We start from the raw sequence: 144,179 nt of genomic DNA, 5'->3' as shown, positions 1-144,179 counted from the left end.
AGAGGAACTGGAATGAAGTTTTGGATTTTAAGAAAATAAAAGACTTTTATAGAAGCTTCATTATGCATCCGCAGAGAGAGGTAGGCAGTTGTTAGCTGGGATAAATGTGCTTATGACCCTGCAAAATTGTGGAATTCTGTTGGTATGAACAGTGGCAAACAGATTTAACGTTAAAGAATATGGACTCATTTTAAGCTAGTCTTAGATTACATATGAATTGAATAGGAACAATCATCTCATCAGGAAATCTTCAGCAGAGCTGGGAGCTGAGAAAGAGGTTAGGATTGTTTTGATTTTTGAGAGGAAAAACATCTGTTTTTGATTTTATGTACTGCCCTCTCTCCAAGTGCTTTTAGGGATCTTTAAAGATGCCTAGACACATGATGATTTGGTCTCTGTGAAATAAAGTATGGTTTAATGAATCTGGAATGTATCCATCTACTTGCGCGGCCATTGAAAAAAGTTGCCCCACAGCTTGACCATGTCTCAGACTTGAGTTTATTCAGGTTGCTATTTTTGGATAGACTATGCGATTTAAGAATATTATGAAGTAAACCAAACAATGGTTGATTTTCCATCTGCCTCTGATTATCTGAGGTAATGTTTCCCAAACAGTGTTCTGTGGAACATCAGAAACTGAAATTGCTGGTGAGTACACCATGAAAAAAAAACAAACAAACAAACAAACAAAAAAAACCAACTTCTGTCTTTTAAATTTTATTCCTTTACCATGTTTAAGTAAAATATTAGACATATTTATATAATTGCTTTTCTTATTCTATAATCTCCCTTTAAGAAATGTAGTGTCCTACACAAAAGATCAGCAAATAATATGAGATCACCTCATCTGGGAACGTATTTTCCAGTACAGCAATGATAATGTATTTATCAAAGTGCAGATTTACTATCTATGGGTATGTATCTTATATCTTAAAATTTCAAGAAGCATTTGTCATATTTAAATTTTTTTTCATTTTTTTAAGATTTCATTTATTTATTTGACATAGAACACAAGTAGGCAGAGAGGCAGGCAGAGAGAGAATGAGGGGGAAGGAAGCATGCTCCCTGCTGAGCACAGAGCCCAATGTGGGGCTCAATCCCAGGACCTGGGATCATGACCTGAGCCGAAGGCAGAGGCTTTAACCCACTGAGCCACCCAGGCGCACCCAAAAATTTTTCATCTTAATAAAACTTTTAAAATATTTAATCTTAATTGTTTTTATCAGTTTTGTTGCTGTTTGTGGGATTTGTAAGATGTTTTTTTAAGTTCAGAAGGCATAAAATCCTGCTGAAAAGAGAAAACACAGTTACTGTAACACAAAGAGATACATGATGAATGCTACAGCGAGTTTGAGAGGGGCAGTCACAAGAGTTCAGAGAAAGAAGTTAGTGTGGACTGATGACATTGGGGAATGCTTTGAGTAGGAAGTTGATTTGAAAGGGGACTTGAAAGACAGAAAGTACTGTTCGTGCTCTCACATGTCTCACTAGTATGCCAGGAATGCAAGGCTCTGACTGTTTTTTTACCCAGGCCATTTCTCAGGGTGTGTTTGCAGCAAGCAATATGGAGAGATGAAATAATATCCTTCTCAGACAAGGAGCATGCGTGATCACTACTTGCTATAAAATGATGTTGCCCCAGCGCCCAGGTGGCTCAGTTGGTTAAGGGTCCAACTCTTGATTCCAGCTCAGGTGGTGATCTCCAGGTCGTGGGATCAAGCCTCCCGATAGGCTCCACGATCACAGCGGAGTCGGCTTGAGATTCTCTCTTTCCCTTTTCCTAAGCCCCTCCCCAACACTCTCTTTCTTTCTCTAAAGTAAATAAATCTTTTTAAAAAATGGTGGTGTTCCAAGTTCTGTGTTCTCTCAAATAATACAATCCATTCGGTGTGATGGAATTTAGAGGCGATTAGGTCATAAGGACAGAGCCCTCATGAAAGGGGTTAGTGCCCTTATAAAAGAGACCCAGAGAGCTCCCTTGCTCTTTCTACCATGGGAGAAGACAGCTATCTATGAACCAGGAAAGGAACACCCACTGGACACTGAGCTTGATGGTGTCTTAATCTTGGACTTCTCAGCCTCCAGAACTGTCAGAGATGTTTCTGTTGGTCATAAGCCACCCAGTCTACACTACTTTGTCTCCAGTGACTGAGCTGTTAATCACAGTATTGTAAAGACTCCCACGTTTGGTAGGTATTCTCAATATATGTTTGGATGTTTCTCGAATGACTGAAAATGAATATACTAAGAAGTTGATGGTGAGCACAAGGACATTGGCTGAGTGGAGCCCAAAACTTGACAAGGAGAATCATTTAAAAATAACTCACAGAGTTTTATTTTTTAAATTTTTTTCCAAGGCTTTCAAAATCACACATATGTAATCATTTGGATTAGAAACAAAACTACACACACACACACACACACACACACATATAAGGGTAAATAGAAGTCATACCATAAAATCTATTGCAAAAAAAATCATTCCTGGAGTAAATAAATACAGTCTCTAAAATATGACAAATTCAAAACTTATTTAACCTAAATTGAAAATCAATGAAATCCAAAAATTATCACCACTATTGTGCTACTGGCTCTATTTTTTTTAATTTTTTAATTTTTTTAATGTAAATTCAAGTTGATTTACATACAGTGTAGTATTGGTTTCAGGAGCAGAATTTGGTGATACATCACTTACATATAACACCCAACGCTCATCCCAACAACTGGCCTCTTTAATGTTCATCACCCATTTAGCCCTCCCTCAACCCACCTCCCCTCCAACAACTCTCAGTTTGTTCTCTATGTTTAACAGTCTCTCATGGTTTGTTTCCCTCTCTGTTTTCATCTTATTTTATTTTTCCTTCCCTTCCTCTTTATTCATCTGTTTTGTTTCTTAAATTCCACATATGAATGAAATCATATCATATTTGTCTTTCTCTGACTGATTTCGCTTAGCATAATACACTCTAGTTCCATCCACATCACTGCAAATGGCAAGATTTCATTCATTTTGATGGCTAAGTTATATATATATGTACATATGTATGTACATATATCTTCTTTATATATATATAAAGAAGATGTAACCATATCCATTATGTGTGTGTGTGTGTGTGTGTGTGTGTGTGTGTGTGTAAAGAAGATGTGGTATACCATATGCATTCATCTGTCGGTGGACATCTGGACTCTTTCCATAATTTGACTTTTGCTGATAGTGTTGCTATAAACATCAAGGTGCGGCTGCCCCTTCATATCAGCATTTTTGTTTCCTTTGGATTAATACCTACTAGTGCAATTACTGGATCATAGGGTGGCTCTATTTTTAACTTCCTGAGGAACCTCCACACTGTTTTCCAGAGTGGCTACACAAGCTTGCATTCTCACCAACAGTATAAGAGGGTTCCCCATTCTCTGCATCCTCGCCAACACCTGTTGTTTCCTGAGTCAAGTTTTGCTATTCTGACTGGTGTGAGGTGATATCTCATCACGGTTTTGACTTATATTCCCCTGATAAATGAGTGATGTTGGGCATTTTTTCATGTGTCTGTTGGCCATTTGTATGTCTTCTTTGGAGAAATGTCTGCTCATGTCTTCTGCCCATTTTTTCACTGGATTATTTATTTTTGGGGTGTTGATTTTGATGAGTTCTTTATAGATTCTGGATACTAGGCATTTTTCAGGTATGTTGTTTGCAAATATCTTCTCCCATTCTGTAGGTTGCCTTTTAGTTCTGTTGATTGTTTCCTTCATTGTGCAGAAGACTTTTATCTTGTTTTTTATAATTTAAATTAGCCAACATAGAGTGCATCATTAGTTTCAGATGTAGAGTTCAGTAATTCATCAGGGGCATATAACACTAAGTGCTCATCACATCATGTGCCCTCCTTAATGCTTGTCAGAAACGGGCATTTCTGGATGATCCCCCAATAGTTCATTTTTGCTTTTGTTTCCCTTGCCTCCTGAGGTGTGTCTAGTAAGAAGTTGCTGCAGTTGAAGTCAAAGAGGTTGCTGTCTGTTTTCTCCTCTGGAATTTTAATGGTCTCCTGTCTCTCATTTAGGTCTTTCATCCATTTTGAATTTACTTTTGTGTATGGTATAAAAAAGTGGTGACCCACAGAGTTTTAAAAGCAATTTGTGATTATACAAGTTCTTTTGAATATACAAGCTCATTTATCTCCATTATCAATAATCTTACCAAACCAAGTTTTCTGAGGCTAATATTCTCCTAGCAAAAAGAAAAGAAAAAAGAGAAGAAAGAGAAAAAACTTTCAAAAATGTGCTTAAGTCACCATAAAAGAACTCATGTACACACACATGCACACACACACCCATGCACACATATACGTATACTTTTCATCTGACTTTAATTCCACAGTAACATATTCCATTAGGTCTTGGGCATCATTTCCCAAATGCCAGGACTGTGGCCATCTGTATCTAAAAGGGAGTATCACTTCCTCTTTTTTCAGTTGGCATGTTTTTGCCTTCGGTCGATTACCCCGTGTATCCACTGGTCTAACTCAGTTATCAGTTGATTCAGGCTTTATATGGAATGTGCTTCATTCCGAATGAAAACCAAAGTCCTCACACTGGCCCAAAGTGACCTTTTTGTGACCTGCCCCCACCCCCTCAACTCTCTGACCTCGTGGTCTTCTTCTGTCCCCTAGCTCAATACTTAGGCTGACTAACTCCTCACCCTTCAAGGCTCGGCTCAAAAGTGACCGCTCAGTGAGGACAGCAGCTCTCAGAACGCCAGCATTTCTAATGGCTCTTAGAGTATTCTTTTTCTGTGTTTTTTTTTTTCCCTACAGTCTTCTTTCTCTTCAGTACATTCAATTATTTGCTTATTTGTTATCCTTACTGTTCATTATCTCTCTCTTCCCTTAGAATGTAAGCTTCACAAAGTCAGAGTCTTTGCTCTTGGTCCACTGATATATCCCAAGTATCAAGAACATGCCCAGAACAAAGCAAGCTCTCAATAAATATTTGGTAGTCTAAGTGTATAAATAACAATGAAATTGCATAAATCAATGGGAAAAAGACAGACAAACCAAAAAAGGGAAAAAAAAATGGACAAAAGCCCTAAATAGGCATTTTGTGTAAGAGGATATCCAAATGACTGGGAAATCTAGGAAAAGATACCAAAAAGCTTTAATGGTTAGGAAGATGCCAATTAAAAACACAATGAGAGGGGTGCCTTGGTGGCTCAGTCAGTTAAGCATTCGACTCTCGGTTTCAGCTCAGGTCATGACCTCAGGGTCGTGGAATCAGACCCCTGCTTCGGGCTCTGAGCTCAGCGTAGAGTTTGCTTGAGATTCTTTGCCTCCCCACCCCCGCTCTACTCCTCCCCTGCTCGTGCTTACTCTCTTTCTCTCTAATAAATAAATTTTTAAAATCTTACAACACACACACACACACACAATGAGAAATACCATTATATACTCACTAGAGTGACAAAGAGTAAATAATTGGAAATACCAAGTGTTGCAGAGGCGAGAAATAGTGGGAACTCTCATCGTAGTGTAGATTTGTACACCTTAGGGCAAACATTTGATATTATCTAGCAAACTGGAGTATGTCTACACCACCTGAAGCAACACTTGCACATGTATACTGGAATTCAAAGACATGAAGCTTCACCCCAACATTGCTTGTAAGAGCCAGAAACTGGGAACAAATCGAATGTCCATCAGTAGTTAAATGGACAACTGGATTGGGGTATATTCATGTAGTAGAATACTATCCAGCAGTCAAAATAAATAAGTTGTTCTAAATGGACTATGGGTGAATCCATCAAATAAAAACAAAAAGGATGAAAAAATTCTCAGGGAAATGATTAGAGAATGTTTTCATTCATATAAAGTTTAAAAACAGATACGTTAATTTAGGTATGAACACATAGATGGTAAAACTATAAATAAAAGTAAGGAAATGATTGCCATTCCCCCCCCCCCCCCGACACACACACCACTTTTAGGCAGGGAGAATTAAGACCGTAGAGTGACACTTGGAGCAGGTGTTTTCTGGGGTGCTGGAGGTGTACCCTTTCTTTCCTCTCTGCAGTGGTTAGATAGAAGTTTCCTGTGTAATTATCCTGTGAAATGTACACAAATGTTTCATCTACTCTTCTCTATATTGGATATCCCGCAATTTTTTTAAATGACAATAAATTGCCGAATCTTACAGAAATTTCTTTCATTTAGAACTTTGAATGTTTTCTTCCTTGTGAAAAAGGATCTTGACAGACTGTATCCATTTTTTTGATTCGGTTCTCTTGCCTTAGATAAGAATGTCATATAATCAATTCCACTGTCTTTACATTACAATTCACAAGAGAGATTTCGTAAGGAGGCAATGAAGAGGAAGAGACAGAAGACGGTCAACTCAAGGCTGACCTTTCAGGGCAGACCCAGTGTCTGACACATGGCAGGAACTCAGTGGGAGTCTGCCCTGATGAAACAGGCAGTGGCAGCTGGGGCTGGGGCTGACTCAGGGAGCATTTCTCCATCTTTTGTCTCGGGAAGAGTTTTTTACAATAGACACCTGGTAGATACGGTGTTGTGAAACTTTGGGGTTTCGAGATGTTTTCCAGCCAGAGACGTTTGTGTAGGGGGCTAAGTCTATCTGGCTAAGTCTATCTATCCCTCAGGACTTGCTTCTTTAGTCAGTTTGTAGAGCACTGATGTATCTATACATGGCTTTGAACAGAGCAAAGAGACCAGGCCTCATCTTATGATGCTCTGTAAATTGTATCATCTTGCCGAATCCAGCACAGCACGGAATCATCCGTGCCGTGACTGAATCTTTTCTAAAGTTGATTCTTTAGGGCAGCAGGAAACCAAGGTGGTTTTAAAGAATCATTTGGCAAGCCAGCAAATAAATGCAGTTGGCCCTGGAACAGTATAGATGGGAACAGCACAAGTCCACTTATATGTGGAATTTTTTCGATACAGAGCAATACTGTAAATATACTTTCTCTTCCTTACAACTTTCAAAACATTTTCTTTTCTCTAGATTATTTTATTGTAAGAATACAGTAAATAATACATAGAACATATAAAATACATATTTACGTGATCATTAATGCTTCTAGTCAACAATAGGTGAGTAGTAAAGTTTGGGGGGAGTCAAAAGTTACACATGGACCTTTGACTGTGTGGGCATCAGCCCTTCTAAGCCCCAGTTGTTCAAGGATCAACTGAATGCACCACGTGTAGAAATGCTTGTGAGCCTGTGATGAGTCTATATGGGAACAGGCTCCCAGGAGTAGTGTGTCCTACCAAACAGTGGTGACCATGTTCCCACCATGAATTAACTGCTATGTCCTGATGTCACTGTTTATTCAAAATGGTCTCAGCTATCTACAGTTGCCAAGATCCTGAATGGGATGAAAAATATTAAGGGTCACTAAGGACATCTGCATCTTTCTGCACATGAGAGCATATGGGCTAAAAAAGGAAAAACCTGGCCCAGTAATAAAAACACCAAGTGACCACTTTGAACCACGTGATCTAGAGAGTTTCAGTTCCCTAGTTGTAGTTCTGCCTTCCACTGATGGTATGACCTTGGACTAGTACTATAACCACTCCAACCTTCAATTCCTCACTTGGAAGTGTCAGTCATGTGTTTCATGGGTATCCCACAAACTTGTGAAAATGAAATGAAGAGAGACATACAAAACTTCCTGTTGACTGCAAAGCCTTACATATTTGTAAGGCTTTAATCTTTTAATCTTTTTTGGATCTTAATCTTATAATCTTTTAATTTAATCTTTTTATATCTTAATCTTTTTAACCTTTTCTAATTATACAGTTAACATTTATCATTCATTACAAAAAAAAACATGAGGTTTAAAGAAAAAAATCTTCTTCCTCATTAGTAGTCTTGAGAACTGACCAAATTTGACAAATTTATATATACTTTATATATATACTTTATATGAATGTGTGTATATATTTGCATGCATATTTTTTAACAAAAAAGGGATCATATCCTACTAATCAGTACAATACCGTGCAGCAAATTTTAATGAGGGGAACTGTTCCATATGGACATAGAACAAGGATACTTTATGTAACAAAGTTGCAGAACAACATTTAGAGTACAACAATATTTGTGTAGACACAGAGTTCATGGCTTCCTCTGGTAAAAATATGTTGCAAAGGAGTGAAGTATTTTTTACTTCACACAGCTCTCTACCACTATCATTTTTTCTCTTAACCATATATACTTTAACAATAATTAATAAAGACTGTGCAGGAGAAAGTGCTGCATAAGTCAGCCAAATGGAGACTATGCCATTGAAGTTGGAAGGAAAATAGCAGACTCAGGGCCGGGGGGAACACTGAGAGAGAAGATTATATCAAAGAAATGGGAAAATGAAATAAAAGAAGCAAAATAAATGTAAGCATGTTGCAATTTTCAAAATTATTCATTGGGGGGCACCTGGGTGGCTCAGTGGGTTAAGCCGCTGCCTTCGGCTCAGGTCATGATCTCAGGGTCCTGGGATCGAGCCCCGCATGGGGCTCTCTGCTCAGCAGGGAGCCTGCTTCCCCCCTCTCTCTCTGCCTGCCTCTCTGCTTACTTGTGATCTCTCTCTCTCTCGTGTGTCAAATAAATAAATAAAATATATATAAAAAAATTATTCATTGGGGAATAGAAAGAAACTGATCGTGCAATTTCTGCCGTCAACTTTCTTGTAACATATGACACAGCAAGAAGATACTCAGTTCTGCTGACTAGTTCTTTTTAATGACCCTGCGCAACAAAGGGCAAGTAGAGGCCAACACAGATCTGCCGAGAGTAAGAAGGGCTAAGTAGGGCCAGTGCTCAACTCCTTTGCAATTTTCATGTCTTTTTTTCTTTTTAAGGTTTTTTTATTTATTTGACAGAGAGAGACAGCGAGAAAGGAAACAAGCAGGGGGAGTGGGAGAGGGAGAAACAGGCTCCCCACTGAGCAGAGAACCTGAGGTACGGCTTGATCCCAGGACCCTAGGATCATGATCTGAGTTGAAGGCAGATGCTTAACGACTGAGCCACCCAGGTGCCCTCATGCCTTATAAAAATATACAAAACAGCCATAAATTTGGGAGATGTGCATAAATGACAATCTATTGTCCCCTGGTATTTTCAAGCAACAGAATTTTGTCTATAGACACCATTGCTTTCAATAAATCTTTGTATCCTCTCCAACAACAAAGCCTGTATGTCTATGTTCAAAATCTACTTTGAACCTCTCTACGTCTGTTTTCATCACCATCAACCCAGTTCAAGTTCACTCCCACCTCTTTTCACTGCAGCGGCGCTCTGACTAGTCTCTTCATTTCCATGTTGGCTCTCCCTCTTCCCCACCATAACCTTCCCACAAGAATATCAAAACAATCTTCCTAAAATGCTCACGGCATGAAAACTAAACTCCTTTGCACGACTTCAAGAAGCTACATGACCTGTCCCTTGCTTTGCCTCTTCCAGTCACCTTTAAGGGTTCCAGCTGTGCTAAGATTTTTCTCACCTCAGTCCTTGCCATGCTATTCTACAAACAGAAATGCTCTGCTATTCTTCCGGTTTCAGTTTCTCACAGATTTCTTCAGTCTCCTCCCATCCTCTAAATCAGGTCATAACCTGTATTTCTACATTTATTTGTATGGTAAAGGTTTTATCGTTCTTCTGTACTATGTCAAAGATGCATAATGACTCTACAGGGGTTCATGACACTATCCTCTCTACTTTTGTCTATATTTGAAATTTCCCATAATAAAATCCTTTAAGAATAAATGAAACAAGATGGACTCGGGAGAGAGACAAACCATAAGAGACTCTTAATGTCACAAAACAAACTGAGGGTTGTGGGGGGGGGTGGGGGAGAGGGTGGTTGGGTTATGGACATTGGGGAGGGTATGTGCTATGGTGAGTGCTGTGAAGTGTGTAAACCTGGCAATTCACAGACCTGTACCCCTGGGGCTAATAATACATTATATGTTTATTAAAAAAAAACAAAACAAAAACAAAAACCACACTGGGTTTCACAGACACAATTTCACACACACACAAAAGGCAAAATAGCTCATTAATAATTCTCAAGATGGATGACATGTTGAAATGATAGTATTTTGGCTATCTTGGGTTAAATCAATAAATCACTAAATTAAATAAATAAATAAATAAATAAAATCCTTTAAAATTTTCCCTTGGATCCTGCAAGTGAAAACCAACAGTTTTGCTTGCAATTATCCTAGTTTTCCATGTTTTGTATTTTTTTTATTTTATTTTCCTTTTTGTGATGATTTTTTTGGTTTTTGTTTAGTAACTGCCACAAAATGCCAGTATTTTTTAAATAGATTTTATTTATTTATCTGACAGACAGAGATCACAGGTAGGCAGAGAGGCAGGTAGAGAGAGAGGAAGGGAAGCAGGCTCCCTGCTGAGCAGAAAGCCCAATGCAGGGCTCCATCGCAGGACCCTGGGATCATGACCTGAGCCGAAGGCAGAGGCTTTAACTCACTGAGCCACCCAGGTGCCCCAAATGCCAGTATTTTAATGTTCCAAACAAGGTGTAATCTACAAGACAGTGAATTTGAAATTAACATCAGATAACCTAAAAGAAAGGTCAGAAGTTCATTTGTTCTTTCAGTTTCTGCTACTGAAGTGTTTTATTTGACTTCATTATTATTCAGTGAAAGGGACACTAGACCAGGGATATAAAACTTCTGACCTAGTTCTAGTCTGTCACTTTGAGTGAGTCACCAGACTTTGCTTCCTTTTTTATAATTAATATAATAAATAGGTAGAGTACTAATTTTTTATTTGATTTGTTTCCACAATTTGAAAAATCTAAAAAAGAGCAGTCATACACGATACCAAAGCTTTTTATTTTTTAATGTAGTGAAAACTCAAAAGAACTTTCCCTGTATTCATTCATAAGGTCATAACTCAGCAGCAGTGTTAATACCAGGTGTATCTACAAAGCCGAGAATGGGAATCACTACATCTCCTTCGTTAGATCGGATACTATGACTCTTCTCTTTTCTGTTGACATATTTGTGCAACATGCTGTAGTACTGGTCCTTTGGATTGAAAGTATACAGTGAGGAAATTTGCTGCCAGTCTTTGACAGTGGGGGTATTGTACTGCTTTGGATGCGTGCATTCAAAGAAACATTTAATATTCTCTTTGGCCAGTTCTGTTGCATGCTCTGTGGCCTGACTTTTAAGGATCTGCTGCTCCTGTTCCAAATAGATTTTCCAGAATTTCAGCTGCAGGAAACTAACTGGAGATAGGCATCGGGAGACAGATGTAAAGATCAGAAGGAAGATGATGACAACTGCTATCAGGATCCAGCCCAGAACCTTAGGGAAAAAACACAGAAAAAAACAGCAATTTAGCAACATTTTTTTAAAGATTTTATTTATTTATTTATTTGACAGAGGGATCACAAGTAGGCAGAGAGGCACCCAGGCGCCCCTAGCCATATTTTTAATATATATATCTATATCTATCTATAGATAGATAGATAGATAGATGTGTTTAAAATCCTTTTTAAAAAGATTTTATTTATTTGAGAGAGAGAGAGAGAGTGTGTGTGTGTGTGTGTACGCACGCGAGAGAGAAAGAGAGAGCAAGCGAGCACGCTCAGGAGCAGGGGGTAGGGGCAGAGGCAGAAGGAGAGGGAGAAGCAGACTCCTGGCTGAGAAGGGAGCTCCACTCAGGGCTCCATCCTGGGACCCTGGGATCATGCCAAGAGCTGAAGGCAGACGCTTCACCGACTGAGTCACCCAGGCGCCCCCAAATTTAAAAATTCCTACCTAGAGTTTGAACTACTCACAGTGATTATGATGATCAAGCAACAGTTTTAGGTCTTAGTCTCGCTCTCTTTTTTAAAAATCTATTTATGAGAGAGAGAGACAGATTCTCTGTGGAGCAGAAGCCCGAGATGGGGCTCAATCCCTAGACCCTAGGATCCTGACCCGAGCAGAGGGCAAAAGATTAACCCACTGAGCCACTCAGGCGCCCCAGGTCTTGGTCTCTTTAGAAGTGGCAGTAACTCCCAAAACCCTCGGTAGAACTGCTTGACAAATAATTTTCCAAGTCATGTCCAAGGCCCAGAGAATTCACTACGCTAGAATTCAAAACGTGGAATTTTGACAAATCCAAAGAAACAAGCATTCCTGTTCAAGAACCTCTTAGCTTGGGGCGCCTCAGTGGGTTAAGCCTCTGCCTTCGGCTCAGGTCATGATCTCGGGGTCCTGGGATCCAGCCCCACATCGGGCTCTCTGCTCAGCGGGCAGCCTGCTTCCCTTTCTCTCTCTCTGCCTGCCTCTCTGCCTACTTGTGATCTGTCTGTCAAATAAATAAATAAATAAAATCCTTTAAAAAGAAGAAGAAGAGGAAGAAGAACCTCTGAGCTTTACATGCCCAGAAGCAGCGTGGGGGTGGTGGCTTTAGAGCCAGGTCAACCCATTTTATTGTAACAATTCTGCCTTCTTCTGGCTGCACAAACAACTGGACCTGGGCACGGCGTATCAAGAAGATAACGTAGGGTTGGAGGTCAAGGGCCTGGCGCGGTATCCGGCCCAGCGCAGGTGCCTGCAATGGTACGAGCGCCTTCCCTCCTTCTCAGTCGTGCTACGGAAACAGTCGCCCTTCTCCTCTGTCTTCCGGGGTCCTGGGTCTGGACGCGCCCCTCTCCCGTCCTCCCGACCGTGGCCAGCGGCCGGCGCCTGACCTGCGACTGGGCCTTGAGCTCCTTCAGCAGGTCCTGCGCGTCGGACGCCTGGGCCGGGCTGCAGGGCGCCAGCGGCAGCCGGGCCTCGCAGGTGGGGTCGCGGCCCTGGCACAGGCGCCGCGCCAGGGGGGCGCTCCCGGAGGCGGCGCACTCGTAGAAGGCGCCCCCGAGCAGCGCCACCGACACCCAGGTGAGCGGCGCGACCGCGGCGGTGGCGCTGAGCTGCGCGAACACCAGGACGCCCCGCCGCCCCGCGCCGCAGCCCCCGGAGCGGGCGCCGCGCGCGCAGCAGCCGGTCAGCAGGCGCCAGGTGCGCGCGTTGAGCACGTAGCCCAGCAGGAAGAGGGCGAGCGCGGGCACCAGCAGGAAGACAAGGCCGTAGGGCAGGTTCCAGGTGGCGCTGCAGGGACACTGGAATACCGCGGTGGAGAACACGCGCTCGCCGCCCGCCGTCAGGAGGGTCACCAGGCCGTAGCCCAGCGTGCTGTGATGCTTGAGGTGCAGGTCCAGCACCGTCCGGAACTTATCCATGGGCCGCCTACCCCCGCGCGCGCCGTGCACGGGCCTCTCAGCTTCTGCCTCTTCAGGGCGCTGCTCCTGCAACGGTTTGGGTGCGCTGAGGTCTAGGGCTTTCCACTCTGCTGGGCAGCAGCTTCCGATCTGGGGAGAAGGGCTTCTTGGGCCTCTGTGAGCTTTCGCTTTCTTATTTCAAGCCGGCCAAGTCTGGCTGATACACCCTTGACCTCTCAGGATCCCTGGTTTGGCTGATTCCATGGTTACCTTTGTTTCTACCCAACTGACAAGAAACCAGGGGACTTTCCTTACCCTTCCTGATTCGATGCAGCTACCCAAAGAAAAGAGAACAAAATTCTACTTGCATAAATGCAGAATGCCAGGTTTTCCCCTATTACAGCCCCCTTCCTTCTAAGCTCTCAGACCCAAACCATTACAAAAAAAACTAGTCAGTTACAGGAAACATTACTCAAGGACAAACTTCTGGTTCCTCTTTCATAAGCTAAATCACAACAAAGCCCAGCTCAATTTCTAGTACTTCCATGATCTTCTGGCCCCTCCTGTCCCCCTCCTGGACAGAATCACCGGCCTCATTCACACTGACTGTTGTCGCCTCTGATCTCCCACAGGGCGTTAGACTAAACCTATTGGACTGGCTTCTGCCTCTTTTATATCCCCCAGGTAGGTCCGAACACTGTCAATACCTGGAGGACAGAGCTACCTCCCACTACCCCTGCCTGGCCCCAAACCACCATTCTGTAGCATTTTGAGGAAAAGCAATTCTCTCTGTGTGAGTCCAAACGGTCATGCCGGACAGTTAGGCCCCCATCTCTGAGATGAAACCGGGTCCTGCCTGTAAACTTGCAGCAAAGTTCCGTATTTGAGGCACGTCATTTCTGCTTTATTCCTACATCTCAAAAAACATATTTTTTTCTTCCCTTGTCCCTCAGTTGACTCTGCCCCTCTTACTGCTAGATGCTTCTTTACTCCCACCACATACTCCCAAAGATGTTGCCTCCCTGCTCCACACTTTCTGCATACCACCATGATCGAATCCCACTCTATCCACAACCTTTATGCAGATGCCCTTATCCAAATCTCCCTTATCTGTAACCTAACTAAAATGTGCCCTTCCGTCCGCTTGAGTAACACATTTCACAAAACAAGAGGCTGGCCTCCTCCCATTACAATGTGCAAACCCAGGCTTTTCCGTTATCTTCTAATAGTTCATTCTACACTGAAGCTCAAGCTATCCCCCACAACCTCCTGCCTCACCTCACTCCTGCCATCTGTGTCCATTCCTTTCATTTATTAAGACTTCTGCGTCTGGCGACAGCTTTCCTCTTCCCCCCTGGCTCCTGTTATTTCGTCAAGGATTTGGTTTCAAATATTTTTAGTTCCAGAAACTTCCATCTTGTCAGGCTTCTATCCTAGCTAGAGTAATTCATTTGTTAACAGTTAACTAGTTCATTTGTTCATTCACTCATTCATTTAAATGTTTAATAAGCCCCCAGAATATGATAGGAACGTATGAAAGTGCCTGGTATTATTGGGTACAATAAAGAACAAGACAAACAGACACCTTCCTTTCATTGAGTTTGTATTAGAGGATATATAATGAGGAGGAAAGTCCTCAAGGTTATGAAAATAATTCAAATGGAATCATGTGGTAGAGAATGTCCCGAGAAAGCCTTTGTAAGGAGAGGACGTTTAAGGACAAATGTGAATGAGGAAGGCTGTGGGCTCCAAGGGAACTTAGCAGTCTGTGGTTGGAAAACAAGCCAGAGTGAAGGAACATTAAAGGTGAGGTCATGAGGTCGAGCTGCAGGGGGAAGGTCAGGTTTAGGGGCCTCTGTAGACCAGAGTATGTGGTTTGCAACCCTGCCCATGAAACTCATTACAGACTGAGCTCCCTCCTGCCCTATTATCCTGTCAGCTTGTGTCTCCAAACACTACCTCCTGAGGTTGCCACCACTGTGCTCCCCGCATCATGGATCTCCCAGATAGCAATGATCACTCTGTACTTATTACAGGTTACCGTAATTGCAAGAGTCTGGGTTCTGCCTGCCAGCCTGAATGTTCTCCTAGTACCAGCCGATAAGTCTAGTCCCTGACATCTACCCCTGCCCTCATGGAAGTAGTGGGCGGTTCTAGTTTGGAGTCTATTGGACATTGCTCAGCCCCTTATACCCAGCTCTGTCCGGAGAAGACATTGCTGAGTTCAGTACTTAGTGGAAATAGTAAAATACTAATGGTGTGGAGGGATTCAAGAATTTTTTCTTGAGAGTAGACTAAATAATACTTGAAAGACCTTCACGCTTCTGAGAATCTGTAACTTAACGCCAATTTACTTTAGCTTTAAAAAAATGAGTGTGAGATTCTCATGGTAAGCACACTGGAAAACCAGTAGTTATGGGTTTGGTTTGGTTTGGTTTGTCTTAACTGTAGGACTTTGTTTCTCAGCACTGTCATTATCACTGTCAGGAATGGGTTTCAGAAACCTCAAAAAAATCATGGAAAAGAAAGGAAGAGAAACTCTTGAAGGAATTTCACTCTGTGAATCTAAAAGGTCCTTGTAGTCATCTTCAAGTGAGTTAGATCTCAAATGTTATTCTCTGTAGTCTTCGTGAAAACTCAGACTAATGGTATGGCCTTGCTTGGAATATGACTTCTAGATTCTAGCGAGGTGTCAATCCTGGTCCCAAGACCCACCCATAAGAATCAAATCAAATCAAATCAAAATTCATCTGTATTTTAAGTATCTACCATGTGCAAGACTCAAATTTAGATGCCAAAAAATAAAAAGTAAATTTAGATCTGACACTCTTAATCTTAGAGAATACTTTACTGTGCATTATTATTTATGAATACATTGTTTATGTTATGTATTTAAAAAATCTGAGCCTGTTATTATCTTAAGATTTTTGAATGCTTGTAAAAGTTCTTCCAGTGCAAGTAAAAAGCAAGAGGAGAGAAAGATCAGACCTTTTCCCTGACACAGGAATGTCGTTTGTTAAATGGCAATCCCATGACATTTCAAGTAACCGTTTTATGGATTATTTTCCCCTTTTCTTAGCATGAATTGTCTAAACCTATCATAAAATTTTAAATATTCACTGATTCACACAGTGAATTTTAAATTTTAAATTATTTTAAATACTTAAAACGTATTTTCTTACAAAAGATGATTATTTTAACCCTGAGAACCTAGATGTGGTCAGTCTTTGCTGTCATCACTGTTGTCATCATCATCCTCATCTGACACCATAACTCTATAAAGGTTCTAGTTTTCCTTCCAAGGTTCTTTTTTCCTTTTTCCATTTTTTTTTTTTTTTAAGAGAGAGTGCAAGCAGAGGGTGTGGGGGGCAGAGGGAGAGAGAGAGAATCTTAAGCAGACTCAGTGCTGAGCATGGAGCCCAACACGGGGCTCAATCCCACGACCCTGTGATCATGATGCAAGCCGAAATCAAGAGTCAGTGCTCAACCAACTGAGCCACCCAGGTGCGCATCCTTCCATGGCTCTTAAAACCCATGTCTAGCTTCCTTTCCAACCAGGGCCCAGCAGGATGGCTCCTACCAAGAAGGGTGATAAGAAGAAGAAGGGTCATTCGTTCTGCCATCAACGAGGTAGTGACTAGAGAATACACCATCCACAGTCACAAGTGCATCTATGAGTGGGTATCAAGAAATGTGTCCCTTGGGCACTCAAAGAGACCTGGAAATTTGCCAGGAAGGACATGGGAACTCCAGATATGCACATTGACACCAGGCTCAACAAAGCTGTCTGGACCAAAGGAATAAGGAATGTTCCATACTGTACATCCATGTGCAGTTGTCCAGAAAACATAATGAGGAGGAAGATTCGACAAACAAGCTCTGTCCATTGGTTACCTATGTACCTGTCACCACTTCTAAAATCTACAGTTAATGTTGGATGAGAACTAATCGCTGATTGCCAAATAAAGGTATAAAACAAGAAAAAAAATGTCTATTAGGAATTTTGGTAAATTACATTATGTTTTTCCATTGACTCAAATTGTTTCACAGGTGATTTTAATGTATACTAGAGCTTCACTGTCAATGGCCACTTACTTATACTTCGCTTCATCACAAGTCCGATTACCCTCCTGTCAAATTTGGTTTACTAGTTTGTGAACTGTGATCAAAGATTTGGATTTCCAAAGATAATAATAATAAATAACAAATAAGATTAAAGTTTAAGAATAAAGAAAAAAGTAATTCAGGGCGCCTGGGTGGCTCAGTGGGCTAAGCCTCTGCCTTCAGCTCAGGTCCTGGGATCAAGCCCCGCATCGGGCTCTCTGCTCAGCAGGGAGCCTGCTACACCCCCCCCCCGCCGCCTGCCTCTCTGCCTACTTGTGACCTCTGTCTGTCAAATAAATAAGTTTAAAAATCTTAAAAAAAAAGAATAAAGAAAAAAATAATTTAATAGGAAGAAGTTTGGATTTTTTCAAATTATAAATGACATTATTGGGAAATATCAAAAATTTACATTAACTCAATGGAGGACATAAAATGTTGTGGAAGATCTTCCCTAAAAGAATGTATCACATAAGAGATGCCTGGTGGGCTCAGCTGGTAGAGCATGCAACTCTTGATCTCAGTGTTGTGAGTTCAAGCCCCACAGTGAGTATAGAGATTACTTAAAAATAAATAAATGAAACAAAATGAAAAAGAATACGTCACATGAAATATGCTGCAAATTTAAAACATTCACAACAATGGAATACAAAGTAGGTGCATATGATTGAGGTAGATCTGTATGTGCTGATATGAGTGAGAAGACAAGAGTTGACATGTTAATCGGAAGAGGTAAACAAAAACACAGCATGCCATACATTTGTGTAAGAACTCTGAGAAACAAACTGAGGGTTTTGGAGGGGCGGGTATTGGGGGGTTGGGTGAGCCTGGTGGTGGGTATTGTGGAGGGCAGTATTGCATGGAGCACTGGGTGTGGTGCATAAACAATGAATGCTGGAAGAGTGAAAAGAAATAAAATAAAATAAAATGGAAAAAAAAAAGAAAAAGAAAATGTATGTATGTCCCTTGCAGATTTGTATAATACTCTGCAAGATTAAAAAATACTGTCAAATTTTTACCTCTGAGTGTAAGGGAGAGGGTTGTGAATGAATGCAGGGAGAGAGACTCGTAGCACATCTTTCTTAGTAATTGTCCTTTTTTTAAACGTGCATATGTTCCTTCTACAATTAAAAAATACGTGAAGTGTTTTGATCTAATGAAGAATCCCTGAGGAGGAAGTCCAGGAAGAGGCAATTTCCCAGGCTCTTACTTGTCCTTCCTTCTCTGCACACAGAGCTTGTACAAAGGGTCACTCCCTGAACCTGGAAGGCTAACAATTCACCCCTTCTTGCCAAAAGGAACAAATCCTAGTGAGAAACTGTTTGAAGAATATAGAAGATAAAGAAACTGAGTGTTTGAGAACTGGAAGATGGCAAAAAGCTGTAGGAGGAGGAGAAGAGAAGATCAAATGGAAAGGTGGGATTGGGTGACATTTACCCAAGTCCTGAGGGAAACAAGATGGAAGACCCACTGTCTCCTTCAGAGATGGCTTCACCTGTGCTCTGTAGGGTCTTCTATGTACCCATTATTGCCACAGAAACAAGGCAGAGAGGAAAGGCAGGTGGAGAAGAATGGAGGTGGGTGAGTGGTTAGATTGTGGAGATTTTAAGTGCTATTATTTTCTTCCCATAGGAGGAGGGAGTTGGGTAGATATTAGAAAGCACTTTGGGAGTTCATTACTGAATTGAAGTGGCTTCTCATCCATACATACTGACACGTACTCTTCAGGGCAACCAGAAAACCAGGCCAGAGGAACACGGCTCTCTTCCAGTTGGAGTCTTGGTCTTCTCAGGAACCCCATACTCTCCTCGCTCCAGCTCTGAAGTCTTGACATTCTGCTCCTTTAAGAAGTAAGCCTCCCCTCTTTAGGGATTGCTTTTCGATGATGAACATATAGATCATCATCTCTGCGTCTTCATTCCTCTCCTAGGCAACATTTGCATCTTGGCAAGGTTTGGATAATTCTGTAACACCCTGTCTCTAGGGCACTTTCTGTTCCTTCTTCCTGCTCACTACAGACAGTGCTGTGGTCAGACTATGTCCCCCCCACCAAATTCATATGTTGAAGTTCTGACACCCCCCGCAAAGTGATGGTATTAGTAAATGAGACCATTCTGAGGTGCTTACATCTTGAAGGTGGAGTCCTCATAAGTAGGATTAGTGCTCTTATAAATGAGGCCCCCCAGTGAGATCCCTCGCTCCTCTGGGGGAGAAGGTATCCTCCCAGTAGCCATTAAATGCTTCAGCACAGTCTGGTGGTCCACCTTACTGCAAGGGGACAAGGATATATAATCTTCCCATTTGCCAGAAGGAAAGGAATGATCATTAGTTCTACTACTCTAGGCCACTCTTTTGTTTCACTCTTCTTCCCACTCCACAAGTCACTAGCCTTCTTTCCAAAAGAAACAAACCAGAAGTCCAAACATGGAACTCACAGTCCAGAGTCTGGGTAGTGCGCGGCAGTCTCTACATCGGGTTTCATGTGGTCCATCTTGAGCTACCGAACCGTGAACTAACAGTAATAGATTAATCTGTCCCCCACAGGCAATGTACACTGGAGGAACAGGGCCAGAACAACCACACAGAACACTCCATTCTGACAGGGAGAAATGGAAGCCAGCAGCAGGCACCGAGTGATGTGTTATGTTTCTGAAGTTATTCCTGGGCAAACACCAGAGGGGCCCCTTTCCTAGGCAAGGTGGGTGAAAAATGTCCGTTGAATCTCTTGACTCCCCCCTCTGGAGGGTTTTCTTCTGTTATCACCATTGGCCGTGTATTCAGTGGGTATATGCCCTTAGTTCATGTGCTACTTGTACAATGTTGGAAGGCCACAAGTCCAGGGGGGTTTATGATTCCTTTGACAGTAAATCTCTCCCAAAATTATTTAGTAAGTTTCTTGTCTCTTATTTCAGTAAACTGTAATTGCCAATACTGTTATAGTTCTTTTTAAAACATGGTTCTCAGGTCTACTATGTTCTTTTGCCTTCTTGCCCCATTCTCTTTCTCACTCCCCTCAAGATACATACAGTTGAATGTATCTTTCTCTCTTGCCAGTACAGTTACCCTGAGTAAACATGAGACTATACTTTTCTGTGGGAAAGCTACACTTTTATTTTCATCTTTCTGAGGCTCTTTACCATTGTATATCTTAATTGTATCTTTGCCCCAAAGTTTCTGAAGTGATTGAGAGGTATTACCAATGGGTGTAAAAGCCATACTTTTAATTTGGCCTTTCCATTGGTTTACTTTAATGGACTTTCATGTCTTCCCCAAACTCTCTCTCTTAAAATTTTGGAGCCTAAAACCTGTCAAGTTTTCCAATTTTGCAAACCCTCATTTTTCTGAAATATCTCTTTTCCTTTTCATTTCCGCTTACAGATCAACCAATTCCTTTTTAAGCTTATAAAGTCTTTCCAAAACATAGCCAGTAGCAACCAACACACACTAGAAACATTGTTTTCTAGTTTTTCCCCCTAGGGCCACATTTTCTTTAGCTGCATAATCTTTCCAAATTAATGCAGGAGTTCGTTTTATTAGCAGCCGAATGAGAACTGCGGTCACTCTAGACCTCCATTATCAGTTTCCACGCTGCTCACCACGAGACTGCCAAACTAATGTCACATATTTGGGGAAAGGAAGTGAGACTTCCATAAGAAACCTAGGAATAAATCAGAGAAAAAGTTATTCCCTCTTGGTTGTTGTCTATAGCTAAAGTAAAAAGAAAAATCGCTCCCTTAATTCATTCCCTTATGGGTGGGAATGGGGAGATAGTGGAGAAGTGGGGCAGACAACGGGGAAGATGCAAGATGATTTTTATGAAGGAAGAATCCTACATCAAGTACCAGTATTTGGTCTGAACTAGTCATCAGCCTCCAACAATTGGCAAGGGAAGGGGGCAGTATGGTCCTCTCCTATGCATTAAAGGCAGAGAGAACTGGACAAGCGTGAGCATATGAAGTCTACCATGTGTTGTGTGATCAGTTTTTCTAAATTCCCCCATCCACCCTTTAATCTTTTGTAGCCTCCTGTTTGTCTTCTTATTACATATGACAGCTTCGTAATCTTTTATTTGCTACTTACTATTTTTTCATCTCCCCAACTAGATTATATGTTTCATGAAGGCAAGGGTCATGCTTGGTTTAATCCCTTTTGGGTTACACGGGTCTTAGCCTCGTGCCCAGGACATTATAGGTGTTCAATAAATATCTGTGAGTGCAATGAGTGAATCGATCAATGAATGGATGAACGAATGAATGAGAATCAGACTTGGATTTTCTCTTCTCCTACTGCTGAGTCAGCATCATGTCTTTGTTCAGCTGAGAACTTGACCCCTTCTACAGAGATCCTGCCTGATTGCCAACCTTGTGACAGACAGAAGGGAGGAGCAGACCCAGGGAGGAGCAGGACAACACCATGGAGAAGACAGGGCCATGGGACAGGTTCCAGGTGCAGCTGAAGGGCCATCTGGACACCCACTCCCATTCACTTGCGTCAGAGTGACCAAGCCCCAGTAGGGGGCGGTGAGCTGCAGGTGCCGGCCCAGGAGGGACTCTCCCACAACTTCCTCCTTCCTGCCCAGCTCAGCTTGTTTACTCAGCAGAGCTGCCTGGTACAGAGAGGGCACTCACCTTCCCCACCACCAGCCCCATTCGTCCACCATCTTCCTCTGCCATGTTTAACTGAATTTCTCAAGGGAGGCATTTTTCTTTTTACTTTAGCTGTAGACAGCAACCAAAGGTAAATAACTATTTTTCTGTATTTAATTATTAGATTTCCTTAAAAAGGTTTCACTTCCTTTCTTGGAAGCCATGAGCTAAGCAGCAATAGGTTTTGTTGTCGCCTAATCGCCAGCTTGGCTAGTATGACTGCACTCTGGCACGCTGACCCCCTCCAGCCAGGCACCTGACGAACCTTACCCAGTTAACTTAAGCTCGGCTATTAATGACAGGCTCCTGGCTCTCCTCCTAACTTGGTGACTGTTCAGCTAAGTGTCCCTGCCAGGCTCCTCCTCACAACCACTGATATCGGTACTCACGAGAATTCAATCCTCTCCACCTGGAGCCACCACTAGCTAGATCTATGATCTTGGGCAAGCTTTCGACCTCTCTATGCCTCAGTTATTTCAACTGTAAAATGAAAAGAACAGTATTCTGTGACTCCTTGGGTTGTTGTGAAGATGAAATGAGTTGATACATTTAACATTCTTTTTTTTTATTTTATTAAGTTTTTTAAAATTCCAGTAGAGTTAACATACATTGATCTTTTAGTTTCGGACGTACGATATAGTGATTCGATAATTCTATGTACTGCTCAGTGCGCATCAGTGCACTCTTACTCCCCATCATCTATCCCCCATCCCACCACCCACCTGCCTCTGGTAAGCCTCGGTTTGTTCTCTATAGTTAAGAGTTTGTATTTTGGTTTCTCTATCTCTTTCTTTTTCCTTTGTTCATTTGTTTTGTTTCTTAAATTTCACGTATGAGTGAGATCATACAGGATTCATCTTTCTCTTATTGTGCTCAGCATTATGCTGTCTAACTCCATCCATGTCGCTGCAAATGGCAAGATTTCATTCTTTTTATGGCTGAATAATATTCCCCCGTGTGTATATACCATATTTTCTTCATCCATTCGTCCATCACTGGATACTTGGGCTGTTCCATAGTTCGGCTATCATAAATAATGCTTCAGTAAACATGGGGGTGCATGTGTCCTTTCAAATTAGTGACTACATATTCTTTGGGTCAATACTTTGTTGATAGTGCTGCCATAAACACTGGGGTGTATGTGCCCCTTCAAAGCAGCCTTTTTTTAATCCTTTGGATACATACCTAGTAGTGCAATTGCTGGGTCATAGGTAGGGTAGCTCTATTTTTAATTTCTGAGGAATTTCCACACTGTTTTCCACCGTGGCTGCACCAGTTTGCATTCCCACTGGCAGTGCACAAGGTTCCTTTTTCTCCACATCCTCCCCAACGCTTGTGTTTCTTGAGATATACGTAGCATTCTTAGACTAGTGCCTGTCAGAAAGTGCCATCAATGACTGTTTTTCTCTTTTCACATGTCTTTGACAACCTATTGTACATTATCATTTCCACACCTTTCCCTCCAGCCTGTCCCCTCCCAAGTTCTCAACAGGCCTTTCTGATTGCCTCGCAGACATTTCTGCTTATATGTCCAGAAGTCACCTCAAACCCAAAATAGAACTCGTTTTCCCCCCTAAAACTTACTTCTCCCCCAGAATTTTTCTGTCACTTAAGGATATCAGTGTTTTAAGCTGGAAAACTCAGAGTCACCTGTAGGTGCCACTCCATTTCCTACACAGCTCCATGCTGCCTCAGGACCATCCCTCCGATCGGACCTCTTCTCCCCCCTCACTGGAAGTGGACCAGGCCACTATTTCCTCGCTCCCCTCGGGTAGATGCCACGCAGTGCTATCAGAGTTCACGTCCTGAAAGAAATTGAAGTCGGCTGGAGAAACTGTTCTGCACATGTGAGTAGGACACAAAGTACAAAAAGCTCATGGCAGTAGTGTTCATGTTGGCCAAGAACTCGTTTAAAAAAGTCAGAGAACAAATATCCGACAGCATCATACAAGAGAAATTGCCAAGTATTCAGACAGGAGAAGGCTGGTCAGCATTTCACATAAAAAAACAGCCGTGACAGCAACAATCAACAAGGACTAATGTTACAGACATTATGCGGAGCAGTAAAAATCAAACAGAAGGAAAATTTTAAGTGCCATTCCATTTATAAAAACTTTGCAAGCAGTTAAAAGGAAATCTTATTTTCTAAGGAAGTATATACAAGTAATGAAACAGTGAAGGAAAGCCAAGTAGTGGATAAGGGTCACAAAGACGGTGGTTATTGTCTTTGGGGACTTGAATGGGATTATAACGCGGGTAGAAAGAAGGACTGAGTGTTCACAGTGTTGTATTTCTATACCAGAGTGCGGGGTACAGAACTGTTGGCTTTATAACTATGCTTTATACAGTATGTTTGTTTCAGTAGTTTTCTGACCGTGGGTTATATTTCTCAACTTCTAAGGCAGAAAAAAAAAGAAATCCAATTATATTATTTTCCAGTTGAAAATCCCCAATACTCCCGTTGTCAAGAAGATAAGTTCCATATTCGCTGTGTGGTCACAGAAGCTTTTCCCAGTGCTGCTCCGGACACTTCTGTCCCCTCCATCCCATGCACCCCGGTTTCCAACAGCACTGACCCCCTGCATTACTCACACTTAAACGTATCAGAGTGTTCTCCAGTTGTGTGTCCTTTCGCTTGCCCCTGTGGCTGCTCTGAACGATGTTTTTCTGTTCTTTACCCGTCAAACTACTCTCCTGTTTTAATTCTTTGTCCGGTGTCATCTCTTCCCTGCAGCTATCCTCACAACCCCCAGGCAGAGTTAGTGGTTCTGTTTCCTTGCTCCCACACTCTTAAAAAATATAATAACTTGCAATAGCTCTTAAGGTGCCTATTGCAAGGTTCCTTTCTGGAATTCTTTTTTTTTTTTTAAGATTTTATTTATTTATTTGACAGAGAGAGAGATCACAAGTAGGAAAGAGGCAGGCGGGGCGGCGGTGGGGGAAGCAGGTCCCTGCTGAGCAGAAAGCCCAATGCAGGGCTCAATCCCAGGACCCCGAGATCATGACCTGAGCCGAAGGCAGAGGCTTCACCCACTGAGCCACCCAGGTACCCCCCTTTCTGGAAATCTTTCTCTCCTACTAATCAGGGAGCCCCCAGAGGACCAGGACCTCTTCATATTCATCAGTGTCACTCAGTAAGGTCAGTCATTCCCCGTCCACAGCTCTTCTCACTCCTGAAGGACCCCTCACCACACTGCATATTGGCTTTCTCTCCTTGCACTGCTGTCTCAATGGATGTCATACAATTTTTGTGAGAATTAAATATGAGACAGTGTAAAGAACCCAGCGCAGTTTCAGTTACATTTTATACGACTTCTTGGCAGGAGTAACTCAGAAATGTGCTAGAGGGCGCTAATTCACTGCCGTAATAGGCTATTGTGCTTTATGGGGTGTTAACCCTTGACTGGGTCCTCTAACAGAGACCAAAGAAAGTTTAGTAAACAAATTATCAGCCATCTCTATTCTGTGAAATAAATGATATAGTTCAGGAATTTAAGTCTGCAACTCACTTGAGATTATTTGGGGGAAGAACAGTCCAACAGCTGGATTGATGACATCATAAACTTGTTTTCATCCCTGTTTGTTTATTCCCCAACCCAGGGTTGGTCCAGCTTGCAATGTAAATGTCAAAGCAATTAACACTGATTTTGGTGATGCCTTCATCTGCACTAAAGTGAAGAAATGCCAAACAAGGTGTTTCCTCAACTGTGAAACAAGACGATTTGACTAGACCGTCTTCGGGGTCCCTTTCAACTCTATCATTCTGTATTACACAATTCTAGTTCTAGAAGGAAACAGGTATGATCTCTAAAAATATAAACATTCAACCAAAAAGTGAAAAGTTTAATCAAAAGTGAAAAATCACTGTTTAAATTTTCCCAACGGGAAGACAAAACAAAACAACAGTTACATTGTTCCTTCCATAGAATGCTGGGGTTTAAAAAGCAGTGTGAGGGCGCCTGGGTGGCTCAGTGGGTTAAAGCCTCTGCCTTCGGCTCAGGTCATGATCCCAGGGTCCTGGGATCGAGCCCCACATCAGGGTCTCTGCTCAGCCAGGGAGCCTCCTTCTTCCTCTCTCTCTGCCTGCCTCTCTGCCTACTTGTGATCTTTGTCTGTCAAATAAATAAATAAAATCTTTAAAAATAAAAAATAAAAAGCAGTGTGAGTGACAAGTGATTGTCCGAGAGATGCTTTGATGCTGAAGTATTTTCTAGCCTTTTATATTCCACACCAGTAATAATAATTTCAGACGAATCTTTGTCTTCTTTAGAAGAGGGTGATAAAGTAGGCTTATTTTATGTCAAGTAACAGCCAGCCAATCGAAAGCATTATATGACATCACTCATTTCAACCACCTGAAAACCGCATTTATGAATAAGAGCAAAGTCCAGATAATAATACTAAGCTAAGAGATGACTATGAAGAAATTAGCAAATAATTTGATTTTATGTTTATGAAGCATTTCTATTTCATACGAATCAAAGTGACTCACAGTTTGGGTATAAGATGAGACCGGAAACAATGCAAAAGTCTGACTTTGCACTGATGGCATATCATGCTCTCTGTAAGCCGTGCTGCGGGATCTTAAAGTATGACAAGTACTTGTAATTTCCAAAATTATGGGGATGTCTTTTAGAGGAGGGGAGGCAGTGGGACCCAAGCAGGTACCACAGGAAAAATACGGCTTCAGTGGGTGATGCGGTACATGCTCAGAAGGGCCTTCGTTACAGTGGGTAAAGCAAGGGGAACAGGAGCTGTGGCAGAAGACGGGAAAGAGCCCAAGATTGAGCCAGACGCCAAGAAGGATAAGGAGGGAGCAAAGCAAAATGAAAAAGAGGCAGCAGGAGAGGCACCAGTTCTGTCTGAGGAACCCCTCACCCCCAGATCAGAAAACCTCACCCGGTGGCAAATCAGCCACACTCCAGAGCTGCTCCTGGAACGTGGATGGGCTTTGAGCCTGGATTAAGAAGGAGAGTTTAGACTGGTCTAGGAAGAAGCCCCAGATATCCCGTGCCTCAGAGAGACCGAATGTTCAGAGAGCAAACTATCGGCTGAACTTCACGAGCTGCCCGAACTATCCATCAGCCCTGGTGAGCACCGTCGGACGAGGAAGGGTACAGGATACAAGGTGCAGGGCTGTTCCCCCACCAGCACCCACTCAAAGTCTCCCACGGCACTGGGGACATGGAACATGATCAGGAAGGCTGAGTGACTGTGGCCAGATTTGACACATTTGTTCTGGAGCAGCTGCTGTACCCAAAGCAGGTAGAGGTCTAGAGTCCCAGCGGTGCTGGGAGGTAGCCATTTGCAAGTTCTGGAAGGCTTGGCTTTCTGCAAGTCCCCTGTACTACATGAAGACCTCAGCGTGGCTCATGAAGAAATCCACCTTCTCTACCCCAAGGGAAACAAAAAGGCGGCTGGCTTTACTCCACAAGAGCATCAAGGCTTTGGGGAATTGCTAAGGCTGTGCTACTGCAGATGATTTGGGGCACCCCTACCCCAACACGGCCTATGCCTATACCTTCTGGACCCACGTGATGAATGCTCAGTCCAAAAACGTTGGTTGGCCCCGAGATTACTCTCTTACCTTGCACTTTGTGACAGCAAGATCTGTTCCAAGGCCCAGGGCACTGACCACTGTCCCATCACCCTAAACCTAGCACCGTGACACCTCCCCTAAATTACCTTAAGCCTGGGAAATAAGCACTCCAAGCTAGCTTTAAAACATAGTCTCCCACCACCAACTTCTTTAAAAACTGCTATCTGGAGAAATCTGCATGGATTTCCTTTCTAAAAATGTGAATCCTTCAATCCGGCTCCTAGTGACACTTAGGTTTCCTTTAAACCCAATATTTTTTTCTCTCTCTCTCTCATATATACTTCCTTTGAACTGTCTGCAGGAAAATAGAGCCATTGTTTCAAAAACATGAATAAAATAAAATATAGGGATATCTTTTAGTCTATCTAATTTTTTAAAGTCTACTTTGACAAAAAAAAATTTTGCTTACTCTGTTCAGTGTCACAAGATTAAAGGTAAAAATTGCAGCGAGATTTTAAGCTTCAGCATGACTATGTTCATCACTCAATAGTTTAAATTATTATAATGTGGCATTTTGAAAATTTCAAATAATTAAAAGCAATATTAAAATGTATTTTGAGCTTCATCACACAGCCCATAATAATTGCTGGGTATCTCTGGTCCCATTTGTTGATCTCTCTGAGCCTCGCTTCCTAGTTTATGACAGGGCTGTAGCTTATATCTTCCTTACATCCTTACTGAATTGGTGTGCAAATGTGTGCAAAATTCTTGCTCTAGGGTTCTCAGTAAGACGGCTGTAGTTACCATCGCTAGCCAGTACGCTTTAACAACTTCATGGCGTAAGCACGGACAAGGCCGTGTTTTCATGAATTATTGCACATTTTATAAAATAAGTCTCGTATGTGGGCTCCTTATACCCCATTTTAAAAACACAACTCAGTTTGCAGAATTATTAAATACTCTTTCATTCCCTATTTCTTCCCCTGGCATCCAAATTATTTTTTTAAATCAAAAATGACCTCGCCTAAGCAGTGAATTCACAGGGGTCCTCTCATCACCTGTAAGACTTGTAAAACATCCCTGGAGCCACACAGAAACGCTATTTAGAAGTAGAGAAAACGTGTGTAACTTCTAGGAGCGACTCCTCTTGCCGGTTTCTCTGGGGAAGGCAGCTGTCCGCGCAGCTCGACTGGGCGCGGGCGCAGGTGTGGCTGCAAAGCCCGAGGACTGTCCAGCGTCCCCGCACCCGCGCCGCACTGTCCCCTGCTGGTCAGGACGTCAGCTGTGCGGGCGGCCCCCGGCTTGCTGGGATTGCACAATGCCCCAACTCCAAAGGCGTCCTCACGGGCAGCTCCCGGAGCTTAGCAACCGTCTGCTGATGACTGGTGGTTTACAACATCCCACACAAATGATGTGTTATTTTAAGTAGCGCTGTGGCATCTGGGCTTTCTAGCCCCCCGAGACCACCACGTGTGTAACAGCCATACAGCAGCTGCCTGTGGGCCGCGTTAGCATCTGTCTCTCTCACGCGCCCTGTCCTGGAAGTTGAATTTTCCAACCACCACGCAGCCCGGAGGAGGCAATGTTGGAACAGCTCTGGGATCTCGCTCGAGCCTCTCTCTGGGCCACAGTTCACGGCTATGTGGGAGGTTCCTGACGTTCTTGTGCTGGCTGCAGCTCTGTGCCTTAAGGTCTTCTGAGAGCACTGTGGTCTGGGCTCCATTCATGCATTTAGGCAGTTCCTCAAGTGTTTTGTGTGTGTGTTTTTTTTTTTTAAATAAGATTTTGTTTATTTGTCCACTAGAGAGAAGGAGAGAGCAGAAGCTGGGGGAACAACAGGCAAAGGGAGAAGCAGGCTCTCCGTGCAGCAAGGAGCCTGATGTGGGGCTCGATACCAGGACCCTGGGATCATGACCTGAGCCAAAGGCAGACGCTTAACTGACTGAGCCACCCCGGAGCCCCTCCTCAAGTGTTTTTTGAATACCATGTATGTGCCAGGCACTGTGCAAGTATCATGCACATACAATGAGCAGGGGACCCAACCCCGGCCCTCAAGGAGGGTAGCCTAGTGGGGAAGTCAGAGTAGTGATTTTTATGTTCTCTTTATGTCTTCTAAGTGTGAGCTACCCAAGGGCAGTATTCAATAACAGTAATGTTTTGAGTTGCTATTACAATTTATATTTCAACTTTGATGAAAAGTTCTACGAATTCATCTTTCAAAATAATCACGTTGTCCTTTCTTCAGTCTTTTTTGTATCAGGAACAGAGCTTTGAATATATACAGTGTTCTAAGGATTCTCCCCAGAACTCTAATAAATGGCATGTATCCATCCTTCTGTCATTAAAAGAAATTCCTTTGAGAGTGGGGGTGAAGGAGCTAAGAAGTCAAGATTGTCTGCATAGGAAGGCAATAAATTTATTTTACTGTCTGTCTCTTATCCTGGACAAAATTAAACAGTGGTAAACAACACGTGCTGAAAAGTGAAAAGTAGAGAAGACTGACAGGATGTTCCCTCCACAGAGAAAGTTAGGTCCTGTTCCTATACTTTCTTTGAAAGAAAATGAAGGTGCCTAAACCACTGGGAACATTTCTTGTTCAGAATATAATTCCTAAATACATACTAAAATCACTTCTCAGTGTTTAATTTGGAAAGTGTGAACTAACTGAAATGATTTTAGAAGCTCTTACCTTTTTTTAACATCTTAATTTTATTTTTTCAGTCTTCCCAGATTCATTGTTTATGCATCACACCCACAGTGCTCCATGGAATGCATGCCCTCCTTAATACCTTAAGAAAATCCACATAAAAACCAAAGCCTCAAAGGCCCATCCCAAATCATTAACCTTTCCGTTGGGACGCGCCTTTAAAATCATATGACCCTTCTATGGACCATATGATCCCTCTCTAAACTTGGAGTTTTAGAGCTGATTATCTCCTACCTATGGAAGGAGACAGACTATGGAAATAGCTTCCTATCTCTTCCCCATTGGGTCCATCCTCTTTGCCTTTCTAAAATGCAAATCCGGTTATTTAAAAAGAAAATCCTTCAGTGGCTATGCACGGCCTGCAGTGATCTCCCACCAGAGGGGAAACCTCCCTCTAGACTGAGTGTACGGGAAATGGGAGTATATCAGCGCCACCTCAAGGATTTTTTAAACCCCAACTCCCACCCCCCCACACACACATGTAAGACATCATCACCTTCCCTCTTTCAAGTCCTTTCAGCCACCACATCCACATATCCCATCTGGTGAAAAAGTCACTGCCATGTTGGCTCAGAGATGGGCATTCTTTGTCTCCCTCTGTTACGCTAAAGCATGAAAAAGCCTGAGGAGCCCTCACTGCAGAATAAAGTCCCAATTTCTCAACATGGCATACAAAGTTCCCTCCTGGCTTTCCATTCCGGTCTCATCTTCAACCACTCCCCATTTCATGCTCTATGGGCCAATCACACCAATCTGGGTAAATTCTTGAACAAGACCTGGTTTTTCAGACTTGTGTCTTGTATCATTTCAGACTTGTGTCCATTTACCCAGAATTCCTTTCTCCACTTACACAGTAATGATTTTCCATTTAACCTTTAAAAAGCCACCCATAACTCTATCTTCAGCCAGAGCCCATTCCTGGATTCGAGGACCAACCGGGTGTTCAGACAAAATATCCGAGCTCCTGGACTCACCTCCCCCTAGTTATTCCACCTAAAGCTGGCCACATCTCAGTCATCCGTAACGCTATTCTTCCGGCTGACTTCTCACCTCAAAATTCAAGTCTTTGTTACAAACTATGAGGGCACGTATGATCAGATCTCGCTTCCCACCATCCTCCCCTCTCCCGCTCCACCCCAGCCACGCTGGCCTCCTATTCCTGAAACACAACGAACACCTACTGAAAAAAGTTGGATGAATGGTAATGTAACTAAAGAGGAGGCTGAAATCCAAGCCAGCAAGAGAATAGGGTTGTCATCAACAGCAACAAGCCGGTTTGCTCTGCAGAGCTGCAACCAGGCCCAGGAATTGACAGCAGGTACCTCTGACGGGGAACTCAGCTGGACGTGGAAAGTGGGGCCGCGGCAGGCAGAGAGTACTCGGACTCCAGCCGAAGATGAGGTTTTGACTCCCTAGAGACACCGAGAGGAGGGATTCTGGGTTAAAGACACAGCACAGCTGACAGTGTACATGCTATACTTAATCAGAGGATAAGGGAGACCTCTAGCTCCCTTCCTCCGTGACTTTGAGAGCACGAGCAGTCAGGCCTTTTAAGTACCTCCTTCTGCAGCCTCCCTCCACTGAGGTCACCAGGGAAGACAATGAAGACTTTCTCTGGTTACCATTGCTCTGTGCAGGGGAAGACTCAGTAATATTGAGGAAGTCATGGAGCCATGCCTTCACAATTCTGAGGAAAAGTGATTTCCAACCTACACTTGTTGGTTAGATCAAGTGAAGGAGAGAACAAACAGTTTCTCAGCTATGCAAAGGAGCAAGATATTTACTGCTCATGCGTTCTTCTTCGGAAATCGCAGGGAAGATATGTTCCACTAAGACGAGATATTAATCAAGAAAAAGGAGGCACGGGGCTCAGGAAACAGAAGATCTGGCCAGCAAAATGCCTTGAGAATCCTCAGAATGATGGAGAAAGGAGATCTGAGGACAACCAACATAGGAGGAGGGCTGATCCCAAGAGCAAGAAGAACCACCTAATTACATAGAAGTGATTTGAACAGAGTGAAGAGATTCCCACACATATTGGAAAAGTTTAAGGATAAAATGAAATGGCTTGGCAACTAAGCAAATGAAAAGAAAAAAAAAGAAATAGTCCTCAACTTTGGGGAAACCAAAGTTCTACACAAAAGGAAGTAAGACGGTATTCTACGTGGCTAACTGGCAAGTCCTGTTGACTGTAATTATAGCATGTAAATACCGAATACTGATGTAACCGAAACTATGGTTGCTGTGTTGGAAAGTTAGGGGTAAATGAAACAGGTGTGAAGAGAGGGGAGTTGGACAAGAGAGCTAAATCCTCTTCTTCCCTGGTAGGAAGATTTAGACTTTACCGTAAACAAGGACATCATGGACACAACAGCTAAGGCAATCAGAAATTGGTTACTTTCGGAAAGCACAAGTGTAGAGTGAGGAAAGGAGTGGCAGGAAATGTTTAAAAATACAAGCCTTTTAGATTTTTTCAATCATGTATGTTTATAACTTAGGGAAAGAAATCCAAAACCACAAAAGAAACCCCTAAACCAAAGAGAGGGAAAGTATATAGCCAAGAAGAACAAGAAAGTCCTAATGCAACTTGGGCCTTTATGCCTCACATGATGTCTTGTTTAACAGAGCTTGAACCTATTCAAATAGAATGTCTAAAAATTAAATATTTAGACTATGTAGTGGACTGCATGATTTCTCAGTCATTTCCTGAGAAATGTCAGTAGCTGATTGGCGTTTTAACATAAAGCAGACATCTAGCTGAAACATTGCTTGAAAAGTATGTTATCTTTGCCAGTGAGCTAAATAAGCTGCAGAAACTGACCTCTTCTCAATATGGACATAAAGACCGGCGAATCTAGCAGATGGGCTTTGCCAACAGAAATGAAACAAGCGCAGGGATAAGCATGGACAGGAAGTGGGAGAGAGCAAAGTCCTCCCTTGCTGGAGACTGTTTCCCCCCTTGCAAATTTTGGACACTCAACCAGATCATCTCAAGTTCCTTTTTTAGCACTAAAGTTCAAGTTAGACCTTCACAAGTACCACCCTAACCCCTTTTACTTCCTGAATTAATAATCTATGGCATAGGCTACCCGGCCGGCTCAGTCGGTTGAGTGTCTGCCTTTGGCTCAGGTCATGATCCCAGAGTCTTGGGATCCGGCCCCACAAGTGGGTGCCCAGCTCAGCAGGGAGTCTGCTTCTTCCTGTCCCTCTACCCCTCCCCTTGCTCATATTCTCTCTTTCTCTCTCTCTCTCAAATGAATAAAATCTTAAAAAAGAAATCTATGGCATAGATGACCATATGTCCTAGTGTTCCCAGAACAGTTTTGGTTTATGTCTGTTGTTTGCTCCTCCTTCAACTCTTAAAATTGCCTAGTTTAGATGATAAATTATATGGTCCTTCTATCCATGATCATATCCATTTTAATCTTGTTTTATATGTCGAAAGAAAAACATAAATTTACTTTTTAACTCACAAATACAACATTTTACAACTTGCTTTGTCTGAAAAATTTGTGGAGAAATCTCAAACTCCTTTGTGGGTGGTTTGTGAATCATCAACTATTTTTTAAAAAAACAGAATATCATAATGTAAGTTTTTCTTTTAAAAACATTCAGTGGGCATAACATTCCATTAAAACTATTAAACTTAGAATATTTGCTACGTCTTTAAAATCCCGACTAAAGTATTTGTGGAAGAATAAATATCCAAGGTGATACAACAAATTTTAATTATTGAAGCAGTCCCAGAATAAGGTCTCCCACCTGAGTTTATCAATGGTCAGAAGAATGTTGATCTCAAAAGAATGTTCGCAGCAGGTGATAAATCCATTGATCATCATCATCATGGTTGGTTATAAGCTAATCAGTTACCAGCCAGGGAATGTGTCCCTTCCACTGCACAGACAAGCTCTGTATGCTAATAATTCCCAAATCATCTTTCTTTTTTTCCTTTAACTTTCAATTTTTTTATTATGTTTTATTAGTCACCATACATCATTAGTTTTTGATAGTATTTCAAAGTTCATTGTTACGTATAACGCCCAGTGCTCCATGCAATACGTACCCTCCTTAATACCCAAAATTTCTTTAAGGCGAGGACTAAGAGTCCTGCCAATCTTCCAAACAACAGCTTACATATTCAGTGAACTTGAAACACTCCTTTCGTAGTGAGCAGAGCTGAAACAGGTTCTGTAATTGATTACTCAGTTTACAAGGGAGATTGAACATTGCTGGGTTTTCTGGAAGATACAAAGAGTTCTTTAGTTTTATTCAAATATGCACTATCCCTGATATAAAACATGTCTCATTATAAAGAACTGTGATTCTTTTTAGCTTTTTCCCACTTAACCACTTAAGTCCCTGCCTGTGGAAATTTCTTTGTAAGTGAAATATGAGGTCCAATTAGGAAGAAAAAACTTATTTAATCAATTTCGTTTCAGAGATGCATGATTACCCTATTTTTAAAAATTACTTAAAGAATGAACTAAGGTGTTAGACTGGAACATGGTGTGATGACTAATTTACGGTCAGCCCCGACCTAACCAAAACAAAAGGAAAGCTGGATTTGGCGCTCACTTGTGCTTTTTGTCCATATTAGAAAGTATGCATTGAGTTTTTGAATCTGAGATCAGGTTCGCTTGGTAGCCTCGAAGAGCAATTTTCCTTTTTTTTTTCGAAATTTGCTTTTGATCATTTCAGACAATTCACCCTTTGGAATGAGAAAGAGGAGAGAGGAATGTTGAATGAGGTTAAGTAAACGGAGAATCTGTCACATAAAACAAGTTTAAATCCCAGTAACAGCATCCATGCAGGACAAACGGAAGCATTATTCTTTTGAAAACATTATTCTTTTAAACACTGTGTAACGACATCCTCCCTAGAGATTTCCTCCATGAAAGAAGAAAAACTACTTCCTCAGAAGTCATCTTCTAGATGCCAAGTGTAATGAAGTGAAGTCAAATCTTGTGTTTTCTTTATGTAAGAAGGTTCAGAATTAGCACTGCGAAAAGGTGTTCCTGAGGGTTTCTCCATATCCCTGTTTTCCGTTGCATACTAGTATCTCCATGAGTGAAAAGGATAAGGAAAATAAATGTTTGCCATTATGACTTTAGATTTTCAAATCAGTGAATGTGTCCTTACTATAAACTTTGAGCCAAGTATATTTTGTTTTCAAGGAAGAAATCTGCGAGACCCGTCTATGTAGAATGTAAGATAATTACTCTTAAGTTCCCTGTAAGTAGATCATTTTCTTATGCTGAAATCTAACCTGTGGGACATGTTCCCAGCACTCTCTGCTCCTGCTACCACAGGAGAATTTGAATGACCATAACTATGGCAATTTTATGTTTTCAATTACTTAAATATCAGAAGTTGGCTTTTGTTTTCAATGCTTAAAATATGTCTAGGCCACAAAAAGGTAAATAAGCAGAGAAATTATTTCTTTCAATTCAAACACTAGTTTATAAATTTAATTAATGCATGTCCAAATAAAGACTTCTCTTCAAAGATTTCAAAGTTGTTGCATACGTGTTTAATGTAATGGAACAAAGAAGAAAGACACCATAGATAAATCATAATTATGATGTTTATTTAGCAAAATAAACTTAAAGTTTTCTATTAAAAAACGTAAGAATCATATCCAAATTTTAGCTTCCCCATCTTCTTTGGTATTGAAATCAACGTTTGGGATATAAAATATTTTATTTTGAAGTTGAGCCACTGGGTCTTACAACAGTTTTCCCTATAAGGAAAAGAGAAAATTAAGTTACCTGGAATTGTCTTATTTATTGAACAACCAGCAGATGCATTATGTGTGTGCAGAGACCAACATCACCAAGGAAATATTCATCACTGATAAGTGTTTTTCTACTGAAAACATATTTTAAATTTTTAATGATTGTCTGCCATGATTTTATTGTGTTGTCTGAATAGGAATCCGATATGGAGATCCTGCTTTCATTTAACTAATGAACTACTCTCCAAGGAAGTTCACACCCCCACACCAGGGCTTAATATTTATTTTTCAACAAAACTACCCCATTAAAAATCTTTTTTTTTGAACTTATCAGAATTGTGTGTTTCAGTCTTTTCCATAAAACAGTATCTGGAAGTTGCTAATAACATTAAATTAATATTAATAAAACCCAAATCTATCGAAATCTTTTTCTTAAAACCAGATTTCTTGTTTCTCCTAAGGGTAATATCACAGGGATTGCTGAATTAGCCAAGACAAATACTTCCAGAAACGCCATGGGACAACCACGCCACTCTTACTCCTCTGATAAACCTTTGCCTTTCCAATTCTGATTTCTCCATATCCCTCCCTTTTTGTGTGAAAATACGTTCCCCTTTAATTTGTTAAAAGGAATCTGAGATAAAAAGTCCAATAACAAACCGGCAAGTTTTGTTTTTTGCATAGATTCTTGGGACCACAAAACGATCAAACAATGGCTGGCTTTAGTGCTAACACTGGGACTGGGAACAAGAGGAGTACAGCCACAATAAAATACAGCTGTCTATTAGGAGGACTGCGTAAAGACATCTTTGGCCATGCAGGCTCTGGGCCCTCTGGAAATAAGTCAGTTGCATTGCCAGCATGACAAAGAAAATAGCAATGTTCAGGATCAGGAAGAGTCTGGTGTAGGACGACGACAGCGACGGGGGCCTGCTGCGCGTCGTCGTCATCATCCGGGCCTGTCCAAAGCGGCCCTTCAGGGAGCCACCGCTTTTGTGTTTCTCATACGTCACATCTGCAAAATCTAAAAGGTCTTTCATCTCTTCATCCTCGTCGATGGGCAGTTCTTTCTGTGCCAAAATCTGAGCTTTCTGGCGGATCTTCTTCTCGTTGACTTCGATCTGTGCAAAAATATCGGGGACGGCGTCCACGAATTTATAGCGTTTGCCTCCCCTCCGGTTCTTCTTGGACTTGCTCTGCTGCTGCTGCTGCTGCTGCTGTTGCTGCGAGATGGCAAAAATCCTGTCGATGGCCTCCTCCGTCTGCCTCTTGTCGGAGAACCTCAGCAGGCGCTCGGCGGTCTTCCGAAAGCTGGCGGTGTTGCGGACGCGGGACAGGATCTGCTTCTCCAGCAGCTGGAACACCGGCTTGAAGCGCTGCAGGTTCTGCTCCACCAGGGCGGCGTGGTCCCGCAGCTCGGGCACCGGCGCGCTCCGGACCGCGCAGCTCCGGTCGAACAGGATCTCCCGCCGGTCGGCAACGACCTGCGCGAAGGCGGACTGGCCGGTGCTCTCGCCCGTCCAGAGGTAGGCGGCGTAGGCGTGCCGGCTGGTGGCCACGAACACGTCCAGCTGCTGCGCGTCCCCGTGGATGCTGAAGCTCTGCACGTCCACCGACGGCCCGACGAACAGGTAAGCCGTCCTGGTGATGGGGCCGCGCAGGCGCACGGTGACGTTCACGTAGTTGGTCCCGTTGTAGGGGTAGCCGCGAGGGTACGTCACCGAAGCGAAGGTCGCCTTCTCGCTGTAGCCCGTGTCGTCCATCCAGTACATTTTGTAGAGCCCGTCCCGCTGCCGGATGAAAGCCCCGTGGACCCCGTCCACCACCGTCTCCTCGAAAGGCACGTCCACGTTGTGGAAGAAGCTCGCTGCGGTCTCCAGCGGGCTCCGCTCTCCCAGGTGGATCTGGTCCACCAGGAGCAGCAGCTGCGGATGCAGGAGGATCAGGTTCCTCTGGACGCTCTTGAGATCCAGCTGGGGGCTGTAGGCGCCCACTCCCTCCCCTCGGATGAAAACCACCCCGCTTTTCTCCACCGCGGCCACCACCCTCCCCTGACAGCTGGCTGCCGGGTCGTGCTTGTATTTAGACCATTTTGAGGAGCAGTCTTCGGTGACCTGCCCCGCCCAGGGAGAGAAGCAGCTCTTGGCCGCGGCCGGCGAAAACATCAACACGTTGTTGAAGAAGGTGTACTTTGGCCCATAGAGAGCCTCCGTAATAAAAGGCACGCCATTGGGGGCAAAAGTAAATGAGTTTTGATCGGGATGCTCGTGCCCTGCGTTAAAGTTTCGCCATCCTTTGATCCAGTCTTTGTACTTGTTTCTGTGGACGATGTCATATATTGCACGGCCCCCGAGTTTTCCCGACTTGAAGGAAAGAAAAGACCTATTGATTTCTGCAGGCAGTGCACTCCCGTAGGTCACAACACCCCAGTCTTCAAAATAATGCAACGTGGGGGTGCCAAAATCCGGGGGAGGCACAGATTTCAAGCTGGCGTCATACCTGAAGGGATGAATTGTTCAAAATTAGACGGTTTTTCTGGTGCAAGTTAAAATAATCCATCAGAACTGGGGTGCCACTTTGTAGTGTGGCTGGAGGACACAGCACAGATGCTACCCAGAGTGTTGGCAGTGTCCTCTGGAGGAGGGACATTTCTGGAAACACCCATGGATGAGCTTCCCTAGGGGAACACCCTTAGTGAAGGGACATGAGTCTATCTTCATAGCTGTGAACCTTGGGTCTGAGCCGACTTGTGGCTGCCGGGACCTTCTTCACTGAATGATTTCAGAGCTGCCCTCCAAATGGCAGGGGCTCACAGAATCACACTTCCAAATTTCTAGCCCAGGGACTCCTATCGTGGAGAACCCAGTATTAGGATCAAGACTCTAACAAGCCACAGTTGTAAGGAAGTACCGTTCTGTGACAACCGGTATTACTGAAAGTTTGTTAGAGTAATTTTCACCCTCTAAAAAAATAAATGTTAACAGAGTTGAACTTTACGTATTAGATAAAATTTACTGCCTATACCGCATCAAGAAACTATTCATACTGGGAGATTTATAATTGTGGCTACCCCTGCTTACCAAAAGCCATGGGTTCTGTTTGAATCTGTAGATGAGACCATGGATTTTGGACCCAAAAAATGGCCTCTCGTTTTTATTTATGACAAATATTATCATATTAATATAAGAATTAACATTAAACTTCCACAGTGATTAAGAACACAGGATTGTGAGTCAGAGAGGGCCCCTGAAGGAATCATAAACATGATGATTCAGATTAACATTTCTGATGGGTTTAGATGATTTCCTGCTCAAGGGAAGAAAGGCAGGCCTATACTATTAGCTCTTAGATACTTTTCTCTAAAATGAATTGATCACCTATGTTTAACCTTACTGGTGTTTGATTTTGCCTGTTTCGTCTGCTGTTTGAGTCTCAGGCCATCAGAGATCATATCTTTACTTAGGTCTAGTTAATAATGTTGGTTTAATTATTGTGATTTAACAATTCCAGACACAAGATGAATTAATTGGCCATACCTCTCTGATTTGGTCAGTCTGCATATTCCTATAAATGGCAGATTTTGAACCAAGTTAGACTTAGCATTAATCTGACTCCTACAGTTAGCTTTATAGAACTCTCCTGGTTGTTTATTTAGGATAAGTGAAATTACTACTAAATAATTACTTCATACCCCTAAAAGGAGTCAGAAATGGTTGCATATTAATATATTTACTTCATCTGTGACAATAGTTTTAAAAAATGTTGGTTAAATTGTAACCGCTTATAGCTCTATTAATATTTTTTTCTTCTTAATTGTTTAAACTAAAAAAGAATAATGAAGAGAAGCAAATCAAAACACAGAAGCATATTTTGGAATTGAATACACATTTCAATAGCTTGAAAAGACATCAAGGATTAATGATTAACCAGTTCCCTGTAATTTTTATTTTAATTTATTGGATGCCAACAATATACTTGGCAGTACTTTAAAAAGGAGATCCTGGCTTCTCTTTCTGGGCTTAAAAGATTAAGGCAGGAAAAATTACACGGTTCTTTTATTATCAAAGTGAAACTGTCAAATACTGTCAAACACTTTTAAGTGGTTTTGGAAATTTAGTAACAACTTTGCTATTAGAAGATTATAATGCTCCATTTACTAAAAGCAAACATTTTCCTACCTTTATTTATCTCTTTGCTGTGATTGCCAGGGTAACCCAGTCTACATTTTGTGCTTTTTCTCTTTATAGGATTTCAAAAATGATGTAAATCAAAACATGACCATCTATGAAACAGTGGGAGCCCAGGACATCTCTAACACAAGAAAACCAAAAACTACCAACAGTAATGAGATCCTACACATAAGGATATGTTTCTAGCAGAGCCTCCAAAGCTTCGACAGGAACCGAAGTTGAGCTGGTGGCATATGGAGAAGGGGTTACAAAGTGCTTTACGTAGTATTTCTTTTTAGATGCAGAAATCTAGCACACATTCGCCCTGGGTATAATTTATTTTTAAAGGCAGCCCAACATGTCCTACCAGAGAAATTCCGTGTGAAGAGTACACCAGCGCTGCCCTTTGGATGGCGTCCCTGGACCTTCCGTCACACGGTTCCTCCTGATCTGGTCAGCAAGCCAGTTGCCACTGCCGTTACGCATGACAAATTTATCCAGGAACACTAATTGGCTTTCTGGACCATAAAACCAGTTGTAATTGGAGTCTGCAATAGCCACAGTTCTTTGAAACCCTGGGGAGAGAAGTTTGACAGAATGAAGATATATTTAAAACTGCACGCTCCACTGAAGACCTGAACAATGATTTCCAATCCTGGTTGCAAATTAGAATCGATTGTGTACCTTGAATTAAAAAAACCCCAAAGCATGATATCCACGTTAAGGAGACCCAGTTAATGAGACCCAAGCCAGTCAGTGAGACCTCTGACCTGACCTCTTTCACAAATCTTGTGTGCAAGTTTGTATTTGCTATGTGGCAACTTATCACTGGAAATGGAAGTGCCACAATTCTTAATGCTTCTGTATGCTGCCCACCTTCCTCATTTTCCAGTGTCCATGCTATGTGACATCATATCTGCAGAGACACAGCGGTTCTCCGCTGGAGCACGGTGAGTTCCTGAACCTAGACTGAGCTCTAGCTGTCTTACCAACTCTCCCATATTCTACACCAAGATGATGACATAAGGTGCTTCAATGTGGCATCCAATAAAGTAGAAGTTATAAGGCTTAAGGGAGACACTGCATTTCTACAGGAAGAAACTTTTTCTTAAATATTTTATTTATTTGACGGAGAGAGCAAGAGACAGAGCAGAAGCAGGGGGCGAACAGGGGAGGGAGAAGCAGGCTCCAAGCTGGGCAGGGAACTCCATGTGGGGCTCGATCCCAGGACCCTGGGATCATGACCAGAGCCAAAGACAGACGCTTAACTGACTGAGCCGCCCAGGAGCCCCCATATAGGAAGAAAACTTAATTCCCACAGAAGGTCCCGCTAATATATACACCGCTGCGAGTTAAGGAAAGAAAATGCAAAGATCATACGGGCATGGGTCATAAAACAAAAGCAGGTAAGACTGGACATACTCCAGTTTTTCGTGAAAAAGAATAGGAGACAGCTCTGGGCCAGACAGGAATAATCATTACTAGAATAGCCATTGAGGGGGAAAAAAAGGGAGAGAGAGAGTGAGAGAGAAAGGTTGTTAAGAATAGACTGACTTTTGACACACAGTCCCGTCTAAAATGATACCATGACCATAATTACATAATTTACAACTCCTGTTTTTCCTCTGCCAGTTTAGTAAATGCTATTCCAAGTAAATCTTATGATAAAATGCGATTTCCTGAATCTTCTAGTAATCTGTGAATTCCCTGAAAGCAGATATATTTTATTTCTCTTTGAATCCCCTATCTGGAACAGTGCCTGGCACACAGATGTTCAGTAATGTTTTGTTGGATTAATTGACAGAAATACATGAATCCTCCTCGGGGAGGTGTTCCTCCCGTCCTTTCCGGTTCTGAATGCAGCCACAGACACAGCTCACAGCCCTGATATGGCCGGCTGTTAGATCTCAGATCCAATGACAAAGCACTGAGACCTCTTCAAGATCCCTGGCCTTCAATGGCCTTTATCAAGATAAGCTACAAAACAGGCCTCTCCTGCATATCTACGAATAAGCAATAAAACAATTCTGAAAGTTAATTCTCAACTAAACTTTAAGAAGCTTATCATTCTTTTGCTCTGCAGTATTTTTTGGATACCTAATCAAATAATGGAGATTCTATTCAGCCATGTGTACACAACCAGAGCAAAAAGATTTAAAGACTGGATTCTTTAGTGTAGGGCTAGAATCACCATCTAATCATTACATTTCACCGGCGGGGGGTGGGGGGGTGGGGAAGGTTCCCCATCCTTTTTTCTTTTTCCTTTTCAAATTTTTATTTAAATTCTAGTTAGTTCACCTACAGTGCAATACTGACTTCAGGAACAGAATTCAGTGGTGCATCACGTACATACAACACCCAGTGGTCATCACAGCAAGTGCCTCCTTCATACTCATCCCCTATCCAGCCCAGCAGCCCCCACCTACTTCCCTCCACCAACCCTCAGTTTGTTCTCTGTCTTTGAGACTTTTATGGCTTGTTTCCCTCTCTTTTTTCTCCCCTCACTACCCATAAGTTCACCTGTTTTGTTTCTTAAATTCCACATATGAATGAAATATATGATATTTGTCTTTCTCTGACTTATTTCACTCAGCATAATATGCTCTAGCTCCATCCATGTCATTGCAAATGGCAAGATTTCATTCTTTTTTTTTCTTTTTAATATTTTATTTAAGTTCAATTAACATATAATGTATTATTGGTTTGAGAGGTAGAAGTCAGTGATTCATAAATCTTATATAATACCCAGTGCTCATCACCCAATCACCCCATCTCCCTACTCTTCTACCCTCCAGCAACCCTCAGCTTATTTCCCAGCTTTAGTCTCTTGCAGTTTTTCCCCCTCTATGATTTCATCTTGTTTAATTTTTTCCTCTTTTTTTTTTTTCCATTCTTTTTGATATACGCCACATCTTCTTTATTCATTCATCAGTCAATGGCCATTTGGCCTCCCTCCATAGTTTGGCTACTGTTGATAGTGCTGCTATAAACGTCGGGATGCACGCACCCCTTAGAATCATCATTTTTGTGTCCTTTGGGTAAATACCTAGTAGTGCAGTTGCTGGGTGGTAGGGTAGCTCTATTTTTAACTTTCTGAGGAACTTTCATATTGGTTTCTGGAGTGGCTGTACCAGTTTGCATTCCCACCAACAGTGTGAGAGGGTTCTCTTTTCTCCATATTCTTGCCAACGCCTATTGTTTCTTGTGTTGTTAATCTTAGCCATTCTGACAGGTATGAGGTGTTATCTCAATGGACTTTTGTCCCCTCCCCCCCCCATGACAACTGATGTTTTCATGTGTCCGTTAGCCATCTGGATGTCTCCTTTGGAAAAATGCCTATTCACTTCTTCTCCCCCAGTTCTCAACTGGATTATTTGTTTTTTGGGTGTTAAAAAAAATTCCCATCTGATGAAAATCTACCTCCTAAACTTTTTCTAACATCTTAGTCCTGTTTAGAAACAAGGAGAGTTTTAAGGCTGTCCTAGAAATCAAAGTGTTCTTAAATCATATACATCTTTTTTTAGAGCTAGTTCTCTTAGAAGACTGAGCTACATGGCAACAAGGAATTCGAAGTTTTGTAGCAACTCATTTTTTGATTTTTTATATTTTATATTATGCATTTCACTAAACTATTTAAAGAAAATATTGAAGCTCCAACTATAGTTGGAGACTATAAACTATAAACTATAATAAACTATAAACTATAAACTATAGTCTTTCATATTGAATATCTATGTAGCTTGGAAATAAAAACTAAAACCTAAAAAACAAGAGGATCAATTTGAGATTACATGTAAAGGAAAATGAACATGTAACCATAAATGTTTATATCTTGTAAAGATTCAAGAAAAGGAAATGTTATTTTTGCAGATGAATCAGAAAAATACAAAGTTATTTGTTTTGTGAGCTATTTCAAATATGCAAAAAATAAACACAATAATATTTTGAAAATTGTTTTAAAAAAGATTCATGAAAAGGAATTAGTATATGTACCCAAGTTTTACATCTACAAAAATAAAAGTACTGTGGGGGCTACAAATTTTATTTGATCCATTACACTCCGAGCTTTACAGTACATAAATCACAAATCCTCACAGTAACTTCCCAAATGTTCTGGTTAGATACAACTCTTGCATTCTTCTTTGATTTTTTATAAAAAAATCCCTTTCAGGGACGCCTGGGTGGCTCAGTGGGTTAAGGCCTCTGCCTTCGGCTCGGGTCATGATCCCAGTGTCCTGGGATCGAGGCCCACATCGGGTTCTCTGCTCCGCGGGGAGCCTGCTTCCTCCTCTCTCTCTCTGCCTGCCTCTCTCTGCCTACTTGTGATCTCTGTCTGTCAAATGAATAAATAAAATCTTTAAAAAAAAATTAAAAAAAAAAATCCCTTTCATCTCGACATGACTCGAACCCCACATTTCTTTTCCTGGTCTGACCCATTTTCATAATCGGAAAAAACTATCATAGTTAATTGCTTTCCCAATTCTGATTCCTCACTATACCTGGAAGGATGGTTCTGTACATAAATGCAAAGTGTTGTTTAAGCCACGGGTGGCCAAAGTGGTTGATGTCAAAGTGCCTCTGAACAAGAAACATATACTGGAAGAGTGATCTAGTGGTGTAGCTGCCGTAGGCAACGCCTTCGTAGAGGGAACCATCTGTCACCTCTCGGAGCAAGACCAGAGACTTCTCCATGATGGTCAGAACTTGTTTGGTCCATAAGTAGGCTTCTTGAAGATACCCTGCAGAATGAAAACACATGGAAACACTGACTCTGGCTATAAGGAAGCATAAACAAAATTATGAGCAAAAAAATCCTCTGAGTTATCTGACTTCAGTACAAAGAGCATTTTGTAAAACTCTCACTTATCAACATTATAAATAACATTCTGCTAATTCAGGGTTGTGTCGGGTCCATGATGTAAGTTAAAAAGTTCTCGAATATGAGTCCTTTATTAAATGAAGATAAACACTGAAATGAGCTTCAGTTTCCAATTTTTAATAAATTTAAAACCCCATCACAGCTAAGATTACAAACTGCATGTAACTTTGTGTCTACAAGAAAAGATATGTGTATTAAGACTTTTATTCAATTTTTCTAAAAACTACTACTTGAAAATATTTTGGAAGCTTATCACTTCATAAAACTTGCACCATTAGTTCAGCGGATTTTTAATAAGCTGCAAGTACTATAAAGGCTAAGTAGATAGTCTTCGATTTGTTCTATCATTAGAGGAAGATCTCTCATCCTTTATGTGCCACAGGATTTCACAAGGCAGCACAGTGAGTCAGAGACACCACTGGAGTGACACTCTGATGGTAAAAAATATCAACTGGGAGTCCTGAGTCTACCAAAAAGGAGCTAAAATTTTGTTCAAGAGCTTTAACCCATCACATTTTTCTACTTCTGCAACTGAAAATTAAAGGCCTTAAAATTTTAATGAAATACTTTTGACTCAAAAATGCTAGCTTCCTATAAATTCTTGCGACTAGCATTAGGTAATAATCGCAACTCGCATTTCTAAAACATTTGCAATTTACACAGCACTGAACACAATCTTACTTAATCCTTTTACCAATTCATTTAGGCATTATTGCTCCAAAATTACAGAAAGCTTGACTTGTTCAAGATCTCTGACACATGACTAAAAATGAACAGAACTTTGATCTGAACCTAGGTCTTTAGATTTCAGCTTTGTTTTGTTTGTTTTTTTGCTTAAAAACATACAACCAGTGAGGGTAAAAGTAAGCTCATCACCTCCTGGTGTGGATAGAATCTCATTGCTTTGCTCGCACAGACGTGTGTGATCACCAGTGCTGAACACTACCACGGCCTACCACGTGTGTGCTGGGTGTGAGGGCTTCCGGGCCTCTGGGACCACCAGATCCCAGCCTAAATCCCAGGTGCCAGGCTCTAGACCTGGCTCCCACCTCCTGAGGGAAGCACTGTTTAGGCTCCACCTGGAGAGGTGACTGTGAATCGTACCCCGACTCCTCCTGTCCAGCTGTACACCTGCCAGGCCAGTCTTCTGGAGAGTTTTTAGTTTCCATCCTGTAATCATTAGGGTTTAGAGTTCTAATCATCTTCCTCTTTTTCTTCTCTGTATCCTCCATCTCTAACCAGACTCCACAATGTGATACCTAAAATCAGGCCTGCTGGAGTGCCTGGGTGGCTCAGTGGGTTAAACCTCTGCCTTCAGCTCAGATCATGATTTCAGGGTCCTGGGATCAAGCTCTGCGTCAGGCTCTCTGCTCACTGGGGAGCCTGCTCCCCCCTCTCTGCCTGCCTCTCTGCCTACTTGTGATCTCTGTCAAATAAATAAATAAAATCTTAAAAAAAAAAAAAATCAGGCCTGCTACTTACTGCTCCCTGATATCACATGACCTGGTTTTTCCTTCTTTCCCCCTTACCCCCCAAAGACAATTCTGTTCGGGAGAGATGAGGCAACGTCTACCTTTGTAAACTTCGAATCTGTCAGTATGAGGCACTGGATACTCTTATTGCATTTCAGTTTTAGTTAACATACAGTGCAACCTTGGTTTCAGGAGTTGATGTTGTTACTGATGTTTTGCCCTGGGCTCACCCACCATCCATATCCCTTGCTGGAAATGTTCTTCATTTCTTCACTTATCCAGACTTACCTATATTTCAAAGTTCTGTGAACCTTCTCAAACTCACATAAAAAACACGGCTCTCCTGAATTCAAACTTAATACCCTCAATCAGGATTTAACCAGAGTTTCATGACAGCTTTTCTTTCATTCTCTAGTGCTGCTGTAACTACTGGGTGTGCATGTAAACATTTCACAACTGGCTTCCTTCCCACTGATTTGCAAACGGCTCATGTGTGATCCTGTGGTCCCTGATCCTTGAGCCTGAGAGAGAGTTAGCAGAGCAGAGAGAACATTCTAATTCTCCCCCTTTTGAGATTTTGTGGGAGTCCCGTGGGAACTACTGGTACACTAACCCCTGCCAGCATCTGTGAGGCCAGTCTGGAGAAGGTGGGATTGTCGAAACAGCCTGTGAGGAAACTCCTAATGGTGGCGTGTTTGCCAACAGAGCCAGGACGGCGAGCCTGGTTATTAACTGAGATGGGCCCAGCTGGGGATTTCACCTCTTCTTCTGTCCAGTCGTCTTATGAATGTGTACACTGCTTGCGTGAGAGTTCTAGAAACACTATCTCGCTGAGCAACCCGTAACCTTCGTCAGGAAATAAGCATACTCGCAAACTCCTGTGAGAGGAGGACTACACCTTTTGACCCAACCTGAACTGGTATTTTTTTTTTTTAAGATTGTATTTATTTATTTGACAGAGAGAGAGATCACAAGCGGGCAGAGAGGCAGGAAGAGAGAGGGGGAAGCAGGCTCTCTGCTTAGTAGAGAGCCTGATGCGGGGCTCAATCCCAGGACCCTGGGATCATGACCTGAGCCAAAGGCAGAGGCTTAACCCACTGAGCCACCCAGGAGCCCCCTGAACTGGTATTTTTGATGCCTGCATAGTATCTGGAGCAATCTTATCTACCACAAAGAATGAAGAAATAAGCTCTTTTCCTGCTACTAAAGAACTCAACGTTTATATAAAGAAAAAAGACTACAAGGCTGACACCCAACGCCCTGGCTGAGAGCCAGCTTGTCCTGGGTTCTTTCCACCATTTCATGAGGGTGTCTTTTCACAGGCCTTGGGATTTATTTACCAATAAATAAATACTTTGATATTTGTTTGTTGATTTGATATTTTGTGTTTTGATCTTTTATTTTTTATTTTGCATTTTGATCTTTTAAATCCTGTTTATTCTTGTGAGAATAGGGGGCAAAGGGAGCCAAGATGAAACTTGGCTCTCTTAAAATTTGCCTTAAATCACTATAAATTGAATCTCTATTCTAAGAGAGGCAACAAAATATAGTGGAAGGGGAGGGCACTCTGAGTTTGGACAAAACTGGGTCCAAATCTGATACCTTATATGGCTGATGTGACAAATAAAATAGGGACAAAGAATAACACAAGCCACATGCTCAGTTAATATTAGTTTCTTTTCCTCTAAGACTAATTAAAAGTGATGGCTGGCTGATGATTTACAGGCCTGTACCCCTGGGATAAATAATACATTATATGTTAATAAAAATAGTTTTTTAGGGATGCCTGGGTGGCTCAGTTGGTTGAGATGCTGCCTTTGGCTCAGGTCATGATCCCAGCGTCCTGAAATCGAGTCCCGCATTGGGCTCTTTGCTCAGTGGGGCGCCTGCTTCTCCCTCTGCCTGCTACTCTGTCTGCCTGTGCTTGCTCTCTCTCTGTCTCTCTGACAAATAAATAAATAAAATCTTAAAAAAATATAAAAATAAAAATAATTTTTTAAAAAGTGATGGCTGGTTGATAAGAGAGAATGCTAGACTTGAGGAAATCTGATGCTAGATAATCCACAAAATTCATACTAATTCTTGTGGGTAAGTAGAGTTCTGTCAGATTGTCCAGCCCCAAGTATAGGTTTAATATCCTAATAATTCACTGTGATCTTAGGGCTGCTTTTCTTAAATACAGTCTAATTTAATCATGGGCAGACTTTTAAAGGTGTTATAATTAAGTCAGAATTACAAGAACAGAGACAAGGTAGTATCAGCAATTATGTAATACATTAAAGCAAAATAGTTACGTGATCCACAAAAGTCACTTCCAAATTTGACCTAAATGATCCAGATTGGTTGTTTTAGGTCCTTAGAGAAAAAAAAATAGTGTTGTAATGACAGACATCTGTGTGCAAAGAAGATTCATTTCAAATAATAAACTACTCATTAAGCTTTTAAAAACTCCATTTACCCAGGATGGCTATGTTCACTGTCACATTGACTGGGGCAATCAAAAGCCTGACTTAAAAAACCTGCAGGCTGATATAAGTAGCAGAAATGAGGAAGAGATGTCTCTCAATTGTCTAAGAGACACCCTGGTATTACTTCAACTCATGAGCTCAGTTAGGATCCAAGTATGAACGCGTACTAAGGCTGGTATAAAAATGCTCTGCGCACAAGGCAACTAGGACCAGTGCTGGCTTGGGTATTCCCTCGGCTGGGTCCACACGCACCTTGATTCATCAGGACCAGGCTTCCCGTGAGCAAGGCCATGCAGTTGGTGGGCTGATGATTGTGCAGGTACTGAAACCCCCATCCTCTCCTGTAGGACGTTTCATACATATATCCCGAGACGTTGGCAATCACCTCAAGAAACTTCTCCTGTTGTGTCTTGCTCAAGTAGTTGTACAAGAAGTCGTAGGCAGTGGCAAAACCAACCAGGGAGTGAGCAAGTGGGACTTCATCCCAAGGAGCGTCTTTGACCAGCCTGCAGAGGGAAATCAACCACATGAATGAGTGCAACACTTTCAGAGCATACGTCGCATTTTTCGAGTGTCTGTTTCTCAGAAGGAAAGGGCACAATCGAAGATACAATCCAAAGGGTTGAGTGCCTCAGAATTAGCTGCCTTCCGCATTAGACACAAGCATAAAGCTTGTCCCATGGGAAAATTACATAGCGAATGCTTTTTTTGGGTTTCTGGCAACATCAAGAGATGCTGAGAATTTTTCCTTTTGATTTTTTACTCTTGATGAGAGGTAGACGACTATGTTCAAAGAGATCTAAAGCACAAAACTTGTGCTTAAGTGGCAGGGCAAAATTCTCGGGAATATCCACCCAACTAGTACTCACCCTCCTCTTTTTACACATAGTAACAGGGTCTCGGTTCTGTTCTTATGGCTACTTTGGCAAACCAGTGGAACACATATATCCCATCTTATTTCCCACAGGCTGGTCAAGGTGCAGGTATCCTGGCCTCGAGTTTATGACCTCTCAATCTGGACAGACCCACTTGGTCAAGGCCATGATGAGGAGGTTGGCTAAAAATCTGGTGTGAGTGAAATGAGCTGATTCTAACTCTGATTTCTACATCTTGTTCTTTCTCATAAGATGAACTACACTGCCTTTAAGGTTCTTTGAGTATCTTTCAGAGAAGTGTAAAAGCTGACCTGTGAAGTAGACACCATTTTTCTAGGAAGCCAAGTTTCTGCTTGGCTGGCAACATTATTCTGTAAGTGGTTTTACAGTGTGTGGCCTGCATTATATAGGAAGCTTAGATGGGATTTTTCACAACCACAATTCTATGGAACTATCTAGAAAGCCCTCACCATGTGCTCAAGATGTATTTGAGTAATCTCGAGGACAGGAACACCCAAAGAGTGTGCTGTATAGATGGGAGGTATAAGAAAACTCAACTAGGGATTAACTGAAAGCTTGCCTCTTGACCTCTGGGCAATCTCATGAAGCCTCAGCATCTTTCTCAATGCTTTAAAATTCATAAGCTAGAATACGAAGTGATATAAGGAAGTCTGTTACTTTGACATGTAGCTATCTTTACAGATTTTTAAAAAAGATTTTTATTTATTTATTTAAAGATTTTTTTAAATTTATTTGACAGAGATCTCAAATAGGTGGAGAGGCAGGCAGAGAGAGAGAGGAGGAAGAAGGCTTCCCACTGAGCAGAGAGCCTGACGCAGGGCTCGATCCCAGGACCCCGGGACCATGACCAGCTGAAGGCAGAGGACTTAACACACTGAGCCACCCAGGTGCCCCAAAAAGATTATTTAAATTTTTATTTATTTGACAGACAAAGATCTCAAGTAGGCAGAGAGACAGGCAGAGAGAGAGAGAGAGGGAGAAGCAGGCTCCCCACCGAACAGACAGCCTGATGCGGGGCTCAATCCCAGGATCCCAAGATCATGACCTGAGGCAAAGGCAGAGGCTTAACCCACTGAGCCACCCAGGCGCCCCTCAATACAGATTTTTTAAAAAAATTGTTATCTCTGTCCTTTATTACAGCATCAAAAAACAAGATTTAATAGCAGAGCTAGTACAACTATAATTTAGGTTGTGATGAACAAAAATAATAGTATCTGTGGTAAGTATGATACGATATGCAAATATCTGTACCTACCTATGGCAAAGTTACACGTTCTCCCAGTATCCCTCTAAGGGTCGTCTACGTTCATGATTTGGAAGAAATGCTAAATTTCATAAACTTAAATTCCATGAAATAGCATTTCAATAAGAAATGCTAAGTAATTCATGCAATTTAGGATGCTGTGTTTCTCCCATACAAACCCCATAGATCCCAGGACAAGAATACTTAAAAATGTTCTGAGAGATCACCTCCTCTAGACTATATTCCTCTTTTAGGAGTTTTGTATGGAAAATGTGATTTTAGTGATGACTTCTGTGGTCACCCTGCAGAATTTCAACGTTACTCTCCGACTGACAGCGTCTCATTTCCCTTTCTCACTTTTTTGTCCTCTTAAGTGTTTGTGTGTGTATATGTATATGCAGCTTCTACTAGATTTTAAGTTCTACAAGTGCAGCGTCTTATTTTTTCCTCTATTTTATTCACTATTGGATCCCTAAATCCTACAACAGTGTCTGACATATAGCAGATGCTCAGTAAACATTCTTGGAAAGCAAAAAAAAAAAAAAAAAAAAAGAAGAAGGAACAGGCCTATAAAACTAGGCTACACTATTAACAGTGAATATATGATCATCACAGAATCAGGAATTTGGAGGAATCTCTTGATACTTAAAAATAATTCCCATGTTTGGTTAGCTGTGGTGATATGGCGTGGTGCTCTAATAACTAAGATTGATGAGTTTTTTTTAACTGTTTGGTCACAGATAAAGCCACCTTGCCGGTTAGCTTGCTAGTGTGGACTGGCTGGAAAGAGACTATGGAGAGTGTGAACTCATTCCCCACTTCTAGGGAAAAAAACAACTTCTTTGGCAAGCTCACTATCAGGGAGTTAGAACATAGTCTTCAGTGACTCCTGGTGGTTGGTGAGCCAAGAAGAGAATCTGAGTCACTTGCTTCCCAGCCTGTCATCGGGCCACGTCACGATGCATCTATGAAATGACGGCAAGTCCACCTAAGAATGGCAAAGCTGACATCAAGGAACAGCTACCATCTGCCCAACTCTGACCCATCGGATCACCCCATGAACACAATATTGTTTTCTTTTTTAACCAGTGAACTTATTTTTATAGATCAAAGAACATGTATTATCATTCTCATCTTGCAGGAAGTATTACTATGCAATTTCTGTGAAAATCTCTAAGCTCCCCCATATACTTGTTTATTCCAGGCAGTTTCCAATCCAATAAAATGCTCATATACCAAATTTTAAAAAAAGCTTATACCATCAGGCTCATCTCTCTATCATTACAAAACCAGAACTGTAATAGTTACAGTTCTAAAAGGTTATCTAACTCCTTTACCAATACAAGCTGACCTAGCTGTCAGCTTGTGCAGTGATGGGAAAGAGCATATTTTAAGGTCATGGAAACCAAAGGAAATTTGCTTCTAGCTCATAGATGGCAGCAAAGAAACTATCTGATTCAATGTGATCGTGACTACTGGTTAATAAATCTACTGGGAAAGCTGGCTGAGTGGGCTATTTTTAAAAAGGGGGGGATACAGATATTAGTTTATGAATCTTATTTCAGCTTAAAATACCTATATGTATACACATTCACCAAGCTTTTGAAGGTGAGCTACAAGCCTTTCTTTAAAAATAGGTGTACAGATCAGTTCATTGTTCTTTCCTGCAAAGGACACACAAAACACAGCCTCACAATTTTAAGCCTTAGTTTCTCTGTAAGATAAGAATTAAAGATATTTGTGAGGGGCGCCTGGGTGGCTGAGGGGGTTAAAGCCTCTGCCTTCGGCTCAGGTCATGATCTCGGGGTCCTGGGATGGAGCCCCAAATCGGGCTCTCTGCTCAGCAGGGAGCCTGCTTCCCCTTCTTTCTCTGCCTGCCTCTCTGCCTACTTGTGATCTCTGTCTGTCAAATAAATAAATAAATCTTAAAAAAAAAAGAATTAAAGATATTTGTGAAGGAATGTAAAATCCTTCCAGATTTTTATGTTTTTTCCTAAACTTTTACAAACACTACCCACACTAAAATACGATAGCGATCTTTTACAGTAAGTCATTCTAAAGTGTTTAAGTTAGTTTTAGAAACATATATTCTTTTTCTTTTTGAACTCACACTCATTCTATTTACATATTATTAAAATTGTATAATTACAAGTATTAATAAACTAAGCATAAACTTGTTTGAGAACAAATACAACTGGTACTTGCAAAGCACATTATCCTACTGGCGGGAACAGAGATGAGTGGACATAGCAGAGGGTTGCTGCTAGATTATACAAGCAAGGGAGTTGAATTTCACCGGCAAGTCAGTTAAGAGGAAGGTTAGGAAAATTTTTACTGTAGTCCTCTTTTTATAACCTATACCTTCTCTTCCTAAGAGCCATTCTTAAAGAAAGGTCCATGGACCCCCAGCATCTCTGAGACTCTTTGAAGGATCCTCAAATAAAAATTATTTTCCCTATATAAAGATGTTATATGTTGACATTTCCACTGATGATGCCAAAGCACTAATAGGTTAAAAATGCTGGCACCTTGGGGCGCCTGGGTGGCTCAGTGGGTTAAAGCCTCTGCCTTCGGCTCAGATCATGATCCCAGGGTCCTGGAATCGAGCCCCGCATCGGGCTCTCTGCTCAGAAGAGAGCCTGCTCCCCCCTCTCTCTGCCTGCCTCTCTGCCTGCTTGTGATCTCGGTCTGTCAAATAAATGAATAAAATCTTAAAAAAAAAATATGCTGGTACCTTTAGCAAGATTCCAGGCAGGGACACCAAACTCTAGCCATCCTTGTGTGATTCTACATGCAGTCATGCACTCTAAGTTACAAAAAAAAAAAAAAAAAAAAAAAGCCAGTTTCACTTAAGGATATCCTTGGAAAAGTGGTAAAATGAGAATTTTACAAAATCTCAACACTTTGAGTAGATCTCTCTTCCATATTCTATGTGATGAAATGGGAAGTATTATTTAAAAAAACGCTGTGGATGTCAAAAAGTGCAGGAACTGTCACGATGAAAAGAAATTGTGCATCAAGAGCTGAGCTAGCTCCTTTTTTTTCATGAAACATCATTTTTATGTGTGAGGATGAGGACCTGACAAATTCTAGTTACTTAGACTTAGGTATTTAAGTGGAAGTTTTCTTGAAAATGTACAAGAAAGCCTGTGAGTTTAAAGAAAACTGAAAGCCTTTGCTGCCTATGACAAAATTTGAGCTTTTTCAAGAGAAAATAAAAATTTTAGAAAACTTGTATCTGCTGCCATGTTCTTAAGAGTTTACTAATACTTACAAATTTTTCTGATGAGGTCAGTGATAACAAATGTGATTTATTTTTATATTATATTACTAAACATGTCAACACTTAGAAGACTGGAATAACTCAGCAAACAAACATTCAAAATAAAAAAGGCATGATATTATCAAACCATACATAAAAAAATCCACTGTAGGGGCACCTGGGTGGCTCAGTGGGTTAAAGCCTCTGCCTTTGGCTCAGGTCATGATCCCAGGGTCCTGAGATCGAGCCCCTCATCGGGCTCTCTGCTCCACAGGGAGCCTGCTTCCTCCTCTCTCTCTGCCTGCCTCCCCTGCCTACTTGTGATCTCTGTCTGTCAAATAAATAAATAAAATCTTTAAAAAAAAAATCCACTGTAAGTGCAAAATATACCAATGGATTTTTCTACCAATTAAAAGATAACATGGTTTCAGATTCCACACTGAAACTAACTTTTCTGACCCAGAGTCCATTTAAAATTAACTTTCATGAAACTACCACTTGTCAAGTTCTAGTATAGTAACAAAGAGCATCCAAGAGCACCCTGGGTGGTTCAGTCGGGTGGGTGTCTGCCTTTGGCTCAGGTCAGGTCATGATCTCAGGGTCCTAGGATCGAGCCCCAGGTCTGGCTCCCTGCTCAGTGGACAGTCTGCTTCTCCCTCTGCCCCTCCCCTCCACTCATGCTCTCTCTCTCAAATAAATACATAAAATCTTAAAAAGAGAGTATCCATAATTATCTGAAAAGATTCTTCAAATAGTCCATCATTTACAATCACATTGTTTGTAAAAAATACAGCTGTGAAGCAGCTGTATTTTCTCCATATAAGTCAACCAAAACACCACACTGCAACAGGCTGGAGACAGCAGACATGTAAAATGTAAAACAATGACCTCCTTCACACTAAGTACTTTGTTTTAAAAAATACAGTTATTTCTTTGTAAATATGTTATTTAATGTTACTATGAAATGGACTTTTCACCCTAAAGGGAAAACAAAAAGAAATAGACTTTTCCAATGAATGCATACTTATTTTAAATATTTCTGGCTTTAATTTTTAATATGGTGAATATTGATATTTAAATATTGGTCCAGTCCAAAGCCCTCTGACGTCTTCATTCATTTTTAAGAACGTAAAAGAATTCTGACTCCAAAAAGTTCAAAAACTGTTCCTAGAATACTTTCAAAGATGAGTTAAGCGAATTTATGTGACACAGAATGATGTGAACATGAAAATGAACGATGAATTGTCCAAGTTCGGGGGAATGGTGTTGATAGGGAAGTGCACAGAGCTGATCAAGATGTGCTGCTTCCATGACTCGTGCTGACTGTCAAAGGAAGAAAAGAGGCATAAAAATCCTTCCAAAATGTAATAGCTTCATTGATTCAAATTTTTATACCAGTTTTATATGAACAGACTGCCTCCCTTATGATAAATGCCTTTTGAACTATCCATTAGGTATGGAGTACAATAGGCAATCTCAGTCTCTATTACTTAAAGGTGGACAGCTTACTTGTTTAAGAAAGCTAATAAAAATAAGTCAAATAAAAAACAAAACAAAACAAAAAAAGAAGTCAAATAATAATGTTGGCCTCTATTTTTACTTGTAGAGATTGAAGAATGATCAAATGAGTATATTTAAATTTTTTTCATATAGTTTTAATAGACAATAATTTAGAAACTAACCATCTGTGAAAAGATTAACATTTAGGATTACAAGGTTCACAGAACTCTTTATATAATCTTGTTTAACTTTTTATACATTTATTTCATTTACACAAGTACTGTAAAAGTAAATACGTGGAGTAACATAAGTTTGGTATTTAAAACCTAAGAGGGGTCAAGAAATCACGGATATTTATTTAAATGAATCAGTAGTATACAAAAAATAAACACGAGAAACAATGGGGCAACTCGTAACACCCTTTAAAATGTTATTATGGTTATTAGTCTTGTTTCCTAGTACATTTTACAGCTTAACAGTTTTACATCAGGCTTTTCCATATGTGACTATATTGTAAAGATCATTATGTGATCCATGGTATAGGCAAAGTTATCTACTTTTATGTTTAAATGAAGTTCTATTGTTTGTTTAACCTTTATAAAAAAGCGGAACTCAAAACAATCCTTTTTCTCATTTTGAGACAACATAGTTTTATAAGCCCATAACGTATTTCCTCAGTGAATTCATAAAGTAGAAGATTCATGTTAAAAAATCTGGTTTAGGGTGCCTGGGTGGCTCAGTGGGTTAAGCCTCTGCCTTCGGCTCAGGTCATGATCTCAGGGTCCTGGGATCAAGCCCCCGCATCGGGCTCTCTGCTCAGTGGGGAGCCTGTTTCCCGCCACCCGCCCCCCCGCCTGCCTCTCTGCCTACTTGTGACCTCTCTCTCTCTCTGTCAAATAAATAAATAAAATATTTTTAAAAACCTAGTTTAATCTGAAGTGTTAGATTATGACTTAACCTATGACACCAATGAACTAATTGCAAAGAAGCCAACCTCGCTATGCTGGACTTCAGTCCACATCACGGAACAAGTAAGGGAGCCAAGTTGGCTGCCTGAGCAGCTCATTGTGTCATGCCTGGGAAATCAAACAGAGGAGGTTGGGATCAGTTGTTCTGGCCCCAGCCTAAAGTGAAGAAGCCCCAGAGCTACAAAAGACTATCTGTCCTTTTTTTCCTTTTCTTTCTCTTTTTTTTAAGGACTTGTCCTTCATTTAAAATATCACTTCTTTTTCCCCCCACCTTTTAAAAAACTTATTCAAAATGGATCATAGACTTTAATGTAAAATGCAAAACTATGAAACTTTTAGAAGACAACATACAAGAAAATCTATGCAATTTTGAATTCGGCAATGAGTTATTTCTTTCTGTTTTTTTGTTTGTATGTTTTCATATTCCCCCTTTTTCAGCTGTAATGAGTTGTAATATACAAATAAAATTTGTGTATATCTGAGGTATAAAAAAATCTAATTTATTTATTTACAATAGATATTTACATCAATATAAATGTAAGAGAAAAATGAAAGAAGGCTAGAGCAGTAGCAACCCCCTTTTGTCAGCTTCACTGCAGCTGTGTCTATGTAAATATGCCACACCTCTGCTTATGGGGTGCACTTGGTCACACCACCCAAATATGCCAAAATAAGGTCACTTCTATCTTAAAATGTAAATTAGTCTATTCATTCTAAAAGTGTCCGGAAGACAGTAATCTGATAGAAAGTCATTCCATTTTCCGCCAAATGTCTTTGTGTGTTTGCAAACAACTTCCATGAGTTAGGAGAGCCCTGTATGATCACTGTTTCTAAAAACATGACTAATGGAGGTTGTGATTCATCTTTTTTCCCTCTTTAAGTTAAACGTGAAAACTAACCATGAATGTTAAATGTCAGTAATACAGTAAATTTTTTAAGTTATTCCCGTAAACCTTAGCCAAAGGATGTGGATTACTAAGCTGTGGGGCCTCACCTGTGAAGCACACTGGGGCCTTCACAGTGATTTGCCAAGAAGAGCCAAGTGAGCCTGGAATTTAGAGAGACTGGATGTGGGGACCTCTGAGTGGGTGGCCAGGTATCCAAGGGGTAGATTCAGCTGAATTCTGGCCTGGCTTGGTGTCCATATTCCAAGTGTTTGATCAGGTGGCTAAGGGTGGCATTTGCATCATCAAGCAAAATTCACTATTTATAGCTAGGAGGAAAGAGAGAAATTATACTTCATATTAAGTAAGCACATAGTATGTGCCAAGCCCTTTATATACTTTATTTCATCTGATCTTCAAAACTCATATTAGGTTATTACATGCCCATTTTACAAATTGTAAAACTGGCATTTAGATAGGAAAATTCCATGTGTAAGATCAGAAAGTTAAGTTAAATGGTGAAGCCAAGAATGGAACCCAAGGCTATCTGAATCTAGAATTGTTTTTTACTTCTTCCTGGTGAGGGAAAGCACAGTGCTTTCAAAGAAAGTCACCAAGTTTACAATAGGAACCCAGCCAGAAGAAAGTGCTAGAGTTAGCAGACCTACCAAGAGCCAGGCAGAAATGCAATCCAGGGTTCCAAGCTCTGCCATGTACATGATACCAAGGGAGATACAAGGCAAGAAATGTGAGAAAAGAGGAAGATATTAGAAGAGATACCATGACTCCGTGTTCATATGGTTGCTCAAGACGCACTCAAAGAACATGAGATACCAATCATATGGAATGCCTGGAACAACTCTTCCTCTCCCCACAGATGTCTGCTCAACCTGGGGCTCCTATTGCACTACTCCAAGTATAGCTGGTACAGGGGCTAGTGGGCCTGACACTGGACACTCAAAACCATCAGCTCCTTAAGCTGGACAGGGCTACAATAAACAGAAATGGACAATGACCTTTTTTCCCCCAACATCTACTTTATTCCCTACTTGAAAAATAGTGCTGGAAGGATAACAGTATGACAGACTGGAAATTGACTGTATTAAGAAATCGGGGCACTTGACTGGCACAGTTGGTTGAGCATCTGACTCTTGGTTTTGGCTCAGGTCATGATCTCAGGGTCATGAGATCGAGCCCCATGTCAGGCTCTGCACTCAGAGTCTGCTTAAGACCTTTTCCCGCTCTCCCCCTATTTCCCATCCTCTGCCTTGTTCTCTCTCCAAAATAAATCTTTAAAAGAAAAAAAATCTTCAGGAAAAATAACTTATCAGCCCTAAAATGTAAAAACACATTCTCTCACTATCCATATTTCTATATTCATTAAATTACTAGATTCAGTATAACAGAACACTACACTAATTTCATTTGAAAGTTTAGAATTCAATATCCCAAGTATTAAATTCTAAAATGCAAAAATTTAGGTCAGGTTGGCTCCACTCAAGCAGAATACTGAGGAATCAATTATGCAAAGGCAGAAACCAAAGAGAATATTCTTTTTTACTTAAAAAAGTACTCTAAATAATGTGTAGAGAAAATGAATTAATTTAAATGTCAAAATATACCAAGCTAGGGGAGTCAAGATGGCGGAGAAGTAGCAGCTGAGACTACTTCAGGTTGCGGGAGATCAGCTAGATAGCTTATCTAAAGATTGCAAACACCTACAAATCCAACGGGAGATCGAAGAGAAGAAGAACAGCAATTCTAGAAACAGAAAATCAACCACTTTCTGAAAGGTAGGACTGGCGGAGAAGTGAATCCAAAGGGACGGGAAGATAGACCGCGGGGGGAAGGGCTGGCTCCCGGCAAGCGGCGGAGCCACGGAGCACAAAATCAGGACTTTTAAAAGTCTGTTCCGCTGAGGGACATCGCTCCAGAGGCTAAACCGGGGTGAAGCGCACGCGGGGTCAGCGTGGCCTCAGGTCCCGCAGGGTCACAGAAGGATCAGGGGTGTCCGAGTGTCGCAGAGCTTGCAGGTATTAGACCGGGGAAGCCGGCTACAGAGACGGAGCCGAGGAGTGAGCTCACAGCTCGGGCTTACCTTGAACCGGTCGCAGGCTCGGTCAGCTCGGAGCGCGGACGGAGGCCAGGGTGACGGGAGTAAATGGGCGCTGTTCTCTGAGGGCGCACTGAGGAGTGGGGCCCCGGGCTCTCGGCTCCTCCGGGCCGGAGACTGGGTGGCCGCCATCTTCATTCCCGTCCTCCGGACTCTACGGAAAGCGCTCAGGGAACAAAAGCTCCCGAAAGCGAACCCGAGCGGATTACTCAGCCCGGCCCCTAGTAAGGGCGGTGCAACTCCGCCTGGGGCAAAGACGCTTGAGAATCACTACAACAGGCCCCTCCCCCAGAAGATCAACAAGAAACCCAGCCGGGACCAAGTTCACCTACCAAGGAGTGCAGTTTCAATACCAAGGAGAGCAGCGGAATTCCAGAGGAGGAGAAAGCAAAGCACGGAACTCGTGGCTTTCTCCCCATGATTCTTTAGTCTTGCAGTTAATTTAATTTTTTTTTCTTTTTCAATTTTTTTTCTCTTCTTCTCCTAAATTTTTTTAACTTTTACCCTTTTCTTTTTAACATTTTTTAACTAGTTTATCTAATATATATATTTTTTTTCTGTTTTATATTTTTTCATTATTGGTTTTCTTTTTTTATTTGTTTGTCTTTTTTTTTTTTTCTTTCTTTCTGAACCTCTTTATATCCCCTTTCCCCCCCACCCTCACGATTTGGGATCTCTTCTGATTTGGCTAAAGCATATTTTCCTGGGGTTGTTGCCACCCTTTTAGTATTTTACTTGTTCCTTCATATACTCTTATCTGGACAAAATGACAAGGCGGAAAAATTCACCACAAAAAAAAAGAACAAGAGGCAGTACCAAATGCTAGGGACCTAATCAATACAGACATTGGTAATATGTCAGATCTAGAGTTCAGAATGACGATTCTCAAGGTTCTAGCTGGGCTCGAAAAAGGCATGGAAGATATTAGAGAAACCCTCTCGGGAGATATAAAAGCCCTTTCTGGAGAAATAAAAGAACTAAAATCTAATCAAGTTGAAATAAAAAAAGCTATTAATGAGGTGCAATCAAAAATGGAGGCTCTCACTGCTAGGATAAATGAGGCAGAAGAAAGAATTAGTGATATAGAAGACCAAATGACAGAGAATAAAGAAGCTGAGCAAAAGAGGGACAAACAGCTACTGGACCACGAGGGCAGAATTCGAGAGATAAGTGACACCATAAGACGAAACAACATTAGAATAATTGGGATTCCAGAAGAAGAAGAAAGAGAGAGGGGAGCAGAAGGTATATTGGAGAGAATTATTGGAGAGAATTTCCCCAATATGGCAAAGGGAACAAGCATCAAAATCCAGGAGGTTCAGAGAACCCCCCCTCAAAATCAATAAGAATAGGTCCACATCCCGTCACCTAATAGTAAAATTTACAAGTCTTAGTGACAAAGAGAAAATCCTGAAAGCAACCCGGGAAAAGAAGTCTGTAACATATAATGGTAAAAATATTAGATTGACAGCAGACTTATCCACAGAGACCTGGCAGGCCAGAAAGAGCTGGCATGATATATTCAGAGTACTAAACGAGAAGAACATGCAGCCAAGAATACTATATCCAGCTAGGCTATCATTGAAAATAGAAGGAGAGATTAAAAGCTTCTAGGACAAACAAAAACTGAAAGAATTTGCAAACACCAAACCAGCTCTACAGGAAATATTGAAAGGGGTCCTCTAAGCAAAGAGAGACCCTAAAACTAGTAGATCAGAAAGGAACAGAAACAATATACAATAACAGTCACCTTACAGGCAATACAATGGCACTAAATTCATATCTCTCAATAGTTACCCTGAATGTTAATGGGCTAAATGCCCCAATCAAAAGACACAGGGTATCAGAATGGATAAAAAAACAAAACCCATCTACATGTTGCCTACAAGAAACCCATTTTAAACCCGAAGACACCTTCAGATTTAAAGTGAGGGGGTGGAAAAGAATTTACCATGCTATGGACATCAGAAGAAAGCAGGAGTGGCAATCCTTATATCAGATCAATTAGATTTTAAGCCAAAGACTATAATAAGAGATGAGGAAGGACACTATATCATACTCAAAGGATCTGTCCAACAAGAAGATCTAACAATTGTAAATATCTATGCTCCTAACGTGGGAGCAGCCAACTATATAAACCAATTAATAACAAAGTCAAAGAAACACATCAACAATAATACAATAATAGTAGGGGACTTTAACACTCCCCTCACTGAAATGGACAGATCATCCAAGCAAAAGATCAACAAGGAAATAAAGGCCTTAAATGACACACTGGACCAGATGGATATCACAGATATATTCAGAACATTTCATCCCAAAGCAAGAGAATACACATTCTTCTCTAGTGCTCATGGAACATTCTCCAGAATAGATCACATCCTCGGTCCTAAATCAGGTCTCAACCGGTATCAAAAGATTGGGATCATTCCCTGCATATTTTCAGACCACAATGCTCTGAAGCTAGAACTCAATCACAAGAGGAAATTTGGAAAGAACCCAAATACATGGAGACTAAACAGCATCCTTCTAAAGAATGAATGGGTCAACCAGGAAATTAAAGAATTGAAAAAATTCATGGAAACAAATGATAATGAAAATACAACAGTTCAAAATCTGTGGGACACAACAAAGGCAGTCCTGAGAGGAAAATATATAGCGGTACAAGCCTTTCTCAAGAAACAAGAAAGGTCTCAGGTACACAACCTAACCCTACACCTAAAGGAGCTGGAGAAACAACAGGAAGGAAACCCTAAACCCAGCAGGAGAAGAGAAATCATAAAGATCAGAGCAGAAATCAATGAAATAGAAACCAAAAAAACAATAGAACAAATCAACGAAACTAGGAGCTGGTTCTTTGAAAGAATTAATAAGATTGATAAACCCCTGGCCAGACTTACCAAAAAGAAAAGAGAAAGGACCCAAATAAATAAAATCATGAATGAAAGAGGAGAGATCACAATTAAGACCAAAGAAATACAGACAATCATAAGAACATATTATGAGCAACTCTATGCCAACAAATTTGACAATCTGGAAGAAATGGATGCATTCCTAGAGACATATAAACTACCACAACTGAACCAGGAAGAAACAGAAAGCCTGAACAGACCCATAACCAGTAAGGAGATTGAAACAGTCATCAAAAATCTCCAAACAAACAAAAGCCCAGGGCCAGACGGCTTCCCGGGGGAATTCTACCAAACATTTAAGGAAGAACTAATTCCTATTCTCCTGAAACTGTTCCAAAAAATAGAAATGGAAGGAAAACTTCCAAACTCATTTTATGAGGCCAGCATCACCTTGATCCCAAAACCAGACAAGGATCCCATCAAAAAAGAGAACTACAGACCAATATCCTTGATGAACACAGATGCAAAAATTCTCACCAAAATACTAGCCAATAGGATTCAACAGTACATTAAAAGGATTATTCACCATGACCAAGTGGGATTTATTCCAGGGCTGCAAGGTTGGTTCAACATCTGCAAATCAATCAATGTGATACAACACATTAATAAAAGAAAGAACAAGAACCATATGATACTCTCCATAGATGCTGAAAAAGCATTTGACAAAGTACAGCATCCCTTCCTGATCAAAACTCTTCAAAGTGTAGGGATAGAGGGCACATACCTCAATATTATCAAAGCCATCTATGAAAAACCCATCGCAAATATCATTCTCAATGGAAAAAAACTGAAAGCTTTTCCTCTAAGGTCAGGAACACAGCAGGGATGTCCGTTATCACCACTGCTATTCAACATAGTACTAGAAGTCCTAGCCTCAGCAATCAGACAACAAAATGAAATTAAAGGCATCCAAATCGGCAAAGAAGAAGTCAAACTATCACTCTTCGCAGATGATATGATACTATATGTGGAAAACCCAAAAGACTCCACTCCAAAACTGCTAGAACTTGTACAGGAATTCAGTAAAGTGTCAGGATATAAAATCAATGCACAGAAATCAGTTGCATTTCTCTACACCAACAACAAGACAGAAGAAAGAGAAATTAAGGAGTCAATCCCATTTACAATTGCACCCAAAACTATAAGATACCTAGGAATAAACCTAACCAGAGAGACTAAGAATCTATACACAGAAAACTATAAAGTACTCATGAAAGAAATTGAGGAAGACACAAAGAAATGGAAAAATGTTCCATGCTCCTGGATTGGAAGAATAAATATTGTGAAAATGTCTATGCTACCTAAAGCAATCTACACATTTAATGCAATTCCTATCAAAGTACCATCCATAAATCCTAAAATTTATATGGAACCAGAAAAGACCGCGAATAGCCAAAGGAATACTGAGAAAGAAAGCCAAAGTTGGTGGCATCACAATTCCGGACTTCAAGCTCTACTACAAAGCTGTCATCATCAAGACAGCATGGTACTGGCACAAAAACAGACACATAGATCAATGGAACAGAATAGAGAGCCCAGAAATAGACCCTCAATTCTATGGTCAACTAATCTTCGACAAAGCAGGAAAGAATGTCCAATGGAAAAAAGACAGCCTCTTCAATAAATGGTGTTGGGAAAATTGGACAGCCACATGCAGAAAAATGAAATTGGACCATTTCCTTACACCACACACGAAAATAGACTCAAAATGGATGAAGGACCTCAATGTGAGAAAGGAATCCATCAAAATCCTTGAGGAGAACACAGGCAGCAACCTCTTCGACCTCAGCCGCAGCAACATCTTCCTAGGAACATCGTCAAAGGCAAGGGAAGCAAGGGCAAAAATGAACTATTGGGATTTTATCAAGATCAAAAGCTTTTGCACAGCAAAGGAAACAGTTCACAAAACCAAAAGACAAGTGACAGAATGGGAGAAGATATTTGCAAACGACATATCAGATAAAGGGCTAGTGTCCAGAATCTATAAAGAACTTAGCAAACTCAACACCCAAAGAAAAAATAATCCAATCAAGAAATGGGCAGAAGACATGAACAGGCATTTCTGCAAAGAAGACATCCAGATGGCCAACAGACACATGAAAAAGTGCTCCATATCACTCGGCATCAGGGAAATACAAATCAAAACCACAACGAGATACCACCTCACACCAGTCAGAATGGCTAAAATTAACAAGTCCGGAAATGACAGATGCTGGCGAGGATGCGGAGAAAGGGGAACACTCCTACACTGTTGGTGGGAATGCAAGCTGGTGCAACCACTCTGGAAAACAGCATGGAGGTTCCTCAAAATGTTGAAAATAGTACTACCCTATGACCCAGCAATTGCACTACTGGGTATTTACCCTAAAGATACAAACGTAGTGATCCGAAGGGGCACGTGCACCCGAATGTTTATAGCAGCAATGTCTACAATAGCCAAACTATGGAAAGAACCTAGATGTCCATCAACAGACGAATGGATAAAGAAGATGTGGTATATATACACAATGGAATACTATGCAGCCATCAAAAGAAATGAAATCTTGCCATTGGCGACGACGTGGATGGAACTAGAGGGTATCATGCTTAGCGAAATAAGTCAATTGGAGAAAGACAACTATCATATGATCTCCCTGATATGAGGGAGAGGAGATGCAACATGGGGGTTAAGGGGATAGGAGAAGAGTAAATGAAGCAAGATGGGATTGGGAGGGAGATAAACCATAAGTGACTCTTAATCTCACAAAACAAACTGAGGGTTGCTGGGGGGAGGGGGATTGGGAGAGGGGGGGTGGGGTTATTATGACATTGGGGAGGGTATGTGCTATGGTGAGTGCGGTGAAGTATGTAAACCTGGCGAATCACAGACCTGTATCCCTGGGGAAAAAATATATGTTTATAAAAAATAAAATATATACCAAGCTAATGTGAATAAAATGTAGTGGTGTTAAATGGGAAAAGGCATTGCTATGTCATTATTCTAATGTTTAATTAACTGACACAAAGTCTTAATCAAATATCCAAGTATGCCATCCAAGCACAATATATTTAAATAGAATCAAACAGCATTTATAATTGTAATCCCTTTTAACTGACCAGTGGGCTAGTGTCCAGCCTGGGCTAGTATCCAGCCTGAAAAGATAAGAGGGAGAAACATGATAGGCAAGATGATTCAAATTTGATAACAAGACCTCTATTGTCACTGGAGTGGCAGAGCTCAAAGGACTGGGGTTAGTCCTTACCTATCAAATTCCAATGAAAAATTATCAAAGAGCTCATTATAACGGAGACATCCTGAAACCTACAAAGAAAAGGAGGGAATAACACAGATTTGCCTATATGGTTCACAAAGCTTAATCAAATGATTTTTTTTTTTGCCCATTTAAAAAAGTACCTTGGTATTTTATAAGTTTAACATACTTTACATTTATATGTATACAGTGTAAAATATGTTTCAAAGAGTTTAGTGGGTCACCTTATTGCTGTCATTGCTTTACTCAATGACTATGCAACTATCCAGTGACAATGTAAGAAACAATGCCTGGGGGAAAAAAAGAAGAAGAAACAATGCCTGGAAATAGTCAATTTGACTGTAAGAAAATAACCATGGAAGAATAGCCAGGAAGAAAAATTAACCAGGAAGAATAGTCAATTACAAAGAACAATGATGGAGGGTGATTAATTCTGTTAGAGAAGAAAATGAACTATAAAACGTCACCAATAAAAACTGAGTGGATGGACATATAAAGAGACAGACACACTAATGAAGCCAAACAGAAAAAGGTGCAAAACATATAGAAATTCTGTAACATCAAAAATAAATAGGAGAAAGAAGTAATTTCAAAGAAGTTATACTGGAACAACTGGATAGGCATTTGAAAAAAGATAAAGTTGAATCTAAAACTCTCAGAGTAAAACAAAATAATCTGTAAATAATTTAGGCATCTCAATGTAAAATATGAACTCATACTACTATTAGAAGAAAACTTGACTTCCTTTGTGACCTGGAGAAGCGAAAGCCTTTCCAGCTATGATTTAAAAAGAGAAAGTAATAGAAAATTAAAACGAGATATAAAAGTTTAAAAACAACTTTTGCATAGGAGAAAAAAAAAAAACCACAAGCAAAATCAAACACAAAGAACAAACTGGTAAAAAATATTTGCATCATATATCTTGAATATAGTTACACTTACCCAAACATACAAAAAGGTCTTAAAATTTAAGAAGAAGATCAAAATCTCATTAGAAAAATGAAAAAAAAGACAAAGAAGACAGATGACAAAAAAGAAAGGTAAATATCTCCTCTCCCAAGTTCTCATCTCCACTTATTGTAAAAGAAATGTAAATTAAATAAAAAACAAGGTAACATCCATATTAGTGAAAACATCAAAATATGACAAACACTCCAGTAAAGCTGTAGAGAAAACAGGTACCCTCTTAAAATGCTGTTAGGGGTTCAAATCGTACAATTCCTATAGGGTAGAGTTTGGAAATAATTTAACACAATTATGTAAACATTTTATCTTTTGCCCTGGTTATATCACTTACAGAAATTCACCTCAAAGATACACCTCTATGAATATGAAAGCACATATGCATAAGGTTGGTTATCATGGAATTATGTGTAATATCTGTAATATGATTCTGATATGGCACATCGTGAACTATGTAAATGTTTCAAACATTTAAAATTAAATATGTCAGAAATAAATACTAAAATGTTCAAAATAAAATAAACAAATAGGGCAAATGCTCCCAAAAAAGAACAAGATAAATCTCTAGAAAGCAATCTTAATGAAATGAAAATGATTACCTGATAGAGAGTTTAAAATAACCATCATAAAGATGCTTGCCGGAGTCAGGAGAGCAATGTATGGGAAAAGCAAGCATTTCAACAAAAAGGGAGAAAATATTAAAAAGTACCAAAAGGAAATCAGAGCTAAAGAATATAACAATACAACTGGAGGGCACCTGGGTGGCTCAGTGGGTTAAAGCCTCTGCCTTCGGCTCAGGTCATGATCCCAGGGTCCTGGGATGGAGCCCCACATGCCTCTCTGCCTACTTGTGATCTCTGTCAAATAAATAAATAAAATCTTAAAACAAAACAAAACAAAACAATACAACTGGAAAATTAAAGAGAGATCCATCAGCAAACTAGATCAAGCGAAAGAATGACCAGGGCAGTGGAATTCATCCTATCAGAGGAACCAAAAGAAAAAAGGATTAAAAAATAGTAAAGATAGCTTAAGGGACTTACAGGACACTATCAAGAGTACCTATATAAACATTTTATCTGTCTTAGATAGAAAAGAGGGAGAAATGGCCAGAAGTTTATTCAAAGAAATTATGACTAAAGTGGAAAGAAATAAACAGACATCCAGATTGAGGTATCACAAAGAGTAACAAAAAGATGAATCTAAAGAGACTCACAAGATACATTTACATTGTCCAAAACTAAAGATAAAGAATATCAAAAGTAGCAAAAACAAAAGCAACTTGTTAACATACAAAGGAACCCTCATAAGACTATAAGCAGATTTCTCCACAGAAACCTCTCAGGCCAGAAGGGAGCAAGAAGATATATTCAAAGTGTTGTAATAAAAAAACTTCCAATCAAGAATATGCTAGCCAGCAAAGTTGTCCTTCAGAAATGAGGGAGCAATAAAGTTTTCCAGACAAACAAAAGCTGGAGTTTGTCACCCTTAACCAGCCTTACAGGAAGTGTTAAAAGAACTTCTTCAATCTGAAATGAAAGGATGATAAGTAGTAACATGTATAAAATTCACAGCTAAAAATAAATATATATTTAAATTCAGAATACTCTAATATCATAATCATGGTAAGTAAATCACTTATAACTTTAGTATAAATTTTAAAAGAAGACTATTAAAAATAACTACAATAATTTGTTAATGGATACACAATATTAAAAAATATAAATTCTGACACTGAAAACAAAATGTGGTGGAGAGCAGTTTAAAAGTATAGAGTTTTTATATGTGTTGCAGGTAAAGTCATCAACTTAAAACAGTCGGTTAAAACTCTAAGATGTAAGCCTTACGTTGACTACAAAGCAGAAAACCTATAGCAGATAACCAAAGGAGAAAGGAATCATCAGAAAATCACTGAATCAGAAAGTAAGAGAGCAAGAGAGGAAGAAAGTAACAAAAGATCTAAAAAACAGCCAGGAAACACTTAACAACTAAATCCGTATCTATCAATACATTCTTTAAATTATAAATGGATTAAATTCTCCAGCCAAAAAACACAGAGAAGCTAAATGGATTTAAAAAAAAAAAAAGACCCATCTATATGCTGCCTACAAGAGACTCACTTCAGCTTTAAGGACGTATAGACTGAGAGTGAAGTTATGGGAAAAGACATTCCATGCAAATGAAAAGCAAAAGAGAGCAGGAGTAGCTACACTTAGATCACACAAAATAAACTTTAGGCCAAATGGTAACAAGAGACAAAGAAGGTTATTACATAATGATAATATTTGTAAATATTTATGCACCCAACATAGGAACACCTAAATATATAAAGCAAATATAAACAGTTCTGAAGGAACAACTAGAGCAATACATTAACAGGAAATTTCAATACCCCACTTACAACAATGAATAGATCATCCAGACAAAAAAATCAATAAGGAAAATTGTACTTACACTACACAATAGACCAAAAAGCCAAAACCAAAAATAAAAGCAAAACAACAATTAGACTATAAAGATATACATAAAGACATATATACATAGACCACATATTCATATAGAAAACATCTCTTCCAAAAGTAGCAGAACACACACTCTTCTCAAGCCCATGTGGACCATTCTCAAGCATAGATCATATGTTAGGTACAAAACAACTCAATAAATTTTTTAACTTTTTTTTTTAAATTTTATTTAGTTATTTGACAGAAAGAGAGAAAGCACAAGCTGGCAGAGTAGGAGGCAGAGGGAAAGGGAGAAGCAGGCTCCCCGCTGAGCAAGGAGCCTGACATGTGGCTCAATCCCAGGACCCTGGGATCATGACCTGAGCCGAAGGCAGTTGCCTAACCAACTGAACCACCCAGGCGCCCCACAACTCAATAAATTTAAAAAAATTAAAATTGTAGTAAGCATATTTTCTAACCACAATGGTATGAAAATAGTAATCAGTTATATGAAAATTCACAAATATGTGAACATTAAACAACATGCTCCTAAGTAACCAGTGGGTCAAAGATGAAAAGGGAAATCAAAAAAATCTTGTGACAAATGAAAATGGAAACACAGCATACCAAAACAAATTAGATGCAGCAAAAATTGTTCTAAGAGGGAATTTCATAATGATAAAAGCCTACACTAAGAAAAAAGAAAGGTCCCAAGTAAACAAGCTAAATTTACATCTCAAGGAACTAGAAAAGAAAAAATTAAGCCCAAAGTTAGCAGAAGAGAGGAAATAATGAAAATTAGGCAGGAATAAATAGAACTGACTAAAAAGACAATAGAAAAGATCAATGAAACTAAGAGCTGGTCTTTTGAAAAAATAAACCGATAAATGTGATATACTCACATTAATAAAATGAAGAATAAAAATCATATGATCACCTCAACAGATGCAGAAAAAGCATTTGAGAAAGTTAAATATCCTTTCATCATAAAAAATAAGCAAGCTGGGTATAAAAGGAACATACCTCAACAAGTAAGAGCCATATATGACAACCCACAGCTAACATCATACTTAGCAGCAAGAAGTTTTTCCTCTAAGATCAGGTACAAAAGAAGGATGCTGACTATCACCATTTTTATTCAGCATGGTACTAAAAGTACTAGCCAGAGCAATTAAGCAAAAAAGAAAAAAGAAAGTATCCAAATCAGAAAGGAGGAAGTAAAACTGCCTCTATTTAAAGATAACATGAGGGGTGTCTGGGTGACTCAGTGGGTTAAGCCTCTGCTTTCCGCTCAGGTCATGCTCTCCAGGTCCTGGGATCAGCCCCTTGTTGGGTTCTCTGCTCAGTGGGGAGCCTGCTTCCCCGCCTCTCTCTGCCAGCCTCTCTGCCTACTTGTGATCTCTCTCTCTGTCAAATAAATAAATAAAATCTTTTAAAAAAAACATGATATTATAAATAGAATACCCTAAAGACTCCACTAAAAAAACAAAACAAAAAACAAAAAACTATTAGAACTAATAAATGAATTTAGTAAAGCTGCAGGATACAAAGTCAATGTATAAAAATTAATTGTGTTTCTATATACTAACAAAGAGCTATGAGAAAGAGAAATTAAGAAAAAATCCCATTTATAATAGCATAAATTATTTATGAATAAATTTAATCAAGGGAGTAAGTAATCTTGACACTAAAAATTATAAAACATTGAAGAAAGAAATTGAAGACCATTCAAATAAATGGGGAGATATCCTATGCTCATGAATTGAAAGAATTTTTTTTTTTTTGAAGTTAGAAACCAAACCCTGCTTTATAAGCCTGAGTGGCCATCAGTGGTTTCTCTGTGGAGATACGTTACTAGCCAATGAACCTTCCTCACTTTCTCCCCATTCCCACAACCCCTCCAGCCCTCCAGATTCCCATCTCTGCAATTCAACCACTTCAAAAATATTTTGAGGAAGAGGATGAGACTCAGGATGGCTGGCCAGTTCCCATGAGGTAGCTAACACCAGTGCTCCTGGGCAGGGGCTAAAGGAGTGAGGCCAGTCATTGGCTCACAGCAGCCAGAAGTGAGTCACTGGTTGACTGGGAAGTGGGGGGAGCAGAGAGTCTCGAAGTCTGCCCAGAGTACTTCCTCATAGGTCACATCTGGGTGGACAGGTTGGGCTCTTTGCTGGTGTCCTCACTGCCCATACTACCCAAAGCCACCCATAGGTTCAATGCAATCCCTATCAAATTCCAAAGGCATTTTTCACAGAAATAGAAAAAAATATTAAAATTCATATGAAATCACAAAAGACTCTGAAAAGCCAAGGCAATCTTGAGAAAGAAGAACAAAGCTGGAGGAATCACACTTCTTGATATCAAACAATACTACAAAGCCACAGTAATCAAACTGTATAGCACTGGCACAAGAACGGACATGTAGATCAATGAAGAACAGAGAGCCCAGAAATAAATTCGTGCATATGTGGCAAATTAACTTCTGACAGAAGAGCCAAGAACATACAATGGTAGAAGGATAGTGTCTCCAATAAATGGTGCTGAGAAACTTGGATAGCCTCACGAGAAAGAATGAAACCGGACCCCTATCTTATACTATACACAAAAAGCAAATAAAAATGGACCAAAGTTGACAATAAGAGCTAAAACCACAAAACTTCTAGAACAAAAAACACAGCAAAAAAACGCCTTGATTCTGGTCTTGGGAAGGATATTTTGGATTTGACCCCAAAAGCACAGGCAAGTAGGACAACATAAAAACTAAAATGCTTCAGGGGAAAAAAAAATGCATAGCAAAGGAAACCATCAGCAAAATGAAAAGGCAACCTATGGAATTCAAGAAAATATTTGCAAAACACATATCTGATAATGGGTTAATATCCAAAATATACAAGGAACTTAGATAACACAATAGCAAAAAAAAAAAAAATCCCAATTAAAATATGGACAGAGGAACCAAACATTTTTCCAAAACAATATGTACATTTTTCCAAATAATATATACAAACTAGTAAATGAAACGGTACTCAAATCATTCATCACCAGGGAAATACAAATCAAAACCACAATGAGATGATCACGTCATACCTATTAGAATGGGTATTATCAAAAGGACAAGAGAAAAATACTGGTGAAGATGTAGAAAAAAGAGAACTCTCATACACTGTTGGTAGGAACATAAACAGACACTATGGAAAATGGAATGGAGTACCCTCAAAAAACTGAAAACAAAAATACCCTATGATCTATCAATCTCACTTCTGGGTATATATGCAAAGGAAACTAAATCAGTATCTTGAAGAGATACCTGTACTCCCATGTTCCCTGTAGCATTATTCAAAATACCCAAGTGTGGAAACAACCCATGTCTGTCAACAAATCAATGGATAAAGAAAATGTCACACACACACACACACACACACACACACACACACACAGAGAAGAATATTATTCAGCCATAAAAAAAGAAGGAAATCTTATCATTTGTGACAAGACCGATGAACCTGGAAGATATTAAGCTAAGTGAAATAATTCACACAGCAAAAGACAAATACTATACAGTATATGTAAAATCTTTTGTAGAAAGCCAAATTCATAGAAACAGAGAGAATGACTGTTGCCAGGGTGTGGGGAGTAGGCAAAACAGGGAGAGGCTGAGAAACAGGTACAAACTTTCAGCTTTAAGATGAATAAGGTCTTGGGGCACCTGAGTGGCTCAGTGAATTAAGCCTCTGCCTTCAGCTCAGGTCATGATCTTGGGGTCTTGGAATCAAGCCCCCCATCGGGCTTTCTGCTTAGCAGGGAGTCTGCTTCCCCCTCTCTCTCTGCCTGCCTCTCTGCCTACTTGTGATCTCTCTCACTCTCTCTGTCAAATAAATAAATAAATAAATAAATATTTTTTTAAGATGAATAAGGTCTGATGAGCTAAAGTGTAACACAGTGACCATGGTCAATACTACCATGTTGTATAATTGAAATTTGCTAAGAGTATAGAACTCAAGTGTTAAAAAAGGTAAATAAATATGTGAGGTGACGGGTGCGTTAATCAATTGGTGATGGGTATGCTTCCACAGTGTCTATGTATGTCATATCATCCTGTTGTACACCTTAAATACATTACAATTTTACTTGTCAATTATACCTAAATAAAGGTGAAAAAAATGAGCATGAATTAAAGCTTTAATTTTAAGATAAAATGAAAGATGAGAAATGTTGTTACCAGCAAACCTGTGTTACATGAAATGCTAAAAGATCTCCTTCAGGCTGATAATGGTAACAAATGAAACCTGGACTCTATGCAGAGGAATCCAGAACACCAAAAAGGAAAATCATGTGGGCAAATATAGAAAGACATTTACCTCTTTTATATTTGTATGGGTGTATGAATACTCACTCATTCTAAACTTTAAAGAAAGATGAGTGTCTCTTTAAAGAAAATACAACAATGTACTGTGAGGTTTATAACAAGTGTAGAAATATGTAGGAGCATAAAGGGGGGGGAAGGAAACAGAATTACACTGCTGTAAGTTTTCTACCTCTTTTCTAAAGAGGTATAATTTATATCTTATAAATAATGAAATTCATAGCAACTACTAGGGTAACTCAAAGTATAGCTAAAAGCTAACAGAAACACTAAAAAGAAATACTAAAAAATACCTGATTAATATAAATGAGGGCAGGAGGGGAAAAATAGAGGAACAAAAACAGAAGAGAGAAATAGAAAACAAATACCAAGTTAATAATACACTTGAACCCAATCATCACTAGTTACAATAAAAGTAAAGAGACAAACCCACCACAAAAAGAGATTGCCAGGCTGTATGTAAAAAAACAAAATGGAAATGTATTTACAAAGACATACTTTAAACATATAGGCACAAAAAATAAGTTTTAAGTAAAAGATGAGAAAAGATAAACATGAAAAAAAATGTTGCAGTGGTTACATTAATATCAATGTAGGCTCTAAGACAGGAATATTACCAGAAATTAAAAGGTAAGTCTTATAATAAAAATGTGTTGATTCATCATGAAAATATAACAATCCTAAATGTTTGTGTACCCTCTTAATTGGTCTTCAGAAATATATAAAGCAAAAATTGGCAAAACTAAAGAAAGAGAGCGTCTGGGTGGCTCAGTCAGTTACATGTGCCTTTGGCATGGGTCATGATCCCGGAGTCTTGGGATCATGTCCCACATCGGGCTCTCTGCTTAGTGGGGAGTCGTCTTCTCCCTTTGCCCCTCCCCCCTGCTCATGCACTCATGCTTTCGCGCGCGCTCTCTCTCTCTCTCTCTCAAATAAATAACATCTTTTAAAAAAGAACTAAAGAAAGGAAAAAAAAAAACCGATCTGCAATTATGGTTGGAGATGTTAATACTCTTCTCCTATAGATTGTCAGAAAAAGAAAAAAATTAGTAAGTATATAAAAGATCTGAAGAGTACTATCAACCAACTGAACTTAATTGACCTTTATAAAACACTACATCCCACAACTGTGAGATGAATTAAAAAACTGAATTTTTAAATTCCACCATAGTTAACATGCAGTGCTTAATATGTTAGTTTCAGGTGTACAGCATAGCGATGCATTAATTCAATACATTCCTCAGTGATCATCATAAGTGTTATCTTAATCCCCTTTACCTATTTCACCTATCCTCCTTCCCACTGTCCCTCTGGTAACCATCAGTTTGTTCTCTATACTTAAGAATCTCTTTCTTGGTTTCTCTCTTTGTTTTTTTTCTCTTTGCTTATTTGGTTTCTAAAATTCCACATACGGGTGAAATCCACACGGTACTTGTCTTTCTCTGAGTTATTTCACTTAGCATTATACTAATTCCAACCATGCTGTTGCAAATGACAAGACCCCACTTCTTTACGGCTGAATAATATTCCATTGTATATACGTACCACATCCTCCCCTCCACTCATCTGTCAATGAACACTTGGGCTGCTTCCATAATTTGGCCATTATAAATAATGCTTCAATGAACATAACAGTGCGTGAAATACTGTTTTTAAATTTGGGGGGTAAAGGGGCAATAGTGTGATTACTGGGTCATAGGATAGTTCTAGTTTTAACTTTCTGAGGAACTTCCACACTGTTTTCCACAGTGGCTGCACCAGTTTGCAATCCCACCATTAGTGCACAGGGGTTCCTTTTCCTCCAAGGCCCCTCCAACATTTGTTGTTTCTTGTGTTTTTGATTTTAGCCAGTTCAACAGGTGTGAGGCGCTATCTGACTGTAGTTTTGATTTGCACTTCCCTGATGAAAGAGCAATGTTGAGCATCTTTTCATGTGTCTGTTGGCTATCTGGATGTCTTCCTTGGAGAAATGTTCATGTCTTCTGCCCATTTTTCAATTAGATTGTTTTTTTGGTGTTGAGTTGTATCAGTTCTTCAGGTCTCACATTTAGGTCCATGACCAATCTTGAGTTTATTTTTGTGCATGGTCAAAGAAAGTGGTCCAGTTTCATTCTTCTACATGTGGCTCTCGCAACACCGTTTGTTGAACAGTCTTTTTCCCATTGGATATTCATTCCTCCTTTGCTGAAGATTAACTGGCCATATAATTGCGGGTTTATTTCTGGCTTTTCTATTCTGTTCCATTGTGACCTAAGTGTCTGTTTTTGCCCCAGTACTATACTGTTTTGATTACTACAGTTTAGGTTGTTTTTACGTTTTATTTATGTAAGTAATCTCCACACACAATGTAGGGCTGAACTCAGGATCCCAAAATGAAGAGTCACATGTTCCTGTGACTGAGGCCAGCCAGGTGCCCCAGTTACTACAGCTTTGCAGTATAACCGCAAAGTTAGTCCTGAATTGTGATGCTTCCAGCTCTGCTTTTCCCAAGATTGCTTTGGCTACTAGGGTCTTTTGTGGTTCCATACGAATTTTAGGATTATTTGTTCTAGTTCTGTAAAAAATTCTATTGATATTTTGATAGGGCTTATATTAAATGTGTGGGTCGCTTTGGGGAGTATAGACATATTAACAATACTTGTTCTTCTAATCCCTGAGCAGGGAATATCTTTCCATTTCTTTGTGTTGTTCTCAATTTCTTTCATTAATGTTTTATAAATTTCAGAGTACAGGTTTTTCACCTCTCTGGATAAGTCTATTCCTAGGTATTTTATTATTTTTGGTGCAATTATAAATGGAATTGTTTTCTTAATTTCTGGTTTTGCTGCTTCATTATTAGTGCATAGAAATGCAACAGATTTCTGAACATGGATTTTGTACCCTGTGAGTTTACAGAGTCATTTATCAGTTCTAGTAGTTTTTTGAGCACACACATTATTTTAAGGGCACATGGAATACTCACCAAAGCCTACTTACTGCTGGGCTATAAAACAAGTCTCAATAAATATCAAAGGACTGAAATCATTTTAAGTACGCTTCTGCAACAAAGGCATTAAAATAGTAATAAGAGGTAGATACCTAGAAAAGCTGAATATATCTATACAAGCTACTCTCACTTCTAAATAACTCATGGGTAAAAGAACAAATTCCAAATACAAATTACTGTAAATGATAGTGAGAATATACCATGTTCAAATTTGTGGGATGCAGCTAATGTAGTCCTTAGAGGAAAGACAAAGGAGGGGCGTCTGGGTGGCTCAGTCAGTTAAGTGTCCAACTCTTGATTTTGGCTCAGGTCATGATCTCTAAGTCAGGCTCTGCACTAGGCGTGGAGCCTGCCTAAGATTCTCTCCTTCCCTCTCCCTCTGCACCTTCCCCCCACCCTTGCGTGCGCATGTGGGTGCACACACGTTCTCTCTCTCTCTCTCTTAAAAACATAAAGTGGCTCCTGGGTGGCTCAGTCGGTTAAGTGTCTGCCTTTGGCGCAGGTTGTGATCTCAGGGGTCTCGGGCTCCCTGCATGGCAGGGCTGCTTCTTTGTCTCCAACTGCCCCCTCCCCACATTTGTGCACTCTCTTTTTCTCTCAAATAAATAAATAAAATCTGTAAAAAAAAAAAAAAAAAAGGAAAGAAAGAAAAAGAAGAAAAGAAAAGGTATAAAAAAACCAATGATCTAAGGGGCTCCTGGTCAATTCGTTGAGCATCAGCTCTTGGTTTTGGCTCGTCCCAGGGAGCTAGCCACATCTGGCTCCCGGCTCAGCAGGGAGTCTGCTTGAAGAGTCTCTCCTTCTGCCCCTCCCTCCACTCTCATTTGTATGTGCACTGTCTCTTTCTCTCTCTCAAATACGTAAATCTTTTTTTTAAAAAATCAATGATTTAGGCTTCCACATTGAGAAGCTAGAAAAGAAGGGCAAATTAAATCCAACATTAATGGTAGTAAACAAAAATAAAGACAAAAATCTCTGAAACACAAAACAGACAAGTAGTTAGAGAAAATCAACCAAGGCAAAATTGACTCTGGAAATACAAATACTTGTTGAATGCAGGAATTCCATATGTAAGTAGATACTGACTATGTAATTAACTTCTATGCATATATGAAAGTTTTCAAAATTAAAATTTTCAGAAAAAAAATGACAACTTATAAATGTTGACTCTTACAGCAGCTGATGAGTTATAATAATTCTGTGTATCTTTACATATTTATTAATCTTCTAAAATCCAATATAAATTTTATAATATGCAAAATTAAAAATGTCTATTTCAAACATAACACGATACATAAAAGCTGAGTACTCTATGACCTAGAATAAAGATCTAAAGATTCTGACAGCAAAGGTTTCCTAATGAAACAGGTGGGGTCAAATTATTATCAGCCTTATAGTGCACAAAACCTTCTCTCCAACACACACATAGAATGGACAATCAGCTATTTAGAATCTGAGGTAGGCAGAACAATGGTGTCTTCAATGACTGCTCCATCCTATCTACATCCTCGCTTCCAGAATCCATGGCTATATTACTTTCTGGCAAAGGGGACTGTGATGATGTGATTAAATGAAGGACTGCAGTGGTGGATTATCCTAGTTTATCTAGGTGAACCAAATCCAAACACTTAAGTTTTTAAAAGCAAAGAATCTTTTCCAGGGGCACCTGGGTGGTTCTGCTAGTTAAGCACCTGACTCTTGATTTCAGCTCAGGTCACAACCTCAGGGTTGTGAGATCAAGCCCTGTATTGGGCTCCACATTGGCCATGCAGCCTGCTTAGAATTCTCTTTCTCTCCCTCTGCCGCTCCCCTCTTTCCCTTTCTCTCAAACAAATATTAAATAAATAAGCAAAGAATTTTTCCTGGCCGTGGTCATAAAGAGATGCGACTACAGAGGAAAAATCAGAGAAATTCAATGTTACTGGCTTAGATGGTATAGGATGGGAGCCAAGCAAAGGAATTTATGTGGCCTCTAGAAACTAGATAAAGCTCTTACTGAACCTCTGAAAAGAAATGCAGTCCTACTAACACCATAATTTTATCTCAGTGAATCCCATGCTAGAGTTCTAACCTTACATCTTATCTCGTGTAAGTCTGTTGTTTTAGTCACTGTCTGTGGTAATTTTGTTTCAGCCACAAGAGGAGACTAGTGAGAATATAAAATTGTATAAAATTCTACATATATAAATAGGTAGTTAATGTCTACCAGAGATTTAAGGAAATCCCATAATAGGAAAGAAGAGGCCCAGATTAACAAAACGGTAAGTGCAGCTAGGGGAAAAAAATTATACAGTTAGAAAAAAGTATTGAGGGGCACCTGGGTGGCTCAGCGGGTTAAGCCGCTGCCTTCGGCTCGGGTCATGATCTCAGGGTTCTGGGATCGAGTCCCATATGGGGCTCTCTGCTCAGCAGGGAGCCTGCTTCCCTCTCTCTCTCTCTGCCTGCCTCTGTCTACTGTGATCTCTCTCTGTCAAATAAATAAATAAAATCTTTAAAAAAAAAAAAAAGAAAGAAAGAAAAAAGTATTGAAAACAAAGAAAAACTCTTAAAGATGAAAAATAACTGGAAGACAACCTCCAAAGAAGGGCTGAATGAAAGTTGAATAAATATCAAGAAAGATATGAGACAATGAAATAGAAGATGGAAAAGAAAATTAGAAGATTGGCCCCAGAGGTTGAATTATCTGAATAAGAAAAGAAGCAAAAATGAAAACAAAGAAAAACTAAGGGGAAGAAATCAAATATATCAAGAAAAATCCCTAGAACTACAACGCAGGAGTTTCAAGACAGAGAGAGGCCATCAGATGCATAGGACGTGGCTGAAAAGAGACTCATCCCAAAACAAGACCCAGAGTTTCACCACACTGGTGACAGAAAAGACCCAAAAAAAGCTTCAGAGAAGAACTGGGTTTCATTCAAAGTATCAGGAATCAAAGTGGGATCAGACATCTTAACAGCACACTAGAAACCAGAAGACAATGGAACATCTTCGGAACGCAGGGAGACAATTTCCAGATTATAATTCCATACACCCAGCCAAGCTACACTCAAGCTCAAGGGCTATAGAAACACATGCAGACACCCAAGGTTTCGAAATTCACGGACACTTTCTCTGGAAACCAATAGAGAATTTCCCCACCAAATTAGGAAGAGGACAACATGATTCTCATGGCACAGGGAATCCAAAACAAAACAGAAAAGGAGAACAAGCCAACAGCTGGACAGTAGATCTAGACCACAGCATTTCAAAAAGTTCTGGTAGTCACTTCTCCCACAAGGTGAACCGTTAAAATTACAGGTTATCTCCCACCTTCCCAAAGTTTAAATTATACAAGGTCACTTTTATGAAAGCCGTACATTAGTATGCATTTTTTGCTAGCTGACAGAAATCTGAAGAGGGTTTTCCCTTTGACAGCAAAAGTAGAAAAGTGAAAAAAGCATTAAGCATTTGTTTTGTAGCAAGCAATGGGGAGGCTGCGCACAACCAAGAGGTGACAGTGGCGCCACCAGACGCCTTCCCTGGGAACTACACAAGTATCTCAGCATCAGGCTGCCAAAACTGTCTGAGCGTCTACACTTTATCGGGATTTATTTTGTGCACTGTTAGTAAGTTGTGTCCGAAGTCATCAGAACAATCTAGGACAGGTTATTTTTGGGGTCCGGGCTCACTAAAAAATATTTCCATATAAATTAATGGTAACTGGTTCTTTGCTTTATGCCATTTCAGCTTCTGTAAGTTTTTATAGGAAAGATGTTTTTGGATGGGGGGGGGAGCCTAAAATGTCATTAAGAATGTCTTGTGTGTGGGATGCCTGGGTGGCTCAGTCGGTTAAGCCGCTGCCTTCAGCTCATGATCCCAGGATCCTGGGATTGAGTCCCGCATCAGGCTCCTTGATCAGCAGGGAGCCTGCTTCTCTCTCCGCCTCTGCCTGCCACTCTGCCTGCTTGTGCACTCACTTTCTCTCTGATAAATAAATAAATAAAATCTTAAAAAAAAAAAAAAAAAAGAATGTCTTGTGTGAATTGATTGAGAGAGGATTTATGTAACCAAGTGAGAGTCCAGTTGATAAGTAGTGATATATAGGAAACTAACTAAAAACAAGAAAGCTGTTGTTAATCCTAAAGAAAACAAAAGTTATATACAAATTGAAAAGAGATCATAGTATACAATAGGGCTTCGGTGTCAACAAATTTTGCCTTGTTAAAATATGTAAACACTTAAAATTTTTCTAACTAAAATTACAACATATCTCTATAGGAAGGATGGAGGGATAAGAAGTATACATGTGTGGGTGGCGGAGGGTATGTGTGAGAGACAGGTGAGTGATGTATCTACAAGCCAAGAAATGCCAAGGGCGGCCTACAGCCACCTGAAGCTAGGAGAGTGGCATGGGCCAGTTCCTCCCTTGGAGCCTCGGGAAGGAACCTACCCCCCTGACAACTTGATTGCAGACTCCTGGCCTCTATTTGTTTGTTAACACACTGTCTGTGGTATTTTTTATAGCTGCCCCAGCAATGAATACTTTGTAACAGCTGCCCCAGGAATTAAAGAATCTGACCAGCCATCACCACCATCCTGTACCCGCCATCTTCCTGCCGCTGCACATGAGGATATTCCCATTTACTTATTTATTTTTTAAGATTTTATGTTTTATTTGAGAGAGCAAAGAAGAGAACACAAGCAGGGGGAGGGGCAGAGAGTGAGGGAGAAGCAGATCCCCCGCTGAGCAGAGTCTGATACAGGACTCAATCCCAGGACCCTGGATCATGACCTGAGCTAAAGGCAGATGCTTAACCCACTGAGCCACCCAGGCGCCCCGCTCCCATTTATTTTAAAGAGCGATCCCCTACCACACAACATGCAAAAGAGAAAAGAATTACCTGCAATAGAAAGTTTAAAAACTGGAGGACGCTTAACAAAGCAAAAACCGTACTCAAATTGCTAAATCGTGCCACTGTAAGGGTAGGAAAATATCAAAACCAAAGTGAGGCAGACTTTAAGGTGCTAGGATACATGAAGAGATATTTTACTTTCTCCTGTAATCTCCTCAGTAGGGTTAATATTTACTTAAGAGTCCCACGTTTCAATGCTTTATCGAAACTGTTCCCTTACAATATGCTTTCTAAGGGTTTTATTGAAATTGCCTTTTTGAAACAGTCAGTGAGTTGTGGCTGATTTTATTCTAGGCACAAAGAGGAAATAATGTGCTGCAGAATTTATTCCATTCAGCCCTGAAAACCTGAAATGCATCATCAATCACAGAACACTCCTTCCTAATGAAAAAAAGATGCTTCTTAATATATTTTAGGAACAAGTACTCTGAACACTCAAATATTGATAGAAAGAGGCCACCTCAAAGAGTGGAGCAGTCCCTTCACTGGCAAGATTCAAGTGGGATATTAAGAAAGGGTCGTCTGAAAAGGAATCATGTGTTTATTAGAATGTTAGAGTTTTCAAGTTTTAAATCACGAGTCATTAATAGATTGTGAAATAAACATAATGGATTATGACTAGTATATTATGACTAGTATATCTGTATATATTTGAATTTAATCAAATGGAATAGAATAGAAAACTGTGGGGTGAAAAGCATGGCTTATATGCAAGGGCTGATTCATGCAACTTTCACTCATATATTTATCTTATATATCACATATTTGTATATTATATTTATATATTATACACACAGACACACACACGTAGGTAGTTACCTGTGTACTGGGTTGTGATGCAAACTCTGTTTCTTACTATGGGGCACATTCAAAAAAGTTTGAAAAGGGTAACCTGGACGCCAAACAAGCGGCCAGCCAGATGCATCCTCCAGGCAGAGAGGACCTGGGCCCAGGCCCTGCTTCAGCGGGTGGAGCTTGGTTGAGACCTGGCCCAGAGCACTTTCCAGCACAGGGCCCAGAGCACTTTCCAGCACAGGGCCAAGCCAATTTTGTGGGAAATCCCACTGTGAGATCACCAGGAAGGAACCCAGAGCACCAGCTCAATCTGGTTGAAAGTAGAGGGCAGACAGAAAACACCCAACAGAACCAGGCAGTCAATTCAGGAATGGAAAATAATTTTATCACTATGCAGAAAAACATCTCTCATCCTCCCCAAAGTGATTCTGTTTGGCTTTGAAGCCAACTACATTCAAGAGAGACAATAAAATAATGCCTATGAACAGTGGTCTCTATCAGTTTTTTGTTTTTTTTTTTTTAATTTCATGTCCTTGGGACATAATTTCAGAGTACGTCTTAAAAAAGCAGTTTGGCAATAAAGTGGAAAAGTCAGTTTAGGATTTTTCTTTGTGAATCGTAAAAAAAATTTGCAAGATGTACTATCTAATATGTTGCCAGAAAAAAAAAATTAATGAATAAATTAAGTTTCAATTATAAGCCAACCTTATAAGCTATCATCAACATGCCATGTGCATTAAACACTCCCAAGTTTCAATCTAGACTTACGTCATTTTGAAAATAAAAGTTGACCCCACCCCAAAAACTGAATGCAATCCTATCCTCGCACCTTTTCTGACCAATGACGGGCCATGGTAAAACAAAACAAAACAAAACAAAACAAACAAACAACAACAAAAAAAAACCTAAGAGGAAAAAATTCAAACTGGATTCAGTAATATTCAAATCTCTCCTATGTCAACAAGTTCTCCAAAGAAGGTAAAACAGCAAATTCCATTTGGTTTTTCAAAATTATGGCCAAAAGTTTAGGGCAGGAAGATATTAAAGTTAATAGAAGGTTTTCACAATATCTGTGGATTTATTCTTATCTTCTCCTTTCCCCAGATTTTTTATTCTAAGAGTGAATTTCCTGTACATGAATCACGGAAGGGAACTCAAAATTGCTTACTCTGTTGTTACAAGCCCGAACAGTTACCCACGCTTCCTCAAGAATCTCTTCTCTTTTTCTCACTTTAAAGAAACAGGAGGATTCTCTCAAGTTGATGCTTTCCTCCTGGAGTGCCGCCTGCATAATTTTCCATTTTGGCTTCAGCTTCACAAAGTAACATGAAAACACCCATGTGGCTGTAACACCCTGTCAGGCCCTTGCCTTTTCTTTTCACTCTTCTTTTTTTGCTATTCATTTATTTACTGTGGTAGTCCTACTTTAATTAAATCTGACCTTCTTTGAACTTTCCTTCTACATTTTTCTATCATTCACAGAACTTATGTATGTTGTACTCGAAAGAATATTTTATACTTGATAAGATCTTTTTTGCGGTGACTTTATTTTTTAAAGTCACAATACATTCATGGCAAACAGGAAGCTGCTAAAAATAACGCTGGAGAGTGGTGAATTCAGTATCTCTTCTTGGGTTCATAGGTACTTTGTACCTAGTATATCCAAAACCAAACCCTTTATTAGCATTCCCCAACAGTTCCACGTGTTGCCTTCTCACCAAAAGGTCTCATCATTTTCTCAGCATCCCATGAAGAAATTCCTTTGTCCTCTTCATCCTCCAATACAGTTGTCAAGTCTTAGCCACATGAATTCTTATGACTTTCTGGAACCCAGCCCTTCTTTCCATTCTCAGAGCCCTTATTCCGGGCTCTCATCTGTATAAACACAAAAGGCCTAACTGGTCTTTCTGGTTTGACCTCTCCAATCTACTCTCCACATGTGGTCAGAGACTCTTCCTAAAACACAAGTCTATCACATGGAGAAAACAGCAGCCATTTTATGTCTCCTGACAAGAAGACAGTCGCCGCCCACTCTTGTCAGAGTGATCACAGCAGTTGGCTGCAACTCGTTGGTCTGCAGGAAGCAGCAAGGGTAGAAGAGATCCCCCAGCTACCCCCTGAGCACACAGTCAGCAACCTCCAGACTGCGGGCACCTGCACAGGCCAAAGGTCCCAAGCTCTTCCATAGAAAAATTGTACCAAAAATAGATGGAGAAGAAATAGCATATTTTTTTAAAAGGAAAAAAAGGCTTAGTTAACCTTTGAAAAACAAGCAAGACTGAACTTGTGCCTAGAGATGCACACCTGAATGAACTATAAAGAAACACAAGGGCAGAAGGTCTGAGGTCAGGGTGGGCTCTGTGAGGACAGATGGAGCTGGGATTGGGATGGGCGCCCAGGGAGGGGCTTCTCAGGGGGGCAGACAAAGAGCTATTTCTTGGCCTGTGCTGTGGTGACCAGGGAGTTTCCTTTACTTGCTTTATTAAGCTACACACTTGTTCATATGGCATTGTTTCATTTTGCATTGAAAAGATTAGAACACACACACACACACACACACACACACACACACACACAGAAATTGGATCATGTCACTGTCCTATTAAAACCCTTCAATGGCCTCACGGTGCTTGTAAGGAAAAGCACAAGCTCCTTCCTCCACATGGTAGACAAGGCCTTGTGGCACCTGGCTCTCTACTCAAAGCCTCAACAATTACTAGTCTCCTCCCTACATTAAATTTTCAGTTCCTGAAAAGTACTGTGCTTTCTTATGTCATGGTCTTTGAACATAAGTTACTGCCGTTCAAAAAAATCAAATGCACTCTCTTTCCCCTTCACTTGGCTGATTCCTGTTCGTCCTTCAGGCCGCAGAGGGAAAGTCTTCCCCAATGCCTTAATGTTGGGTGAAGTACCCTTCCATCTACCCATTACACACTGTCCTTTCCCAATCACAGCATTTTGCATCTGCTTTCATATTTATTAGTGGATATCTTCCGCGGGTCAACAACAAGGCGAGATGTAGAACTTGCCCTCAAATTTATGTATCCCCAATTCCTACCACAATGCCTAGAACAGAATAAGTACAAAATAAACATCAATAAAATGAATATATACATCCATTTATGATAAATGAAAATTACCTTTGTTGGCATCCATTTATAAGAAAACAAAATACGAGCAAAATAATAAAGATAATAACATTACGCTAGATACTCTTTCATTAACTCATTTAATGCTCTAAATACTACGACATCAGTATTACATTTATCACCAATTCATATGTGAGGAAACTGAGCCACACAGAAGCCAACTAACATGCTTCAGGTCACAGAACCCATAATTGGGATGAGAACACAGGCAATCTGCCTCCACCGTCCTTGCTCTAATTCCAATAAACTATCACCTCCCACTGCCCAACCAAATCACTAGCATACATTTCAAAGATTGAAGCAAGTGGCTTTAATGGGGGGGGGGGGAACAGAAAACTGAACAGAATTCTTTTGAGGTCACTGACAGGGAATAGCCACAAATATGATATGCATATTAAGATGCTGGATGCCAGGGTGCCTGGGTGGCTCAGTGGGTTAAGCCTCTGCCTTTGGCTCAGGTCATGATCTCAGAGTCCTGGGATCAAGCTCCGCATTGGGCTCTCTGCTCAGCGGGGAGCCTGTTTCCCCATCTCTCTCTCTGCCTGCCTCTCTGCCTACTTGTGACTTTTCTCTCTCTGTCAGATAAATAAATAAAATCTTAAAAAAAAAAAATGCTGGATGCCAAAATTTGAGGATCTGGGAAGGAGAGAATACCAGGTGCACGGGCATTTCAGAGAGCAGGTAATCTGACTCTGCCAGAAAACCATGCACTGAGATGTCAAATCCTGACATACCTTTTACTGGCCTCCAGCCTGGCCAAGGAACAATACCTCTGTGATTACAGGCAGGCCTTCGGAGCAACAGTGAGGCAGACACATACGCACGTCCATTCTGCACAAGGTACCAATCTGATTTAAAGTTATAAACAGATCCAAGACTTTGGCTCTGGGTAAGCAAAGACTTTCAGTCAAAATGAACTCATGCGTTCACTCATTTATTAGCATCTTTGTGACCATATATGGCTTTCAGGACTCAAAAGTGAAAAATGATGATGGTGCTGCCCTCAATGAGCTCATGTGGGGTAGGCAAACCAAGAACTCTAGTACGAGAATTCTAGTACAAACAAGAAAATTCTAGTACAAACAAGAATTCTAGTACAGACAAGACACCCTATAAGAAGTTTGCATGGTTCTCTTGGCGTATCTGAATCATACCGGACAAGGTATGGGTAGAAGTTAGAGGCCAGGATGTTTCCAGATAAACATTTTTTGGGGGCTTCGTCTTGAAGCTATATACTCCTGATTTGAGAACCAAGTAGTAAATAACCCAGTTACTACTGCAAACTGACAAGTCACATGAGAAATAGTAACTGTGGAAACTGAGAAGGGTAACAGGCTAGAGAAAATCTTACAGAGGAAGGAAAAGGCAAACTGGATCCTGAGGTCCAAGGAGGGCTGGAGGGAAAGGAGGAAGGAAAGGGACAGACAGATGCAGCTGGGATTCCTACAGACAGAAAGCTGACTCTGCACTGCTATATTGTAAACTTACTGCCACAAGACTTGGGGCGGAGTTAAAATGCCAGCACATGTGGTCCAATTGGCGATGCGCATCAATGCCTGTCAGTGAAAAGCTTAAAACACTGAAATTACAAAATTCTGGGAAAAATAAGACTTTAAAAAAAAATCTGTAAGCTCGGGATAGGGGCATGTTTTATGATGATGACAACAGGCTGATCTTTTTTTTTGACACCTAAAAATACTTTTTTCTGAAGAGCTCGCCCACATTCAACAACGACACAAACAAGAGCAAGATGCATGCACAGAGTGGCAAGGAAGGAGAAAAATGGCCTGAGGTCAACAGTGTAGCAGCAACAATGCAGAAGCCACAGAGCAGGTGAAAGCGGATGACACTGAACTTCGGTGAGGAACAGATACGGCCAGGAGGCCCAAGTAAGTATAGTAATAAATACACAGCAAGACACCTACCGCAGGTAACTCTGAGCCTTTGTGATGACAAGAGGGACACAGGGCTTTGAAATTCATCTGTCTACACAGTTGGTTGGTATCAACAAAGCGAGACGGATAAAGCGGATAGAAGAAAGACTGTCATTTTACCAAAAGACAGGTAAAAAGTTAACCATTCTCTCTCTCCTCTATTCTCTCCCGCATCTGGGCATCACCGTGCAACCAGTTAACCCAAGACAAAAACCAAGTGCCATTTTTTTAAAACCTCCCTTTCCTTTCCTTTTTAAATTTTAGTGTGTCTCAGAATCACATGGGGGACTTGTTAAAAAGGACAGGTTACTCGGCCCACTCTAAAAGAAGGAGATTCACTGAGTCTGTGTAGGGCTCAGGAATCTGCCTTTTTAGGAATGTATGTTATCTCGCATCAGTCAGAATGGCTAGTAACAAAGAGACAAGAAATAGTAAGTGTTGGGGCTCCTGGGTGGCTCAGTGGGTTAAGCCTCTGCCTTTGGCTCAGGTCATGATCTCAGGGTCCTGGGATTGAGCCCCGCATTGGACTCTCTGCTCAGCGGGGAGCCTGCTTCCCTCTCCCCACCACCTGCCTCTCTGCCTACTTGTAATCCCTCTCTCTGTCAAATAAATAAATAAAATCTTAAAAAAAAAAGATATATGTACCCCGTGTTTATTTTATAATTATTTGCAATAGCCAAGAGCTGGAAATAAGCAAGCGTCCACTGACAGATGAATGTATAAACAAAATGTGGTATATATATGTGGAACATTACTCAACCATCAAAAAGAATGAAATCTTGCCATTCTTGACAACACAGATGGACCTAGAGGGTATTATGCTAAGTGAAATAAGTCAGACAGAAAAAGACAAGTACCATATGATTTCACTTATACGCACAATCTAAGGAAAACAAACACAAATGTGCATATACACACCAAAAAAACCCGAAATAGACTCATAAATACAGAGAACTGATAAGTGCCAGAGCTGGGGGTGTAGAGGAATGGACAAAATAGATGAAGGGGATTAAGAATATAAACTAGAAGTAAAAAATATAAGTCAAAGGGATTGAAAGTATAGCACAGGGAATAGAGTTAATAATCTTATAATAACTTTCTATGGTGACAGATGCTAACTATACTCATCACAGTGAGCATTTATTAACTGATATGCTTGTTCAATCACTATGTTGTACACCTGAAACTATTATTGTATGTCAACTATACTTTGAATAAAGAAAAAACCCTAACCCACTGGTAACCACATTTGTTATAAATGAATTGGACTTATAGGATGATTTTTGCAGATATGAAATAAAGACAATTTTTAAAATTTTTTAAAAGATTTTTATTTACTTGACAGTGATCACAAGTAGGCAGAGAGGCAGGCAGAGAGAGGGGGAAGCAGGCTCCCTGCTGAGCAGAGAGCCCAATGCGGGGCTCAATCCCAGGACCCTGAGATCATGACCCAAGCCGAAGGCAGAGGCTTTAACCCACTGAGCCACCCAGGCGCCGCAATTTTTTAAATTTTTATTACTTATTTTAGTAGGCTTCATGCCCAACCTGGTGTCTAAACTCAAGATTCAGAGGAAAAGAGACAATTTTTAACTCCCCCTGCCCAAAAAAGGATATTTACAGAATTCTGACAAAAGAAGCACACTGGGGCTCCTGGGTGGCTCAGCGGGTTAAGCCTCTGCCTTCGGCTCAGGTCATGATCTCAGGGTCCTGGGCTCGAGCCCCGCACTGGGCTCCCTGCTTAGCAAAGAGCCTGCTTCCCCCTCCCTCTTTGCCTGCCTCTCTGCCTACTTGTGATCTCTCAATCTCTCTCTGTCAAATAAATAAATAAATCTAAAAATAAAAAGGCAGCACACTGTGAGACAAAGTGCCTCAAACGCCATCAATCTCCATGCAGATTCTCTGTCCTAAGTCACTCCTTTGTCTTTCCACCATCACTGTCTTAATTATGGTCTTCACTTCCTCCCTGGACTGATATTAAGAGCTTCTACCTAAGTCCCCCTCCTCCTGATTCCTCCCCGTCCAAACCTTCCCACACACAAAGCTTCCAAACCACCAGCTTACATAGGATAAACAAGATCTGGCAGCCTCTAACAATGTCTCCTCCTGCTGTCATAATGCTGCGTATCGACACCGGAAAGGAAAAGGGCAGAGGGATGAGAGTCTGTTGAGCATGGCTGAAACAAGTCCCCTTAATGGATAAGGCAGAAGGAGGTGAGGAAATAAAAAAGCCATTCTGAAGATAACTAATGTAAAATGAACTACCCGGCGTATAAGAGACCCCATGGGCGTACTCATGGCATGATTACACTCTAGAAGTTATAAATATCTGCACAGCATTAGGAAGAACCTAATGTTAGCAAGACTCTACATCTTTAGTGGCGTTAGAACTGAATAGTTATTGGGCCCTTGGGAGGCTCAGTGGTTTAAGCCTCTGCCTTCAGCTCAGGTCATGATCTCAGAGTCCTGGGGGTCAAGCCCCACATTGGGATCTCTGCTCAGCGGGGAGTCTGCTTCTCCCTCTCCCCTTCCTCCTGGCTTGTACTTGTTCTCTCTTCTCTCAAATGAACAAATAAAGTCTTGAAAAAAAAAAAAAAGAAATGAACAGTTATTTTACTTAACAGATAAAGCCAACTTTAAAAAAATGGCTATGAAGCATCATTGGACTAGCATACAGACACACAGGCAATGCTTGCCAATTAATATCTTCTCTCAAGATAAGGGGCAAGAAATGCACAAAATTCAAACCTCATGCTTAGTAAGTTTTTCATATTAGAAACATTTAAGTGCCAGATTGTTAAGACTATGTGGAACATTGGTGCTGCCCTTTTTGTATATATGAGGCGATGGACTCTGACTTAGAACCCTATCAAAAGAGGGACAAGGATTCCCCTGGCCTTAAGCACAGCTCTCTCTGGCTGCTCTGAAAGCCCCTGTTATACTTAAAAAGGGAAATGACATTAAAAGGTCAGGAGGTAGGAGAGAGAGGGTCACTCATCACCAATACTGACTCTCAGAGTCAAACAACAAACAGATCCCCCAAAGAAAATTAACTTTGGATTTCTGTTCACTTGTGTATGATTATAGCTGCTATAAAATATCTTAAATTTGTTATTAGAAAGAAGCACTGTTAAAACTACTTTATCCTCACTTGTATTTGAAATATATGGAGAGCACTTTGTCTGCCATGTATTGAACTACCATACTCTAAAGGAGACGCTCATCTAATCTGCACACCCCATGCTGCCTCTCGATTAGCAACTTTTCATAAGCTTCATCCTGCTATGGGTCCCCTGACCTCAATCCTCGCCCAGGAGTTTTGTTTATTATTATGCAGCAATGATCTGCCTATTAAATAGCCTTCAAGAAGAGAAGTCCCAGTGGGTCAGGTTCCTAGCATGTGTTTCCATAACGTTCATCAGCCTGGCTAGCTCAGTTGGGTAGAGCATGAGACTCTTAGTCTTGGGGCTCTAAGTTCAAGGCCTACATCAGGGGTAGAGGTTACTTAAATAAATAAATAAATAAATAAATAAATGTAGGATCTCTTAAAAAGAAAAAAAACCTAACCATCTTAAAAAGCCTCATAGTCATCAGTTTTAGTCTTCTATTTCCAAGGATCTAAAGTAGGGTAAAAGGGGATGACTTCTTTCAGATTACAGAATGAAAATGAGAGAAAAGAGAGGCAAAAAGAGAGGTGGGGGAAGGGTAAAAGAAGGATAAAAAGAAATGAGAAAAAGCTGGGGGAACTGGGGGCTGGGTATTCTGAGAGCCCAGCATTTGCTTCCCCAGGTCCACTGGATGTGTTTCCTGGAATCCAATGGTTTCCAGGTGCATTCTGGGCTAAGCCTCCCAGTCTTCGCCACTGTAAGGTCATGAGAGAAAAACCTGATCTTTTCACTCACTGTGCTGGGGCTCCACATGTTGGAACCCAGCTACACCCTCCCCCTTCCTTGGATTCCCAGCCTTAACGAATGATTCAGAAACGTAAGAAGTCTGTGAAACAGCTGTAGGGAACTGTACTCGGAGCCCAGCAGGGCTCTGCTAAGAAAGACAGGCACACACTTCATTCTGGAATGTCCAGGAATGAAATGGATTGGTTCATTTCTACATGCCAGAGGCTCTTCTTTTTCTCTCTCCTTCATTTTACCTTATTAGTTTATTTTACTTTATTTTGCAAATGCACTCTCAGATGTCACTTTCCAGAAGTCTGCAATCCGCCCGGTTAGGATTCAGCACTCAGTCAGCTGCAAACGAAAATACAATTACTTCTCTGTCCAAAAGTTCAACTTTCTTTGTTTCCCTCACCAGCACTGACTTCCTGTAGCTGACTGGCTCCAATGCAAGGGTGAAGTAATTTTCCTCTGTGATTTATTTGCTGACCATCAGTAAGCAAAACTACTATGAAGAAAGGAGGAAAGCGCGATTCACAGTGAATCCTTCTCAAGAACACAACTCCAGAGTGACAGAGCAGGTAAAACGGGGTCCTGTGTACCAAGAAGCTTGAAAATCAAGCTCCATGTTCATACCTATTTCCGTGTAATAACAACAGAGTTTTTAGTAAAACTCTGTGCCAGGTACCTAATGCGAAGGGCTTTACGTGCATTATCTCACTGCACCAGAAGGATCATCCACATTTTCCAGATGAAGACACTGAGCTTTACAGGGGTTAAAAAACCTGCGGAAGAAATACAACGGCAGACTCAAGGCACCCGCACTGCTTGGCCTCCAAAGACCAGTCCTCGACGCCCATTCTCCAGGGTTCACAATGCCTACACAAAAGCCTCCTACCTGGAAATGCACACAGGATAATGAGACACTATCAATGAGAGCTGAACATGGCCTTTTTGTTACAATCCTATCTTAAATTTCTTTTAAATGCATTCATCTCTTCATATTAGTATGTAAAATAGCCCCAACTGAGCCCTTCTTCTTTTTTTTTTTTTAAAGATTTTATTTATTTATTTGACAGAGAGAGACAGAGCACAAGTAGGCAGAGAGGCAGGCAGAGAGAGAGGGAAGCAGACTCCTGTCAAGCAGAGCGACGGATGCAGGGCTCAATCCCAGGACCGAGATCACGACCTAAGCTGAAGGCAGAGGCTTAACCCACTGAGCCACCCAGGTGCCCCCAACTAAGCCTTTCTTAAGCGATTCAGGATCTGTAGTGTTTTCCAATAATCATTTGCGTGAGTTTTTTGCTGCTTTGGCTCGTTTTTAGTCACAGATCACTGCAAGAACCTCCTAAGGACTGTAATGGCATCTATCATGAGCTTGAGTGAGACGCACGATGTACAGGGAGGCTGCCTGATAAGTACGCAAGATTCTCCTGGATGATTAATTAGCTAGACGAGGGGACAAAGTGGCCTGAGGCTAAACCACAGATCCATCCCTCCCACCCCCACCTGGATTTCAATGAACTTCATTTTGGAGATGCTTTACCAGGGATGCTATTCATTCATTCATTCACTGGACAGAAATCTACATAATACCATGCTAAGAGGTGGAGGATACATGTTTGAGTGAAAGCCACAACCCTGCCTTGAGTCTGATCTGGCACAAAACAGCCTCACTGGACGCCCTGGGGGCTCAGTTAGTTAAGCATCTGCCTTCCGCTCAGGTCACATCAGGCCCCCTACTCAGCGGGTAATCTGCTTCTCACTCTGCCTCTGCCCACCATTCCCCGCCCCTGGTTGTGTGCTCTCTCAAATAAATAAAATCTTAATTAAAAAAAAAAAAAAAGAGTCTCCTGCAACCCATCACATATGCATTGTAGAGATGTTCATGAGACCGTTGTGAAGGTTCTTCACAAAAAACCCAGGGGATAAAACCCAGGAGATAATTCTGTCTGATACTGAGTAGTAGTTCTATAGAGTAACTGATCTGTTTTTGATCCATGGACACTCTACACTTCAAAACTTCCTGAGCCTACTCTTTTTACGGCTAAAAAACCCAGAGCCCACTTTGGACCACTCATGGTCTGTGAGATGCAACATTTTAGCAACTGTCTCATTCCTAATTCAGCTGATGTCCCCAACATTTTTCTTCCCTTTTCTTTGTCAGCTACTTTTAATTTGAATCTTGTATTTTGTTTCCTTAATCTTCTGGGGGAAACCTATAGTAGAAATAAGTAAATAAAATATATATATATATATATATATATATATATATATATATAATTTTTAAGAAAGTAGAGTAATATGTGCTGACTCCCCAAACTCCAAAAATTGACTTTTTAGGTATCTCTTTTAAATCTGTACTAAGAACTGCTTTTATTATTTTTCTACCTTAAGGTTTAAGCTTTTGGGGGGGTGGCTAATGGAGAATATTTATTTGGAATCTGTGTTCTTTTTTAACTGATGTAAGGTTTGAAGGCAGAAATCAACCATATGGGGATATGCCAACTGACATATGCAGACCTTGCTCTAGTGACTAGGCAACAGAATATGAAAAGTGAATTCACTTGAAGTGAATTAAAATGCATTTTCTATTGTTACCAGCTCTAGACTTAGGGTCTCAGCTCATTAAGTTTTCTTCAAGTGGCTGCATATTTAGGTCTCATCAAGCCTTTATATAAAATACAGAGCCAATATAATAAAATACTCAGTTATATAAAATACAACCCTTTATGTAAAATACAAATCCTAGTTCTCATTTGGAAGACGAGATCTATAGAAGACCAAAAAAAGGCTATTCATTCAAAGGTTAGAGACATTTTTGGTGGTGCTGAAAATGATTTGCCACTTTATAGCTAAGTTAAAATGACATCTTTTTAAATCTGATTTTTAGACGTAGGCTAAGAACAGGCTTAAATTACTGTTAATTTTCCTGTTACGAAGAACATATGAGCCTTAGCAGAAGTCAGAACAACAGAGTGTGTGAGCAAGGTCGGGGCATCTCTGCAAAGGCAGACCCTGCACACAGACAGGACCCATCTTTCCGTGGTGCCCAATCATCGGGGGTGGGGGGTGGGGGAGATAAACGCGAGTGTAACTCAAAGAGAAGAAAGAAGTTTTGCATGCTGCTGTTTTCAATCACTACCATCCTCACGACCAATCTTCCAGATCTCCTTTCTACTTTGTGGTACGTGTCACATAAAATGGACATAAAAAGCAGGATCAGTGTATCAGACAACATTTTTCTTTAACTTTTCTTTCACAGTGGCCCAAGAGCCTTAAATAAGTCAATATATAGATGCCACCTTTTAGCTCTTCACTTACAAAATACTCAAATGAACCATATTAACAAATTTGTATGCACGTGTATCTCAGATGTACTACTTTTTAATACCAGACAAAAGACACATCACTGTTACATTCCACTAAGCTTTCCTCACTGGCCTTCGCATCAGATTCTTCTGTGCATTAAAAAAGGGCCCTCGGGAGCATCTCTGAGCATTTTCATGGAACAAAGCCAAAGGGGAAATTTTGTGAGTTAAACAGATGTTCTAGTTTAGAGAGGCATTGGAACAAAGATGAATATAATCTCCAAATAAATCCCCAATACTATTTCCTTTGAGCCCACATATACTAAATGATAAGCCAAACAGGGTCTAAGTACTGAGTAAATAACAGCAACGCTACTTATCGTTAATGTCATTATTCTTATTTACTGAAGGCTTACTAGGTGACTGGGACTGCACCAAATATTTTCCGTTACCTTGTTTAATCCTCCTAACAAGGCTGTGAGGGAGATACTGCTGCTGTGGCCACTTTACGAATCAGGATGCTAAAGGCACAGCCCAATGAAGAACGTTTGTCTGAAGTACCACAGCTGAGGAGTGGAGAGCTGGGAGTCCAATCCAGGCTGTAATAAGGCTCTGGAGTTAGGGGTGCCTCGGTGGCTCAGTGGGTTAAGCCTCTGCCTTCAGCTCAGGTCATGATCTCAGGGTCCTGGGATCGAGACCCGCTTCAGGCTCTCTGCTCAGCGGGGGACCTGCTTCCCCTGCCTGCTGCTCTGCCTACTTGTGATCTCTCCCCCTCTGTCAAATAAGTAAATAAAATTAAAAAAAAAAAAAAGACTCTGGAGTTAGCACTTCTCTACCACACCAGAGTGCGCACCATACAGACCTTCGCTTATTAAGTCATGAATGAAACTGATGACACCACTCATTAAGTGATCCTTACACTCATTTCCGAGAAGAGCGCACAGCCCTGGCTTAGGTTTCAAATACCCAAGGCTTGCACTCCTCACTCTAGGGGTGACGTATACAATTTCTTGGCTATTACTGCATCTTTGAATCCCTGGTATCCAGCCTAGTTCATGACTCACAGTAGATACTCAATAAAAGTTAGTTGATTGAATAAGTGAGTGAACACAATTTAGTCATTGGTTTTAAAAGGAGTAGAAATGCCGTTCAAGGAAAATGGCAAATGTATTCAGTTTGATAAAGCCATTGCAGGAAGCATTCTAAACAAATTTATGATATTAAATCTTTGGTAAATAAGAGCTAGTTCTTTTTTTTTTTTTTCTCACTGAAACTCGTATAGGTGAACTATATCCTAAGACAGTGACAACATCCACAATATACTTCTCTCTGCATTGTGGGAACATATGAAATTAGTTGATTTAAACAGACAGCTGAATTAGAAAAAACATTTAAGTTGACAAAAAGTGATTACTTCAACTATAAATCTAAATGAAAATACAAGAATCTAGGGGTTGGGTGTGGTAGCTTCTAAAAAGGTAAAATTTCCAGGGCACCTGGGTAGCTCAGTGGATTAAGTGTCTGACTTTGGCTCCAGTTATGATCCCAGGGTCCTGGAATCGAGTCCCGTGTCAAGCTCCCTGCTCAGTGGGAGCCTGCTTCTCCCTTTCCATCTGCCCCTCCCCACCACTTGTGCTCTCTCAAATATATAAAATTAAAAAAAAAAAAAAGTTAAAATTTCCATAAAATCATCTAAAAGTAGAACCTAGTTACAGTACTTGCCAAGACAAAATGTTCCAGTAGCTCCACTTTTTCTGCTAAGATCACTTCTGGCACTAGAAACCAGATGTAAAGGTAAATTTTCCATTTCTGACATTCAGCTTTAGGAGAAAGAGGTCAGCTGTTCAGCTCTATTAAATCACAGACTGGCTTCTCAGTGACCAAATAACAACACAGAGTTATACCTATTTTTATCAATGCTGTCATGAATAAAGTACTAGTCTTCTGGCAAATTTATACATACCTCTAATAACTAGCAAATCTCAACTTGCAGAAACTATATGGAAATGACCAGTTTTGTTCGAAGTTATTTAATTTTCCCTTCTTTTATCCTAGGAGTCTAATCCTCTCTAATGATAGCACTCATCCAAGTTGGTATTTATACTCCTGAATGCTTTATATTGTAACATTTGCACTGCTTTTGTATAATTCTCTCAATGTTATTGTATTTGTGTTTTTAAAAAATCTCTATGAAACAATGGTACTTCCCAGTTATCTACTCTGCTATGAAGTGAAATAGATGGCTTTTTACTGTAACTCTTCTCTGGAACATTTTCATCAGTATCTTATTTAACTTGTCTATCTAAAAAGGGACTTTAAAAGAAAAGTAGCTCTACAGGCAGTGGAGGTCTTCTCCCTAAAGTATGTAATGGTTGCCATTTTTAACCAATTCAACCAATGTCAAGTAATTATAACATTTGATAATATAATCTTATAATTCAAATAGCAAATAAATTCTCATACATCTTTTATTTTCTTTCTTGATGTCAAGAATAGAGTAAAATCAATTAATTAGAATCAAAATCAGAAACTATTGCATACACAGCTCAGTTTTGAAACAAACCAAATAAAAATGTTTTCAACTTAAAATATTATAAACTTCAAAATGATTATACATATCTACAGCAAATTTTTTTAAAGATTTTATTTATTCATTTGAGAGAGAGAGAAACGAGAGAACACAAGCAAGGGGGAAAGGTGGAGGTAGAGGGAGAAGCAGGCTCCCCGCTGAGCTGGGATTCCCAGGACCTGGAGATCATGACCTGAGCCCAAGGCAGATGCTTAACCATCTGAGCCACCCAGGCATCTCACAGTAAGTCTTAAAAATTCAGCTCTGTGGGGGCACCTGGGTGGCTCAGTCATTAAGCATCTTCCTTCAGCTCAGGTCATGATCCCAGAGTCCTGGGATCAAACCCCACATCAGGCTCCCACCTCAGTGGGAAGCCTGCTTCCCCCTCTCCTACTCCCCCTCCTTGTGTTCCCTTTCTCACTGTGTCTCTGTCAAATAAATAAATAAAATCTTCAAAAAAAAAAAAAATTCAGCTCTACTATGGATTCAATGGCAAGTCTTCCATAATCATCTTCACTAAGAAATTTCAGAAAATCCTTCAAACTCTATAAGCAAATAGCATTTTTATCATTTTGGCAGAAATTTAGGAAAAATTAAATTTTGTTATCACATTGACAGAATTCAGAAAAGTTGCAAAAGACCATTCTTCACTCCTATGATATGTGTGATGTCACACATCACAGCATTAAATGCATTCACTGATTTTTCTAAGCATTTAAAAATGAGCTCCCTATAGCCCTATAAAGAAGAAGCTTCTGTAATTGTAAAACGGTATTTCATAGAGTTTGTAATTTTTTTGGTGCAATTGTACCATAAATATGTATTAAAACACAATTTGGTTAAGAATACCCACAGAATCCCTAATCAACCCACCACCCCATATTTTTCTGGAAGTAGGCAGACATATTCATTATGAACAAATAAAATAAATTTAAGCTCATCAAAAAGGGACAGCAAGTTTGTTTCCAAATCTTAGAACATCTGAAGATAAATTACTATGTAGTTAGAATCCCTCACATAATTATACAACAGGTTTTCCTACAGGTTTGGGCAGTTTGGTAGTTACTGGATAAGATCTTGTTTATAAATCGCCAATTAATCCTATCACAATTCTTTTTAGCTCCTAATTGTCATAAAATTTAAGTAAATCTTAATTAGCTAGAAATCTCTTGCTGGCAGAGCGTTTTAACCACTTGGGGGGCAATAAGAGCCTAACACCAGAGGACCATAACATATGCTTGTTAAACATGGAGGAAAGAATTCTCAACAATCAAGATAATAGTATTTACTCAACACAGCAAATTATGTTTTCTTTGGCTGGGCTGTATCTAAATATTTTCCTGCTAACTTTAAACAAGGACATGACTGGGTCTTTTCAAACTATGGGCCATTCATAAGCCACTAACACCACAAATAACAAGGAACCCCACCCCTTCACTCACACAAGTATGTGAAAATCTGGCCTCTAAGATTTCATTGTGTATAGTTTCCTTCTTTAAATTGCAGAGTTAATACAGTAAGAAGAAAAAGACAAAAATCTACCAACTAGGCTGAGCTGCCATCCTCTCCATGTAGTCTTTGGCCATGTCTCGGGCTTCAATGTTCTCAGGATACAGCACGCAAAACATTGCCAAGGCGCCCAGGTTGTTGCCATAAATTTCATTCCAGCGAGCGCTATAGTCTTTGGGGTCCCAGGGAGGAAGATATTCCAAGGGGCTGGACAGCATGGTGTGCACAGCCTCGGTGAGCCGGGCGGCAATGTGCTCGTGGGAGCTGGCCGCCCGAAGCTGGAGCTCTGCTACCTCCGCCCTGGAGAAGTACAGCATGGGGTGGCTGTCGTAGTTGGCATTGGTGAAGGGAATCATGACTTCTGGGTTCTCGTCGGTGATGTAAGCCGACACAAAGCAAAACAAATATATGAAAAACACACTGGGAGCCCCCCGTGTGTGAGTCCTCATCGTGGCATCAGATCTCCAAATCTCCCAGGCAGCCAAACCATCTTCGAAAGATCCTACAGGAGGAAAAAGAAAAGGGGACGTCAACAGGGGAACAGGACAAAGTAGGAAAGACAACCTTGCTTACTGGGAGAAGGTCTATATATTAAAAACTAAAGCTTATCAATTCAGATTTTTAAAAAAAAACAAAAATGTGAACTAGGAAGAGACTATAACATAATAATTTAGTCACAGGAATAAAAGATACACCATAAGGAATATAGTCAATGATATTATAATAGCATTTTACAGTGACAGACAGTAGCTAGACTTAGGGTGAACATAGCATAATGTACAAACTTGCCAAATGTCTTAAGTTGTGCACCTGAAACTAATATAACATTGTATGTCACCTATACTCAAACAGGGGTGTCTGGGGAGCTCAGTTGGTTAAGTGTTTGCCTTCAGCTCAGGTCATGGTCCCAGGGTCCTGGGATTGAGCCCCACATGGGGTTCCCCACTCAGTGGGCAGTCTGCTTTTCCCTTTCCCTCTCCCTCTGCCTCTCTCTCCCCACCCTTCACTCATGTTCTGTCTCTCTCTAAATAATAAAATCTTTAAAAAAAAAAAATAAAACTACACTCAGATAAGAAATCTAATAATTTTATTGATGACTTAATCGAGTAAACATGATACTTCAGACATGTATTCATTGAGGAAAATAGAACTTTGGACTTGGGGAAACCACATAATATTTGCTCATGCTGGGAAGACAAACTCTCCTTGGCATTTTTCTCATATTTTGTAACTCAAGAAAGTTTACATCTTATGGTATTTTTTTAGACATTAATATGAAAACCACAATAACCAAAAGCTGGTGGCGAAATCTTGTCTGGGAATCTGAATGGACATCGGGGAAAAAAGAGAAGATCCTGTCTTAATTATAGGCTCCATCATTCTGGCTTCTTCAGGCTTCCTAACACTCTACACTCCGAAGCAGGGATTAGGATGAATACAACTGTAAGAGTGCAAGCAGACAAAATATTATGAGTAAGTCTATATCCTCTTTGTGTCAGCAGAAGGTGGGGACAGAAAAGACAAAAGCAGGGTAACAGACAGCCAAACCCATGCATTCCCTGGGCTGACATCAGCAGGCGCGTATGGAAAGGCCAGACAAGGGGCTGCCGGGACTAGAAACGGACAGGGCTTCATTCAGAAAATAAAATCCCAGAATCAAAAGGCTGAAATAACACGTGTACATTCTCCCCTTATTATTTGAAACCGCTGTCTACTTTTTCATTTTGCGTATGGGATTTTGGTGTTACTCGGTAAGTCAGACGTTGAAACCAAGCTCGTATTTTCTTAACTGCTTAACTTTCTTAAAAATCCTTTTTCCGGTGGCACAGGTTAAAAGAACATCTTTCAAATATAAGAATATTTTAAAAAAGAAGAAGAAGAAGAAAGAAAAAAAGAAAACAAAAAAACAGAAAACCTCAGCCTGGTCTATGTCCCACATCTGGGATAAAGCAAGCATAAAATCCCCCAGAGGAAAGTAAGGGAATTCTTAAAATTCTTCAGAGGGGAAAGGTTATAGGAAGCAGACCAGAAAAAGACAGTTTTATGTAAATAATGAACAGTAGTTTTCAATTATTAAAGAGAGAAACTGATGGAGAAAAATCAGCCTCCCCAGCTGAACACAAACTATTTTTCTAAGGAAAAGCTGCCTCGTCACATTCAAAAGGAAGAAAAGCAAAGATTTAACATACACTGGAGATCGGTCCCTATTCTCAACTTGCTGTATCTCCAACAGAAAGGCAATATGGCATTACTTACAGATGTTGCCATTAATTCTAGTATTCTTTGTATTTCTGAATGTGTTTTAGACTATTATAAATATATAATATGAATATATACGAATATTATATATAATATGAATATATGAATATTATATATACAAATATATGAATATATACGAATATTATATATAATATGAATATACATGAATATTATATATAATATGAATATACATGACTATTATATAATATGAATATACATGACTATTACATATATATAATATGAATATACATGACTATTACATATATATGAAATTCAGGGGCAGCAATTTTACAAAGCATTTTAGATGTATTTCAAGAGTCAAACATATTAATAAAAAATTGGTATAGCCATGCTAAATAAAATATATAAAATAGAAATACTTCTTGGACTGTACTCGTATTATGTCTAGCACCCAAAGCTTCCAGGCGGCTGGCTAGACCCTTCAAGGTCAGAGACCTGGCCAAAAGAAATAGTCCTCCATGGTTCTGTCTGAGGGGGGTGTGGTCTCTGGCAACACAGAGACATGACTGGGTCGAAAGTAATGCTGGGTCCCAATACCCCCACCCTCCACCCCGAGGTTTATTTTTTGCTCTTTTCATTGAACACTCATATGAATAATTTAAAAAAAAAAAAAAGCCTGCCTATATTAAATGCCCCAAAGCCTAAAACTGGATGCAGTTATCAATGCAATGAACATCGTGGAGGTTTTTTAGGCGCCCAAAGTGAGGATGAATTGGAAGTTTCTCCTTTAATTGACCCCTACATGAAGAGTACAGAAGATCTCTACTACTGGTTTTTGAATGTGTAGCTCACGTCCTAGGTGTATGTGGGGAGGTGAGCCACATTGCTTCCCATGGCGTAGGTCACGCCTGAGTATATTTAAACAAGAAAAGTTGCTCCTGAAGCCCAGAATCTCATTACCATGTTGGTTTGGGAATCACGCCCCCTCCATATGCCAGCTGTTAGTGAAACTTCCCTCCTTATTGCTTCAGATTCACGTGAGGGTGTCAGGGCAGCAAGGCTGTGAGCTACCGCACACTCAAAACCTAAATTCTTGTTGGGATACCACATGGGCCAATGCAGACCCCACAGAAATTCCACAGAACAATCAGGCACACAGACAGCCTGAGAAGAAAGGGTTGTAGCGTTCATCATGTCACAGAGTGTGTTGCCTTCCTTTCATACTGCCCTCAACTCACCCTGCCTCTACTGTCTTCTGAGATTAAGGCCTTTGTTGATCTATCCAAAGAGTTCATTTCTTTGGATCTAGCACAAACCTGTATCACATGGAACTGTTGGGCTTTTTTTTTTTTTTTTTTAAAGATTATATATTTATTTGACAGACAGAGATCACAAGTAGGCAGAGAGAGGCAGGCAGAGAGAGGAGAAAGCAGGATCCCTGTTGAGCAGAGAGCCCGATGCGGGGCTCGATCCCAGGACCCTGAGATCATGACCTGAGCCGAAGGCAGAGGCTTAACCCACTGAGCCACCCAGGCGCCCCGCTCAAACTTATTTTAAACTGGTAACCTAAAGGGAGACATCTGCCGTCTTAAATCTGTCCAGTAAATCACCCTGAAAAGCCCGCACATTTCCAGTCTTTGGATTTCCCCTTTTACCCTTGGCATTCTGCATACCACTCTGTAGAGAGAAGAACTGAAGTTACATGAAAGGAGAGATTCTCACGATCATTTTAGGTGGGCCACAGATGGACAGGTTTTACGCCAACTTATTTCAATGGGAAAACCATCACTGGTACATCTAACTGGAGATTTCAACAGAAATCTAAAATATATAGTTTTTGTTTAAAACACATTTACATTTAAAAGTTAAAAAAAATGGATAGGGCAGAAATTGTTGAAAGTAGTAGCTAATGACTAAAGTTTGGGAGACGCTGAAATGCTAAGTGAAACAATGGCCACTGAGTTTACCAGAAGGGCCAACTCTGACTCTCCCACTGCCCCACTACACACACACACACACACACACACACACACACACGGAACAAGTCTGTACTTTCAGATGTCTGTGGGTGATCTCTCAAGCCACTATCCCCCTAGTTCATGTGCTGCAGACACAGCAGAGCACTGCTGGCTCCCTTAAATCTTTAGGGTGCACTCAGTCCAGCTCAAGAGCATGGCATTTTCAACATGGCAACATCATGGGCAACTAACTGCCCATGTGGTACTTGCCACTAATATTTCAGTTTACCCATAATTCAATTCTCAGGATGTTTCTGAATGACTCATATGGAGCCTCATTTCCCCTAAAAGCCTTTTCTCTTCTCTTCCACTATAACACAGTAGTTTTTGTTATCTGGTTTTCTTCTCATTCTTCTGTCTCACTCTACACAGCTCCAAAAGCAAAACGTTCCTAAATTTTCACCTAATCGATGAGTACAATATAGTCATTTACGAATTACCCTGTCACTACCAGATAACTGAGATAGCAATTTGATCAACCCCCTGACTGAATGCCCAGCCCGTCTCGGCAGCAGTCTAAGTTGGACAGTATGCTTACACCAAGCCAAATATTATAAAAAGTATTTAACAAGATGCCTGAATTCTAATTATTTTAAGTAGGTCCTCACAAAGCAACAATAAGCCTAAAGGTATCTTGCTTTAATCCTGGTTCCAACAATCCACTGTAGCTATCATGATCGCTGACACACAGAAATTTTGGTGAAATGCTTTTCACATATTTGATCTTTTACTTTACGATAACTTGATGTGACAAACAGTATTAATAGTGTCTACTGATACTCTAACAGTATCTTAGAGGAAGAACTGGAACCCATGTCTTAAATCCTAAGCCAACATTCTTTTCTTTAACCAAATTTTTAATAATACTCAGTGACATTAAAGTTTCCATTTTTGCCATCCTTACACAAAGAAAGCACAGAAAGAATACGTTCAGAAGGAAAAGATCTGAAAACTATTAGAAACATCAAGTTTCAAAATGAAGTAGGTTTCCAAATGGTCTGGGACTGTTTATAAATGAAACACATGGTAGCACAAAAGTTCTTTCAATTTCCCTGGCTTTAGAAAATACAGAAAGCATAAGGATTGAAGAGTGACCTTACCCTGTAGAAAATAAAACATGTTCCAAATTAAGATGGATTAAAAATGCAGTTACAGCATGTGTCAAGTCCCAGGAGCACAGCATTATGATTAACACTGGGCATGGACAGAAGAATAAATCCCTGCTTTGCTGTCTGCTAGGTTTGATCAACTGACTCCTGCTCCCAAAGTCTCCATTCTCTCATCCATAAACCAATCCCAACTTCACAGGGTGATTAAATATTATGTGATGTACTTAGCATAGACCCTGACATGAAGAACTCTATAAATATTTTTAATAAAAGGGAAGAAGTTTCAGACATGCAAGTATATTAACCTATCCATAAAATATTTTTTTTAATGAAACGGAATATTATAAGGAAAAGAAAGGGAATCACAGATATTGAGTACTGGGCAAGGTCAATGTCACTTTTTAGAAACTCATCTGAAACTCAAACACGATGCTCCTGACTTTTTAAGACATCATTCATTAGTAAGTTCAACAGTCGCTGGAAAAGAAAGCATAAAACCCTTGAGATTTTTCAAGTATTTGCCAGGAGTTTTGCCCTCAAAGAAAAGAATAATGATTAAATAAATGGTATCTGAATTTGATTGCCTCCCAAGGCCCATAATTCATGGGGTATAAAAGGTGACTGCTTCTTGCTATGTTCTTTCAAAAGGCCCAGTGATACAACAGGGGCTGGAAAATAAAATCTCTGGCAGGAGAGTGTTTCCTAGCGATAAATTTATATGACTGAAATGCTACATGAGTACTTGGGAGACATTTGCTAGCCCTGCCTGAGCTGATAAGGTAAACAGTTGACTCAGGCCATGTCATCAGTATCTCAGCTGATCATCCTGGACATGCTATCCGATATTAATAAAACTAAAACCCTCCTCCCCGAACATACATAGAACCACAACGTCAGTGCCTTCATTGATGAGAAATACAACTATCAAGCAGACTGGGAAATATTTTCTGGCTTCATCAGAAAACCACACAGGTAGTGAAATTATTTGAAAATTGCCGGGTGAGGGGCCCTGGGCTTGGGGCAACTCAACCAGTCAAGAGCACCGCCATGACTTGCTTGAAAGGAGGCTGCGCTATACCATCTGTCACAGATGCCCTTGGGATATCATTAAAAACAAAAATTTTTAAATTGAATTGTAATGATATTTAGGAAAGAGCAAAATGTTCATACCCCACAGCTCCTGCCACCACCCTCGCCGATTTTAGCTCGAGAGTACATGTTCCTGTTTGCCCAAGCCAATGGAGAGGCCCAGTAGCCAGGTACCTGATTAGGACAGCTAAAGACTTCCCACACTAGAACTGGATGTGCCTGTATCCATGAGGGGCTAAAACAGTCCTGCAAACCAGACAACAGAATGCCCCTGACCTTGGATCATTTCCCTGGAAAATGTATAGGTGCTATAGAAGTTAGCAACTACGACTCCATTGAAAACCAAGTTCCCTCATCTTCAGGCCTCCAGTCAGATTTCAGGCAAACTCTGACGCCCTGAGAGGACTAACATATACCTTCACAGAGCTGCACATTTCCTTCTCTAACCTATTTTTAGGATTTAACTCTCAGAGAAATCTATTTCCAAGTATTTGAGAACCATCTTGCTGTGGTCTCACACATACTACTTCACTGTTTCCACATATTTTAATGAAGGGAAGGTACATATTTTTAAAGTTCTCCTTACTTTTCTATTTCAATTTTATTAAATGTATAATTAGGATCCTTTTTTTGAAAAATAATTTTACCTCAGTATCAAAATAAAACCTTTTATGTCCTTGGTAAATTTCTGTAGTGAAATAAATCTAACATTATTCTTACATACATCAAATCCTAAGAAAACATATGGTTTTGGTACTACACAATCATTTGCTAAAATTATATTCCCTGATGTGAAAAGCCTGTAGACTCAGCCAAAAAAGAATATTTTAAAAACCATGGGCTCTTAATCAAAATGAAAAGTCCCTTTTACTGAGGGTTTATTGTTTTCCTTATTTAGGGTAAAATGAAATATGTCTCCCCAAAAAGTCATTTCCAAAACAAAATCCACAATATGAAATTATAGCATATGGAACCCCCAAGAATTTACACACACTACTGAGGGAGTAATTACAGCCTTGAACCCACACAGCAAAACCACACTGTGTATAATAATGGTACTCACCATCTTCACACTCAACATTCGAGAAACTTTAAGTTAGGTTTGTAAGTTAAGTGCAGCTCTGTGCAGCCCAAGACCATTTCTATATTGTTCCTGGGAAAGTTTTTTGTGAAAATAACACATTTTCTGACAATGTCATCTGAAGCTCACTTCTTTCTAGACCAACAATGAACACTATATAACTTCCTTCTATGAGAAGAATGGTTAACCTAAGTTATGTTTAAAATGAAGGCTCCATCTCCCATTCACCAGAGGACTACTTGAGTAAGTAATTTAGTGGCTATCAAACTGAAGGCATCATTTCGTGGTAGAGCTCTGCCTGGTGTGCATTACTACAAAACTAAGAACCATTAAGATCCAGCTTTGGGGGAGCCTGTGTCGCTTAGTCAGTAGAGCATGCGACTCTTGATCTTGAGATCATGAGTTCAAGCCCCATGTTGGGCACAGACGTTACTTTTTAAAAAAAAATAAATGAAGGTATTACCTAAAAAAAAAATAAGATCCACTTTTTGAGAGTGTGACTGTCTTACAGAAAATAGGAAGGAAGTAAAATCTGTTCTTTCATGGAGGCAAAGAGAAAGCAGGGTAGAGGTGAGGAGGAGAAGCTACAAAGTCACCGAAGAGATCAATGAAGCAGCTAATTTTACCTATAAAAAGTCTAAATGAGAAAAATGAAATGGTTGGTTATACTTTCTAAGCTCTAAGTAAATACTAGTTTACCTAGCAGTCTAACAATTGAACACCTTCTAATTGGTACCTCTTTATTACAATTTTAATTGATCTTCTTAATGATGGTGTTAGAATACAATATGCTCAAGTATTTTCAATTTTTTTAATTCTGGGGGCACCTGGGTGGCTCAGTCAGTTAAGTGTCTGCCTTTGGCTCAGGTCATGATCTCAGGGTCTTACGATCAAGCCCCACATTGGGCTCCCTGCTCAGCAGGGACTCTGCTTCTCCCTCTCCCTCTATGTTCTCTCTCTCTCTCTCTCTCCCTTGCTCTCTCTCAAGTAAATAAGTAAAATCCTTAAAAAAAAAAATTCTGGGGGGTGCCTGGGTGGCTCAGTTGGTTAACCATCTGCCTTCAGCTCAGGTCATGATCCTGGATCTTGGGATTGAGTCCCACATCCTGCATCTGGCTCCCTGCTCAGCAGAGAGCCTGCTTCTCCCTCTCGCTTTGCTCCTCTCCCTGGCTTATGCTCTCTCTCTCTGTCAAATAAATAAAATACTTTAAAATAATACATAAGTAAATAAAATGGTTAAGAAATTTTTTATTCTGATACTATTTTCAGATAATATAATGTTCAATATAATTAAGTGTATTTCTTTTTGGTATTCCAAAGCTTTTAAAAAGTAGTAATTTTTTACAAGGTTTTTAAAATTTATTTGTCAGAGAGAGAGAGAGAGAGAGAGCGCACAAGTAGGGGGAGCTGCAGGCAGAGGGAGAAGCAGGATTCCTGTTGAGCAAGGAGCCTGATATGGGACTCCATCCCAGGGTTCTAGGATCATGACTTGAGCTCAAGGTAGACGCTTAACCAAGTGAGCCACTCAGGTGTCCCTAAAAAAGTAGTAATTTATGCACATTAAGTTTTCCAATGCATTGTTTTCCAGAGCTGGAGGATCAATTTCCCATCCATGTCAGGGGTAAGAATTTCTTGTAAATATTAATTAATTAATTCAGCTATTTATTGAGAAGCTATTAAATATAGGAACCCTGCTAGGCATAGTGATAAAAAGTAAACAAGAAAAATTATGCTCTGCTCTTAACAATTATAAGATAAAAATCTAAGAAAATGATTTTTCTCAGGGTTTGTTTTTTTTTAAGGATTTATTTATTTGAGAGAGGGTGCACATTTGTGGGAACATGAGCAGGAAGAGGAACAGAGGGAGAGAATCCCAAGCAGACTCCCCATCAGGAGCGGAGCCCCACACTGGTCAATCCCATGACCATAAGATCACAACCTGAGCCAAAATCAAGGGTCAGCCACTCAATCAACTGAGCCATTCACAAGCCCCTGAGTTGGTTCATTTTAAACTTTAGAACTTGTATTATTCTGACAATAAAAATGATTAGGAATTCTCCCTTAGTCTAACGTAATTTATTTAACTGACTATAGTTGGCCCCAAAAGAAAATTAACAATTTTTTTTTCCTCACAATTCTTCTAAACAGTAAGTAACCACAAATTCTCTGGAAGGTTCTACAAAACCAGCTATGGCTTTCTCAGCAATAGCTTTAACCATGAAAACACTTTTCTGGTATTACTGGCTAAAAATATAAAGCATAGAAAAGAAGATAAAGAGAATGAAGCTAGTGGCTAAATATAACTTCATATAATTTCAAACAACAGTTAAACAAAACCATAAATAATCATGAAAACTAAAGCACAATTTTTCTTCCTGCCATAGATCGACAAGGGCAGACCGGTGACGTGGCTAAGAGAGCTCGTGGGGGGATCAGAGTGGCTTTTGTTACCTCTCTGTGACTTTAGACAAGCCAACTATCGAAACCCAGTCCCTCATTTCCAATGAAGATGAAAATAGTATTCATCTCATATAACGGTTGGGAGATTAAATGAGATAACACTTATACAGCACTTAACACCTTCTGGTTAAGACTTCCCCAAAAATGCTAGTCATCACTGTTCACCTCAGAACATGATTAGTGGCTGAGGCCACAGGCTGGAGCCAGACTTCCAAGGTCTGAATCCCAGTGCCACCACAGCCTTAGCGAGGTGCCTGTTTTCCCTAAGTAGACTGGATAAAATAATACCTTCCTGATAGGGTTTCTGTGCTCTTCAATTTGCTGATACACCTAAAACATTAAAAGGGTGTCTAGGACTTAGAAGGTGCTCAGTAAGTACTAGCAGTCATCCTCTTCTCAGAGAAACCAAGGTCAGTCCAATGGAGAGGAAGTGTGCCATGACACCAGGCGGAAGCGCTCACTAAACTATCACACGCACAATGTTATTTTTAAAATAGGTACAATGCATTGTGTGTTCAGAACCTAGCAGAGAGTCATCGGGAGCCTAAAAATATCAAATAATTTTCACAAATACAAAGTATCTGCAGCCAAGAGGTTTCTCCTTCTTCCTTCTCAACGGCACATTTATAACTTTCAGGCTACGTATTGCAAGTAACTGAACACATCTGAAAAAGAAAAGAAGTCTTCAATCTATTTCTTCATCAACCAATATTTATATAGAGAGATAAAGTTTTCTGATATACCATAATGACACATATGTGTTTATAGTCAGAAAAACATCCTACAGGGGCGCCTAGGTGGCTCTGTGGTTGGGCATCTGCCTTCAGCTGGAGTCAAGATCCCAGGGTCCTGGGATCGAGCCCCATATCAGGCTCCCTGCTCAGCGGGAAGCCTGCTTCTCCCTCTCCCACTCCCCCTGCTTGTGTTCCCTCCCTCGCTGTGTCTCTGTCAAATAAACAAATAAAATCTTTAAAAGAAAAAAAAAAAATCATCCTACATATAGAAACACCAGTCTTGACAAAATTTAAATGAAAAAAAAAAAAAAACACTTTGAATCTAAATGTAACTTAAAAAAATCTGATGTTTGACTGAAGTACTTTTTCTACTTCCCCTAAAAGGCAATACACATTAACTTTCAGTTGGTAATGTAACTCCTAGAATTTGTAGATAAAACTACCTGTAATTCTATAACCAACTCTCCCCCCTTTAATTTTTCTTTCTTACCAGTTGTGATAGCTAATTTTATATGTCCATTTGGCGGGCTATGGGCACCCAGATATCTGCTAAACTTTACTTCTAGGTGTGTCTCCAGCAAGTGGTGCCATTAAGAGGCTAGCATTTGAATCAGCAGACTAAATAAGAGTAAAGGGGACTGTTCTCTTTGATGTGGGTGAGCCTTATTCAACCTACTGAGGGTCTGAACAGAAGGAAAGATGGGGGGAATTCATTCTTATTCATGCGCACTCACTCTATCCACACTCTCTGCCTGCCTGCCCCCCTGGCCAGAGCTGGGCCATCAGTCTTCTTCTGCCCTTGGATTGGTGTTACACCGACACCTTTCCTGGCCTCCAGCCTGCAGAGCGCAGATCAGAGGACTTCTCCGCCTCCAGACTAGAATGAACCAATTCCTCTGCTGCAGGGTCAACTTGAAGGCTCCCTTTCTTCCTTTCCGTCTCTTTCCTGATTTCAGTCAACACCACATGTCCTTGTAGGTCAGGTCCCCTGTTCCTCTAGCCCAGTATCTGCAAACCTCCATGGAATGAGCCATGACATCAATTACAGATTCTCAGGCTACGTACTGTAAAACACTTAACCTCTCCTTTGTAATCTACTCAGTGTCATTCATTTATGAATTTAGCTAAATCTATGTATATTTGGGGTACATCCTGATATCATTCTCCTCCAGGATCTGGTCCTATAGGGTTAGCCTCTGATAATGACTCTAGGAAACACGAATACCATCCTCAAGGTCCTACCATGCTAACCACCCTATGCAGGAAATGGTAGGCCCACCACTCAAACCCTGCAAAATTTCTAAAAAAGGCCTGTTCTATTCTACCAGATTCAAGTTTGTTTGTGTACTTGCGGCCTCAGGCTGGGTAGTACCAGCATGACCAGATGGTTTATACTAACAGTGTGACTGATGACAAACTCCTATCTTTGCTCTGAGGGGCTAGACTCAGAATAGCTAAAGTCAGTCATGTGGGTGCTGCATGCCTACACGAATGGAGCCCAGTAAAAGCCCTGGACACCAAGGCTGGGGTGAGCTCCCCTGGCTGGCAACACTTGGCACATGTTGTCGCATACTGTGATCAGGCGTGCCACTCCACAAAGAGAGGAGACCGGAAGCCTGTGCCTGGTTTCTCCTGAACTCTGCCCCACATACCTTTTCCCTTTGCTGATTTTTTTAAAAGATTATTTATTTATTTATTTATTTATTTGACAGAGAGAGATCACAAGCAGGCAGAGAGGCAGGCAGAGAGAGAGGGAAGCAGGTTCCCTGCTGACCAGAGAGCTGGATATGGGACTCGATCCCAGGACCCTGAGATCATGACCTGAGCCAAAGGCAGAGGCTTTAACCCACTGAGCCACCCAGGCGCCCTCCTTTGCTGGTTTTAATCTGTATCCTTGGCTGTGTCAAACCATATTTATTCATGATTAAAATACCTTTTTGTGAGTGGCTTCTAGTGGATCACTGGGTCTGGCAGTGGTCTTGGGGAACCCCCTCCCCAGTCTTCTTTTCAGTCCAGTCATGTAAATTCTTATTAGAAGTGCGAGTCTTGCCATACAATTGGCCCCATTAGAGAGTACTGGGATACTATTCACCAAATCTTTTTTTGGTGCTCAACTTTTGCTATTTTTCTAGGATTTATCCCCAGAAGAATGATTCTGTCCAAGGATCCTGCTGTTGAAGCAAAGGACAGAGCAAAATATACAGTATGAGACTTAGAGATGGTCTCAAAGTTGTAGGTTATTATCCAAAAAAATGAAACACATAGATGTTAGGCAAAAGGCCTAAAAGAGTTTCATGGGAAAGTAATTTGCTGGCATTAAACCTTCAATTCCAGCTTATTCAATCAAAATAAAAATTTCATGTATTGGATGAGTGTATATATACATTCATGAGTATGTATACGGAGTATATTTTGGAGAGTGATGCTTTTCTCTCTATAATGAAGATCTTTTTCATTCCTTATTTATATTCAAGCATTCTTCCATTTTTCTAGTCTTCAAATACTCACCAATGACAACATTTAACTTTTTTGCTGCCTTTAACATTCTCAAACATTTTTATATGCACTTTTTTCAATTCTCATTTTTGTCTCACAGATCATAGTTCTTTGGCACCAAAATCCCTGAGTACTTTCCAAACGTCCTCTTATGAATCATAATCAAAACTCAGAATACCACAGCTTTGGTTTGTAAAACAATGATACATACATGTAATTAACTGAAAGACACAGGCACTGTCTTCTCAGGGCTTGCCCGTCTCAGTTACTGGCAATCAACTCTGTCAGCAACTGAGGCCCAAACTCCCCCTCCTTCCCTTACCCACGCTGTCTCCATGTCTAAACCATCAGCCAATTCTATTGACTCCACCCTCAAAATACATCCAGAATCCAGACGCTTTCACCACTGCCACAACACCTAAGCCATGCCATGTCTTGCCGGAATTACTGCAAAAGGTTCCAAGCTAATCTGCCTGCCTTCACCCTTACCTCCCAATGGCCTGTTCTCAACACAGGAGTCGGAGCCATCCTTGTTCAATTACAATTCAGGTTATGTCACTGTTCTGTTTAAAATCCTTCAGTTGAGTGCCTGGGTGGCTCAGCTGGTTAAGCAGCTGCTTTTGGTTCAGGTCGTGATCCCAAGGTCCTGGGATCGAGTCTCATTCTCCCTTTCCCGCTCCCCCTGCATATGCTTGCCTGCTCTCTCTCTCTCTGTCCAATAAATAAAATCTTTAAAAATAACTAAAGTAAAATAAAATAAAATAAAATAAAATATCCTTCAGTAGCTTCCCATCATTCAGAGCAAGAACCAAAGTGCTTATAATTACTCTTAAGGTACTACATGGCCTGCCCACGTTGCCTCTCTGCTTTCTTGACCTCCAACTCACTCTTTTCACATTCTAGCCATGTGGCCTCCCTGCTCTCCTTGTATTCATGGGGCGCGCTCACTCCTCCGCACCCCTCCTCAGTGCCTGTGTTCTTTCTGCCGAGAATGCGAACCCCCAGACACCTACGTGGCTTGCTCTCTTGCTTCCTTTAAGTTTTTGTTCAAATGTGACTTCCCCAGCAAGGCTGGCTGTTACCATATTATTTAAATCAATCATCACCATTCCCTAACTCCCTTCCAGGTTTTACTTTTCTTCATAATACTTATAACCTTCTAATCTACTACATAATTTATTATTTCTCTTGTCTACCTGGCTGCCGCTTCTAGAAAGCAAGCTCCATGAGGGCACTTTGCTTTCTGCTATATCCCCAACATCTAGAAGAGTGCACAACACTTAATAAACATGCAGAGTTTATCTACTGAATGGATTCACTAATGTGTCAAGATGTTAACCTTTAAAAACTCAGAGATAACAATACACATAATTATATAGCTATATTACTATAATTACATAAAAAGAAGCAATTAAAATCTCTGTGTACCAGACAAACCATTTGGAGGTAAAATGGACTACAATGTTTGATCCTTTCAAGGTTACACTTTACTGACAGCCGCCACCATACCTAATGCCTTCCCAACCCTCCCTCAGACACAAAGCTCTCCCCGTATCTGCCCCAGGCTGCAGGGGGCTTGCTGTGCCCCCCAAGTCTTGCCACTTCCTTGTTAATGTGCCTGGCTCACCTCAGATCACACTCCACGTCCTGAGTATCCTATTTTGTTTCCCACAGTCCATAGATGGTTTTCATGGGTTTTTCTCTAGATCTTTCTCTAAAGGCCACCACAGAAGTTTCAGCCCATTTCACACTGGATTAGACATTCCGCCACTTTTCCCACTATTCCTGCCCAGACCAGCCAGGCCTCTCCTTCTGCTGGATGGTTGGTTGTCTGGTGCTAAGACATTTATTAAAGTTCTGTTTCGAAATTTAGAGTGATTCATGTCCTCACTTTCAACTGTATTCCCAAAGATTATTATTTAATGGTTTGGTATAAGGGCTTTATTAGTGCTATTTGTAAATTTAAAAAAAAGAATTCCTGGACTGATAACATTTCTTTTAGCCAGGAATTCAAAAGAATCTGGATGCTCTCTAATGAATTATTTTTCATACACCTATTCTACTCCTATTATTTTGCGCTAAATATCTTATTATGGTGAGTTTTTATAGATCTATAAAGTGTTACTAGCCAGGAAACAATCTAAAGAAAAGCTTTACTAGACTGCTGGAAACTATGATCACCATGCAGAACAGAAGAGTAACTCCTGGCCACAGATCTGCAGGCCGAAAAAAAAAGTGTCCTGACAAAAACACCCCAAGTCAGAGCCTGAAACATGGCTAGATATTTACTGTTTGTGTCTGTATGTCCAAGGTCATGCATGCTTCACTGGATGTCTTGGTGAATCAAAGGTCTCTATGTTGCACTGTCTGTAGCATCCTGCTCTGGGAATGGTAGCCTGTTCTCTGCATCTCCTAATCTAGGCCTACACTTCTCATCTCCACCTACCCATCTCACCCAACCTCTGCTCACAAGCAGATTCCACCTAGTTATTTCTTTTGTTCAAACTTGATGGCATTCTCTTCATGGAGCTGGATGCTGGAGAAAACTCCTTTTGTGCTAAGCTTATTTTCTAAACTTCCTTCTCGTGTATTGTCCTAAATGAATGTGGAGGTAAGAGGACCACCTGAGTTAAATGAGGTAGGGAACCAGGTGTCACTTAGGCTCCTTCCAAATTAAAGATTTTATAAAGAAACTTTGATTCTTTCAGTGACACCCTATGCTCTGCTGTGCTCTCTGGGAGGCCAAACCTCATTCTTTCCAACCCACAAGGGAGGTAAAGCGAGCCTTTTTGATTCCTGGGGCCACCCGTTGGTTCTCCCAGTAACTCTCCTGGTACATTTGCCACTTGAAATCTTCACTTGTGGACGTACTCTTTTTAACCATCACAGGCAATTTCTATTGCTTGGGGATATTTCTAATGTCCTCAGTGACTTAGAAACCTCAACCATACTTGCCCATGCCACCTCGATTCCAACAATAAACCTGAGAGGCCTCAACTTCTTTTTTTTTTTTTAAATAATTTTATTTTTTATAAACATATATATATATTTTTCCCCCCAGGGGTACAGGTCTGTGAATCTCCACGTTTACAAACTTCACAGCACTCACCATAGCACATACCCTACCCAATGTCCACAACCGCCCCCCTCTCCCAACCCCCCTGTGCCCAGCAACCCTCAGTTTGTTTTGTGAGATTAAGAGTCACTTATGGTTTGTCTCCCTCCCAATCCCAACTTGTTTCATTTACTCTTCTCCTACCTCAACTTCTATCTGACCTCAGCCTATTGACCCGCTTACTCACCTTCAATCGACTCTTCAGTAAAACCGTTACTGTTGATACTTTGGATTTTTACCTCTTTCCAAAAGTATTCAATTCTTCCTTTATCACCTGTACTCTGGACAGTGATCTATCATCCAAATTTACAGAGAAGACTGAAATTATCCACTGCAAGTAAAAATATCCCTAAACTTCTCTGAATACCTTTATCTCCAATCTCCAAATGGAAAGAAGCAAAAGATTGCTATTCTGGAAAGAAGAAAGAAATGAAAAGATCCCTCAGGAGACAGGGATACACTGATATCTCAGGGCTCTCTGTGACACGTCCGTCACTGCAGCCGTTCAGGGAATGGTGCGGGTCCAGGCAAACAGGAGACAGAAGAACCAACGAGAGCTCCTTAACGGTTTCTCATACAGACCTACAGATTCCTCCCCTTTTCCACAATCCTTCTGGCACACCGTGGTCATAGTGTGGTAGACTCAAAAGGTCTGACTTCGAGTCTGTTACAGGTTGAACTGTGTCTCGTAAAAATTCATCATGTAGAAGTCCGAATCACCCACATCTCAGAATGTGACCTTACTTAGAAGCAGGGTTGTTGCAGATATAATTAATAAAGAAAAACTCATATTGGAGTAGGATGGGTCCCTAACCCAATATGGTATGTTTCTAAAAAGAGAACATTCGGAGACAAAGAGACACACAGGGAGAATGCCATGGGATGATGAAGGTAGAGATCAGGGTGAAATATTGCCAAGCCTAGGAATGCCAAAGATTGGCAGACACTGCGGAAGCTAGCAGAGAGGCATGGAATAGACTCTCCTTCATGGCCTTAGAAGGAACCAACCCCATCCAAGCCTTGATCCTGGACTTCTAGCCTCTAGAATTGTGGTGCAGAAGAATTCTAACTTCTAGAATTGTTTAAGCCACACAGTTAGAGGCACTTTGCTACAGCAGCTCTAGCAAATACAGTCCTAGCCCTAAATTTTCTCATTTCTAAAGCAGAGATCATAATTCTTATTGCTATAAACGATAAATATACATAGCGCTTACCAAGTGCCAGGAACTGTGTTAAGGACCTCACGTGGATTAACCCATTTAATCTTCACCAGGCCCATAATGTAGATATTAATATCATCCCCTTTTTACAGATGAAGAAACTGAGGCATAGGTAGGTTGACTAAGTTACCCAAGGTCACAGACCGTGAAGAGCCGAGAGAGAAAGCCTCTATTTCTCACAATAAATTAATTTCTCACCCAAGAGCTTCCATAATCTAACACTTGCCTGTCACTTTATCACTCATTTCCTCCCTACACAAAGTTCTACCTTTGCCCTTACCTGCTCTTCCTTGAGCACAACTCACACTTTTATTCTCACTGTTATTCTTTCCCGGGGTTTGCCCTCCATGATGGTTCACACCCAAACTCTCGTCTTTCTCAAAGAATGCAACATTCTTTATGACGCCTTCCCTGCAACTCATCCGTAAGTGGTCTCCCCTGTGGCCTCATATATGACCGTTCGATAGACCTTGAGAATTCAGGAACAATGCCAGCCAAGGAGGTGCTGACACCATCTTATAAGATGGCAAAAGCAATGAAATTTTCACCCAAACCACTAAAATAAAACGAAGGATGTTTGCATGAGAATGACAAACTAGCTGGGGTGGAGAAAGATGGACTGGGGAGGTGGTGCCTGACCTGGGCCTAAAAAGGGGTCCATAAAAACATTTATAGCCTTACATGCATTTAGTAATGTGTGCATTTAGTACTAGTTACACGCATACCGAGTTACTTGAAGGTGTATGCTATATTCCTCTCTCATTTTTATGGTTTCAGTCCTCTCTGGATTGGAGGTGAATCTTACCCACTGGGCTAGAAGGGGTCTGCGAGGCAGGGGTCTTGGTCTGTTTCCTATGGTGGCATGCACAGCTGATTACATGCAATCAGACCTTTCAGAAATACTCGGGGAAAACAGTGAAGGAACAGATCCAGAATGAAGGGAAGAAAGGAGAGAGAATGTTGCAGGAGAGAAGTGAATTCCCACAGTTTTCCCAAGTTCTCCTCAACCTAGCAGCCACTCCCTTTCTGCTTCCTGTGCCTTGGCTCAGCTGCCCTGCTTGTGATGCCTTTTTTTCCTTCCCCTTTCTGGCATAAAGTCCTCTGAGGCCCAGTTCATTCACCCCTCCCAGCTGGGTGTTCTCTGCCTGGGGAATCCTACTACGGATCTCCTCCTTCCTGCACTTCTACTGCATGCATTCGGGTCTGGTCCCCACTTCCTTGTTCTCATGAAGTTTCATACTCAGTTATCCTTCTCCCACCAGATTGTATACTTCCCCGAGGCTGGAAACCATGTCATATTTATTTTGTATGCTTTCCCTCTTCACCTCCACACAGACGTCCCTTCAAACACAGAAGTACCTGGCAAATACTTGCTGAATGACTAAAATCCTTTCAGTATTTCTATCACTGAAATATAATGTTCTTTCATCTAACTCTCCAGGTTCAAAAGTGCATTGGAAAAAGTTATATACCAAAGCATTCATTCTCAAGTAACACAGATTTATCTTTTCTAAAACTTGCAAATCACTGAACCAAACTTCAGTGGCTTCACCAGCAAGAAAAAAAGGTGTAAGCACACAAAGAAGGATCTGTTATGAAACCGCCCTAACACTGCTAGCTCAATTCACCTTCTTTAGGCATAGGATTTATCATTTTATGGCAATTTAGCAATATAAATACAACACACATTTCTTCCCCAAGAAGTGATGTTGAATGTGGTCCAACTTAACCTGAAACTTGCAAGATGAAATTCAACAAGTAGAAATGAAATTGAATTTGTAGAGTTCCCAAGTTCTTGCAGCAGATACTCATAGCACTATTTGTTAATTTGAATTTAATATGGAATAATTCTATGCAAGTCCCAGTAAGTCTAAAAATGTTAATGGTGAGAACCTTAAAACCGTAACATAGTGCATGGTTAACTTATGATGAATCCAATCTGAACAATGTTTGTTGCCTTAGAAGAAATGGCAGAGCTTAAAATTTTTAAATGTTCGGGGAGTCTGGGTGGCTCAGTGAGTTAAGCCTCTCGCTTCAGCTCAAGGCATGATCTAAGGGTCCTGGGATCGGGTCCCACATTGGGCTCTCTGCTCAGCAGGGAGCCTGCTTCACCGCACCACCACCCCACCCCGCCACCTGCCTCTCTGCCTACTTGTGGTCTCTGTCTGTCAAATAAATAAATAAAATCTTTATAAAATATTTTTTTTAAATGTTCATTTAGTTACGTAACCTCTACACCCACTGTGGGGCTCGAACTCAAGACTCTGAGATCAAGAGTCACTAGTTCTTCTAGCTAGCCGGCCAGGTACCCTAACAGATTCTTATTTTGCTCTCTACTTCTACTGGGTCCTGAGTAGAACTGATATAGCTTCTAACTCATGGAATATTTAAGGTGAAGATAAAGGAGGTAAAGAAGAAATTAAGCTTGCCACCAAAGGGGCCAGCAAAGACACTCTTACCTAAGATAAGTCTGCAGGTTTTTCAGTGCCTCCGAGAATCAAGGTTTCCTTTGAGAAAGGTAATTGTGAAAATATTTCAAAACTGCTTTAAAACCATGTACTGTAAAACTAAGTTGAAACACCTAACGCCAATAGCCTAAGACACTGACTTTGCTAGGTTCTACTACTTGTGCACTGCTATCACACTACTTGAACCTCAGACACTGGCTGAGAGCAGTTTTTCCAACACTTTGTGTTGTATCGAAATGAACCTGCTTTTAAGAGAATTACACCTCAAGTACTGCCTAATTTTTAATATTGAGAAAAAACCAGAACCACCGGCCTGAAACCCTCAATTCTCTTGGGGATTGTTTTCTTAAACAAAAATGAAACAAAGTTCACTTTCCATTTTCATAAATACCATTATTAATTTTTAACCATAAATACTGCTATAAGAAGTTTGGTAAATGAGACAAGTTTCCAGACTCTTTCTGACATAGGCAACCTCTGTATTTTGACCACATGACTGATGAATGCCCCATATGTTCCTGTGGCCACTACTGCCGGTCTAGTTATGCTATAAAAGACGGAGCAGAAAAACATAAAAGATATTACTGAAAAGCCCAAATGGAATACTATAGTCTGGTGCCAAAACCTTTTTTTAAGGTCTTCTAGAATAAAAAAGAAATGTGGAGAAAAGCAACCTTGGGGGAGAAAATATTAAGTATAGAGTGGAGGAATTTTCAGATATTATGTGTACCTGAATAAAAGGTTAAAGGATTTTTACACATAATCAGTATTTAGCCTGTGAGCAAATATTTTGTTCTGATAACAAAAATGATAAACAGAAACCATAAAGGTAACTTGAGTTTCAAACACTAAAACTGACCATTTCTTCTATATTCATATAATTAAATCCTTTTTAATTCCTAAGATTTCCATATCCAGATGAGCCTACGTCATAAAATCAGAACCCGAGAAGACAGACGCTAACATCCCTCCAGGACAGCCTCACTTAAACCTTTCTAAACACAGAAGAACTCCGAGGCCTCCTTCAGAAAGCCATTCTAAAGGTTAAAACATTCAGAAAAACTTCCCCGTATTTAGCATAAATCCCTCTTGATGCTTGCTCTAAGTCGATTTCCTCTACTTTTTCTTCAGGGACGGTGGAAAACAGCTGCTCAACATTCCCTTTCAGGCTACTTTTTCCTTCCTGCCAGGCCCATTCCCCCCAGGGGAGAAGTGTAAACACTGCAGGTGATTCCAAAATGCAGCTGGCCCAAGCCTGATTACCCAAAAGGTTGGGGAGTCTGGCCCCATTTGTACTTCCTAGAATGCTATCAGTAAACGGCCAAGGCCCCAAGAAGAGTTCTTCACCAGAATTTGTGGAATTCTAGAGATCCATGATTTCCAGTCTAACCTCAGTAGGCTCAACTAAAACCGTGCTGCTTCAAGAAGAATGACAGGCAGTGATGTAGAGAGCGTAAGCAGGGCTGTCGGCGGCCAGGCCATCTTCCCTGCTCCTCTACCGGGCCTGTCAGGCTGTTGAGTGCACCTTGGCATGCAAACACTTTTAAACTACTTGGTGATTTTTATCATGCAATTCTTGAGTTTCTTGTCACTGACGCAACTTTCTGGATGCAAACTAACCTTAGCAATGCAATAACCCTTTCCCTGCTTCACTCTAAGGGAGTCTTCTAAATGGAAGCGTCCATCTGTCACCTGTGACGTCTGGAAATCAGTAATTCCTGCTAGCGTCACGACACGTGCAGAATACTTCCTACATTATACACTGAAACGTACATAACCAACCTAAGCTTGTTACCTCCCACTTCATGAATTGCGAACAAATAACCCCATTTTTCCTGCACTAGCCATGAGACTCCAACAGTAAAGCCAGTATATGGCCTGTGTACTTCATCAATAAAAATATTATAGACCCACAAGTTTGGTAAGCCCATTTCCTTTACAAATTCCTCTTAAGAGTTATGAAATGCTGATTCAACTTCGGTGTGGTATAACATCTGCACGCATCAAGAGCGTATGGCTTAGTAGCTAAGTTTGTTACACGGGAGAAAAATGCAGAAGCCTTGATTTAATCAACAATACAAATTTACAACTCCCAGGCATCTGTGTATGCCATGAATATTTCAATCGGAAAGATTTCAATGACAGCTCTTTCACTGATTGTGCACCTATCTGATTTCTACTAAAAGAGCAATGTATGCTAATTTAAACACACACACAGAAGTTTACTATGATTATCCTTTTTTTTTTTTTCATATTAACTGGGGAGAAGAGAGGCAATATTAATTCCATAAAGAATACCAAAAAAATTTTTTGGCATGCAGAAATATATGCACATTCACAAACTCTCTCTGACCCTGTCTAGGACAAAGCAGATGGGCACAGATAACCAACGCTGCGTATGTCACGTACAAGCCATGGAGAGTTAATGGCATATATGTCTTCTGTTATATTTTTAAAAACAGGACCATACTTATCTAACAACCATAACCATTCCCAAATATAAAATGTCAAAACAAACCACACTTATTATCAGTATGTTTATAGCTTCTAGATATTACTGAAGAGGCAAATTCGGTTCTTGCAGGAATTGTTTTACTAACATTTGATGACAACACTTACCAAGTTCATGCTTACAGAATATCCCAAAGGAGCTCAAACAACTAGAAGGAAGTCCAGTGGTAATCTCAATACACATTAAAAATTCATAGCGTTCTCCTGAATTAAGGACTGAACAAACTACCCCATTCAAGAAATAAACAGATGGCCTCAACAGTCTTTGCTTCTCTTGCCAAATGAAAATCATTCCCTTTTCTTCTTTGTGATCTCCAACAGGCTCTTCTAAGGCTCACTCTGCCTCCTGCAGGTTTATACTCTTCTGGGCGTCTGAAAGAGGATCTGGATTCCACACCCTCAACAGGCTGGAGCTTGCCTGGAGAGGCAGAAGCAAGCCACACAACTGGTAAAGCACCCCAAGACCTTAAGGCAGCTAATGAGAACTGAGCCAAGAGCCTACGACTCTGCAGGAATTTGGGAATTAGAAGAGGCCCCACAATGGAATCCTTACAAGGCCTAGAGTGGAAGAAGAGGGAGCTGTGGGAAGAGGGTCTGTAAACAGCCAGTTTACAGCAGTCTGGGAAGCACATAAGCATTGGATGGAGCTGACAGTCCCTGGTCAGTAGTGAGTAGTAAAAGGCAGAATATACAACATCTGTAGGAAGATGAAATATAAGAGTCTTTAATCACATGAACTTGAAGTCATGAAGGAGAAAAGTAGAATTAAAAGTAGGTTCACCTCATACTTACGGGAGGCCACTAATTATTTGTAAAATGACAGACAAGTCTCTTACCTCCACAGTATTTGCACTTCCACACCCCTAAAATGAGGATAAGACACCTGCTCTGTATCACTCTCCATTTCCATAGGCTAAAATAGGAAAATACTAGATATGAAAAAAAACTTCACAGTACTAGGCGATTTTAAAATGCAAGTATTCATGTAGCCATATGATCTATCAGGGACTTTTCCTTTCCTTCAATTGTCTAAACATATGAATTTGTGAGCAAGAGTTTATTAAACCTAATGGCACTTCTTTACCCCACCCATAACACTTTCTACTAGTCTGAATCTTTTCTGTGACACTTCTCCACCAACAGCTAACCAAACCACTTTTCTGTGTATGACTAGAAGTTGTGAAACACTAAGTGTAGACAGATCAGAACATGGGACTAAGTTTATTCACTAACAAAAAGACTTTTTTTTTTTTTTAAGGTTTTATTTATTTATTTGACAGAGAGAGACATAGCAAGAGAGGGAACCCAGCCAGGGGGAGTGAGAGAGGGAAAAGCAGGCTTCTCACCTAGCAGGGAGTCCCACTCAGGGCTCGATTCCAGGCCCCTGGGATCAAGACCCAAGCCAAAGGCAGATGCCCAATGACTGAGCACCCAGGTGTCCCAGAAAGATTTTCTTTAAAGAACAACTATTTCAATTAAAAATATTATCCCCGTGGGGCGCCTGGGTGGCTCAGTGGGTTAAGCCGCTGCCTTTGGCTCAGGTCACGATCTCAGGGTCCTGGGATAGAGTCCCACATTAGGCTCCCTGCAGGGAGCCTGCTTCCCTCTCTCTCTCTGCCTGCCTCTCCGCCTACTTGTGATCTCTCTCTGTTATCCCCTTAATGCAGAGTTTAATTTTTTAAAAAGATTTTGTTTATTTGACAGAGAACACAAGCAGGGGAAACAGGATAGGGAAAAGCAGGCTCCCCGCGGAGCAGGGAGCCCAATTCTGGGCTCAATCCCAGGAACTTGGAATCATGACCTGAGCCGAAGACAGCAGTTTAACGGACTGAGCCACCCAGACGTCCCCAGAGTTCAATTTTTAAAAGGGAATTTTCTATTAGAATCAGGCTTTAGTGTTGGCAACACTCTGAAATTCATCCATCTCTAATTATCACTGTCACCAGATGGACGCACGGATCAGTGCCTCAGGAATCTGGGATTTTAATATCTAGTTCCTATTCTGCCACTAACTCACCCAGTGAATTGATGGGAAAACATTTTCTCTTTTCCGTAGTCTGGGCTTATACACTTGCCTAACTCCCATGTTAGGCACTGATTCTACGTTTAGAGAATTTCACTGTGTCATCCAAACATCTGCTGGCTAACTGGGTGACCGTCAGTTAGAGGAAGATAGTGTAATTCCACGATGAAGAACCCCTCAGGCAACAGTAAAAAGAACTGTCCTGTCCTCTGCTTGGACACATTCTTTCAAAAGGCTGCTGCCCATCGAACCTTATCGAGTCCCTCACCCACTCCTTCAGAATAGTAAAGGTCCAGCCCCTCTCGGTAAATGAAATACAAATATCTACTATGATGCTGAAGTTCCCTCCACCATGGGCTCCTCACTCCAAGGCCTGTCACAAACACAATCCAAGACAATAACACTATTTCTCTTTTTTGAAGGGGCGGGGGGCTGAAAAATGATAAAAATACTTACTATATTTTAGTAAGTATATACATATATATTATGTATACATACTGCATGACATATATGTATATTAAATTATATATTTTATGATATACGAATATATTAATATGATATATTAAAACCCAAACTTAAATATTTTATCCTTATTCCTTTCCAACCATTTGCTGCAATCATAATACTGAATGGGAATAATGTAATTTCTTTCACATAACACAGTGTGAATCTGAGGCAGTACAAATCAATACCAAAATAATCTACCACGAAGAACATGAAATTATGTATAAGTACTTTATTACATAATTGCAGAATGCACTTTCACCTATAATCATAAAACACTTTTTCAGAGATTAAATAATCTTTAAAAAGAAGCACTGGGGAAGGTAGGACATCTGTGAAGTTAAGAACTTTACGGATGACCACCACGTCCCTCCAGGCAGCAGTGCAAGATTACCTGGACTAGCCAGACCACAGATCTCACTGAAAACATGTATTAGCTAATTTGTGAACTCATTTTATAAATACTAAAGTTGATACTCACACAAATGTTAGTCACCATAATGGTCCTGACCTCATGTGGCCAGCCTAGCTGATTTCCTACCAGTGTCTTCTCACACGAGGCCCCTAACCTCAGAGATGACTGTACTATAAGTAGTTACTAACCTGAATGTAAAAATGTACTTCGCAGGCCACTGTCTTTATTAACCAAAAATTGTTGAAACTGACACTGACAGGATATACCAATCAATGGAAAATGACACGTCCCAGGCTCAAACTCTCAGGTGCTGCTTCTTTATGTTTTCTCCCATCCTACTTTGACAACGCCAGGAGAACTAGGGCAGTTTCTTACATACCTCTGCATATCTCCTCAGTTACCAGCACTGTCTTGCATTTTTTGCTGTACCCACACAGCCGGGTCAGTAGATGATGGAGGCATTAAATTTCACCCTTTCTCATTTTTACTGAAATACTTCTAACCTACACACTTCAGAAAAGGGCTTAGGCCCATAGGGTGACCTTAAAAGAAAAAAGTTAACACATGACAAATATTTAGATCATCCCATACTCTATTCTTCCAAGGTCATTACATTTTTGTGATCCCATTTTGGTAGTACTGTCTGAATATTCTACCAAATATGGCACATACATCATTTCAGAAGTTATCATTTATTGAGAAAATTTTTAAAAAGCTGAAGAAAAGGGAATTCCTGAAAGATTAAATTCTGTCAAAAATACTGAAAAGCCTGTTTTGAAAAGATTTCTAAGTGAGAACGTCGATCCTCACATTTAATGTCTCATTAACCAGGTCGAACGAAAGAAAATGTAAAGAACTTTACTACACGAAGATCCCTAGGAACTCAGTGTCGTTTCCCGACCGAAGGAATTCCAGGTAAATGAGGCTCCTGCGTTTAAGCAGCGGATTTGGTTTCAAGCTCCAGCGGCAGCCAGCCTAAGCGGAGGCCGCCGCCTCAAATGAGCGATGAAAACGAGAAAGTCCCCGGGTCACAAACTTAGCTCAGATTGCAGCCGCGACAGATCTCGAGCCCATGTGGCATTGCTTACAGAGCTTCCCAGCCTGTGAGTCAAGCGTCCCACCACCACCACCAGGAGCTGCTGCGAGAGAGCTTTACCCGCAGTCTCTCCGAGCGTCGGCGGAGCCAAGCGGCGCTGGAATCCGGCATCGGGGGAGGCTCGGGACGGGCTTTCCCCGCTTCCGCAGCCGCACGGAAGGGCTGCCCGCGCACCGAGGGGTCCGCACGCAAGACCATCACCACCCCCTCCCCGACCAGCGGGGCACGCCCGGGAAGAAGGGCGCGAGGCTGTGCCGGCCGACGGGTCAGAGGGGTCGGGAGCCCCGCGGGCGGGCCGGGGAAGCTCGGCGCCGAAAGCGGTGTCCGGGACCTCACGGTGCGCCGACTCCGCGCCGGGCGCTCCAGGGGTGGGAAGGGGCTAGGAGCTGCCCGGACCCGGCAAGCCCAGGGCTCGGGCTCTAAGCCTCGAGCGCCCTCCAGCAGCCCAGCCGCGCCGGGCCCGGGCAAGCAGCCCGCAGCGCTCCGCGCCCTGCAGGGGACGTGGCTCTCCTTCTGCCGCTGGCGCCCGGGGACCCGCCCGAGACCCCGGAAGAAAGTTGCGCCGCGCGGGGCCCAGAACGGCGCCCGCCGCGCGCGCCCCTCCGCTTACCGCTCCTCGCCGCGGCTTCGTCCTCTCGGGCGTCGTCTCCCCAGCTTCGGCCCAGGCTCCGGAGCCCCCTCCCGGCCCCCTCACCCCAGGGCGCCCGGGCCCGCGGCGCCCTCAGAGCCGAGCCCTCAGCGCGCCCGCCGCGCCTAGGGTGCCGGTGGGCGCCGCGCCACGGGATGCGCCGCTGCAGCCTCGGGCGGCGCTACTGCGAGCTGGGCGGGCGGGCGGACGGGTGGGTGTGGGGTGTGGGCGAAGGGGAGGAGGGCGGGACGCGGCCAGCGCTGAGGCTCGGTGGAGGGAGGAGGAAACCGCAACGTCACCAGAGCCCGGGGAGGCGAGAATGGGGAGGGGGAAACGGGGACCCCCGAATCCACGCCGGACCCCGACCTCCGGCCCGCCCCGCCTTCTCCCCACCTCCTCTCGGGAGACTCCCGGCTCCCCGCTGCGTTCGGCCTTCCCCTCCACTGGGGCCCCGCGCACCCTTCCCCTCCACACACCCCTGCCTTGCCAGGCCTCTTTGGCTCCGGGTCCCTTTAGTTTCCAAGTGACCCACACGCTTCGGGTTTGACTCTGAACGATACTTTTGGAGGCCCGGGGGGAGGAGCTGATGCTTCTGCACAGTCTGGTGAAGGAAATCGAGGAAACCTTGCTCCCGGGTCTGTTGCCCACTCCCCTCCCCTTCTCCACAGTCGTTACTCCTCCTTTTTTCCTGCGTTCGATTTTACTCTCAGAGAGAAGGGAGGAAATCACCTACTTAGAAGCAGTTCTCCCCTTAACTGCACTGACGAGATCTCTAAATCCTAAAGCACCGAACCCTGCAAACTCAACCGATTTTAAATCATCAAAGGTAAAGGGATCTGGGACAGAGCGTTTGATGTTCTCGGCTTTCAAGAAGAAATTTCTTTTACCTTACCTCCTAGGCCCGTGTAGGGAGGAGGGTGAGGGAGGAGGAGGGAGAGGAGAGAGACCTCTGATCCCTCAAAGTTTTTCAGGTGGAGGATTTGCAACCTTAGTAGTCACAACCTCTTTGGAGAAGTTTCCTCTCTTTTCTTGAAGCAGCCACTGCACGCAGCCTGGTCCATCTTGACTCCGGGAAGGTGTCCCATATGACCAGGCCATCACCTGAGGCCTGACTTTTTGCCTCTCTCCGTGTTAGCCTGTAATCAAACCTGCCAGACCTAGGGGTACAAAAGTGATGTTTACCCATTCAATAGAATCGGAGATGTTTTACCAGATAGCAGTTTTTCCTGGTTTTGCTTCAAAGTGCTTTGTTGGGTTCTAAAAGGCCACCTCCATCCATTTCCCCTGTCATCAGAGGTTCTCAGGAACTTCCACATTAGGCCACATTAGGAAAAATGTGGGTGTCTACTTTTATGCTTATCCTTTAAAAAAAAATGCATTTGAAGAGAGATTCCTTACAAACAGTTCAACAGGAAGTGGTTTCATTAAATTTTTTAAAATGTTCACTCAGGTAAACCACTGATTTGCATAAATTTCCTGAAGTTTTAAAGGTGACCTGTGGAGCAGAGGAGAAAGGGCTCTCTAATTTAGACCTGGCTTTAATCTGCTTTAAATCCTTATTTGCGATTTATTACTAGAGGCCTTGGAAAACTAACTGCAGTGTCTCAGTTTCCTTATCAGTAATGTAGAGATACAGTACCTCCGCTGAATGGTTGTACAATAAAAATAACTAATATTTGAGAGTTACTACATGCCGGACACTGTGCTAAGGGATTTACGTGTATTAATTCAATTAGAGAGAATTAATTGTGAAAGTGCCTGGCTGTAGAAAGAAAGTAATCCAGAAGTGTTTATTTCCATTGGTCTTCTCGAATTTGGAAGGCACTTTAGAAAAAGCATTTGGTTTGATTTATTTAACTTCTCAACAAGTAGTCATCTAGGGCAGCGATTTTCCAACCTAGAACAGTAAATCAGCAGAGGGACTTTGATAAAATATTTTCAATGAGGGCCCCACACCAGACCAATAAATCAGAATCTCTAGGGCTAGAATCTAAGCAGCAGCCTTTAAAATCTCTTCCCAGATGATCATAATGGGCAACCAGGATCTAGAACTCTTCAAAGGTGACAGTACCCATTGTCATTTGTTTCCCTTCACCCCCAGTTTTGCTTTCAATTGATCTAGAATCTGCTTTTGGATAACATCTTCCCCTTGCAAAAGCCCCCTCTACAAAAGGCCTCCAAGATTGCAACTTTGACCCGTGGTGTCTTCCAGGAAGCATCTGGCACCTTGACTGCACAGAAAAGTTCTCCAGTTTGTCTGGAACAGGTTGTCTGGAACCAAATCCATCAGCTTTTCTGCATCCTTTCTGAAAAGCTCGTAGAAAGCAGTTTCCTTTGCCATTGTCCCTCTTAAAATCTGACCCCAATAATAAACTCAAGGTTTCATCTAAATAACAGAGTAAAAAGATGTTGAATGGCTTTGTTCTAATTACTGTATTCCCTCAAGTAAATCCTGTGAGCTATTAGAGCAACAGTATTACCCTAATGACTCCTGGATTACTCCTAAAACTCTGAAGTAGTCAAGGCTTTTTCATGACTACTCGGAAACACACCTTCCCAACCCACACGCATTCTAGTTGGTGTTCCTCCCTTAACATGATTCTATTAAGTTGGATTGTGCTGTCATGCCTCTTCTTTTAGCTCGTTGACATGCTGAATATCACTGATGTAATTCATTGAGTAATTCTACCTCCCAATTATATGTCTTCTGCAAATTTGGTCTGTATGCCATGCCATCTTTCAAGTTCTCATTCTGAGGCACTTCCCACTGCCAAATAACACGGAATTAGCACGCTGTTGATGAATATTCTCATCAATGAGGACTCACGTGTTACTTAGTCATATCTTCTTTTCTTGTTCCAGAGCAGCAGCTAAAGTGCATGTGTGCTTGGCATCATTGTAGAAATTAGAAAAAGTTACCCACCCATACCCAGACCAAGGGATTAGGAAAAAGCAATGTCTTCCTCCCAGATACAAATGTGTTGTCTATGAGATGTCCTTGCTCTACTGGCATAGCAACATTGTCAAAAAAAGGAAATGACTACTTAGTGAATTCTTGTTAACTTCTGGATTTCTGACTTTTCTAAATGCCTAGATATTACTGTAAGAATAGGTTTATTGATTTTTCTCAGGATGTGTAAAAAGCCCTTTGTCTTAATTTCAGGAATCTAAGCGCTGCTTTTTTGAAAATTGGAACTCTACCTGTCCATCTCTGGTCTTTGTGCTGATTCGAGATGAAAGTCCTTATTTGCAAACTCTCCTTGCTGAGATATAATTTTTGTAAGAGAAGTTAAGCTTTAGAGAGCTAGGTTATCTTCGTGCAAATTCTTCACCTAAGTTTGTAATTAGTTCTCACAGAGTTCATTTTACTCTTTCAGTTGAAGGGTTATTTTTTCAAGATAAGGAAGAAGAAAGGAATGAGTTCTCTTTGTTGTCTATTTATCTCAAATAGGAGCATCCTTTCTATGCTCTTTTGGTCTGAACAAAACAAAAAAATATATGTATATACAAAGAAAACAAACTAACTCTCTCTCTCTCTCTCTCTCTCTCTCTCTCTATATATATATATAGTTGTCCTTATGGTTTATTCTTGGCTCTAGCCTAATGGACCCCAATTTTATAGGGCTGTTAAAAGCACATAATTTCGGTTCTCTTATTTAATTCAATAAACTCAAATTTGCCCTTTAGGTTTTACTAACCAGCCAGCTGGTCCATGACCATACAACTTCCTTCATCCTTGAAATGCTTTTTTTTCTTTCTCTCCCTAAGCCAAATAGTCTATTTGTAAAACTGCTTTACCCTACACCTGAAAGTTTCATCTTTGAGTCACTGAAGAGGTATGATCATTTTGGTTTGCTCCAGCCCAATGGCCCTTGAGTTGCACTTACTTAGTAATAGTCGTCAGTTTCCCTTCCATTTCTGAGCATTCAGCCCTGCTCAGACATCTACCCCAGGCTTCTCCAACCCCCCTGACTCATACCCACAGCCTCCCTGACTTGCCCAGTGCCGACCGGCCCCTCTCCATTGCCCAGACTATTCTGTTGCTGCTGCTTCATCTTCAGATGACTCAAGCTTTCTGAACTTAGTTTTCATCATTAAAACAAAAGAAAACATTTACCAGTATTATTCATCATAATTGAATTGTACCCTCTCCATCCTCAGTCACAATTTAAGGCTTTTATATATAATTCTTATTCAGGTACGGTACATATTTCCTGGCCTTAAGATCTCCTAACAGATCATGTATTCCAGGTTACTGATGTCAGCATTACTAGGCTCATTTGACTAGAAACAGGCTCAGAGAGTTGAAGTGAGTTTCCCAAGATATAAGTGGCTCAGAGTACACAGGATTACGTTTTCTGATATCAAATCCAGGTTCTTTCTACTAAATCACTTGGTCTATCTTAACTTCATACCTAAAACCCCCACTTTCAGTTTGAGTGTCCTCAGGTCAAAGTTATTCTCCATTCTCAATTGACTTTTGAAGAGATCATTTTTATATCACTGATTTATTTTAAAACTACCCGAGGTGGGGGCACCTGGGTGACTCAGTGTGTTAAGCATCTGACTCTTGATTTGGCTCAAGTCATGATTTCAGGTCTTGAGGGTCATGACATTGAACTCTGTGTCAGGCTCCACACTGGGCATGGAACCTGCTTAAGATTCTCTCTCCTTCTTTCTCTGCCCCTTCCCCCTGCCTTCCTCTCTTGAGAAAACGAAACAAAAACAAAAAATAAAATAAAATAAAATAAAATAAAATAAAATAAAACACCCAAGGTGTCCCATATACCTGCTAAGGGACAGCACTATTCTCTGAAATTAAACAAATGATTATTGATATTTTCAACATGAATGACTGATGTTGTTTGTTCTTTTGAGTCATGAAAAGAACAGAAAGTAGCTGAAGCATATTTAATATTAATAATAATATTTTTCTTAAATGTGGCTTTTGAGTACTGTAAAGAACTGTCAACATCACTGAGGAGTTTAGAATGGATGTTCACTGAGGCATGATTTAATTTAGTGATTCCTTATAACAGGCGCTTCCATAGTACTTAATCCTCCTCTTTTTACCAAATTCTGGCTTCTTCCAGAAAAGTGCAATTAAGGAAGAATTGCTTTAAGAAGATTCTGAGGACAGGTTCATGGCCCAGGAATCTGGTTGTCCAATGTTCATGTGCTATTTCAGTGTGTTATTCCAAGAAATAACCCAATTTCTGTCTTCATGCACCCCACTCACTCACAATGCGGCTAAAAGTAGTTGAGATTAGGCCAGGTTTGCATTAGTTTGGAAGCTAAGCCTTATGGGACTTTATGCTAATGTATTTAGGAGGATAAAGAGTTGCTTTGGCAATATTCTGTAGTAGTAATTCTAGTGCCATATTAGCATCACTGGGGGGTGGGGGGCAGTACCTAAAAACACAGCAATGCTTAGGCTCACTCTCAGAAATTCTGATTTAATTCTTTCTAGAATGAAGCCTTGGCATCCCATATGTTGTTAAATACACCAGATGGTTCCAGTGTCAGAACCAAAGTCAGCCAAAGTCAGAACCAATGTTCCATAGCATTAGAACAATCTAGGGAGCTTTTAGAGCTTCTGGTGGCCTTTGCCAATCAAAGCATACTGACTAGAGTGTTTAAAGCCCTGTGATTCCAATATATAGAAAGTTTAGGGACCACCATTTTGTAGAAGTGTTACTAAATGGGCACTTGAACCAAATGAAGCATTAGATTTTGATAATATATTAATTTACCATATAATCGATAATGATTTAATAATTACATAGAATATTGCGAAGATTGCTTTATATTTACTTTCATTTACATAAAATATTGTGAAGATTGCTTTCCATTTACCAGTTCATTAATATATTTATTTTTTTATTTTTATTTTTTTAAAGATTTTATTTATTTATTTGAGAGACAGAGATCACAAGTAGGCAGAGAAGCAGACAGAGAGAGAGCAGGAAGCAGGCTCCCCGCTGAGCAGAGAGCCTGATGCGGGGCTCAATCCCAGGACTGGGATCATGACCTGAGCCGAAGGCAGAGGCTTTAACCCACTGAGCCACCCAGGCGCCCCTAATATATTTATTTCTAAGTACTACTGTTGGATATGCAATTTGAAGAAGTAATACTTGGTTTTAGTATTAGCTGAACTAGTGGAGTTGTTTCAGTAGTGAATGTTTCACTTCAAATTTCTGCTGCCCAAGTATTCTAAATACTAAGTTCCAATGAAACATTTAACATCTAGGCTACTCAGGACTTTTTCTTCTGCCAACGACATCAACTATATTAAGCAAAGAAAATCTTGGCTGTTTTGCATTTTGATAAAATCCTTTAGATGATCTTTGGATGACAGGAATAATTGCCAGTTTGCTGATATTAAACCTAAGTATGTAACCCAATGACATTTTTCCATACATTTTTCTAAACGAGCTCCAAAGAATACAGATAGCTTCTTCAGCATTCTAGTTCTTATGATTTTTATAAATAATTCCATTTTGGGGTGGCCATTTTTGCTCTTCATGGCCAAATGGAAAACACTGGTGTTTTTAAAAATGCTAAAAAGGCAAAAAAAAAAAAAAAACAAAACCCTAAAACAGCAAAATAAGAAACCCAACTACAGTCTAACAGAAAAACAGCATTTCTTAGAAGCACTTCTCATCTATGCAAAAAAGAAGAAAGAAGAAACCTTGGAATAATCATATGCCAACCGTTTCATTTTCCTAAGAAACTGAGGTTAGCATAGGTGGTGACTGCCAGTTCCTGTTGCTAATTACTGGTAGAGATGGGAAGGCTGGGTCCTAGCTGCATGTTCTTCTTCCCACTTCTCCATACTGTATCATTGGCCAAAAAAGTCTAACTTCTTCTTTTGAGGTTCTCATATTGTACATGAACTGTAGCAATTTATTTTAAAATGTAAATCTGCATTCTTCCCAGGGGCGCCTGGGTGGCTCAGTGGGTTAGAACCTCTGCCTTCAGCTTGGGTCATGATCCCGGGGTCCTGGGATCGAGCCCCGCATCGGGCTTCCTGCTCAGTGGGGAGCCTGCCTCCTCCTCTCTCTCTGCCTGCCTCTCTGCCTACTTGTGATCTCTCTCTCTCAAATAAATAAATAAAATCTTAAAAAAAAAATCTCCATTCTTCCCATTAACAAAATATTGACGCATATGGAGAAGTAAGCTTTATTTTTGGAGGAAATCAAATTCCTATTCAAAATGTAAATTGATGGCACCCTGCATTCAGCACTGTTAAACTTGATAGTGTAAGCTACATAGAATTTTCCACTGACATGTGGGCCAAGTATGCTCCTCACTACATATTTAACAGTTATCACCTAACCAAGCTCCTGTCCTTGAGGTAAAATTCTCAATAAGCTTTTACCTTCCTTGAGTCATTTATCCTCATTATGCCTGAGATTTTTAAGGCATTCAAAAGTTTTAACAAATTTTCACATTTTTATTGCATGACTCAACTTTCTACACTTCCTGCTACTTGCAAGAAGGACAATGCTAGGGCACCTGGGTGGCTCAGACAGTTAAGGTTATGATCCCAGGGTCCTGGGATCATGTCCCATGGCAGGTTCCCTGCTCAGCTGGGAGTCTGCTTCTCTCTCTCTCTCTGCCTCTGCCCCTCCTCTCTGCTCATGCTCTCTCTCAAATAAATAAATAAAAATCTTTAAATGAAAAAAAAAGGGTAATGCTAGATGGCAGTGTTTTTATTCATAGTGAGCACATTACTGTTACAGCGTGAAGATCAGCCACATGGAGGTACATATATACATATGAATCCTGTGTGTGTGTGTGTGTGTGTGTGTGTGTGTAATTTCACTTTATGATCAGTCATTAAGCATGTCATAACAAATAGCAACAATTTGGGAGCAGACCTAGAACACAGAATACAACATTCTTGGATTGTACTGCAATGAAAAAGCCACTTAAAATGAATCTACCTGAATTAAACAAATTAACGTTGTTTGGGGAGAAATGAATGGGTCAGTTCTAGAAATGGAGAGTGTTGGGGTCTAGGGCTAAATCTTTCACATACTAGTGTGTGGCCTCAGGAGAAATTTTTTCTCCCCCTATAAATCTGGAAAATTTAGCAATAGCATACATGATAACTAGGGCAAACCACTTAACCTCCTTGAGTCTCAGTGTCATTAGCTTTAAGTTGAAGCAATTGGCCTTGATCAGAGGTTCTCAGTCCTGGTTATACATCAATATCACCCGGGAAACATTAAAAAATAATGATGCCCTGCACTTATCCTCAGACAAATTGAAACCGAATTCCTGGGGAATGTGGCTTCAGCTAGTGTACTCAGAATGCGGTCTATGGACCACCAGCATCAGCACCGCTTGGCCTATTAGTCAGCTTGGGCTGCCACAACAGAATACCGTAAGCTGGGTGTCTTACACAACAGAAATTTATTTCTCACAGTAGTGGAGGCTAGAAAGTCCAAGATCAATTTGGTTTTGGGGGAAGGGGGGCTCTCTTCCTGTTTTCTCACTGTGTCCTCACAATGGCCTCTCCTGGGGCATGCATGTGTAGAAAGAGAAGGATCGTTCTCTTTTCTTCTTCTCATAAGGCCACCAGTCCTACAGGATGACCCCACTTTTATGACCTCAAGTAACTTTACCTCCTAAAAGCCCTATCTTTAACAAATGACTGGGGGTGGGGTTCAGTTCAGTCCACATCCCCTGGGATTTTGAAGCTCTTCAGACCCAAGTCCAGATGTACTGAATTAGATCCTCTGGGAGTAAGGACCAAGAATCCATGTTGTAACAAAATTCTATAGGTGGTTCTTGTGCACAAATTTGAGGATCACTGGCCTAGGCCACTTACTATTATGCGAGGCCTCCCATTGAATCACCTGGGGAATTTTTAAACCTTTGATGTCTGGGGTCTAATTTCAGAGATTTCCATTTGTTACAGGGTGCTTATGCTAAGCAAGTTTTAAAGCAGTGCAGGTAAATCCAATCTGAGAAGCACTGGTGTAAAAGATCACTAGGGGTCTTTCAGTCCTAAAACAGTATGGATTTTAATATAATGACATATACATGAAATATAATATAATCTGGATATTGTACATCAAAAGGAAAGTAATAGGATAGCTCTATTTTATAGTTGCAGATACAAACACATTTGTTAATCCCTTTTTATTAATGAGGTGATGTAGCGTATCAAATAGCATTTTTTTTTTAAGAATTGCTATTTTGATAGTACATTTGCTAGATACATGGTTCTTTTTTCTTCATAAAAATTAAAGATTTATTTGATGGTCAGTGTCTTTCCACTGTATAAGACTAAATGAGGGTTTGGATAGTAGCCAGATGCTTATGAGATATTTTAAAAGAATCTTACAGGGGTGCCTGGGTGACTTAGTCAGTTGAGGTCATGATCTCCGTGTCTGGGGATCGAGCCCAGCATAAAGTCTCTGTGCTCAGTGTGGAGTCTGCTTGTCCCTTTCTGCCCCTCGCCCTGCTTGTGCTCTGTCTCAAATAAATAAATAAAATCTTTAATTAAAAAAAAAAGAATCTTACAAATTTAGAGTCTAGGGGTAATTCTAAGAAACAAACATATGGTTATTTTGTAAATCTCAATAAGGTCATTCAACCATATAAATAAAAGAACTATGGGTATTTCTTAGTATTAAAACTTATGTTCTGAATTATGTAATTTCAAAATCTCCTTCAATACTAGGATATAAATCACTCTAGGATAAAAACTGTAGATGTCACTTTGCCCAAATATGTAACAGTTATATAAAAATGAAATTTTAAAACATCTCAAATTACCAGAGGTCTGACCAGTGAATTTAATTGTAATACTGTCAGCACAAAAGTTAGCACATAAGAGTAGAAAACACAACCTTTAGATATTTTTTCTTTTTCTCTCCCAGGCACATGAAACAGTTAAAAACAATTAAAAGCTTTGAACTCATCAGACAGGAACAAGTAACTCACGAATCAAAACTAACAATCTCCTTAACAGTCCTGGGGTTCAATAGGAGAGTTATTACGAATAGTATTTGAGCAGATGGCTTAGTTAGAATTTTGTTCTAATGAGGCCAAGGTGGCAACATTTTCAAACATAAACATGCTAAATATCCATACTAGTGGTCACAAAGCAACAAGAGAATTAACATCAGATTGGTACATCTACTCAAAAATCCAAACTCTGGGATGTCTGCGTGACTCAGTTGGTTAAGTGCCTTTGGCTCAGGTCGTGATCCCAGGGTCCTAGGATGGGGTCCCACATAGGGCTCCCTGCTCAGTGGGGAGCCTGCTTCTCCTTCTGCCTGCTCTGCCTGCTGCTCCCCCTGCTTGTACTCTCTCTCTGACAAATAAATAAAATCTTAAAAAAAACAAAACCATACTCTGTTGGAAGGGGGCTAATTGTGTCACCTTCATTTACGACTTCTTCAAAAACGAGCTTTCAAAGATTTTCTGCATCTTTCAATAAATCAACACTACCGGGGAAATTATAAATGAAATGCTAGAGGACATGCCAAGGTGTGACTTTCAGGACGTCTGGGTGGCTCAGTTGGTTAAATATCTGACTTCTGCTCAGATCAATATCCCAGCATTCTGAGACAGAGTCCTGCATGAGGCTCCTTGCTCAGTGTGGAGCCTGCTTCTGCCTTCTTTTTGCCCCTCCCCCCTGCCCATGCTCGCTCTCTCTCTCTCTCTGATAAAAAAATAAAATCTTTAAAAAAAAAAAAAAAGATGTGACTTTCTTTCCATATGTGGATATAGGATACTATTCATTCTCTGTAAGCAAGTTTATAAGTAAAACATAATGTGGTGGGCAATTGTTTGAAAATGATGTTGCCATATGAATTTTGTTTTTATTGGATCCCACTAAGAATGACCATGGCCTAGCAATTAACCTAAAAGATTTTGCTTCACAAGTCAATGATATCATTTTATGAGGAAAGCAAGCTATACCAACACTTAGAACCACAGATGAGTGGAGATTAACAAATGCTGGAAGGGAAAAGAAATATTATAGAATTCTAATTTGTAATAATACTGCAAAACTCCCAGATGTTGCCACTTAACCACATCACCCGTTATATATACTGTATTGAAATGAAAGATCTGTATTACAGTTTCTATTTTGAGAGTGAAAGAATAGTACTGAATTTGCATGCCCCTCACCAATCAGATGTCATTCTTTGAAAGCTAAGAAGCTTCCATATGTAGAACTCTTCCATATGTAGAAAATAGTATTTACTACATATAGGAAACAAGACATATGACTACAGTAGCTGACCTAAAATTATAAATAGGAAGAAAGATATATTTAATTTAAATTTGATCATCATGGTTGACAATGACTACTAAAATTCATTAATAATGGTAACAATGGTTATTTTAAAATAACATTTTACTACTAAGAAGCTGGACAAAATAAACATTCACTTTCAGTTAGGAAGTTGCTGAAACACCATTCTAAACATAAAATTTTGTTTTTGTCACAAGAAGCATTGTCAGTTAGAACTAGAACTATCTGTATTTTCTTAGTTCAGAAATATATAAGCAAGTCCTATTTGCCAGCTTTACCAGAAACTGAAGCAGAATATGTCCGTCTTTCTTTCCCTGATAAGCAGAATTGGTGTAAGGAAGGATAAATCAGAAAATGTAAATTATTTTTGGCCTCAATCTTTGTATGTGACTTCTGCTGCTTTGACATTGAGATAGCAAACAGTGGCTCAGTTATTCTGGATCAACAATTTTAAAAGTGCCACATTCTATATCCTGAGTGAAGCATCCACTTCTGACTGAAGACTTAAGTGGGTGACTGAAGCAGAATTATGTTCTGCTTTTATATATCATTAGAAAGTTTTTCCTTTAAATTTCCATTACTGGTTTGGTAGTCCTACTGCTCAGAAGTACAAACAAGTCTCATTGGCTACGGACCTTCAAGTACATGCTTGAGGCATGACACATGAAAGACCATGTCTGAACAGGTGTCCAAACTTTTCTACAAACTCTTTCATTTAATGCACCACTGACAGTCTGGTCCCATCAAGGCAAGCCCTCGAGGAGCTGGCATTCCGTCTGCCTCTTCTGCTGAATGGCTTCAGTGAGGAGGAACATCAGCCAGGTCTCGCCCAGAGAGCTTGGAGCCATCCAAGCCAAGGCCTCTGATAATTTATCATGATGTCCATAAGACTTAGTATCAGCCCTCTCCCCATTTTTTATGTCTCTCCGCACAGTTTTAAAAGGCAAAAAACTAACATGGGAGTTGTGGGAAGAAGTTGTGAAAGAAGGATTCTGTCACATCTGCAAACTTAGAGGAAGTGTTCCCTATTCAGTCTACCAAGAAATCATAAGAATAGTTACAAAGTCTAATAATCAGTTTCTGACTGTTACCCTGAGGCAGATTTTCTTCAAACATTTTAAAGCTAAAAACTAATATGGGTATATAGCTGATGAGAAAGATACAGAAATAGAAATAGAAATAAGACAGTTTCAGAAACTGATATTACATTTTCCATTTTAGTCTTTCATTTAGAGCTTTTATTTATTTATTTGACAGAGATCACAAGTAGGCGAAGAGGCAGGCAGAGAGAGAGAGAGAGGGAAGCAGGCTCCCTGCTGAGCAGAGAGCCCAATGCGGGGCTCAATCCCAGGACCCTGGGATCATGACCTGAGCTGAAGGCAGAGGCTTAACCCACTGAGCCACCCAGGTGCCCCATCTCTCTTTCATTTAAAAAGACAGAGTAAATCTAAGGAACCCAGAATGATATACATGAAAACGCAAAGACATTAGTCAGGTATTTCTTTGTGTCTTCACTGACTTTGACACACATAAATGGATTTTCATACATTTTGGAAACGCAGATACATGGATCTCAACAGACTTGGAATCATCCAGGGAAGTAGGTTCCTGGAATGCACCATTTAGAGCAGCAAATATTCCTATGGAGGTGGGGAGAGGGTTCTAGAAATATTTTGGATGCTACCAATAACATTATTTTTTAAAAAATTCTCAAATGGTTTGGGGCACCTGGGTGGCTCAGACTGTTGAGGGTCCAACTCTTCATTTCCTCTCAGGCCATGATCTCAAGGTCCTGAGACTGAGCTTTGCATTGGCTCAAGCTCAGCGCTGAGTCTGCTTGGGATTCTCTCTCCCTACCTCTACCTCTGCCCCTCCCCCTGCTTACACACACTAAATAAATAAATGAACGAATAAATAAATAGATAAAATCTTTAAAATTCTCAAATAGTTTATTAAAGGATAAGAGAGAAGGAAAATATTTTTGGTTTTGGTTTAAAAAAGTTTTATATAAACAAGTCTCTACTGATGCCATGTAAAAAATAAATAAATAAATACCTTGTTTTTATGGTTAAAGGGCAGGAACCAGGGAGTGGCTCTCTACCCATCAGCACTTGATCCTTCAGAAGAGTGAGCTAGTACTTGAAAAGGGAAGAAAAACAACACTGTTTGGTAGATGCCAGAGAAAATCAGGATGTGTAGACATTTGGGGTGGGGGGAACATGATTAAGGAATTTCTAAGGTTCACACTTCTTAATTAGCTAGACAGTTTTTGTTTATTTGTTAGTTTTTTAAGCCATGCTTTGGAAAAATACCAAGACCTCACAAAACCACAGCTCTGTGCAGAGTCAAAGCTAGTAATTAATGTGAGATGGTGAAAAGGGGAGACAGCAGCTTAGGCTCAAAGATGGCTTTTTAGTAATGAATTTTGGAAGCACCAGCTATGCAGACAGGAACCTGTGAGCAGAAACTGCAGTAGGGGCAGTAGGTGGTGAAACTTGCTATGCCCCAGACTTGCAGGACCCCTGAAACACTCAGTAGAGCTACTGCAGCTAAACATAGGCAGCATGGGTGAGAGACGCTAGCACAGGATGGGGATCCAAGTATATGTGATTCAGAGACATCCTGGCTCTGCCATCAATTCTGGTGACCTAAATAAGTCACTTCACCCACCTGGGTGCCAGTATCCTCATTTATGAAATGAAAGGGTTGTATCATCTACAATATTCTTTGAACTTTAGAATTATATGACTCAAAAGTTCCCTGGCTCATGGGACAAATACCTTCCAGATCAGAACTGTGCAGCAGAAATACAATGCAAGCTGCATATGTAATTTTAAATGTTTGGTAGCAACATTAAAATATGTAAAAGATGGGCACTTGGCTGGCTCAGTCAGTAGAGCATGTGGCTCCTTTTTTTTTTTTTTTTTTTTAAGAATTTATTTATTTGTTTAACAGAGACACAGCCAGGACCCTGGGATCATGACCCGAGCTGAAGGCAGACGCCTAACAACTGAACCACCCAGGTGCCCTGAGCATGTGACTCTTGATCTCAGGATTGTAAGTTTGAGCCCCACACCGAGTAGAGATTACTTAAAATAAAATCATAAAAAAAAAAAAAAGATTACAGAACTTTCATGATGTCGTCGTCTATATACAATAAATAAATATGTACAAGGAAACAGGTGAAATCAGGTTTTATAAAATTTCTGCATGACCCAATATGTTTCAAATATTGTATGTCAACATGTCTTTGAAATCTCAAGTACCTACTCATACTTGAAATGCTCAGTGGCCATCCACGGCTAGTGGCTACCACCTACCAGACTGGACAACATTGCTACAGACAGTAGTGCAAAGTTCGTAAGTTAAGGGAAGGAGCTACATTTCTCTTTGATGCTCTGGGCCAGGTTCCAAAGTCTGGCTATTCACCAAAATTACTGGAGGAACTATATTTGTATCTTTAAATTTATATTTATATTTATATTATTTATATTTCTGAACCTCCCCGTTCCTCAGGGATGGGTCATATCTTAGAAAAATCTCACCAGATAAATCTGATGTACAGCCAGTTCATACCAATCTACAGGCACGTGTTTGAAAATCTCTTTACTGACCGAATTAAGCCTTCATGCTGCTCAGAGGTGGGTGAAATAAAGGAAGCAGCGGTCATGTGGTTAGTCTCCCCGCCAGAGACTCTGCAGATAGTTATCAAAGGACTAGCTGCTGTCTACTCAGTGGGCTGGAAGATTTCAACACTAATCCTGATAGCATAGGGTGCTTTCAGTTACTGAAGACTATTTAACTTTTCCAGGTTAAAAGGTATTAAAGAACAATGAGCTGATGTTCCAAAACAAAGAAGACCAGATTCCACTCTGCCAGGACACGTCCAGCTGGAGGCTTGAAGGAGCTGCATCTATTTCTGATCTGTTTGACATTTCTGTGTACACTAGCTGCCCTCAGTCTAGAACAGATTCTCACCTTCAGACGTCCTTGGTTGAGTGGTAACAGAGCAGCTGAGAAAACTTTTCAGAGTGAAGAGTCCCATAATACTTTCATTTCACTGACATGAAAAAAATGGGTTAATGTATTAGAAGTCTCCCTTCTAGACTTCCATAATCATTTAAGCATGGACAAAGGAGGCTACCAGGGAATTTTCAAAAAACAGTTATGTTGAAATTAGGTTGACTGAGCTCTAGCCAATGTTCTCCCAAAGGGAAAAGAAAGGAGTCTTCAATGTAGATGAGGGTATTTGTGGCTTCACTGGAGCAGAAGGCTGAAAAGTATCAGCCACAAAACAACAGATGAGCCCAAAATGGTGACATAAGAGCACGCAGTCTCCTGCCCCCGCAACACAGATCAACAATCAGACAGCTATTCGCAAACAAAAGGAGCTCTAGGAGAGCTCTGGCATCCACTCAAGAAACTTGAACTACACAGTGGAAGAAAACACCTGAAATCGCACAAGAAGGTAGTGAAGACAGCTTCATTTTCCTACATCATCCCACCTCCAGCCAGCACCGCGCTAGCCAAGAGGGCACTTCCCAGGTAGAAAGAGTTCCCTTTGTCAGAAAAAGCATAGTGGGGTGAGCAATCAGCTTACCCAGCCTTTGGGGGCACCACTCATAGGTCCTCCTTTGGTTTCACCCTCCAAAGTCCAGCACAGCAGAGACAGACAGAGACAGCTAGGAATGCAGGCGCTACCAGTAGTAGTCATGCAGCAGGAGCAATCGCAGTTCACAGGGGCCTGATTTGCAGACTAATCCAGCAGTTTGCTACTGAAGAAACTAATGGTCAGCACAGATGCAACAGAAACCCTGAGGATTTCACCAGATTTCATCCCACAGGTGTTCTCATTTGGAGATGCCAGCCACCTGAGTCTGTCTGCTACCCACCCCCCACCCCCGGCACTTCAGCCCCCCATCAGAGACTGGAACTACACCAGCAATCAGCCCAGGCCTCTGCAGCTGCAAGAACACAAGACACCGGCACAAACCCCCACAGCTGACTCCCAGTGCTGTGTACACACTCAGTTAGCCACTCTGTGCACGTGCACCCAATGGCCTGCCAACTGTCCCTAACCTCAGCTGCCATGTGCATACCCAGGGAGAGACTGTGGAGCCACAGGGGCAGGGTCTCCCCACCTGCTTACGGGCCCAGATCAGGCCCTGCTCTTTGTCCTAGCCTACACCACTGTGCTTACTTGCCGTCAGTCCCTACAGCTATACACCAGTGTGCCCCTGCAGGCACAAGCCTGGGGGCAACTGTGCAGCCATGGAAGAACATGCCAACAGCCAGGGCCCCTGCAGATGCCCCAACCAACGTTGCCTGTCTCCCCTCACCACCCCCCACAACTATATGTAGTACAACAAGCTCTTGCCGTTACACAGGCACCTGCAGCTGGCCCCAGTAGAGGAGTATGTGCACATCACCAGCTCCAACCACCACTGCTGCCTGCCCTGCTCCCTAGCCACTGGACCTGAAGACCACCGAGAACCTCAACAGCCCTTGCAGCTACTATGGACACCCACTGTTTGCACCAAGTACCACACAGTTGTCAATGATATTCACCACAGTAGCCTGAGCAAAAAAGATATTAGGTCCTTCTCACCCCCAACCTAGTGCTGCCACATGCCTTCAAGGTCTGTGCCCAGTGCCACCAGACCTGGGGGCTCTAGTGTGCCCCACCCATAGGTGAAAATCTTTCCTTAATCAAGTCAGTCTATAAAATCTGGAAGAGGTGATTTTTTTTCCAAATACACAGATACCTACACAAGGCCACAGAGATCACAAAGAATTAGGGAAATGTGACTCTACCAAAGGAATACAGTAAAACCCTTAGTAACTGGTCCTAAAGAATTTCCCAACAAAGAATTTAAAATCATTGTCCTGAGGATGCTCAGAGAGCTACAAGAGAACACCAATAGAAAATTTAACAATATCAGTACAAGAACAAGAGTTCAAACAAGAACAAATGAGTTCAAAAAAAGATATAGAAAACATCATTTTTAAAAAAAAGATTTTATTTATTTACCTGACAGAGAGAGACAGCAAGAGAGAGAACACAAACGGGGAGTGGGAACGGGAGAAGCAGGAAGGCTCCCTGCTTGCCAACAACACAGGGCTCGATCCCAGGACGCTGGGACTATGACCCAAGCTGAAGGCAGACACCCAATGACTGAGCCACCCAGGTGATATTAAAAAAAAAAAAAACCCAAACTTTGGAGTTGAAGAATACATGACTGAGCTAAAGAACTGAATAGAGAGCTTCAGTAGCAGAGTTAACCGGGAAGAATCAATGATCTACAAAACAGGGGCGCCTGGGTGGCTCGGTGGGTTAAAACCTCTGCCTTTGGCTCAGGTCATGATGCCATGGTCCTGGGATCAAGCCCCGCATCAGCCTCTCTGCTCAGCAGGGAGCCTGCTTCCCTTCCTCTCTCTCTGCCTGCCTCTCTGCCTACTTGTGATCTCTGTCAAATAAACAAATAAAAATCTTTAAAAAAATGATCTAGAAAACAGATCAATCAAATGATTTAATCAGAGAATAAAAAGAAAAAAGAAAAAAAGGAATGAAGAATACCTATGGGCCTTATAGAACACAATTCCAAGAAACAATGTTTGGGTCACTGGAGCCCCAGAAGAAGAGAGGAAGCAAGGAGTAGAAAGCTTATTTAAAGACATAATGGCCGGGAACATCCCAAACCTGGGGAAAGAGTCACAGATCCAAGTTCATGAAGCTAATAGGTCACCCCCAAAACGTAAATCCAAAATAATCTTATCCAAGACAATTATAACAAAACTGTCCAGGGGTGCCTGGGTGGCTCTCAGTTAAATGTCTAACTCTTGTCTCAGCTCAGGTCTTGATCTCAGGGTCGTGAGCTCCAGCCCTGCGTTGGGCTCTCTGCTGGCGATGGAGCTTACTTTAAAAAAAGAAAAT

The 144,179-nt window shown here is 40.8% G+C and overlaps 2 protein-coding genes, 1 long non-coding RNA gene and 2 pseudogenes across 6 annotated transcripts; 2 read left to right on the top strand and 3 right to left on the bottom strand.

Moving 5' to 3' along the window:
• Positions 1–10,847: 10,847 nt before the first annotated feature.
• On the bottom strand, positions 10,848–13,321 carry CALHM6 (calcium homeostasis modulator family member 6). The gene is made up of 2 exons (XM_032846424.1): positions 12,722–13,321; positions 10,848–11,345 (listed from the first exon to the last, which is right to left on the bottom strand). The coding sequence occupies exons 1-2, from the start codon at positions 13,250–13,252 to the stop codon at positions 10,923–10,925; spliced, it is 954 nt and encodes a 317-aa protein (XP_032702315.1). The 5' UTR covers positions 13,253–13,321; the 3' UTR covers positions 10,848–10,922.
• Positions 13,322–16,683: 3,362 nt separating this feature from the next.
• On the top strand, positions 16,684–17,403 carry LOC116860373 (annotated as a pseudogene).
• Positions 17,404–26,683: 9,280 nt separating this feature from the next.
• Positions 26,684–27,811, top strand: LOC116860385 (annotated as a pseudogene).
• Positions 27,812–35,790: 7,979 nt separating this feature from the next.
• Positions 35,791–126,113, bottom strand: DSE (dermatan sulfate epimerase). 4 transcript variants are annotated; one of them, XM_032846416.1, is made up of 6 exons: positions 125,944–126,113; positions 98,808–99,276; positions 49,199–49,452; positions 44,627–44,866; positions 40,495–40,702; positions 35,791–38,457 (listed from the first exon to the last, which is right to left on the bottom strand). In XM_032846416.1, exons 2-6 carry the CDS (start codon positions 99,221–99,223, stop codon positions 36,687–36,689), a joined length of 2,889 nt encoding a protein of 962 aa, XP_032702307.1. In that variant the 5' UTR covers positions 99,224–99,276; positions 125,944–126,113; the 3' UTR covers positions 35,791–36,686. The 4 variants fall into 4 exon arrangements, with proteins under 4 accessions (XP_032702307.1, XP_032702308.1, XP_032702309.1 ...); XM_032846417.1 differs by lacking the exon at positions 125,944–126,113 and having other exon boundaries at positions 98,812–98,905; XM_032846418.1 differs by lacking the exons at positions 98,808–99,276; positions 125,944–126,113 and adding an exon at positions 58,368–58,634.
• Positions 126,114–134,445: 8,332 nt separating this feature from the next.
• Positions 134,446–141,885, bottom strand: LOC116860377. The gene is made up of 3 exons (XR_004381308.1): positions 141,846–141,885; positions 141,224–141,305; positions 134,446–134,553 (listed from the first exon to the last, which is right to left on the bottom strand). It is a non-coding gene; the product is annotated as an uncharacterized LOC116860377 (long non-coding RNA).
• Positions 141,886–144,179: the final 2,294 nt, after the last annotated feature.

Source organism: Lontra canadensis, unplaced genomic scaffold (assembly GCF_010015895.1).
Source record: "Lontra canadensis isolate GAN:19392208 unplaced genomic scaffold, GSC_riverotter_1.0 scaffold175, whole genome shotgun sequence".
NCBI classification, from domain to species: domain Eukaryota; kingdom Metazoa; phylum Chordata; class Mammalia; order Carnivora; family Mustelidae; genus Lontra; species Lontra canadensis.
This window is presented reverse-complemented; position numbering and strand designations above follow the sequence as displayed.

Excerpts from the sequence above, each read along its gene's own strand:
- DSE (XM_032846416.1), bottom strand. The coding sequence starts at position 99,223 with ATGAGGACTCACACACGGGGGGCTCCCAGTGTGTTTTTCATATATTTG. Across the intron at positions 44,867-49,198 it reads CCTGGTCCTGATGAATCAAG|GGTATCTTCAAGAAGCCTAC; the intron begins GTGCGTGTGGAC and ends TTCATTCTGCAG. Across the intron at positions 40,703-44,626 it reads GTACAGAACCATCCTTCCAG|GGTTTCAAAGAACTGTGGCT; the intron begins GTATAGTGAGGA and ends TTCTCTCCCCAG.
- CALHM6 (XM_032846424.1), bottom strand. The coding sequence starts at position 13,252 with ATGGATAAGTTCCGGACGGTGCTGGACCTGCACCTCAAGCATCACAGC. Across the intron at positions 11,346-12,721 it reads AGCTCAAGGCCCAGTCGCAG|GTTCTGGGCTGGATCCTGAT; the intron begins GTCAGGCGCCGG and ends TTTTTCCCTAAG.